The sequence below is a fragment of the Trachemys scripta genome, chromosome 7 (genome assembly GCF_013100865.1).
Source record: "Trachemys scripta elegans isolate TJP31775 chromosome 7, CAS_Tse_1.0, whole genome shotgun sequence".
Classification (NCBI taxonomy): domain Eukaryota; kingdom Metazoa; phylum Chordata; order Testudines; family Emydidae; genus Trachemys; species Trachemys scripta.
The window spans coordinates 43,950,921-44,077,229 of record NC_048304.1 but is presented as its reverse complement, the minus strand read 5'-3'; the positions used below and the strand labels follow the sequence as shown (position 1 = coordinate 44,077,229).

Below are 126,309 nucleotides of genomic sequence, written 5' to 3'. Positions count from 1 at the left end.
GCTGCTCTGCTCCTCCCCTGCCTCTTCGGCTCTGTTTAAGAGCCGAGCTGCCCGAGCACTACCGGCTTCGGGCAGCCCCCGTGCCTCCGGACCCTGCGCTGCCGGAGCCCGGGAGGGGAAGTGCCCGGCCGGGGGCGCAGGGTCCGGAGGCAGAGGAGCTGCCCGAAGCCCAAGCGCTACCGGCTTCACGGTTTGCTGGGCAGCCTCCAGACCCTGCGCCCCCAGCTGGGCGCTTCCCCTCCCGGGCTCCAGCTGCGCTGGGGAAGCGCCGGCTGGGGGCGCAGGGTCAGGGGGCTGCCCGACAAACCCTGAAGCCGGTAGCACTGGGGCAGTCCTTTCCCCGTGGCTGGGAGTGGGAGGGAGGAGGGGGCGGAGTTAGGGTGGGGAAGGGGCAGAGTTGGGGCGGGGCTAGGGGTGGGGAAATGGGTGGGGCCAGGGCCTGTGGAGGGTCCTCTTTTTTTATTTATGAGATATGGTAACCCTAGCCATGCCGATGCACAGCGGCAGCCCATTGACTGTTCTGCCCTGGGGCCCGGAATTGCTGTCGGTGGGGCCTGTATAGATGGATTCATTGTAATCCAGCATAATTCTACTATACATCAAAAGCGATGCAGATAAATAGCGTATCACAGATTCAAATTTAGTAATACTACAGCGTGGGCCAAATTCTGGCTAATGCAGGGTAGTGTGTGACCTTCTTACTTCTGATGGGCACAAATATACCTATCACAAGCAGTATGAAAATTTGCACCTATTCTGCTTGAGACCAACCCTTTGTGCATCTTGCTCCCTCATGTGCTCTGTTTGCATGGGGGCCGTTCAGAGGGAACAACTCTTGCTTCAGATGGCTGCATATGTATTTGAATATATTCATGTGGCCAATGTCCATTTCCTTGTGGCTGTGCCCTTTGACCTCCTGCTCTTCCCAGCTGATCTAGAGTGGTCTGTGCTCTGTGACTTCCTAAAGCTTGTAAAACTGAGCTGACAGCCTTCTTCCAACATGCACTGCCTGTCATTTTTCTGCTGTGCAGGAATGAGCATCCAGACTGAAAACTTGGCCCTGTATCCATGGCTAATCCACATTTTTGTTGTTCTGTTTCAATCCTATTTGGTTAGCACCCATTCTCGGTGTGGCCAGCCCTGCACAGTTCCCACTGACTTCAACGAGAACCACCTCTGACCATCAGGCCCTTAACGCTCATGCAGGAGTTCTCTATTCAGAGATGACCATCTGGTGTCGCCAGATGGTCATCTCTGAATAGAGAACTCCTCCATTGAGCCACAGAACACAAGCTTCCCTGCCAGTGCCCCTCGACCCTCAGCGTCCGTTGCTAGGGTCAGAGTCTATCTCCATGTCATTCAGTCCTTGGTTTTGCTGCCAACAGGGTAGTGAGTTACTGCCGGTTGTGATGGATGCTGGGTTTTGTGATGCAGATTCTGGTTCATTGGGAATTGGACTGAAAGCACTGAGGGCCCAAAGTAGCATTCAGAAAAGTTAATGCAAAGACTCACCTTGGCTTTGATGGCTGTTGGATGGGGTCCCAGTTTCTTTTACATAAGCTATTTTATTTTTATGACACAAACTTTGGCATAATTTTAGAGCTGATTAAAAGATAAGAGGTTTTCACTGAAGTGTTGAAGTCATTTCAATCCGGAACAATTTTGTTTATTGGAAATTTGGGGGGGGGTCTTTTTTTTTTTTTTTTTACTTAATTTTCTTTAACTTTGGACTCCCCTCCCTGACCCTTCGTCCCTTGTTTTCTTCCCCACTCTCTTTTTCCCCTTTATTTTGCCACTAAAAAGGGAGAAAGAAAGGAGAAAGTAGATCAACCAAACCCAATTTTTTTAAACTATTTTTCCATTTTCCATTTTTGCTGAATAAATTAAACAAATGAAACTTTCTGACTTTAAAAAAAGGCCAGTTTTCAACTAAAAATGTTTTGGTAGAAAAATGTAAATGATCTCACCCTATTTTATATTGCTGTAACTGGAAGTTGCTAATGACAGACTTATGCATCTGGCATCCGTCTTAATAGAAAAACTGGAGGTGACTGGCAAAGCTACTTCTTTCATGAAGGTGACCTTCAGAGGAAAACAATGAGTTTCTGTTTTTGTTTTGTTTTGTTTTGTGTGTGTATATGTGTTTTATGATATGCATAAAGAGTCCTGAAAGAGTTTGGGATTTTTTAAGCAGCTGTTGTGGAGGAAGAGGGTTGCTTGGTTTTTTAATCTTAGAAATATCAGGAATGTCAAATCTGATCTCTATTTTTGCTGGAGGTTTCTTTGGATGACTCAGATATGTGGGAGTTTTCTCACCATTTAAATGAAGTGGGACAGAGTACTGAATCTACAACAAAGAGAAATTACTCCCAGGAGTTGAATAGGTGTTAAACACCTTCAGTTTTATTGTTTGCAGTGGTGGTGTAAGCATGTTGGTCCCAGGCTATTAGAGAGACAAGGTGGGTGAGGAAATAACTTTTATTGGACCAACTTCTGTTGGTGAAAGAGACAAGCTTTCCTGTTACACAGAGCTCTTCTTCAGGTTTGGGAAGGGTACTCAGAGTGTCACAGCTGAATACAAGGTGGAACAGATAGTTTAGCATAAGCAGTTAACACATCAAAGGGACCATTCAAGGTGAAATGGCCAGTTAATAAAAAAGGGGTTACAGGTTGTTGTAAAAAAACATAAATCCAGTATCTGTATTAAGACTCTGATTTTTAGTGTCTAGCAAAGTTATATATTTAAGCTCCCAGGCTAGTCTTTTGAAAGTGTTGTGCAGGTTTCATTTGAGGACGAGGACTGAGAGGTCAGATCTAGAGTGGTCGTGTTGTGAAAAGTGTTCACCCATGGGTGATATGGTGTTTGTCTTTTTTATCATTTTTCTGTGTGAGTTCATTCTTGAACCAGCCACTTCACCTCGAATGGTCCCCTAGAATATGTGTTAAATAATTCTGCTAAACAATCTGTTCCACTTTGTATTTAGCTGTGACACTCTCAGTACTTTTCCCAGACCTGAAGAAAAGCTCTGTGTAGCTCGAAAGCTCGTGTCTCTTACCAACAGAATTTGGTCCAGTAAAAGATATTACCTCACCCACCTTGTCTTACCTTGAGTTTTAAACAGTCTGAATAAAAATCACTTCCCTCCCACACACCCCAATTAATCATTTTTTACTTGCTTGGCTTCTCTGATGTTACAAACCTAGACACAGATCCTGCGAAGGCCTACTCACATGCGTAACCAGTGCTTAATTTGTAATGAAAGAGGTGCCAGGGCTCAAGCAATTTTTTTACATTCATAACTGATGTAGCAAGCCCAGAGATGCTGGGGCTATGAATTGCCAAGCCTAGAGGTGCCAGGGCTCAACCCTGGAAAGCCCTGGCACAAATTTAAGCACTGAGCTTTACATACAGTGCTGTAAGTTAAGCAAAGCATATATATGGATCATTACAGGACAGGCGCTTTCCTGGATCTCCAGTCAGCCAACAGGGCCTTTCAAGTAAAACAGAGTAGACAAGGCTGAATTTCCAATGTAAAATACAAACAACCAGGAAAGAAATATTTGTGGCCTTCTTCATACCTCAAAAGAAGCAAAATAGGACATGAACCCAATTTTTATTTTCCTTTCCAGATCACCTTTCAGACTCTTTGCCCATTTTGTATTAAAGTGGCAATATACTCATCTAAAAGAAGAGAAATGCATAGGGTAGGATACAGGCCGCTCAGCTTTGCATACATTTTTAATTTCAGATAACTAATCATTTAAATACTTTTTTTGTTCTTAGCTAGAATAAAAACATCCTAGAGTAAACTTCATGGTGAAGCACCAGGAGCTCTTTCTCCCTATTATCAAAGTCACTAGGCAATTTCTGACAGGCCCAGCGGAGAATTCCTCCAGCAGTAGTATCTCGATCAATATTTAAGGCACTGAGCGATGCAGCTCTCTCAGCCTGTGGATGTTTTTGCTTTGCTTGGGTAAATATTTGATTTTAGCGACATGAAAGCAATGTGAAAGCTGAGCTGTGAATGTTAATTCAATGGAGATAAACAGCATGGCTGAGCGGTGCGTGGGAGGAACTGTTAATGCTATAGGAATGTGATAATCATCTTCTTGGGGGGGGGAGGGGGGATATTCCTTGGGACCACTATTAAAGAGAAATAAGGGTTGGAAAAGGAGAGGAGATACTCCTAAAGAAGTAGTCCCCTGACCCTTCCTCTCTTGCTGCTCTGACCACCCCCTCAAATCCCTGTCTCCTAGCTCTTTGTCTTCCTCATCAGGCCCCTACATAATCTTGCCCATGTCTAGATCTCTTCTCTCATTCTCTTCTGCTCTCCACTTGCCCCCGTGCACCACCAAGTCCTCTCCCCTTACTGCCTTTCTATGCACTTGGGCCCTGATTCAGGAAAGAACATAAGAGCCTGAACTTGTGGTTAAATCCCACTAAAGCCAACCGGAGTTAGGCTCGGTCTACAGGTAAAACAGCTGTTGACACTGCTATGGTTCCCAGGGGCATGAAAAATCCACACCCTGAGCACCGTAGCTGTGCTGACCAAGTAGATGCGGCTAAGTTGACAGAAGATTGCTTCAATCATCCTAGCTCCTGTCACTCAGGGAGGTGGAATTCCTACAGCAATGGAAAAACCCCTTTCATTGATGTTGTCTGCATCTACACTATGGGGTTGCAGCTGCATAATTACGGCACTTTAGCTCTGCTGCCCTAGCACTCATAATGTAGACATTCTTTAGGCTTAAGTGTTTGCTGAATCAGGGTCTCTCAGCTTTGCATTTTCTGTCATGCTCCCCCTTATGCTTGGAACAGTTTCCCACGTCCTGCCCAGCAAGGTCTCTCAAACTGCTCTTTCATATCCCTTCTTAAACCTGCTTCCTCCAGGGATCCTTTCTATCTTATTCTGCTCACCAATAATCTTGCCTCGTTCTCCCTTCTGTAAACTGTAGTGCCATATTCTGTCTCTGTTAGATCATAAGTATAGCTGAGTGTATATTTTTGTTTGGTGCCAAAACAAAGAATCAGAAAAAAATTGTTTTGGGTGGTTTTTACTCTTGGAGGAAAAAAATTAAGCACATCTAACTAAATTTCACCACAAAACATCATTTTGAAATGAAAAGTCAGTGTTTCATTTAGAAAATGTCTAAACAAGCCATTTTGACTTTTTGCTTTCATTTTTTATTCAACCAAAACTGTGTTGAATTCAACCTGAATTTGTGGATAGTTTTTGTTCATCACAAAACTGCATTTTCCAGCAAATGAACTATTTGACAAAAAATTTTTGCCCAGCTCTAATCAAAAGCTTCTCAGGGCTGTGGATGTGCCTTACTCAGTGTTTGTAGAGTACCATGACCACTTTTGGCATAATCTCAGTGATATCTGCACTCAGTAATGGAGATTATGAATAGGTTACTTTGAGGAAAGTGAAAAGCTTTCATCCTTAGATACCTGTCCCTGCCTCCCCCTCTCCCAACACTGTGTGGTTTTATTCAAACCTGACACTTCACTGAGCATCTTTCATCTGGGAGTTCCTTTTGCTGGTCTTACATCTGCAACTATAAATTGCTTCTGTGAAACAAACAGGAATGAAATAATTATTCTAGTTTATGAATTATTTTATTAGCAGTTCAAAAAGGAATCTTATTTCTGTACACATTGCCCGTTTACATTGCACTTTAAATCAATGGTTGGAGGTGGAGGAAGAGTAGAGATTGTCAGAATGTTCAGTGACAGTTTAAGTGTCTCAAATCATCATTCAATTGAAGGTTCAAATGCTAATTGTTTCACTATAATATTTTCTAAGTGATGTGATTCAACCCATCAAGCGCTGGGGGCCAAATCATGGTAGCATCAAATCCAATGGCAAACTCCTAACAACTTCACTAGGAACAGGAATTTGCTCTAAATGCCTGATTCAATGTGTAGCTGTAAGAAGTATGCAGGATTGAGCAACTCATAAAGGGGTTACATGTGAGTTCTGTGCCCTGCTGGCACAGTCTGCTGGCAGTCACTGGTTTTGCTTTTTACAGCTGATAGGTTCTTACTAGACTATAGGAAAAACATTCTTTACAGACTTAATGATATGTTCACTATGTTATCTGCTCCAGAGTGTGTCAAGGGACTCAAGACTTGGCTCTCTCACATTTGCTATTGTTCAAAGGAGCAACATCTTTGATAATTATTAGGTCTCTTTCTTAAATATCCATGGAATGACCATCTGAGGCACTTAATAACAAACAGAGTGTATTCTTCTGATGGCCACCCTGTTCAGCACTTAGTCTTCATGCTAGCAGCCAAGCAGACGCAACCACATAGACGAGATGAGGAATCAGAGGTTTTTAAAAGTCGAGGCTGCACGCTGTGTTTCAGATTTATTCAACTCCCTTCATGAACTCCAGGAATTCTGCCAAGCAAGGGAAATTAAAGACGTGCATTTTAGATGACAATCGGAGAGTCAGTGTGTAGCACTTGGCATTCTTTCTGGGTATCTCCAGAATCACCCTTCTTCTCTCACCTGTTTTCTCCCCTTCATAATTCCAAATGCCTAATAACATTTTGCGGATACAGACTAACACGGCTGCTACTCTGATACCTAATAACATAGCTAGCTTTGCTCCAGTCATAGAGGGGTTTGTTACTCCTCCTGGAAGTAGCACTAACGTGATTCAGCACAGTGAAAGACCTGCAGTACAGAAAGACTTAGAGTAGGCTTACTAGCTGAAGTCTGGGCTTAGTAGACAAGTGATCAAATTTCACCTTATAAATCAGCATAGCCTCGCTGAAATCAATAGATAGATGCCACTTTATATCAGATGAGGCTGTAGCTCAAGGTATCTAACATTCGGAGCAACAACTTTCTAAAAATGCCCTGTGCATACAAATTTGAAACTGCAGCTCCCATTTTTTTAAAAAAATCATATTAACTGGAGCTGGTCGAGAATTTTAGAAATTTTGACAAAAGTTAAAACCCAACCCTTTTTTAAATTTATTTTTTTTTAAACCAGCTTCATTGAATGGCTGAAATTTTAAAATTCTGACAAAATGTTTTTGACAAGCTCTCATGTGTAATAGTTTTATTTTCAGTTTCTGACAGTGATGATGACTCCAGAGCATGGATTGTGCTGGAGACTGATGCCTGTGTAGGTATGATGAAAGCTCTGATCCTGCAGCTTGGTGCATTCAGGTGAGTCCAGGTGCCTGCATAGAGCCCTTTGAAGTCACTGGGGTTCTGTGGGGGCACAGGAGACCACTTGCATGGAGTCAGTTTCAGGATCAGGGCCTACATAATTATATTTCTCTGAAGAAGGTACCCACTATGAAGTCAGTTGTGTTGTTTGTGTGTAACGGAGAAGAGAACTAACCCCCTGTTGTCAGGTCTCTAGCCCTTTAATGCACCCCCTATGGCCAAGAGTTTGATAACAGCAGCCTTGCCTCAGTTTCCCTTTTGGTATTCTGAAATGTGGCCTATAGCACTTGGCCTCTCTTTACAGCTCCAGACCCTTTGTCTGAGTCATTGGAATCTCTCCCCTTCTGGGGTGGTAAGGGGCCTCCCGCCACTAGGCCTGTGGGCCCAGTATCCCTCTCTCCCTTCTTCACCAGGGAAGGAACAAAGGAAGCAAAAACTGAAATAAAGTCCAACAGTCTTATGTTAGGGCTGCCAGTCCAAATCTGAGGCTTCAGCAGTCCCTGCCCCTTCCCTCCAAGCTCACCCTCTCCTCTGGGTCTCAGCCCAGGAAATCTGTATTAGGCAGTCAGGGGCATTTGTTTAGTTCCTGGGCTGCTTTCTACCTACAGTCTTTGTGGGCCTCTTGCGTATGGCACCCTTCTGCCTGGAAGTTGATCTCTCTGGGCAGCTTTGCCTCATCTGATGCTATGGAGCTTCCCTACGATGGCTCCCAGCCTCTCTAGCAGCCACCCTGCTCTGTCTGGGTTGCAGCTTTTTATCCCAGCTGTTTGCTTACAAGCCATAGAGCCCACAGCAAGGGCAGTGATTACTCTCTTCATTCTGTGACTTGCTGCTGTGTGGGGTCTATACACACATCACGCCTTCCCTAGGTAGTTCTGGCAATAATAATAATACAAAAGTGGCACAGGCAGTTATAAAGCAGAATCTTTATCAATATCATTCTTTGTATGGTCTAGGGAAAAACCCAGCCAACTCTTCAAATTTGTACCTGCAACTTTGTATACATAATAAACCATATCTATGTGAGCTAAGGGGGCACCTTCAATACCTCTCACCAACCAAAGTAGCACTCGTGCAAGCAAATTCAAATGTTTGTTCTCCCCAAATATTGCATGTGCATATTTAGAAGCTATTCTGAAAGCGTGGGACTACTAAATGTCATGTTTCAGAGCCTGAACCAAACCTTCTGGAATTTGGAGAGATTGGATCCAGATCTTGGTTTTGCACCGGTTCATTGCCTCTGTAGTGGGTGGAAACCAATACCTGTGTCTGAACATCCTTCAATATTCGAGGCAGAGGGTGAAAATCTGTACCTAGGTCTGCAGCCTGCCTAATTTTGAAGCTGGCTCATACCTCTATGAAAGACCAAATCCTAATCCCATACCTGAACACTCTCAAACTTTGTGGGAATTAAAACCTGGATCTGAATTGTGAGTCTTAGGCCCATCTCTAATATGTACTACTTACATCTTTTGTTAAGGTTCTGAGTTCCTGAGGACAATGGATATCCCATTTTTACTTTTAACCAAATTATGCACAAAAACACACCTACCATCATAGTCAATCTTGCCATCATTGTTTTTGTCTCCATCCTTCATCAGTTCCTCTATGTCATCTTCGGTGATGGTCTCTCCTGTAGCCTGTAGCATGATCTTTAGTTCGTCAAGGTCTATGTATCCATCAGCATTTCTGTGCAATGACAGAATGGCTCAAAGATAAAAACCAAAAATACTGTAAATGGATGGACAACCGCACCCCATGTTACATCACTTCCACTTGGTCTCCAATCTGTTTTTTATCAGCAAATTGCCCGTTAGTGACTCATTGTCTTGGGTTTCCTGTCATGAATTGGTAGGATAAATAAATGAGGGGACACCAACTCTCCCCTTTCTGCAGGTCTCTATTGGAGTAACCCTACAGGATTTGTGTGCCTCCTGCTGAGACAAAGAAAGCAGAGAATAGTAACTATTTGCTTCTGCTAGTGAATTAAGGGATGGTCTTCATGGACAAATAGTACATGGAGAAGTAAAAGTCTTTTGCAAGTGATGAAGCTTTGATTCAGCAAACTGTTGAAGCATGTGCTTTGGTCCATTTTGAAAGAGGGAAATTCTTTGATTTTCCCTGGAGGAGACATTTTTACGCACCAACTTCTGCTGAAGGGGAAATGTTAACTTATGAAAAGTAATATCAAAAGACAGCCCTTAATATTATATATTTCTTTTTCAAAACTACTTGTGGCACCAGATCTACTCAAGATTCACCTCTCTGGCAATTTTTGTGTAGATAGGCAATGTCTGAGCAAGCTCAGCCTATAATCTATCATCCTAACAATTAGATACAGGAATCATCAAATTAATTACAACCTAATTTCTTCAAATAGAGCCCATGCACAAGATTTCAATGAGTCTTAACTATGGGAAAGTTAAGAGTTAATATTACTTGGAACAAAAAGGGTCTGACACAGAGCTAACTTTCTAAAAGGGGCCGTTTTTAAATGAATTTTAATTTATAAACTGATGAATGGCTTTACTTGAAAATTCTCAGAAAATTAATTCTGTGCTCAAAGAATAAGTGTTGTCATTTTGTGTTCTTCAGATATCACAAAGTGGTTGGTTGCTGCTTTCAGCACAAAACTCAACTCCATTGTAACTATGGGGACATATTCAGCAGCACCATAATTATTGGGAGATGTTAGGGTTAAGTAAAAACCTGGGAAGCTGCTGGTATGCTGACATGGCATTAGGGAAGGAAGGCACAGACAAGCAGTATTTCTTCATTTTATAAATAAATTTCCATTCTTTTCCCTTCCCTGTTGCTTGTTGAGAATTGATAAGCCTTGCAGCTGCATAAAAAATATAGTTCTCTAAAAAAAATGTAGTTGTGTAAAAGAAGTGTTATCTCCCCCTCCCTTCTTTCCCAGTTACACAAGCGAGCCCTGAGTCATGGTCCCTTCCTCCCTCCCCTGAGAACCATTGATTAAGGAAATTTGCAGCAACAAATTGCTGCAAAGAAATGTATTTTCAAGGTTAAAATGCCTGTCTAACATGTAATGCTGTGAATAAAAGACAGGGGTGGGTATACTAATTGTATGGGTGTTTTTATTACTTAATAAAGATTTTTGGGGTGTTGTACTGGATGTAGGCATTAACATACTAACTTAAATAAAAAAAGTGTGCTGTAACTAATCCAGTGCTTACTCGACAATTTGGTCGAGGGGAACAAGTATTGCAATAAAGAAGCCAATACTCAAATCCATCTCTGGGTCAGCCTGTTCCTTTTCTTCTAACAATAATATCTAGCAGTGTCGTTTCTTGTTTTAGTGTATTACAGTCCAGTCTCTTACTTATCAAACATTCTGAAGAGATCTGAGAGTTCCTCTTCTGATTTTCCTTTGCTGTCATCTTTCATACATCGGACCATCATAACTAAGAACTCATCAAAGTCTACAGTGCCGCTGCCTGAAGGTGAAATAAACAAGGTTTAGATTACACTACAATCTAGAAGGCAATCTTCTGTGGGTTTTTTTCTCGTTTTTTTGTTGGGTTTTTTTTGGACAAACAGGCATATACATAAAACAGAGATTAATCTTTTATTTAGTAATCCAGCCACAGACTTCATGTTAGTAGCACTAAGGAGTGGGTAACAGATTATGGGATGGATTCACCATTGATTTGCACCTTATGTATTCATTTAAACAAGTGCAAATTGAATATAAAACACAACCACTGGTGTAAATGTGTGAAAAATTCGGATTTGGTAGCATTTGACACCCTCGTTGCACAGATGTAAATTACTATGGAAGGTGCAAGACAGTGGAGAATCAAACACTATATTTTTTATGCTATCATTTGTTGTTTAAATGACACTGGTGAGATATTTGCCTTAATTCTTAGCATAAATTTTCTTGCTTTTGTGTTTAATAAGCTTTTGGAAGCTTGGAACTGAAATCTTTATCAGTTTCTTTCCTAGATTGTTTCCCGCCAATCTGCACATGCTGGTTTGTTATTATGAAGTTGTTTGTGGGTATATTGTTGTGCGTGTACATGTCCGCACGCTGAAGAATTTGTTTTGGGATTAAAAATCTGCACATCTATAATTCCATGGAATTTGCAAGCACAGAAGAAAAAAAATGTTGGATCAAATTTTCAACCTATAATTTTTTACGTGTCCTCTTCTATATGCATGCTTATACTGCCCTCATCACTATAGTATCTGAGCACCTGTGTCTCTTAAAAAAGGTTTGAGAAATCTCTTTGCATCCGTTACAGTAGTAATATTTTCAGTGCCTTCCATCTGTTACACTGGAATATTCAAAGGCATCTAAGACACTTAAGCATTCATTGAAACTCAGTGGGTGTCTGGGGCCCTTGGAAAATCTCAGCTTTAGCATTTTATAACCTACGGTCCCAGTCTTGCAATTTATTCCAGACAGGCAGAGCTCTGCATCCACTGAGTTCTGTTAGAGTTCCACAAGGGTGGAGCGGTCCACCTGCTTAGTTCAACTTGCAGGATTGGGCCATATGTGCCCACAATAGCTCTGCAGTGCACCAATTTATGCAGTGGGTAGTGGCATCCAATTGGTGCACAGCATGCTGCAAAGCCATTGCAGAGATGGAATTGTGGCCAAGGGCCTTGTGGCCAATTGAAAATGGCATTGTATCTTTACTGTTCACGCCACACAGAATGTCCGTGTCTACAATATTACCAGAAGTGATCCACCTGCATTAACCAGTGTGGTTACTCAGTTTGTCTGACTCCAGAAGTACGAAGGAACAGGTAAAAACTACCAGAGTTTGGTTGTTTCCAAGGTGTCTCAACATTCCTGGTGCTTGCGATATTGATCTACTTTCTCTGGTGGAAGTAGAGTACACTCTGTTTTCTTTCATATGATTCTTGTGACTTCAAAGCCTGACTGCACAGTATTTAAAGTCCAGCTAATAACCACTGTGATTCTGGCCCCCTGTAAATGCTTTGCAGTGCACTGAGACACCTAGAGGATTTAAGATAATAGCTCACCATCTTCATCCACCTCATCTATCATCTCCTGCAGCTCCTCAGGGGTTGGATTCTGCCCCAGCATTCTCATCACCTTCCCCAGTTCCTTCGTGCTGATGCATCCGTCCTCAGCACCCAGGACAAAGATGTCAAAGGCGGCCTTGAATTCTAGAGAGGAAAAGGAGAAATGGACTTAGCACACAGAAAATCCGTGGGAGTTTCATTGCTATGGTGATCCAAAACTGGACAAACTTCAATGGTGTGTCTGCAGAAGACTTTTTAGCTGTGTCAATGGAAGTCAAACTTAATTTCCTCCACCTCCCCTGCACTGGTGTGAAATCAGTCATCCTGCTGGGGTAAGCTCTACTCAACACCCAATTTAACACAGTGTGATCAACCCCAGTGGAAGAACTGAGAGATTCTTTGTCAGCCATTGTAAAGTACAGGTGGAGATAGGGTGACCAGATGTCCCGATTTTATAGGGACAGTCACGATATTTGGGGCTTTTTCTTATATAGCCCTTATTACCTGTCACTCCTGTCCTGATTTTTCAAACTTGCTGTGTGTTCACCCTAGTTGGAGAGTCTACAGTAGACAGAGCTTAATGGCTCAAAGTTTAGATAAGTACCCAGAAGTTCCAACCAGAGGCTGCTCAAGACACTCTGCTGCCCTATGCAAAGCTTCAGTGTGCTGCCCCCACTTCCTGCCACAGACAGGTCTATGGGGGTGTGAATTATAGAGCGCTGTAATGTGTTGCACTGTAACTGCCCTGTATAGACCTTCTGGCATGAACTAACGGGCACCTAGTGTATGTTAACATAGTCCTGTTGACACAGGACTACATCAGCACAAACTCACTACCTCTTCATTCCAGCAGGGTCTAGATGGGGCCATTAGAGCTCTATATGTTAGCGAGCTCTGCCGTTCACACCCCTGTAAACCACCTGCGGCACAGTGTAGACAAGCATGAGCATTTAAATAAAAATCACTTCTCCCAGAAATCTCTGTGCTGCCCCCAGAAATCTGCCCCTCAAGGCAGCTGCCTAGTTTACCTACAGCTAGAACAGCCCCGATTCCAACTTCCCCACCACCGAACTTTCCAAACATCTTAGCTCTACAAAATTGGGCTGGAATTCTCACGAGAATAGGCTTTGTAACAGGATTTCTGGTACTTCCTTTCCTTATTATTATTCAAGACTTTTGGCATATAACTGCCCAGAGGCCCCTGTTCAGCACAGAACTCCATTGGTTTTCAAATTAGGGTAGGCGAGCTCTCATCAGGGGTACACAAGGAAAAGCCTGTAATAGCCGACAACGCAGTTTATTTAGCAAGACCTGGCAAACTAATCATAGGTATATTATGACTCTATGTCAGATGGGGGTATGTGGTAGACTACATTATTTGGAAAGGGGTACGCAGCCTAAAAAGTTTGAAAACAACTGTGCTAGATGTTGGTCGGACACACAAAAAGATCCTGTGCTTGCCCCAAAGAGCATTAAGACCAGAAATACCATGAAACATTATTGTAGCAATTCCACTGCCAGCCTCTTAGCCTTTTTCCTAAACTTGGGGATGAGAAGTCATTTGCTTTGCATTGTACTTTGTCTGCTGGAGGTGTGGTTTTTCTCTTATGGCAGCAATTGTTGACCCTGAGCTGGCCTGTTCAAGCCATAGGCTAACATCATGGGTTGATGGCGGATTGACTATCCATTACAGAGAGTATCTTTTGTTTACAATGGTGTCAGAGTAAAGACACACGTACCGTTTTTCTGTTCTTCTGTCAACTGCTCAACCTGTGATGAAAATAAAAAGAGAGAAATTCATTTTTATTAAACTTAATCATTATCATTAATTGATAATACCACTTATATTGCACACTATTTGTTCAAAATGCTTCACAACCTTCAACTAATCTTCACAACAGCCCTTCTTGTGGAGTAAGGGGGTCTTTTACCTAGATAGTTGTGACACAGGCCCTTCTTTTTTTTTTTTTTGGTATATTGCTTTAGTCTGTTCCTCTTTTTTAAATATTTTACACTCTTCAGGAGTTAACATTATTTTTAACCAGAGTCTGAGTCTCAGGCCTGTGGCATGATTGGCTTTTAGATAGTCAGGGCAGCAAAGTTGGGGGACTGAGTGAGAGGAGCATTTGTCACACTTGAGAGCTACTGTGTGGTGGTTCTTCGTATGGCTGATGTAGATGTAGAGCAACAATTATAATTTTACAGTTAGCTTAAGCCAGATAATTGCATCAGTAGTAGCGCAGAGCGTCACTGTGATGCCTCCTTCGTATTTGGGAATTGGACACTGAGTCATTATATGTTCCATGGTCTGTTCTGGGTGACCACAGTCACACACTGGAGAGTTTTTAATTTTCCATTTGTGCATCAGGTACCTGCAGCTGCAATGGTTTGTGCAGTCGCCACTTAAGGTTGCCCATAAGCTTTGCAGAAGACTGTAGCCTGGGATCTTCTGCATTTGGTCTTTCACAAGTTGTTTGTTTGTGACGTCTTGTGAACTCCATTCAGCTTTCCAAGCTTCATCAGGATTGAAGTCACATTGTCGGAGGGTAAGCACATGGATCCAAAAGGGCTTGTGTGACTTCAAGCAGTGCTGAGGGATGTCTTTGAGGTCCTGGTGGATGGGAAGACTTTACTTTTCCTCGATTCGCTAGTCTTCCTGGAGGGTTGCAGCATCGCGGCAAATGGATGGGCAAGCGATATGTGAGAGCACGGGTAGCCATAATGTTGGGACAACTTGAGGGTTCCAGTGATGCACCGCATTGCAGTGTTCAGTTGAACATCAACAAGTTAAATGTGGCCACTTCTGGTCCATACCAGTGCACAGTACTCAGTTAAGGAGTAGAGAAAGATTCTGATGCTCCCCCCCACCCCCCAGATTGTGCATGCCAGTTTCTGGACCAGGTTGACCAGGTCTTCGTCTTGGTGTCTACCTTCTTCAGGAGTGGAAAATGGCAGCCTTCATGTGGTCCACTCTGTTAAGTGAGAAATAACAACTAATGCCATCAACCCAGTGACCAAACATTGATCAACGATCTCCTAGTCTTCAGAGCAACAATGCAACGGTGTGGTTAATTCACTGAGAGTCTTTACATCAAGACTGGATGTCTGTCTAAAAGATGTTCAAGTGTGGCATCAGATTGTTGGGTTTCATGTAGAAATTGCTGGGTGAGGTCCTATGGCCTGTGCTATGCAGGAGGTCTGACTACATGATCATAATAGACCCCTTTCGCCAGGGCAGGCTCTAGGGTTTTTTTTGCCCCAAGCAAAAAAAAAACCTCCAAGAGCGCAACTGCTGAAGCAAAAAAAAAAAGCTGGTGCCTACAGCCGGTCCTGCTTTTCCCTGTTAGAATGTATGAATCTACTGAACTATCTATCCCACTAATTATGGGACAACCTTCATTAAGATTCACCTTTTATAAATTCTGATTTTGGATGAAGTATCAAGGGGCTGTTGTTTTTTGACATGTCTCCTGCTGTTCAGCTCCCTTGGAGAGCTACAAGATGAGAATTTTAGGGCCCGGTCCCAGATGATTTCAATGGGAACAGGATTGGTCCCTTCAAGTATAATGGGACTGTGTTAGGTTTTCTGGTTTTATTGCATTGCTTTGATTATCAGAAGAACAGAGAGACTTCTTTTCTTCCATTTTCTGTTCTAGTCTTAAGTAATTGGTGCTCTAAAAGTGTGCTGAAAAGTGGAGGTAATACAGAGTCTGAAGAAGAATTAAATAAGGGTAACAAAATGAAACTGCATTACTACAGTTTAATGTGAAAAATCTTAGTGTAAAATTTATCCTGCCAAGTCCTTGATTAAGTAGGCTTTGTGCTCTGGTGGGAGTGGACACCTGGATCTATGGACAGAGCGGAGGGCAACTCCACAACCCTTCCAAAGTCTATTGAAGTCCATCGGTAATCCCAGAACTAGTGGAGCTGGCCTGTCATGCCCTTGGTCCAGTCCCCAAACTCTACATACCCATGGCCTTTGCAGGTTGCAGGAGCACCCTACTCTGCCTTATATAGGGGTAGTGGCTGTTCCCTACATGCCTGCTATGCATCATATGTAAATGAGTTCCTCTAGTCAAGTACTGAACTAATACTGGACTGTAAGATAATTTCCATCTCCTTCCCTGGTTATCAAGAGCAAACAAATAGTGGGGGCTTAGTGTAAATTTGAATTAATAAGATACATCTACAGGAACAGAACATAAGAACGTCAGACCAAAGGGCCATCTAGCCCAGTATCCGGTCTTCTGACAGTGGCCAATGCCAGGTGCCCCAGAGGGAATGAACAGAACAGGTAATCATTGAGTGATCCATTCTCTGTCGCCCATTCCCAGCTTTTGGCAAACAGATGCTAGGGACACCATCCCTGTCCATGCTGGCTAGTAGCCATTGATGGACCTATCCTCCATGAACTTAACTAATCATGAACAGCAAATAGGATTGTGTAGTTGAGTCATATGCTAGGGGTCTGGACCAGTGGTTCTCAACCAGGGGTATGTGTACCCCTGGAGGTTCTCAGAGGTCTCCAGGGGGTATTCAAGTCATGTAGATTAGTGTCTCTCAGCTTGGGGTTGCAGCCTCCAGAGAGGTCATGGGATGGGTTTGGGGGATCGCAAGTGCAGGGCCGGCATTAGACAGTGGCTAGCAGGGCAATTGCCCAGGGCCCCATGAAGCTAAGTTACGTGCTTCAGCCCCTGGTGGCAGGGCTTCAGCTTCAGACAAGGCTCATAAGTGAAAAATAGGTTCAGATATTTGCACTGAAATGTAAATACACTATTTATATTCCAATCAATTATTTTATAATTATATGGTAAAAATGAGAAAGTCAGCAATTTTTCAATACCACTGTGTTGTTACACTTTGGTATTTTTATGTTTGATTTTGTAAGCAAGTAGTTTTTAAGTGAGTGAAATTTGGAGCACGCAAGACAAATCAAAGTCTTGAAAGGGGTGCAATAGTCTGGAAAGGTTGAGACCCACTGGTCTGGACAATGTTAGCACCTCTCCTCTTATCTGAACCTACTTCCCCCTCTCAGTTCATTCCTTCTTGATCTTAATGTTTCATTTAATACCACAGACCATAACATCCTATTCAACTGGCCTGCAGAATTTGGTGGCGCTTTCAGCACCTTCCTGGTTCCTTTCCTCCAGCAGCTATCCAACTGCTACTTCCTGTCGCCACCCACACTCCTCTGTCACTAGGCAGCTCTATTTTGATGCTTACAGGGTTCTGCCTTTGGTCCTGCTCTAACAACATTTCCCTACCCTCTTTCTGAAATCAGTCTATGTAAATGGGACCCAAATCTGCAACCACTTTACCAGCCCATAACATAAGGGCAATGAACCACAGTATTTACCAGCAGCTTCCCTAGGTTCTTAGTCCTATATCCCCAGTGTTGCCAATACATTCTGTTTCTGAGCTATATCACGATCTTAATTCCAGTCCTGAGCCCTGACAGAGCTTTATCAATGCCCCTTAATCTGAAGTTGCAGCAGCCTGTCTGCTATTTCAGCCTTGGGCCTTTGTTGATAATAGCCTTGTGAATTTCTGCTAGAAAACTGCCAAGCCTGTTGTGAGGGCAGAGGCAAAAATGACCAGCATTTCTTGCTGAGAAATGTTGACTTTTAACGAACCACACATGCAGAGGACACACCAGGGAAGCTGATCCATCCATATCAGATGCAGATAACAATAGCAGCAGGATTCTTCTTCAGCATTGCATCACGAAATCTGAACCCTTTTGTCCAGCCATCCATGATGGAAGGCAAGCAGCTGCAGGCTGCTCTTCCATTGTTTTGGCAGTAAAATAGGATAGTTGGGGACTCCGAAGGTATGAGCTGTTCCCAGTAAATACATGCCTATTGCCACTTTCGTGCCTTCCATGTAACTCAACTCTTTCGGCATGTTAGCTATTTATAAGCCCCAATGATTGAGGTGCTGGAGATAAAGATAAACCTTCTGATTGTTCCCAGGAACTGAATGGCATTGGTATTTATCCTTGGGCCCTTTTATCTGGACACTTGTCCTTGGCACTGTTCTTAGTACGGTTCAGTGGAGTTTGAAAGCGTTACCAAAATAGCTCTGCATTTGTATAACCTTATCTAGACATGAGTGAAAATGAAAATCCACTGGACTCTGTTGGTGCATTTAGGAAACTAATTCAATGCTTTATTAAAATGTGCCATCAACTTGCAACAAACCACAAATGGTCAATTCCTTTGAATCAAGCTAACCCTCTTTAACTAGTGCCTTTCTTTGTGTGCATAAATTTATAGATATAGGAATGTACTGTACATAAATTACATGATGGGTAACAATAATGCTAGGAAGATCAATAAAATAATAAACCATGAGGTGAAATTCAAGTGGTTTATGATCTCCCCAAGACCACATGATCTATTCATGGTCTTTTTCTTTTAGTCTCTCTATCTTCTTGTTTTGGGGGTTGACTTCTTTCATTACTGCCTCAGTGTGTAAATGCTGAGGATGCTGTCATGATACATAAGCAGTGAGCCAATCAACTTTGCCTTGCTTTAGTTACTCTCTAGATTTCTTCCAGTTTAATATTTTCTTAGAGTACATATATTTAGGATCTTTTTTTATGGAATGGTCCAAGGAAATATCCTTTACACTCAGTTGTACTGCATTTTAGAACCACATGTGTGCCCCAACCCAATATTACTTTGCCTTTGTAAATTAATTACAATACAAATGCAGCTATATTAACCTGCTCAAGACAGGAATCCCACTTCATCTATCTACTTTACAGTTTTTTACTGGTTCTCATCAACATAGTATCTGAATGTGCCCCAAGCTAAAAAAATTGGCACAGCAAAGTCTCTACTGGACTTCATGGAGTCTTCTGGTCCTCTCTCTTGCTTGGCTATAGAACGCTAGGCTTGGAGTAGGAAGTTTGTTGGTTATGGGGGATGGAATTTTTTGTATTTGTGGCCCTTTTTTGAGCTAAACTCAAACTCCATTGAAATCCATGGAGTTAGATTAGGGATTAATTTGGTTTTCTGGGTCTTTGACCTGTATGGGGTTTAGCAGGTTGAGAGGTATGAAAGAGGCTGAAAGTTGTGCATGGGAAACCTTCCTCTATCCGTCTCTTGACTCTAATTCTTCCTTTGTGCTAGAGAATGCATTCCATCCGCCTGACTGACAGATCCATTTGGCTAATTGTTAGCATTGCTGGCTTTCAAAATGTTTCAACATTTCTTCATAACAATGTGTGTGATGCCTCTATACATTATGGAACATGAGTCTAATAAAGAGCCAATTGCAGAGACGTGAATTTTGTTTACTTCTATAGGTCACTTTTTTATTTCATTCTTTTTGAAGACCTGGACTTTTGGCTCACTGAACCCAAGAGGACTGGAATCTGTAGAATGGAGTCCCAGCTCAGTGCAGGTCATAGATTAGTCTAATATGAAGAACAACTTGTTTTGTTGCTATATGTCAACAATGATCCCTGTTCCTTTAGGACATCTTGGAATTTTGAAAGAAATATCCACATTTGATTTATCTTTATGCTCTTGATAGAAATGTGAATACCAACCTAATCAATTGTTAACTATCTGCAATACCATATATAACCCTGTAACCAATCACAAGAGTCATTTACAGAACCTGGTAACACGGAATTCAAGGTAAAGGGATTCGTGCAATACAGATTCCAGAAAGATACCGCATTCGTGTTGTTCTGCCTCCATATCATCAGCTATTTAAGGTACAAAATAATGCTGCATCTTTACTGGGGGAAGACAAAATAGTTTGGGTTTATACAGTAAGGTTGATATGCAATGGTTGAAGGCAAAACTGCTTTCTCTTGTCTTCTTTAGAAAGCACAGCCAGTATATTTTACATTATATTTTTTTGCAGTGTAGATATCAAGAACAAGGAAAGAGAAATTGCAAATCAGATCACTTATTTCCTAAGCGTTTATCAAAAGGGGTTTTCAAAATATATTTTGCAGAAAAACATTCAGCTCGGGAAGAAGCTTGGAAATGGCAGAATTTTAATACACAAAAATAACAATGCTTCAGTTTCAGCTTATTCAAATTCTCTTCGGTTCCCCATTGAAACAGTTGATCTGTCAAGTCCTGGATAAAGCAGTAACCATACCTGATACTTCAGTAGATTTTTCAAAATATATTTAAAATTACACTTACATGCCATCTCTTTATTTCACAACACAGAACCAGAGAAAGACTTATTACAAATAATTTAGCAGCTTATTTTGAGAAGAATCTTCTTACAAAAAGAACATTACATATTTAGAATTGCCATTGCATGAAAAATTCTATGTTCTGAACTAGAAGGTACCTCACTACAACTAACATTCCTAAATGCATTTCGTTGTTACATTAAGTACTCATAGTGTAAAGACAATCATTGCTGTGCCTTATTGTGGCTTTAGGAGATCAGCAAAAACTCTTTGAAACATCTTTCTAATACAACAAAGGCACCCCCAGATCAAGGTAAGTTTAAACATATTACTCACTGCTGCCTTGTAAATATCATCCATGGTTAGTTACTGCTGGTCAGGAGCTCGACAGAGAGGACAAACAGTACAGAGACAAACTTCAAGTCTCAGTCAGCTGTCCCCTCCTTCTATCCTTGCTAATATAGCAAGGTGTCAGCCCTAAATGTGTCACTCAGGGGCTGCTGCTCACCACATCAGCAATCTAATATATATCTATCAATGATACCCACTCCAAGTGAGAATTCCTCACCCCTGTGAAGAGGGGAGGGAAGGGGCACTGTGCGAGGCCAACAGCTGGCATTCCAAGGGCCCGATCCAGCTCTCATTGAAGTCAGTAAGCTTAATACATTAAGTGAATACTGGCAAATATTTGTCTGATGGGTCTGATCCTGTGGAATTCCCTGGCAAACTTCCCTTTAAAGTCAGTGAAAACAGAAGGGTGTCCAGAACTAAATATTGGGCATCTGTTTGGAAGCTAGCCCCTTTCTTTATAACAGGTTGGACCCAAACCCTTGATCCAAACACTCCCAATACCTGGAATAGTTTGGATCAGAACCCAAGCTCTGTGGCTTGGGCCTATCTCTGCTTTATTTTTTTATAGAGGACAAACAAGTGGAATAGTTTCCAATGAGCAATTTATATACATTTCTCCTCTTCAGAAAGTGAGTAAGCAGAAAAGGCTGTCACTTCAGTTTGTACTATTTCTATCTCACTGCACAGCTATCAGGGACATAATACAATGGGCCATTGGGGTTCATCTACAACTCTGCCACTGACTCACTGAGTGACCTTAAGCAAGTCACCTAACCTCGTAGTGGCTCGGTTTCTCTGTCTGCAGAATGGAGATATTTAATACCTAGCCACCTTTGTAAAACACCTTGAGAGATGTTAAAGAAAAGGCTATAAAGTGCCACTATTGTTTTATTGTATTTTAAATTCTCAATTACCTTGGTGATGCTCACGAGTGACTTCACAAACAACAAGGAGTCTGGTGGCACCTTAAAGACTAACAGATTTATTTGGGCATAAGCTTTCGTGAGTAAAAACCTCACTTCTTCGGATGCACGACTCCCTATTCACTCACAAATGTGGGCCCAAATCCTGCCCTCAGTTATACTGGTGCAAATCCATTGAAGTTGAGAATTTATTCTGGATTTACTCTAGTGCAGCTGAGAGCAGAATCTGGCTCAGCAGGAATAAACTTATTATCATTAATTGTACTATATGCATAAATAAATACATGAAAAGTGTTTGGCACATTGTTAAAGATCTTAATCTACAAATATGGAATCCCTGGCGAGGTAGTTTTCCTTCAGTAATCCAGGGCTCCCTCTTGTGTCCAAATGCAGACAGCAAGAAAAAATAGCAAAAGAAGTCAGCCAAATGTGACACCAGTGTGTTTTGTGGACTGTTTTACAAATTAGCCAATACAAAAGCAACCACTATCTCTGCCTCATTAAGAAAAGAGATGTTCTGTGAAGGAGTGGATGGCTCTGAGGACTGGTAACATGATGTAAAGCTCAGGTCAGTAATGATCATTAATGGCCTAATTTCCAGAAGTGCTGAACACCCACTTAATTGCAAGTTTTGGGGGCTCTGCACCTCTGAAAATGAGGCTAAAGGGGGTCTATGTGAAATGAGTTTGGTGGCCTCTGTCCAGTTCCCTTTGGACATGTATTCACATTGACGCTGGTCAAAAAATAGGAAAATGATTTTGCAAACAGTTTTCAAAGTTTTATTTTTTTCTGTTTTGCAGGCATGGAAATGAACCTGTTTTCTGTTTTTCTCCAAAAAAATGATGCGATATTATTTACTGAAATTGACTATTTTTCATTTACTGACCATGTGGTTTTCAGAAAGAAAAGATGGCTTCCAGTAACTGATAAGTTTTCATACCAAAAAAATTACCAAAAATACCACCAAAAATGTAACCAAAAAGGAACCTTTGGTTAATGCTAACAATAATTTGCAAAAAGGTCACTTTTCCATGGGGGTGGGGGAGGGAGAAGAGGATATTTTGTGCAAATATTTTGACCATCTCTAATCCATTAGCATTAATTGGCAGCCTTGCTAGTGGTTGCAGGGAGGCCAAGAACCAAATGGCCACAGGAACACTCCCTTAAGAAGTAGTCCTTCCAGCTTAGGGTCCATGCACATTGCCAGAGTGGCAGAGGAGAAACTGTGTGTGCCTTATCTGTTCTGTGGGCTCCTGCTAGCCTTGTTATACCTGTTCACCACACACAACCGGCCTCTCCTCAGCATCAGCCCAACACAGGAATTAAAAGAAAAAGGTTATTTCATTTCTTTTTAGAGCATATTAGCCTTTGGAATTTGCTCTTAGTAGGGGTTCAGTACTTTGGACACACAAAGGTCAGCACACAGCAAAGTGCTTTGTGACTGTGAGTCATGGCCACTTTTCAAGAATACACTATGTTAAGGGAAACTGAAGCACAAAGAGCTCAATTTGTCCATTGGCACTGGGAACAAAACCCAGGAATCGTGACTTCCAGTCCCCCTGTTCTAACCTCTCGACTGCACTTCTCTCTAGCTAACAGTTTGATTGAACTAATGTCATTAGGGGCTTTATAATCAATACAGAGTAGTAGTTCGATCTGGGTGTTATGAATAGTATAGCATACTATATAATAACAATTCTTTGTCAGAAAAGTTCTATTCACATCTGATATGTTATTTTATCCATTTTTGTTTCCCAGGCAGATAATATAGGATTCTGTGCCGAAAAATGCCATACTCATTTCAGGGAGTTAATGTGTAAGTCTCTTTATGACCCCACCCACAACAGCCTTGAAGGTCCATTGTGAAGCAAACCCGTAGTGGGTGTTATTCTGAGCATGACACCCAGTTCATGCTCAATTTCTGCCGCTCTGGGAGGTGATTGCTATGAGTCATTCCCCCATGTAAAGCCTCTGGGATGCTTCATAGTATTTTTAGTGCCTGGTCCAAAGCCTTTGGAAGGCTTTGGCTTTTGATCAGGCCCTCCAAGAAGCGAAACAGTGATTTAGTTAGGGTGAGCGGAGGTTGAAAAGCTGTAACACATCTCAGTCGATGGTGTTTTGAGAAGGCAGAAGGGAAGGTGTCTTTCTCTGCTCACCAACCCTTTCTGTAAACAGCACAGTGCCTGTTCCCTGTGAATAAAATCCCTGCTCGCCCATTACTAGTATTTGTCTCCACTGAATGAAAACTGCAGTCACTTTTTGTTTATGTGGAATTATACAGAGAAAAAAATAGCATGCTCCTCTTAAAGTATAAGGGCCTAGATTGGCTTATGGAAAGGGCTTGTAAAATGTACTGAAATCCTTATACCCAGAGGCCAAAACCTATTAGCCAGAAGGGAAAGTTACTTCCCTATCCTTGCGCAAGGACCAGGAGCATGACCTGGTTAGAAGCCTGTCACAAAACTCCCCAGCTCTGGCTGACCAGAAAGTGTCACTGCGATTCCTATCTATTCCTAGGTCCTGCCCTGTGCCTCCCTTTTTCGTATAGTCCTTAGCAAATGGATGTCTGATACATATCAAGCTCTCTTCCCTCTCTGCCTCCTGATTGCTGTGATGGGGAAGCTGCCTTTTGGCTGCTTCAAGTAGAGAACTTCTCTTTTCTCCTCCCTCCTCTTGACAGCTGGAGGGAGAATCTTTCTCCCCTCACTGCCCCTGCCTCTTGCTTGCTGCCAAGAAAAGGTGATTCTTTCTCCTCCTCAACCCAGCCTTCTGATTTCTGTGAGTTGCTAGGACCGAAGTGCTGCTGTTCGCAGGGGTCTGCATTTCAAGGAGTCCCATCTATTGGGGAGGGGTTACACATACACCAATATTTGTTCATTGTAAATAAGTGTTGTGGTGCTACAATGATGGAAATAAAAAAATCTGTGAACCACAGAAGCTGCAGGGGACAGAGGCAGATGTAGTAGCTGAAACTCCTTGAAACACTTTTTAAAAATGAAATTATTTGTCAGTGTCCCTTTAAAAACTAACCTGCTGTTTTGGAAAATCAGTCTCAAAAGCTTTCCCTTATTTAAAAAGACAACACTGGCATAGTAATGTCTCTAATCATGGTGGTGTTGTAAATTGCAGTGCTTTGCACAATTACTGTAGAATGCTGTAGTTCACTTTTTGTGAGGATTGTGGAGGAAAGGATGAAACTGACTACAAACACGAAGTAAAATTAACCAGACTAGTTCCCTGTCCGGACAGAATGAACCACAAACCTGAACAAACAGGAGTGATGGGGAAATGTGAATCCTTTCATTTTTAATAATCTGAAGCATTGTTAGTAATACAAGTAAAGAAAAACTTTCAGTATATAGTCTGATCCTGCTGTCCTCGTGGAAGCAAAACTCCTGCTGACTTCCATTGCTGTTTGCTCTCCATTTTGATCATCACCCTCCTTTTGCGGGCAATCAAAATGCAGTGCTGGATACTGGGGATTGTTTCAAAATGCATGCTCTGGCAGTTGTGGGAGGGCCCCAAATGCCATCTGCGTCTGAAGCCCCCCTCACAACTTTTAGATGTGACCCCCAGGGAGCAGCATGGAGGATGCTGCATTCCTGCTTGTCCATAATGTAGCTGTTCTGGGTATAAACAGAACATCAATCTGCCTGATTATCAATACAGCAGAAATTCACTTAATCTGGAGATCATGGGAGGCAGTACCTTGTGGGCAGCAGGCTCTCTGTGGTACAATAACTGTCATTTCTATAACCTCATTTGTCTGTTAATAAAAAACATCTAAAGAGAGGGGAGTGGGAGTGTTGTGTACTGATTTCAACACATTTTTTGATGCAGCTATAGTCCACTTCACACACTGTGGCAGTGGCTCTAAGAGTGACTGTCTTTGGTTACACAAACAGAAATCAGAAAGGGGAAGGAGTGTAAATCTCTGAGCTTGTAAGAAAGATTTTTTTCCCCCACTAGTCACAAGGGAGGGCTTGATATGGCAAGGGGCTGAGCACCTTTTGTAAGATATTGAGTGTGCTCCTCTCCCTGCAAATCAACTGCCGATAAGGGTATCTAGCACTTAAGAAGATCAGACCTTTGTGAGCTCTTGAATTTATTCAAGCAGGTTAAACACTCAGGGTCAAATTTTCCTCTGTTACATCGGTTCAACCCTGTTAATTTCAATGGAAATTAAATGGTGTAAAGGAGAGGGAAATTTCACTCTTGGTACTGAAGTAGTAGTGTCATATGATTTTATCCTCAATAGACTAAATTCAGCACTGATTTACATCCTGTGCAACCCCAGGTTAAATCAACACAGACTCTGACCCTATGTATGCCTAGTAAAGTAACTGAACTGCATAAGAATGGCCACAGAGGATCAGATGGTATAATGGGATAGCCTAATTTTGGCAATTAATTGGTGTTTGATTATTAGCGGTAAATATGCCCAATGGCCTGTGATGGGATGTTAGATGGGGTGGGATCTGAGTTACTACAGAGAATTCTTTCCTGGGTGTCTGGCTGGTGAGTCTTGCCCACATGCTCAGGGTTTAGCTGATTGCCATATTTGGGGTCAGGAAGGAATTTTCCTCCAGGGCAGATTGGCAGAGGCCCTGGGGGTTTTTCGCCTTCCTCTGCAGCGTGGGGCACGGGTCACTTGCTGGAAGATTCTCTGCACCTTGAAGTCTTTAAACCATGATTTGAGGACTTCAATGGCTCAGACACAGGTTTGATACAGGAGTGGGTGGGTGAGATTCTGTGGCCTGTGTTGTGCAGGAGGTCAGACTAGATGATAATAATGGTCCCTTCTGACCTTAAAGTCTATGAGTCTATGAGATCAAAGGACCATTTAGCCTAGTATCTGGTCTTCCCAAAGTGGCCAGTGCCGCATGCTTCAGAGGGAATGAACAGAACAGGGGCAATCATCAGGTGATCCATCCCCTGTTGTCCAGGCTCAGCTTCTGGCAGTCAGAGGTTTAGGGACATGCAGACTATGGGGTTGCATCCCTGACCAGCTTGGCTAATAACCATTGATGGGCCTATCCTCTATGAACTTATCTAATTCTTGTTTGACCCAATTATACTTCTGACCTTCACAACATCCCTGGCAATGAGTTCCACAGGTGGACTGTGCATTGTCTGAAGAAGTACTTCCTTAAATTTGTTTTAAATCTGCTGCCTATTAATTTCATCAGGTGACACCTGGTTCTTGTATTATGTAAAAAGGTAAATAGTACTTCCTGATTCACTTTCTCAACACCAGTCATGATTTTATAGACATTTACCATGTCCCCCCCCTTAGTCATCTCTTTTCCAAGCATGACATTCTTGTGTAATGCTTCTTTAGACAGTGATAGGAGAAGTGGCTGATGGGACGCTGACTGCATATGCTAATCCTGCCACCCACGCACAGTTGAGAATTAATTAGGAACAGGAGAACAGGATCAGACAAGATGACAAACATGCCAGTACAGCAAATTGTTATTTACTTAAGAAGATGGAACATTCAGAGGGATCTTAATTAAAATTGTTCTCTAAAAATACCTATCTCATTATGACACAGTGCTTAGCAGCAGCTCCTTCCAACACTGTGGTGATGGCAGAAGACCTTCTTCCTGGAATGTATTCAGCATAGGTCTTTGTCTTCTCACAGGCATGATCCCTTTGAAGTCACAAGCTGTGGGAAAGAAGGGCAGCGCTCCCACGCTCAGGGAAAAATAAAAAAAGTATGCATTTATCAAGCTGGCATTTGCCCTCGGTAGAAGACTTGTCCTGCTTATCTACTGTGCTCCTTTCTGTTCTCAAGACAGTTGGTATGGCTACTTCCATCTTTTCATGTTCTCTGTATGTATAAATATCGTCTTGCTGTATGTTCCAGTCTATGCATCCGATGAAGTGGACTGTAGCCCATGAAAGCTTATGTTCAAATAAATTTGTTAGTCTCTAAGGTGCCACAAGTACTCCTGTTCTTTTTTCAAGACACTGAGACTCTCAACACTTATTCTGTGATTCAGTTTTCCCATCTATAAAATGGGACTAATGATACTTATCTCCATTGTAAACTAACTGCTTTGAGATCTACGGATGAAAAGTGTTACATAATGTAAAGGGGAATAATGATACCTCTTTGGTAAAGCACTTTGAATTCTACTTCTGAAAAGTGCTGTATAAGAGCTAGATACTATTAATCATAAAATAATATTGGGACAAATTCTACCCTCACTTATAAAGTGTAGTGTAAACAATGGCAGAAATTAGACTGTCCTCTACACTGATTTAGAAGATTCTATTTACATATGGGCCAAATTCTAGTTTCAATTACATCCCATGCAACCCCACCCATTTCACAGGGCATGTCTCAGATCAGAATTTGCTTCTTAGTTCTCCAAAGGTCTTTATCTTAATTGAATTAAATTAACACCCAATTCTAATCCTTATTTTTAATTAATTCTTCTATCATCTCTCTCTCCTATTTTCTGTATTTTCTAACTTCTTTACAGTACTTCAATCAAGTTGAGCCTAATTCAATCCTTAATTGCATGGATATAACTGAGGGGAGAATTTTCCCCTTTGCTTTCTTTGTTGGGCATCCTTAGATTCTCTGCTTTCTTCTCTAATGTCTGCACCTGGGGTATATTCTGTTCTCGGTGACACTGGTGTAATTTTGACTACAATGCAGTCAATGGGCCAGATCATTATTGGTATAAATGGAATTAAAAGTGGCTTCAGTGAAGTCAAAGGAGTTATGCCAATTTACACTAACTGAAGATCTGGCCCCATGGATTAACATTATTGTCACTGAGGTCAGAACTGTTCACTCTTTCTGTTCAGCCTAAATTGCCATTTCCAGCTACCCTGGAACCTTCTAATTCTGGCAGTCTTCTGATTAAAGCACCTGTCCATGTCAGGCAGGGGCAACTCTGGGGCAAGGTTTCCTCACAGAGCTGTTCTGTTGAGATGCTTGTGAAAGCTGCCATTACTACATTCTTATGCTGTCATCAGCCTGAAAGGCAGGGCAGCTACCATTAGATGAGTAAGACTTCAATCGGCTATTACAACAGTAAATATCACTATTCTCTACCATATTTCTTTTTATTTCCAGTCCTATGTACCAGGGAGGGTATGCACTGGAGGAAGCTTGTACAGGCTCTTGGGAAAATGATTTACTAAGTAGAGTGTAGTGCAGGGGTCTCAAACACGCGGCCCGGGGGCCACATGGGCCCCCGGGGTTGTTTTCTGCAGCCTGCAAGCGCCTCGCGCCCCCCCGCCCCAGCATTTACCTAGAGCGGCTCCAGCCCGACGCACACTGGGGGAAGGGCAGGCTTCCTGCCTGCCCTGCCCCCTGCCGCTCCGGGAAGCGGCCGGAACGTGGGGAAGGGGGGGCACAGGGCTCTGTGTGTTGCTCTTGCTTCAGGCAGCACCCCCAGCAGCTCCCGTTGGCCACAGTTCCCCATTCCTGGCCTATGGGAGCTGCTGGGGGTGGTGCTTGAAGCAACAGCAACACACAGACCCCTGTGCCCCTCCTCCCGCAGGTTCCAGCCACTTCCCGGAGCGGTGCTGGGACAGGCAGGCAGGCGGCTTGCCCTGCCCCTGGTGCGTGTCGGGCCGGAACCCACCCCCCACACCCTTCCTGCAGCCCAACCCCCTGCTGTATCCCACACCCCTTCTGCAGCCCAACCCCCTGCTGTACCTCACACCCTAACTCCCTGCCCTGAGCCCCCACCACACCCCACGCCCCTCCTGTCTTCCCTCAGGGCAGGAAGGGGGCAGAGTTGGGGTGGGGATTTCAGGGAAGGGGTTGGAATGGAGGCAGAGCCTCATGGAAGGGGTGACGTGGGGGCTGAGCCAAGGGGGACGACGGGAGGTGTCAGTGATGCGGCCCTCGGCCAATGTACTAGTCCTCATGTGGCCCTCCTGGTCATTTGAGTTTGAGACCCCCTCATATAGTGCATGAATAACCCTCCTGGCCTGTTCCATAGCCCCGCCCATAAACTGCAGGCCCCGCCCTTTGAGTCGTAGCACCACCCCTAAACTAAAGGTCCCGCCTCCTGAGCATCAGACCCCGCCCCTCCAGTGCTACGTTCCGGCTACCAGCGCTGTCTCAGACTCAGCCTGGTTCTAAGCCCCGCCCCTCCCGTGTGCCTGTCTGCGGTGGAGGCTCCCAATAAAGTTGCTGTGGTTGGGGCGGGCCGCTGCCTATGGGGCGGCCGGGGAAGGGGAAGAGACAGAGCGGGATGCAAACAAACATGGCGGCGGCGGCGGTTGGCGCTGTGGGAGGCGGCGCCGCCGCCGGGGCCAGGCGGAGGAGAGCGGCCGAGTGAGCGCCGCGCAGCCGGAGCCCGGACAGCCAGCCGCCCCGCGGGACAAGGGATGGAAGCGGTGGGGACCGGGGAGGAGGGTGAGGAGCCGCCCAAGGAGGCCCGGATACTCGGCTCCGAGCTGGTGGAGAGCTACACGGTGAGGGGCCAATGGGGCCGGGGGCCGACCCCGGGGACCGGTGTGGGGGTAACGCTGGCGGGCCGGGGGCCGTCCCCGGGGACCGGTGTGGGGGTAACGCTGGCGGGCCGGGGGCCGTCCCCGGGGACCGGTGTGGGGGTAACGCTGGCGGGCCGGGGGCCGTCCCCGGGGACCGGTGTGGGGGTAACGCCGGCGGGCCGGGGACCTATTGGCGGATGGGGCTGGAGGCGGGGAGTCGGACTAGCCGAGGGTGCTATCCCGTACATGGGGTGCAATGGGATCGTGGGAAGCAGGGAGGGGAGTAGGTTGCCCCCAGGACCAATGGGCGAGATGGGGCTGGTGAGAGGGGAGCAGGACAACCCCCAGTGCGCTAGTACTAGCTCATAGTCTCCTCGCGGAGTATGGAAGGGAGTTGTCTGAGTGCTGGCTTGGAATAGCGAAGCGGCCAGTTTGGGTATCCTCCTCATTTCACTCCTCCCTCTGCTACCCTAGGGAACAGAAGACCAGAATTTTCAAAAGTGCCCAATCCCCCCTATTGGGGCCAGATTTTCCAAAGTGCTCAGTACACTGGAGAATGAGCCTTTCTTCAAAATCTGGCCCCAATTGCTGGTGCTGAGCCCTTGAAAATCTGGCCCAGGAGTTCCTTTGAAAATTTAGCCCTTTGGAGCAAAGCAATGCCTTTTATTTAGCAGGATTTGTGAGTGGCTGTCATGTTCTTAGTATCTATTTGCTGTAAGAATTTGTCAGTAAGGGAAGATAGCTTTTAAACTTAGACTAAATACAATATTTTAATGGTTGACATAATGATAACATTTTAAGCCTATCTTCTAGTTGAAAAGTTTTGAGAGTTTTCCTGGGGAAAATCAGATGATTCAGGGAGGGTGATTGGGGTTAAAATTCTCAGCAAACATTTCTGAGTTTACTTAACAACTTGGGGAAGGAGTTTAAAATGCCATACATAGCACACAAATTCTTTTTTAAAACTGTATATAGGAATTACTCTATATAAAATAGTTCCTTGGTCTCTTTTTCAGGAAGTTGTTTAAAATAAAAAAAAGTAATTGCACATGTCCATTAAATTACTGTTTATATAACTAAAAATTTGTTCTCCTCCTAGTTTAGTTTATTATGATTAGAACAATCTCTTCTCACTGAATCCATCAGTATGATTTCTGCACACAGAATTAAGTGCTCAGAAAATGCTTAGAAAATTTAAAGGGACACAGTCAACTTAAAAATGGCCCTTTCTGATTTTTTTACCTGCTATTGTTACAAGTAACAGCTCTGCTTACTGTAGCTGAAAATTTTGAAAAAAATCCTGTCTTTTTCCATGTTACTTCTGTGAATAGGGGATCTGGAACAATTTGTATAGTGCGGGTGCTGAGAGTCATTGAACCAAACTATAAACCCTGTATGTGATGGAAACTGTTTCAAGCCAGTGGGTGTGGCAGCATCCCCAGAATCCCTAGTTCCAGCACCTATGTCTGTGAACCTTCATACAGTTTTTAAATAGGAAAGTGTGTAGAACCAGGTATTGGCAGGAGGACTCAGACAGATGTAGTGCACGAAATTCTGTAACTGTTTAGATTGACTAGATTTCAGGTTAGTGTTGTCCCTTTAAACATGTGTAATGTGACTATTCTCCTTATGTTTTCCACACTTTACAATGAGTCAGATGTGACAAGCAAATTTGTTTGCTGTTTAAGAGCAATCACTGTGTTGCCTGTACAGCAGGGGTTCTCAACCTTTTTCTTTCTGAGGCCCCCCCCCCCCAACATGCTATAAAAGCTCCATGGTCCAGCTGGGCCACAACAATGGTTTTTCTGCATATAAAAGCCAGGGCTGGTGTTAGGAGGTAGTAAGGGTAATTGCCTGGGGCCCCACACCATAGGGGGCACTGTGAAGCTAAGTTGATCAGGTTTTGGCATCAGTCCTGGGTGGTGGGACTTGAGGCCTGGGCTGCAGTCCCGCATGGATGGACTTCAGCTTTCTGCCCTGGGCCCTAGTGAGTCTAATGCCAGCCATTCTTGTCGTCGCCCCCTGGAGGTCCAGCAGTACAGGATACTCCTATATTGGGGATAGTAAATCAAAACATAGGTATCTGGTGAATATTTCAATTAACTTGGTTAAGAGGAGCATTCAGCATGTTAGTTTGTTAGAAAACCTATCAAGAATTTTTTATCAGTGTTCTGACTGGTCCTCTTACCCTAGTCATAACAAGCATTTTTTGTATATTTATATTGTTGCTGACGTGCTAAGTGTACTGTATAGCTGGAGAGACAGTTCCTGTCCCAAGGAACTTAGTTTAAAAGACTAAGATCAGACAGTGCATTGGGAGATCCTGACCAGAGCATAGTGATAATTTAGAACCTTTTTGCTTTGTTTATGAACTGAAGTGGTAATGATATTGTTGAGCAACTTCTAAGTTTATTTTTGTTTAATGATAATGGAGGTTCTGGAAATCTTAGTATGTTGGTGCCATGTTCTGTGGGTAAGGTAAGAGACTTGTTTAATATTTTTGTAGATTCTTCCTCCCTGATACTGTTTTGGCTGTAATGTGCAGAATCTGACAGGATTAACACTGCAAAATAGAGATTCATATTATATAGCAGACGCTGCAGATGGACATTATATAACACACTATACAAGGCTGCTAGAGATGTTAAGCATTATCTAAACATTGAAACAGGGGGGTCTCATAACCCTGAATCCACACCTCTCTCTACTTTATAGCCCACCTCCTATCTTGACAGAGCAACAGAGCCTAGATGGAAAGCGTTTGTACTAAATTTACTTGTTCTTCATCCCTGGATCACATCTTTGTATCCTATTTTACTACTGTAGTGTTAGCAGAAAATCAAAGTGTACTTACATGACTGTTAATTTTTTCTCCTCTTCCAGCTTTTATAAAACCTAAAGGCAATAGTAATGTGTTTATACAGTTTTTAAAAGTCTACAGATTTTTTTAAAAATAAACATTTGTCTTCAGTGTTTGGAACTCAAACATTGCAACACTGAGACTCTGAAAGTGAAAGAGGCTGCACGAAAGTGAAATGACTTAATTGTTTTTTCCAATCTGAGACAAATGTAAAAAAAAAAAAATAATTAGCAGCAAACTGAACTTTTGCAACTTCCACTTTTAGTAATCCAAGGTATTGGTAGCAACATTTATATTGTGATTTTTAAGTTCTCTCCTTTTTTAAAAAACAAAACAAATGGCCTGGTCCTGGGTTTTAATAAGGCGCACCTTTATTAAAATCGCTGAATTAAATTAAGGGGAAATAAGGTAAAAGTCCACCTCCACTTTGAATTTTCTGCATTAACTTTTATTTTATGTTGTTGGTTTTAAAAGAATCAGCATGCTTTTTTCTTATTTTCTTCCACCCCATGAGGGTACTGAATTCAAGAACGTCACAGACTGGAAAAATTTCAAGAGCCATTTTAATGCGCTTATCTTCATAACAGCTTTGTCCTGTAGAATATCATCAGGGGTAAGACAACAGTTCTAGGTGGCTTAAACACATGTTAGCAATACTCACTGAAATTGAGGAATGGAATACTCACTGTGTATTGAGGAATGGAAAGAAGGATTATGTATGAAACCAGTGGTTCTCAAACTTTTATACTGGTGACCCCTTTCACATAGCAAGCCTCTGAGTGCGACCCCTCTTATAAATTAAAAACACTTTTTAATATATTTAACACCATTATAAATGCTGGAGGCAAAGCAGGGTTTGGGGTGGAGGCTGACAGCTCGTGACCCCCTGAGAGGTTCTGACCCCCAGTTTGAGAACCCCTTGGTAAAGCTAACCTGAAAGAAACTAAACTTGCTATTTAGTCTCCCTTGGTCTTTGAAAACATTTATCAATGAAAATGTGAAGAGTCAGGGCTTTCTCTTGTTTTTACTACTTTTGTATTGTTCTGCTTGCAATTTAAGCTTTAGACATACCACGGCTTTGTCCTTCCTACTTATGTTAGTGCTATTAGATACTCACTGAAGGTTGTCTGGTTAAAGACATGACTCTCATACCGCTAGCACTGCATTTGTTTCCCCCACACACCTGGTTCATTGCCCCTGAGTTGTGCTCCTGCATTTCCTGGCAATTGCAAACATTTTTTAATCTAAATACTTAGCTTGATTTTTTTAAAGGAAATTATTGCAGCTTTGTGTATTGATATAGAGTTTTTACCTACTTGTAGCTTTATTAGGGAGGAAATATGATTTTGTGGTTATGTCATGGGTCTGGAATTTGGAAGTTGTTGGTGATCTGCACACCTCTGCCCCAGACTTTGGGCAAATCCCAGTTTCTCCATCTGTAAAATGAAAGTACTTGCCTTTTTCACCATTGTGTTAGGCATAATTCATTAACATCTACTATGCTTTGAGATCCTCAGGTAGAAGTTACTATGGAAGTACAAATCATTCAAGTCTCTAATGTGAGACTAGCATCTTCCTTGCACATAGAGCAAGTGAACTGGAATCAGGCTGTAGCACTGATGTTCACTTTAGCAAATGGGGTTAAAAATCATACTGCTATTTTTGAAATACTAAATTAATATAACATTTTCTTTATGTGCTTGATAGGAATTCTATCTAGGATATAAACTCCTAACTATAACATCAACCTTAAAAAAAATCAAAATTCTTATCAGCTATTTGTTATGCATGCTAAATATTGGTCTTTCTCCGATATAAACATTTCAAACAAATTAAAAACTTGGAGTGACTAGACTGAATAAACAGCTTCATGTCAAGAATGCATGTGCTCAGTACTATAAGAGTATTAGCATGAAAAAATGACTGATCTATAAATACACTGAAGACTTTACAAGAGAGGATCTAACCTGTCCAAGACAATTAGTATATACTAATATGCTGAAGGGTACAGAACCCCTCACTAAACAGAGTGATCTGGTAAAATGAGACTGCCTGCAAAGCGGGAGTTTTGCTCAGAGGAGCAAGCCAGTGAACTGTCGGGTTGTAAGCAGTTCTGAGATTTAATGAAAAACCGGTGTATGGCTAAAATGCATGCAGAGATCTCTTGCAGTAAGTTAATTTTTGTCTGCAAGACCATACAGGATGATGCAATTTTGTCATCCTTTTCACTTTGTTTATATTATTCCAACAGATGGCTTGATAGACACACGGCCCATGAAAACTCTTCATATAGTAAGCATAGTCAGCCCTGTTGTATTAGTGGGATCAAACAAAATTAGTTAGGAATATTTTTAAACATTAGTCTGACAAACTTTTTTTTAATCAGATTTTTGCTTTAACAATTGGTAGTTAATTCTGTATCAGTTTTTGAAACACTGCTTTGCAGGAAATCCAAGGCTCTCTTCATATTTACTGAGTAAGATATGACAGTGTGGATTATTGTGAAGTGATTCACCAATACTCTGGTTGCTAATGCTTTTAGGGGTGTGTATACATGTACTAATACATGGTGAATGAAGTCTATACACAGGAATCCTATTGCAGTAATTTTAAAATAGCGTTTTGTGACTCCTATCAATACCCCTAAAAATGTTCATTTGGTCAGATCCATTGCTGATCATATCCTTATCCATTTGCTTTTAACAAAGTGGCTAAGATTTATTGCTTCAGCAGGAGGTATTAGCCTTCCATAATGCAGCTATGCTAATTGTGCAGTACTTGATTACGTTAGGTGAGAGGAATAAATTCCTTCCTCCTTGCTGCAGGTTATCAGTTTATACTGAGAATTTTGAGATTTGATTAACTGTACCTTTACCATAGCTTGCCTACTTTGAGGTATTTTTGATCATACATTATCCAGTCTGTGTTTTACATGTCGCCACAATGTATAACCTCCCATAATCGTTAATTCATAAAGCTGATTTTGCTGCATGAAGTATTTCCTCTTATTCTAAATTTAATACCCTCCCCTTTCATTAAGTCTTCCACTTGCTTTCGTATGGGAGCAGGTTAAAGGGAAGGGACTGATAGTTTTAATCATAAGCTTAATAATTAATATTGAGTTTGTTTTTGTTGAATGTTTGTTTTTGTTGAATGATCCTAGGCCAGGTATACACTACAGTAGTGCTCTTCACTGTTTTTGAAGTGGGGTCCGCTTTGACAAAAAACCTTCAATGTGAGAGCCACCTTAACCTGACACAGATGATTGAACACTCAGAGTTCTTTGTTGGTTGAAGGGGGGGTATGGGATGCGGGCTCTGGGAGGGAGCTTGGGCTGCAGGAGGGGGTATTGGAGGCTGCAGGTTGGGTGGTGGAAGAGCTATTCAGAACCTGCCCATTGAAGGGAGCGGCAGTTACTTCGGATGGCCCCGGCCCCAAGCCACTCCCGGAAGGGGCCAACGCAGCCCCTGGGGGGACACATGGCTCTGCATGATGCCCCTTTCTGCAGGCATGGCCCCCAAACTCCCATTGGCCACAGTTCCCTGTTCCTGGCCAAGGGGAGCTGTGGGGGCAGTGCTTACAGGCAGGAGCAGCGCGTGGAGACCTCTGCTTCCCCTGTCATCCCCCGGGGCTGCGGGAGCATGCTGGCCGTTTCCGGGAGCAGCATGGGGCCGGAGTAGGCAGGGACTTGCCTTAGCTGCAGCTCCACTGCACTGCCAGAGAGCGCGATTGACAGGGAGCTGCACTTAGGGTCGAATGGAGCCGCCACTGGCTCGAGGGCCTTGCAGCGAAGAACACTGCACTATGGACTTATATCGGTATAACTATGTCTCTCAGGAGTGTGAAAAATCCACACCCCTAAGGAACAGTTATACTGACCTAACCCCCAGTGTAGACAGCGCTATGTTGGCGGAAGAGCTTCTCCTGTCGACATAGCTACCACCTCTCGCGGAGGTGGATTAACTACACTGCGTCACCATAGAAGCATCTTTACTTAAGCACTCCAGTGGTGCAGCTGCGCCTATGCAGTGTTTTCAGTGTAGACCTGTAGGCTTTACAGTTTCTCATGGAGTGCAAGTTCCACCATGCCCTTTGAGACTTTATAATTGGGCACAATACTCAGATGAGTTTCAAGTATCAGAGGGGTAGCCGTGTTAGTCTGGATCTGTAAAAAGCAACAAAGAGTCCTGTAAAAAGAACAGGAGTACTTGTGGCACCNAGTAATGAAAAGACAGAAGTTAGGTTATACAAAGAATTACAAACTCATCTGAGGGTCCTGTGGCACCTTATAGACTAACAGATGTATTGGAGCATAGGTTTATGCTCCAATACATCTGTTAGTCTATAAGGTGCCACAGGACTCTCAGATGAGTTTGTAATTCTTTGTATAACCTAACTTCTGTCTTTTCATTACTGTACTTCAAACACCCAAGCAAGTTCTCTGTAGCAGCTGCTGTGCACTAGGTAGACTTCTTGATTGCATTCTGTTGTAGAACTCATTTTTTTTGCAGCATACTAACATACTATAAATTCTGATGTTTCATGAACAATTAAGTGTCTTTGACCACTTTTAAAGTGTAAATTGTAGCCTATTTTAATATCCTGTATGCTAGTCTTCTGGGCTGATTACATTAAACAAAGGCATTCTTCATTTATTAAGAAGATTTGAAAACTGATCATGAGTAATTTTTTTTTTCAAATGTGATTAGTGATAGAACCGTTCCATTGAGTTCCAGCAGCTGTGAAATGGGACCATGTGACCTGCGGTCTCTTCCACATTCCTGATTATACAGTATCAAGTGATTTCAAGGCTCACTGATCAGCTGGTTATTCTCTTCATGCACCTCCCAGAAGAAAGTTGAACAGATGTGGTGCCTTAACTTTTGTGTTTTCCCATTGTTATACACATGGAGATTGGCTCTGTTGGTTCAGGGTTCACCTCTGCTGCCCCTTTTATCTTCCTCCAACACCTTCCAGGTTTCATCATGATGGCTTCCTTCCAATCCATCAGAAGGTGGATTGTAAGTTTCCTTTAGAACCAATCAACGTGGCTGTAAAAGGTCATCTGCAAATGAAAATCTTAAGGTTCACCTATTCAGCACATCCATAATAAAATACTTTTTGGATCCCCCCGATGTCAGTTGGTTCCAACTTAAATATAATGGCCCATCATGCACAGTCACACCTGCCATGAAGCTCTGTCATAGCCTGGAGCAAGCTCATTGGGCCTTGAGTAATTCTGTTTATTGTTTCTGGCTTCTCAGTTTCTGTGCCCTCAAAGGGAATACAGTTATTTAAAAAACTGAAAAATCATTAAATGGACTTGCCTAGGCTTCTCAGAGCTCTGCTGGAGTTTCATGGTAGCTGTGAAGTCTGTACATGGTCTATGCTAGGTTGTCACACTGGGCATGATTTTGGTAGACCTGGAGGAGAGATGTTAGCTTTTAGAGTTGTGCGAGGTGCTTCTGAAGAACCATTTATCCTGACTAGAGGAAATGTTCAGAGCATGGTGCAGAAAATGGTGGGATTTTGAAATATTTGTGGTTCACCTTTAAATCATACAGATAAATAAATGGTAGCTGAGTTTAAATGCTCCTCAAGTACCTAACTTTGCTGTTTGCTTTCTTTAGGTATACATTATTCAAGTCAGTGTTGGGAGTCATCAGTGGACAGTCAAACATCGTTACAGTGACTTCCATGACTTGCATGAAAAGGTAAAGATCAGAAGACTGGTCTTGAGCTCTTGCGAAATAAATAACTTGTCAAATCTTGCTCCATGGCACAAACTTACTGACATCCTTATAAAAAAAAATATAAAATAAGGGATATTTGGCCTTTGGGATGTAGTGTTAATGAAAGAGCAGATTAACTGAATTGCAAAATGAAGTCCTCACTGCACAAGCAATACAGTCTGCCTCTTCTATACTCCCTTGGATAGACATATCGGCCAATAAGAAGGTAGTTCAACTATTAGGAGGGGCCCTGGCCATTTGGCTTGCTAGGATGAAGAATGTTTTCATTGCCTCCCAGATCAAGCCAAAAAAAACCACCCCTAAACCCAACCACAGCTATCCAGTCAGCAGAGGGGGAAAAAATCCAAACAAACCTGTTTAATTAGTGCAAAGCAAAAACAAATAAAAGCATTATGGCGCCCCCTGGAAGTTAGCATCTGCTTGTCACCAAACCCTAGAATCAACCATGCAGACCCTAATCCTTACACTCTTTGCTGAGAGTGCCATATGTGATCTGTTCACCAGAAGCTGGTTTCAGACCAAAGACTTGCTTCATATGGGTTACAAATGAGCAACCATTGGATAGTAATTTTTAATACCTATCAACCTGTACAGATTTAAAACAGCAATATCAAAATATGGAATTCAAGGTCCAGACTCTAGAGAAACATTTTTCACACCGAAATAATAAGTAAATAAAAAGATTTTGCGGTCCATTCTAAAGCATCTGGAAATCTGGATTTGTCCCGTGGTCTGCCAGTGACTACCCCTGATCTTGTGGAACAATGCTGGTGGTTGTACTTGATGTTTTTGGGGAGGCTGGGGAAGATTAGGGTTCAAACGTTTGCAGACACTGCCAAAATAAAATATACTTATTATTGTTAAACTTACTGTTGTTGTTTTCTTGTTCTAATATTCTTATCTCCCTCCAAAAAAACTGTCTGAAATTTATAGAAATTGAGATAAGTAGCCAAGTAACTGCAGTTTCAGAGAAATGTTACAGGAAAAAAGAAAACATTCTCTTAAGATATTAAGTTGTACAATATTACATCCTTTTTGCAAGATCAAAAACTACTTGGGTAATAACTTATCATATTTCTGTTTCTACAGCTTGTTTCAGAAAAGAAGATAGATAAAAACCTGCTGCCTCCAAAGAAGATTATTGGGAAAAATTCCAAAAGTCTGGTGGAGAAAAGAGAGAAGGAATTAGAAGTTTACCTGCAAACGCTTCTGGTCAAGTTCCCCATTGCTGCACCCAAATTGTTGTCACACTTCTTACACTTTAATTTATATGTAAGTTGCATCCTAGCTATCTAGGGATTTATAAAGTGCCCTCTCACTGTGGTATCTTGCCAATTTGAGTCAATGAGCAGAGCAGGAGTCCAGTGAAAGTTTACACCCTAATTTTGAAGTAGTTTGGGTTTTTTTTACTTAATTAAACAAAACAGCTTTAAAATCACTCCCTTTTCAGGATTTGGGCAACATAAAAAGTTAGGCCATAGAATGAGCTTTTCCAATGAAATCTTTGACGCTGTCCCTACTGTCATTGAAACTGTGCTAGCAAATAATGTGGACAGGGCCTTTGACATGAAAAATATGTTGGAGTGATACTCTGGTGCTCTGAATGAATCTGCAGTTGCATTAATTGTTAGTCTGAAATCAATATTGTTAGGTCTCAAAAGGAACATTATGTAATTGAACCCAACCCTGCTTAATGGTTAGTGGTTAGCACTATGGTTCATATTAAGACAGCTTCCAGTAGGCCAAATGAAGAAAAATGGTCTCTCTCCAGGAAATCATACTGATGGAGTGGCCTCTAGAGAAATATCTCTACACAGCAGATCAAGCATTCTCTGCTATAATATTCTAAGTAAGAAGCAATAACTTCTTATTGTGGTTCACAGGTTGAAAATGGTTCATTCATCTCTTGTGATTGGGTTTCTCCTTTTTGTAGCATGCTGTTGTGTTGTAAGGCTAAGCAGACATTACGAAGAGGAACATGCATTGGGTTTGAGCAGGAAGGAAAAGTAGTAATTGCTTTAAATGGATGGATATGTGATGGGGTGGATTATTATCGTTAAGGCTACAATTATGTCACAGAGGTCACGGAATCTGTGACTTCCACTGACGTCTGAGACATTTTCTGCACCAGGGCTGGAACTCCTAGCCAGCCCCACCCCCACAGCTCTCAGCCTGGTGAGAGACCCCCCCACAGCTGCCCAGCCGTGGCGGTGGAGGACCAGGGAGCCCAGCAGCAGTAGATGCTGAATCCACCTATCCCTTTTGTCAGGGATATTTTTAGTGAAAGTCAGGGACAGGTCACGGGCTTTCGTGAATTTTTGTTTATTGCCTGTGACCTGTCCATGACTTTTTTACTAAAACTATCCATAACCAAAAACTAGAATTAATTATAGTTCAATGCAGAGGTTTTGGAATTGAGTCACAAATGATCAGTTAAGTACGTTGATTCAGCTTTAGTGACCAAAGCAAAACCATTTCAAAACACATAATGTGATCATAAATGAGTTTACAATGGTTGACTGGAGTAAATAGAGGTTTTGTTCCATATTATTGCTATTGATCTGCCATTTTGAGCGGAAGCACTGGTTTAAATTAAATGACAATTTTTAAAAATATTATAACTGTGCATAATGACATGGCATAGTGTTTAAAATACAAGATTAGGAGATAGATCTGGGTTCTAGTCTGACTCTGCACAGGCTTCTTGTGTGACCAAGAGCAAGTCACTTAATCTCCCTGTACTTTATTTCCCCTATCTGTATAATGGGGGTTAATACTTCGATCCATTAATGTTTTGGAAGGTGTTTGATTTCAAATGGACGTACTTATATAGTGGATGTACAAAGCATTATTGTGTAGGCAATTTAACCTATATTCTTTGAAAACAATACTTTTTTTTTTTTTTTAAACACACATTGTTTTTGTTTCTTAACTGTGGCTGCCCAATTTGAGATAGTAGGAGGTATGAATTTCAGAGGTGCTGTATACCTGTAACTGCTGCTGAAATTGTGCTTACCCCACACCTCTGAAAGTCAACCTTGTGTCTGACATTGAGCATCTAAACTGTAACAGCATGTGTAATACTCTATTTAAATTGATTTTTAATTTAGCATGAAAGCTAATAATTTAATTCAGAGTACCTCAGGGTTCAGAGTGCTTTACAAACCCTTACTATACCTAGGCTTGAGAGAATTTGCTTTTTATTTTTTTTATAACTTTGACATAAGAATGTTTGTTTATTTTTAAGGATTTTTTCTATTTACATTTTAACAGTTGTGAGAAATTATGGGGGGAATATGTATGAGGGGTCAGACAATTTAATGACAGTAGATGAGATTCAAAAAGTTTTAAAGCTTTATAGCAGTTAATACACAAATTGTAAATATCACATATCAAAATATACAAAGTAAATATCCTTCAATCAAACTCTAATAAGTTCTCAAGCAGCACTTTTCTTGCTTTTCCTGTCTGTACATTTAGATTATTATCCAGGGTAGTAGTTTTTCCTCAGTTTCTATTTGTATGCTGAAATCAGCATTTATTGACATTTACCAATAATAATCTAATCCTTCCAAGCCTAAGTATACCTAATGAGAGGCACTGTAATAGCATTTTACAGTTATTCAAACTCAGGGACAGAGGTTGAGACTTGCCGATGACCATCTGGCAAGTCAGTGCTAGAGATGAAAAGAGGACTTGGAGTCTCAATCCCCAGTCCTCTGCTCTTGTGCTAGACTACTTTCCCCTTTGTGTCTGGGAATATATCCAAACCCAGCTCATTGAAACTTACTTACTGCTATGTATTTATCCACTCATCTTTATTTTAAAAATATTAGAACTGGGGTTAGCTATCTAGACATCGACCCTCATTCTGTCTTTGGATAGTACTTGTGTGTTAGCAGCAAAGTGCAGTGCTGCTTAAATTATACCTCTTTTCCCAGTAGGCAAATCTGGGTTGATGTATAAACTCATAAAATCTTTTTGTTTGACTGTTCTAGAATACTTTAAAATATTTACATTAGTTACACATCAAAAAACCCTAAATATTAACTTAGCAATTTTGCTAAATAAATATACCCTCCAGCAGGCCTTTAAGAACATAATGACTGCCTAAGAAGGAGTACTGTGGGAAAGGATCTGGGCATCATAGTTGACCACAAGCTAAATATGAGTCAATAGTGTAACACTGTTGCAAAAAAAGCGAACATCATTCTGGGATGTATTAGCAGGAGTGTTGTACGCAAGACACGAGAAGTAATTCTTCCACTCTACTCCGCGCTGATTAGGCCTCAACTGAGGAATTGTGTCCAGTTCTGGGCGCCACATTTCAGGAAAGATGTAGACAAATTGGAGAAAGTCCAGAGAAGAGCAAGAAAAATGATTAAAGGTCTAGAAACATGGCCTTTGAGGGAAGATAGAAAAAATTGGGTTTGTTTTGTCTGGAAAAGATGACTGAGGGGGACATAACAGTTTTCAAGTACATAAAAGGTTGTTATAAGGAGGAGCAAGAAGAATTGTTGTTGTTAACCTCTAAGGATAGGACAAGAAGCAATGGGCTTTAATTGCAGCAAAGGAGGTTTAGGTTGGACATTAGGAAAAACTTCTTAACTGTCAGGGTGGTTAAGCACTGGAATAAATTGCCTAGGGAGTTTGTGTAATCTCCATCATTGGAGATTTTTAAGAGCAGGTTAGACAAACACCTGTCAGGAATGGTCTAGATAATACTTAGACCTGCCACGAGTGCAGGAGACTGGACTAGATGACCTCTCGAGGTCCCTTCCAGTCCTATGATTCTATAATGGGGTGGGCAAACTATGGCCCGGGGACCACATCTGGCCCTCCAGATGTTTTAATCTGGCCCTTGAGCTCCTGCCGGGAAGTGGGGTCTGGGGCTTGCCCTGCTCCTGCGCTTCAGCCGGGGAGCAGGGTAGAGGTCTTTCCCCACTCTGCATAGCTCCCGGAAGCAGCGGCATGTCTCCCCTCCGGCTCCTATGCATAAGGGCACCCAGGGGGCTCTGCACACTGCCCTCACCACAGGCACTGCCCCCACAGCTCCCATTGGCTGGGAACCGCAGCCATGGGAGCTGCAGGGGAGGCGCCTGCGGACAGGGCAGTGTGCAGCGCTGCCTGGCCTCACCGCTGCATAGGAGCCAGAGAGGGTACGTGCCGCTGTTTCTGGTAGCTGCTTGAGGTAAGCGCTACCTGGAGCCTGCCCCCCTGATCTCCCATGCCCCAACCCCCTGCTCCAGCCCTGATCCCCCTCCTGCTCTCCAAACTCCTCGGTCCCAGCCTGGAGTACCCTCCTGTACGCCCAACTCCTCATCCCCAGCCCTACCCCAGAGCCCGCACCCCCAGCCGGAGCCCTCTCGCACCCCATCTCCCAATTTCATGAGCATTCATGGCTCGTCATACAATTTCCATACCCAGGTGTGGTCCTTGGGCCAAATCTTTGCCCACCCCTGTTCTATAACATAAGACTGGCCATGCTGAGTCAGACCAATGGTCAGTCTAGCCTAGCATCCTGTCTTCTGACAGTGGTTGGTGCCAGATGCTGCAGAGGGAATGAACAGAGAACAGGGCAATTATTGAGTGATCCATCCCCCGTCTTCCAGTCCCAGCTTCTGGCAGTTAAAGGTTTGGAGACACTCAGAGCATGGATTTGTGTCCGTGAGCAGCATGGCTCATAGGCATTGATGGACCTATCCTTCTTGAATTTATCTAATTTTTGTTTGAACCCAGTTATATTTCTGGCCTTCACAACATTCCCTGGCAATGAGTTCCAAAGGTTGACGGAGCATTGTACGAAAAAGTGCTTCCTTATGTTTGTTTTAATCCTGGTGCCTATTAATTTCATTGGGTGATTCCTGGCTTGTGTGTTATGTGAAGGGGTAAATAACACTTCCTTATTCCCTGTACTTTTTCCAATTCTAATGTATCTTTTTCTGAGATAGGGCAACCTGCACAGCACACAGTATTCAAGGTGTGGGTGTACCATGGTTTTATTTAGTGGTGTGATATTTTTGTCTTATTTTCTATTCCTTTTCTAATGGTCCCTAACATTGTTAGCTTTATGTGACTGCCGCTGCACACTGAGCAGATGTTTTCAGAGAACTGTCCAGGATGACTCCAAGATCTCTTTCTTGAGTGGTAACGTTTAATTTAGACCCCCATCATTTTGTATGGATAATTGAGATTGTTTTCCAGTGTGCATTGCTTTGCATTTATCAAAATTGAATTTCATCTGCCATTTTGTTGCCCATATATCCAGTTTTGTAAGATCCCTTTGGAACTCTAGGCAGTCAGATTTGAACTTAAGTATCTTGAGTAATTTTTTATAAAATCTGCAAACTTTGCCACCTCACTGTTTACCCCTTTTTCTAGATCATTTATAAATATGTTGAACAGCAGTGGTCCCTGTACAGATCGTTGGTGGACCCCTCTATTTACCACTCTCCATTGTGAAAACTGATCATTTATTCCTACCCTTTGTTTCTTATCTTTTAACCAGTTACTGATCTATTAGAGGACCTTCCCTCTTATCCCATGCCTGCTTACTTGGTTAAGAGCCTTTGGTGAGGAATGTTGTCAAAGGCTTTCTGCAAGTCTGTGTATACTATATCCACTGGATCCATGTACACATGCTTGTTGATACCCTCAAAGAATTCTAATAGATTGGTGAGGCATGATTTCCCTTTACAACAGCTGTGTTGACTCTTCCCCAACATATTGTGTTCATCTATGTATCTGATAATTCTGTTTTTCACTGTAGTTTCAACCAATTTGCCTGGTACTGAAGTTAGGCTTACTGGCCTATAATTGCCATACCACAATTAGTAGTTCTGCAATTTGGTGTTTAGTATCAGAGGGATAGTTGTGTTAGTCTGTATCCACAAAAACAAGGAGTCCGGTGGCACCTTAAAGACTAACAGATTTATTTGGGCATAAGCTTTCGTGGGTAAAAAACTACTTCTTCAAGATGCATGGAGTGAAAATTACAGATACAAGCATAAATATGTGCCAGTATATTTATGCTTGTATCTGTAATTTTCACTCCATGCATCTAAAGAAGTGTTTTCTTTACCCACGAAAGCTTATGCCCAAATAAATCTGTTAGCCTTTAGTCACGGGGTTCCTTGTAGTTTTTGAATGGGTTACACTGGTCTACAATTTTTGGGAAGTCGTCTGCTTCAGAGATAAAATGTGCTATTTATTATGTATTTTGATGTGCTGAATTCAAATATGACAATTNATGTGCACATGCTTGTTGATACCCTCAAAGAATTCTAATAGATTGGTGAGGCATGATTTCCCTTTACAACAGCTGTGTTGACTCTTCCCCAACATATTGTGTTCATCTATGTATCTGATAATTCTGTTTTTCACTGTAGTTTCAACCAATTTGCCTGGTACTGAAGTTAGGCTTACTGGCCTATAATTGCCATACCACAATTAGTAGTTCTGCAATTTGGTGTTTAGTATCAGAGGGATAGCCGTGTTAGTCTGTATCCACAAAAACAAGGAGGAGTCCAGTGGCACCTTAAAGACTAACAGATTTATTTGGGCATAAGCTTTCGTGGGTAAAAAAAACACTTCTTTAGATGCATGGAGTGAAAATTACAGATACAAGCATAAATATACTGGCACATATTTATGCTTGTATCTGTAATTTTCACTCCATGCATCTTGAAGAAGTAGTTTTTTACCCACGAAAGCTTATGCCCAAATAAATCTGTTAGTTTTTAAGGTGCCACCGGACTCCTCGTTGTTTTAAATTTGGTGTTCCTTCAGAACTCTTGGGTGAATCCCATCTGGTCCTGGTGACTTATTGCTGTTTAATTTATCAATTAAAAGGATGTGGGAATCTCCCTCACATCCTCTCCAGTGAAGATGGATTCAAAGGATTCATTTAGCTTCTCTGCAAGGACCTGGTCTTTCTGGAGTGCTCCTTTAGCACCTTGATTGTCCTGTGGCCGCACTGGCTTCCTGTTTCTGATGTACTTAAAAAAATGGGGTTTTTTTGCTGTTAGTTTTTGCATCTTTTGCTAGTTTCTCTTCTAATTCTTTTTTTGGCCTACCTAATTATACTTTTACACTTGACTTGTCAGAGTTTATGCTCCTTTCTATTTTCCTCAGTAGGATTTGACTTCCAAATTTTAAAGGATGTCTTTTTGTCTCTGCCTGCCTCTTTTACTCTTTTTAGCCATGGTGGCGTTTTATAATTGGGGTATACATTTAGTTTAAGCCTCTATTACAATGTTTTTAAAAAGTTTCCATACAGCTTCCAGGCATTTCACTTTTGTGACTGTTTCTTTTAATTTCCATTTAACTAGCTTCCTCATTTTTGTGTAGTTCCTCTTTGTGAAGCTAAATGCTACTGTGGTGGGTTTCTTTGGTATTTTCCTCCCTACAAGGATGTTCAATTTAATGACATTATGGTCACTGTTAGGGAGTGGTTCAGCTGTTTTCACCTCTTGGACCAGAACCTGTGTACTTCTTAAGAATAAATTAAGAATTGCCTCTACCCTTGCAGGTTCCAGGACTAGCTGTTCCAAGGAGCTGTCATTAATGGTGTCTCGAAATTTTATCTCTGCATCTCTTCCTAAGGTGTCATATACCCTGTCAATATGGGGATAGTTGAAATCACCCGTTATTGGGTTTTCTGTTTTTGTAGCCCCTCTAATATCCCTGAGCACTTTACAGTCACCATCACCATTCTTGTGAGGCAGTTGGTAATATATTCCTACTGCTATACTCTTATCACTCAAGCATAGGATTTGTATCCATAGAGAAACTTGTTGCACAGTCCTACACTTTACTTTTGACACCTGAATTGTCTCCTCTGCTAAACTTAGAAAATCTTGTAGCAAAGAAAAGAGGATGGGTGCTCCTGGAAGTGCAGCTGAAAACCGATCCTGTGAACAGAAGACTCTGGTGAACTAGACAAGTAGAAATATGATTAGAGCAGTGCTAGAGACAGATTTGTTTCCCCACCTCCCAGGTCTGCCATAGGAAGGAGGACTCTTTAGCCCCAAGCTGATTGCTATGTGGCCTTGGGCAAAGTTATTTAACTTGTTTATATCTTACAGATGGAAAAACTTACTTTTTTACATTACCAGTGAGGTGGTGGTGAGGATTAACTGGTGTTTATACAGCTTTGTCGTCAAGTGCATATGTGCTAAGAATTACTGTTCTAATTTGTTCATTTAAAACAGGAGCAAGAACAATTCTGTGCCACTGAATAAATGAGCAAAGTAGTGTGTAGCTGATGGACTCTTTGTGTCTTTATCCCCTTGTTATGAAGCATTAAAGCTATCTGTGGACAAAGTAAACTTCTGGATGAGTACTGAATTAAGAATCATTTGACTTCTGTTGCTTCCTGTGTTATAAATGATATGAATATTTCAAGGTTAAGATTAACTATTGCATGAAGGTTTACTTCTGATACTGTTTTTGCAGGGCTTTCTTTGTGTTTAACAGAATCAATACAAGAATTATCTTATTACTGTTCCTTTGTGTCCAAAACAGCCTCTGAATTTCCATAGGATTGTTGCTCATCGTGGGTGGGAAATATTTCATTCCCCATCTTGGTGCCTTTCATTCCCCTCCTTTATGGACTTGGGGAGGCAGAAATGTTGACATCCCTCTATTGAAATTTTTTTGCCCTCATTCTCCCTTCCAAAGTTGTCTACACACCTACCTGTTGACTCCTGGGGCTGCATTAATGGTGATGCCAGAGCAGGAGGGGGTGGCACAGCATTTATGCTGTCAAGAAGCAAATATGTTGAAGAAAAGTCTAGAGGAATGAATTTAATTGCCTTTTCTATAGCTATCCCCTTCTTCACACCTGTGCAAGCCAAAGAAAGCATCTTTTCCATGTTAGTGGCAAGCAGTCTCAGTCTGATATAGGAGAGGAACTCTTGAATGTTTAATAAATGAATAGCTTATTCCAAGATCTCTTTTCAAAATAGTCGTCTTGACATTTCTCAGCAACGAGTGGTTATTAGAACTTGTATAAGGAATTAGCACTACTTGAAAGTAAGCTAATATTTATTCTAGAATCTGTTACATTTAAAAAAGTAAAGACATCTAGTTAAGAATGTACCTATTTTACTATAGTCTAATGCTGTCTTTCTTTATCTAATTTAAGACTATTTTAATTTTCAAAATTATTGCAGGTTATTTCCTTAGTGACTTTAGCATTATAAAAACATCCATAAGATATAATTATGGTCTCAATACTTCATTTTTTAAGATATTTCTGAAGATCTTCTAATATGGTAGGAAAGGGAGATTTTTGATAAATGTCAGAAGTGTTAACATTTGAAGAATGGAAAACATTTAAATTAGTCAGTTACAGTGCTTTGTTCTTTGCAGGAAATCAATGGGATCACAGCTGCATTGGCTGAAGAGCTCTTTCACAGAGGTACTGTACCGAATTGCCTAGAATTTAACAGAGAACAATAGTGTGTATTTGGTATGCAAATTTTCTTAAAATTATATTGTAACTGAATATACATGGAGTGACGTGTCTCCAGGCAGCCAGATATAGATTTCCCTTTTGAATGTTGTGGATCATGTTTTCTTTGGATCTTTTTTGCTCTCCTCCCCTCTGTCTCTTGCTATCAACTCTGTGTACTCCATATGGACAGATGTATTTTAGTTTGAACAATGCTGGGCCATTGTCAATGCTGGCTTGTAAAGATGCTCTCAACAGCAACGTGGAAATGCAGTAAATAGACACTGCCATGAGTCTGCTCTCCCCGGCTCTTGGAATGGACTTACTGAAACTTCTCCCAAACTCAGAACTCTTATATGATGAGCCCAGGGTGCCCTCGCCAGGAAACTTTCATAAAACCTCTTGACATGGCATATTATTCCAACACTTTCTCTTGCAACTTACACATGTTTTTTCCACATTAATTAATAAAATTTTAGCATAAGCTGAATTAAAATTTAATGTGTTCACTGTACATAAATTTGTGGCTATTTTGTACTTCTAATTTAATAGTTTAGTTAACCTCATAATTATAGTATCGTGAATGCATCCTAGTCAGCTTGTTAAAAGGCATTCTTTCCTGAGACTTGGAGACCGAATGCCTTTTCCATTAGTGTAGTGAGTTATCTTATGCTCTTGCTGCTGATAGAGCTGGTCAGGATTGCAGCAGTAGGGAATTTATGAAATTGTAAAACCGTTTCAAAGGGAGTATTCAGAAAATTGCGTAGCTCTTTAAAATAATAGTTACAGGACAAAATTCTATCCTGACTTGCAGTACATGCAACCTCATTAGCATCAATGGAATTGCTCTAGGTTTACACTGATGTGCCAGTAGCAAAGCAGAACCTGGCATTAGTTTGTAACTTTAGCACTTAGGATGAGATTTCCAAAGACCTCTGCAGCTGGCCTTCCTCTGCTCCCATTGAGGCAGGGTGGGGGTGAGAATCATTGACTGAGTGCTTTTGGAAACCCCATCCATAATTTATAAAGTTTATTATGAAAACTGATGCCTGTCCTGTCCTTAATGTCTAATTGCTGCCTCTGAGTGAGAGGAGAAATGCTAACAGTTCCAGAGCAGTGTATTTGTAGTTTATTGGCTATAGTCAGGATAGAATTTTCAGGTGTCCATGAGGGCTGACAATCTGATGCTATTTCTTACTATTTGAAAACCAGTCCAAAATAAGAGTACTAGAGTGAGAAGAAATGTTGATGGAAAATCAGGATAAGTGGGGATGCACGTTGTATTTCAGATAGTGGGAGTTCATTTTGACATTGTGAGTACAGTGGTAGCCTTAGACCTACCAGTATAGCCATTATAAATGTTTTCTATAATTCCCCATTGTATACAGCAAATGCTGTGAAGTCGGTAAATATGTTTTATTAAAAGGAACTGTTCTGCAGATGGAATGGTTAGTGTTAATTGTTCGGGAGTTTATCTAAGGATAGCTTGGAGAAAGAGTGATCTTTTACATTAGATAAATGGGCTTCAGTATGTCTGATCCTGGTCTATTAAAGGTAATGGGAGTATGGCTTTAACTCCATTAGGAGGTTTTGGCCTATTGTGGCTGAAGAGCCTATTTTAAACATTTAGATTTTCTGATGCAAGAAGTCCATAGTTTTCTGTTCTTCGAATATTTGTTTTAAATGGCAAAACGTGGATGTTGCTTCAGTACTTCAGTCAGAGCTAGGGTGTAAAGGGCAACTAGTTAAATCTCCAGTATGAGGTGCCCACCACCACCGTAATTCTCCTCTCTTGCCCCTTCCCCACAGCAGTGGTGGGCATCAGCTGTTCATCCCTTTGGATGAAATCTTAAAATATTATGAATCCATGTTTAATATCACTGTACTCTTGTTTTTCAGGAGAACAATTACTAATGGCTGGAGAGGTCTTCAGCCTCAGACCATTGCAGTTATATGCTATCACTCAACAATTGCGCCAGGGGAAACCTACGTGCGCTAATGGAGATGCCAAAACTGATCTAGGTCATATTCTGGATTTCACATGTAGACTCAAATATTTAAAGGTAGAATGTATTGATGTAAATAATGTAGACATTGTTTCCTTCAGTATACACTAGAACAGGGATGGGCAAACTTTTTGGCCTGAGGGCCACATTGGGTTTCCGAAATTGTATGGAGGGATGGTTAGGGGAGGCTGTGCCTCCCCAAACAGCCAGGCGTGGCCCGGCCCCTGCCTGCTATCCGACCCCCCCCCCCGCTTCTCGCCCCCGACGGTCCCCCCGGGACTTCTGCCCCATCCACCCCTCCCTGTCCTCTGACCACCCCCGAACCCCCCGCCTCTGAATGCCCCCTGCTGCCCCATCCAACCCCTCCTCTCATTCCTGACTGCCCCCCCGGAACCCCTGCTCCATCCAACCACCCCTTCTCCCTTTCCGCCCCCGGAACCCCTGCCCCTGACTGCCCCCCGCTGCCTCATCCAACCCCTCCTCTCATTCCTGACTACCCCCCCAGGACCCCTGACCCCATTCAACCCCCTTGTTCCACGCCCTCTGACCGTCCCAACCCCTATCCAAACCCCCGCCCACTGACCACCACCCTGAGCTCCCCTGCCCTCTATCCAACCCTCCCTGCTCCCTTACCACGCTGCCTGGAGCACAGGTGGCTGGCGTGCTACAGCCGCGCCGCCCAGAGCACCAGGACAGGCTGCCACACCGCCCAGCTGGAGCCAGCCACGCCACTGCACAGCACAGAGCACCGGGTCAGGCCACGGCTCTGCAGCTGCTCTGCCCAGCAAGAGCTCGGAGCCCCACCACCCAGAGCATTGCACTGGTGGCACAGTGAGCTGAGGCTGCGGGGGAGGGAGAACAGCAGGGGAGGGGCTGGGGGCTAGCCTTCCAGGCCAGGATCTCAGGGGCTGGGCAGGAGGGTCCCACGGGCCATAGTTTGCCCACCTCTGCACTAGAAATTAATGGTGTGCTGTCAGTGTCCCTTAATCCTTTGAAAGCATGGAAATGCCAATATTAATGCTGATTAGGTGGCCCAGAATCTTCACTTTATTGTGCCTAGAAGCAACAACACATAGCAGCTGATATTTTCCTGCATGACATGGCCTCCCCAGAGCCCCACTGTAGGCGCTTTGTACATAGGCATACAACCATGTAATCTTTCTGAGCCTTGGTTGGCCTTTGGGAATGCACGTAACTCAGTGATACTGTCCATCTAATGTAGAATTTATAAAAACTCTGCCCCCATAACATTCTCACTTCATGGTTTTATATCTGTAATTGTAAATAGTAACTGTTCTGTAGTTGAGAGTTGCAACTGAGTTTCCATTAAAAATCAATTTTAGCCCCTTGTAATCTTAACAATAAAAGCTCATATGGCAACCTCCGTTAGTAGGTTCAGTCTGGAGACATGGCAGATTTTTCTTCTGCCAAATATGAAGTGAATTGGAAAGGTTTTCCTCAGTTCTGATGTACAAAAATTGAGCTCATCAGATTTTTTTTACTCTTCATAGCAAAAAGAGAACAACTTCCCTGTCTTATCTGATTTCTGATTTAAATCTATCCAACTGAACTTACAGCTTCTGAAGTCCAGCTGTAAAGATGACCTTTCAAGAATACTTAAAAGTTAAAAAAGCACTCATGTTATAGTCTTGCACCCTTAATTAAATCTGAATCAATTTTTTATCTGGGATTAGAATAGTTAGTGTCAGGGAGCAGTGGGGGAGTCCAGTTCCTTAATAGGCAAAAATGAACAGCTGGGGAGAATATGGAAACTTCATCAGAAGGTTTTGTGCTCTGTGAAAGCAAAGATGCATCTGCAGTTCCATTTCTATGGAGCTTTCCATTCCCCAGCCTTGCAGCTCCAATGCTACAAAATTTACACAGTATTACAGAGAGAAACCTGTGATCTTTGGCCCCAGTGGTATTTTCTGACCCTGTAAATTCTGCAGAGCCAGATTAACCTTTTGTGGGCCCGGCGCCCAACATATTTGTGGGCCCCCCGGGGGCACTGGAGCATGGTGCAGGGGGGTCAGTCCCTGGAGTGAGCAGCTGGCCAGGGGCATAGCATAGTGCCCAGTGTGAGGGCACTATTTACAAACCGCAGTAGCCAGACACACAATGGCCTGCCCAGCCCTGTGCTGCCAGCATGCCCCTTCCCCTCGGGGGTGGGCCCATGCCATGCCACAGAACCCCCCACCCAACACTGGAACAGCCCTCCGATTCCCTATGACCAGAGCTCCCTCGGACCCACTATACCCAGCGACCCTTCCCCCCGACCCTGCCACAAATACACAGCGCCTTGCACAACAACATCCTGGCCCCCCGCCCACAGCCCCACCACAACTGCACAGCACCCCACACAGAACCCCCACTCCTTAGTACCCCAGCACACACAGATCCTCCCTCACAGCCCAGCAGTCCCACCCCAGGCCCTCCAGACACACCCTCCCCCATGCCCTGCCTCCTTGCAGCATTCACTGGCCCTGCTGGGAGGCGACTGTCTGCCGGGATGAGCCACCAGTGCAGGTCCTGAGGCAGGGAATCGTTCTGGCCCCTCGGGAGTAGTGCGATCAGCCAGGCCAGGGCCTGCCCCAGCCAGCCTCCCTCAGGACCCACTTGCCTGGAGGGGCCCAGCCAAGCCTCCCATACTGTTCCCCCCCAAATGGCTGAGACTGGCCAGGATTCTGCACCAGTCCCAGACGGCTCAGCTCCAGGGAGACAGGTGGGGCCCCACAGGTGGTGGGAAGCAAAGACTGCCCGGAGTCAGAGGTTCACTGGGGTCTGGCCAGGGGGCAGAGAGAAGCCAGTGGGTGGGGACAGGGGGTGAAGAGGAGCCCTCAGCGGGCAGGGCAAGAGGAGCAAGTGGTGGGCAGGGTTGGGGGAGCCAGCAGGCTGGTGGGGTCTCAGGGCGCAGTGCAAGCAGAGCAGGCTGGGGCCCCTTCTGAGCATGGGCCCAGCTCCATAGCGCCACTGGCGCCATTGTAAACCTGGCATTGAAGCTCTGATCACTTGTGCCTAGAGCATGTCAGCTCCTTAAGAGCTTGCAAACCCCAGATGAGTCCAAGCAAGATATCCTGCAGACTTCTCAAATTCAGATGTTCATGCCAAGTATTTCCGAACCTTCTGTATTGGTACTAATATTAATTGAAAACAAGCAAATAAAACCAATTTGGAGTTTCTAGATTTGCGCTTCAGTTTGCAGAAAACTAACAATACTCAACTTTTTCCAAGCTCTCAACTTGGAAATGCCTTGTCCTGCTTGAAACTCTGGGATGGAAATATGCGTAATTTTCTGATTTCATTTCAAGAAGAGAGATTTTTTTAGTGAATGGGGGATTAGGGTGTCAGTTGGTTTAGAATGGAAAACTAGTGACCATCTTAACTATGAAGTCTTTGCCACAACTCCATGTGCTACAATGTATACAAGGTGGCAGCCTTAGGCCAGGTCTGCACTATAAACTTATATAAACCCACGAGCGACGAAGTTCTCCCAACCTATACCCAGTGTAGACAACGCTATGTTGACGGGAGGGCTTCTCCCTTCACCATAGCTACCGCCTCTCGCAGAGGGAATAACTATGCTGACGAGAGAATCTCTCCTGTCGGCATAGTAGCATCTTCACGAAGCGCTGCAGCTGCAGTGTTTTAAGTGTAGACCTGCCTTTTAAGTTCAGCTCCTTGCTTTCTGTATGTTTGGCTTTGCCTTTAATTTTTTTTCCTTCTTTTTTTTAAATGCTAAATTGTGTTCAAGTGGAATTAATAGTGGAATCCTTCAACTTCTTTGGCTGTCATTTTAGAAGGTTCTCAGTAATTGTATTTATATGGTTCAATCCTTGTAATTTACAACAGACACTGCACCATATGTGTGTTGATTGGGTTTGTGTATTAATTCTGTCTTTAATCTTGATCACTAGGTAACTGGCACAGAGGGACCTTTTGGAACCAGCAACATTCAGGAGCATCTCTTACCTTTTGATTTGTCAATATTTAAATCTCTTCATCAGATAGAGGTATGGTTGAGATACTGTTTGCTCAGTAACTTTCTAATGGCTATTCAAAAGCAGAGTCTAGCAATACCAATATTGACGTGTATCACTTAGTATTGGTGAGCTATCTTTTACTTTGGCTTGGCACTAGAAGTAATTTAAATGTTTTATATTTATTGTAATAAGTGAGACAAATACCGCTTCCTCTAGTCTGGAAAAAATGGATGCCAGACTAGATATTTAGAACAACTGATTATGTACATTGCCCCAAAAGAGCAAGATTCCTAATATAATTACAGTAGAACTTTGTTTTAGATATAAAAATCAAAACCAAAGTAGTGGTGATCTCTCTGCTTCTTAGAAAAGATCTAATAACAAAAAGTTTTAGCAAGGTCTCGTTACTAAAACATCTTTACTTGTTGAAATACCAAATATTTACAAATACATCATGAAATAAAATGTTTTCCCACAGTGCACTTTGTGGTGCAGTATTTTGTTTGTTAGCTTACTTGTTAATTGGCAAAATTTATTTATTTACAATTGGTCTGACATTCATTAGTGGAACTTAGCAAGTTTCTGATAGAACTACAGTCATTCATTTAATGTATTACGTCATAGCTTGCTTACCATACTGAATATTTACATATTATGGAGACCTGCCAATGTCTGTACCTTGTTATGAAATGTAAAGCAATAGTGCACTTCCATTTTGGGAGTACAGTAAGTGTTAAAAATGAGAGGACTCTGGTGTTCTAATGGCAAATGCATCAAAGAAGGCATTAAATCAGCTAGAAGAACTCCAATCAATCAATCTAGATTCATAGATTCCAAGGCCAGAAGGGATCACTGATCATATAGTTTGACTTCCTGTATGACACAGCCCATAGAACTCGCCCAAAATAATTCCTAGAACCTATCTTTTAGAACAACAGCCAATCTTGATTTAAAAATTGTCAGTGATGGAGAATCCACCACAACTCTGTGTAAATTGTTCCAGTGGTTGATTAATCTCACCATTAAAAATGTATGCCTTATTTGCACTCTGACTTTGTCTAGCTTCAGCATTAAAGAGCCCATTATCAAATGTTTGTTTCCCATATAGGTACTTATAAACTGTAATCAAGTCACCCCTTAACCTTCTCTTTGTTAAACTTAATAGATTGAGCTCCTTGAGTTTGTCACTGTAAAGCAGGTTTTGTAATCCTTGAATCATTCTTGTGGCTCTTTTCTGAACCCTCTCCAATTTAACAACATACTTCCTGAATTGTGGGTGCCAGAACTGGACACACTATTCCAACAGCAGTCACATGAGTCCCAAATACAGAGGTAAAATAATCTCTCTACTCCTATTCGATATTCCCCTGTTTATGCATCCCAGGGTCACATTAGCTCTTTTGGCCACACCATTACACTAGGAGGTCTTGTTCAGCTGATTATCCACAACACCCCCCAAATCTTTTTCAGAGTCCTTGTTTCCCGGGTAGAATCCCCCATCATGTAAGTATGGCCTATGTTCTTTGTTTCCAAATGTATCCATTTACATTTAGCTGTATTAAAACACACATTGTTTGCCGGTACCCAGTTTCAGAGCAGTTTGGAGCACCTGGTAATCAGTGACCGGTCCTCTTCATTATTTGCTGCTCCATCACTTCATTAGTGATTACTTTTTCTTCCAGGTCATTAATAAAAACATTAAACAGCATAGGGCCAAGAATCGATCCTTGCAGGACCCTACTGGAAACACATCCCTCGATGAGTCTCCATTTACAGTTACATTTTGATACCTATCAGTTAGCCAGCTGGTAATCCATTTACTGTGTGCCATGTTCATTTTATAGAGACAAGGTGGGGAGTAAGGGAAGAGCTCTGTGTAAGCTTGAAAACTCGTTGCTTTCACCAACAGAAATTGGTCCAATAAAAGATGTTATATCACCCAACTTGTGTCTCTTTGTATCCTGGGACCAACATGGCTACAATACTTTAGACAACAGTGCTAATTTTCTGTCATTCTTATTTCTTAATCAAAATGTCATGTAGTATCAAGTCAAATGCCTTACAGAAGTCTGAGTATATTACATCAACACTATTACCTTTATCAACCAAACTTATAATCTCATTAAAAAAAATCAAGTTACCATATATACTCATTCATAAGCTGTATATTTTTGATAAAAAAGTGACTCATCAAAGAGCGGGGAGTTGGCTTATAAACGGGTCTACACCAAAATTTGATGATTTTAAACTCTATGGAATCATTGAATTGAATATCTAATGCATTGTCGTTTTGTTTACCTGGAGCATCTTCAGGCATGGAGCCCCTCAGCTCCGTGGCCACGGTTCGCCGTTCCCAACCAATGGGAGCTGCGGGAAGCGGAGGTTGACGGCTCGCAACCCTCCATGTAATAACCTCACGACCCCCAGTTTGAGAACCACTGTTATATATTATCTTTTTATTTTTTACGATTGCCTTCGCTTCCACTCTAAATCAGATTGTTTTTTTAACCAGTACAGTCTTCTTCCTCAATTGTGGCTTTTTGGACGTCTAGTAAGGTGTTATTAAATGATTCCCAATTATCATACACATTTTTCTGATTAAATTCTTCCTACTAGCTGTTTGGGTCATAATTGTTTTCAGGTTCGTGAAACTGGCCCTATTAAAGCACCAAGTATGTATATTACTGGTCTGGACTTTATTCTTCTTGCACATTATAAATGCAATCAAGTCTTGATCACTTGTACCTAAGCTAGCATTAATTTTTAGGTCTGTGATCAGTTCCTTTATTAGACAGGGTCTAATAAAGAATTCCCCAGTGTTCACTGCAATGCTTTTTGAGTTAGGAAATTATCTGCAATGTTTACAAAATTTCAAGGATGTTTTAGTCCTCTAGCATATGTCACTGAAATTTAAATCCCCCGTGATCATGCACCTTTTCTTTCTACACTGTGTAGATAGATGCATAATGAGATGATCATCTTGTTCCCTAAGCTTTCAATATAATTTTTTTCCAAGTTATCAGTGACTCAGAAGCAGATAATGTCACTCCCCCATCCCTTTTGCCTTCTCGATTCTTCCTAAATAGGTTATAACCATTGATTTTAACATTGCAATTATCTCGCCAGGTTTCAATACTACCAACTAGGTTGAATTTATGCTCATATGAGCAATTCCTGTTCCTCTTATTTTTTACCTAGGCTCCTAGCATTGGTGTATAGGTAATACAAGAATTTCTTCTCTTCATGTCCTTTGGTTCCTTGATTAATTTTGTTCTCATCATCTTGATTTTGAGCTCATTGCTCATATCTTCCCTCTTTTTACCCTCTTCTTTTGCTGTTCTAGCCAGTCTGTCTCCAAGGAGATTGGTTCCCCTTCAACTGAGGTGGTAAACCATCCAAACTATACAGCCCCCCCCCACCTTATAGAAGGTGGACCAATGTTCTACAAAACCGAAGTCCTTTACCCTACACCACTTACCTAGCCAGTGATTCACGTCCAGAATCCTCTGCCTTCTGTCTTCCCTTGCTTGTGGGACAAGAAGGAGCTCAGAGAAGATTGCTTGGACATTCTTCAGCATATTTCCGAGTTCCCTGAAGTCCTCTTCTATCTGTGAGTTATCCCACAACAGTATCACTAGTGCTGATATGAAACATAACCAATGGATCCTAGCCCACTGACTTCAGAAGCCTATCCAGTCTTAGAGTGACATCTCTTGACTTGGCTCTGGGAAGGCAGCGTATTCTCCTGTTGTCCACCTATGCCTTGCAGAATGTTCTTTAATTCTTCTGAATATTGAATCTACAACAAGGATTGTCTGTGTTCCTTGGACAGTTGGAGAACTTTTCATGGGCAAACTTGATTTTCTTAAAGTTTGGGCCCAACTGCCATCCACATGTGTATCCCTTACATCTTTCCGTTCTCTTGGACCTCCAGGATCTTGAGAGGTATCTTCCGTAGTTTTCATGTTAAGAACCTGGTATCAATTTGAAACGTCTAGCCATGTGGAATTCTTCCCATCGTCTTCTCTCTAGTGGCCACAGCTTGCCCATCCTTATCTGTCTCCAGCTATGTAGAATGCTGCTTTCACCTCTTGCCTCTGGTGGTTATGAGCCACCAGACCTCCTATGACCTTCTCTCTCTCTCTGATTCCTGGGAAGTCAGCTAGATGATCATGATGATCCCTTCTGGCCTTAAAGTCTGAGTCTGAGGCCAGTGCCATTTTTCCTTGGTGTTTCCCAAACCTGGCTGTCTCCTCAGCTTCGCTGATTCTCAGTAGCATCTCAACTTGTCCCTCCAATCCTAGAATCCTTTCCTCCAGCACAGTCACCAACTTGCACTTCATGCACAGGAAATCCCTTCTGTCTTCAAGCAGGAAAGAGAGTACATCCATTGCAGGTCACCACCACTGTTTCATCACTGGCCATCTTAATATCTCACATACTGCTGAACCTGGAAAGAAAACTTCTCTCACTTGCTCTGAAACCACCCCTGTTAGTTGCCGCTATTGGTTGGAGCCTTACTATCTTTGGCAAGGCACTGATCAAAGTTCCAAAACCAAGAGCCTTTCAGCCTTTAGCAAGGCATCCTGCTTACTCAGGGCCCCATGGCTCTGCTAAGCAGCCCATACACAGAGAACAGTCAGCCAGCCAAACAACCCACGGATGGACCAAATGCTCCACTCACAGGGTCCCGCTACTTTCAAGCACAGAGTCTGCAGCTACTTCCTCCAAAACTCCCTTGTTAGTGGCCTCTGTTTGTGGCATTTATTTAATAAAGATTTTTTAATTAAAATTATCATGTGGGAAGGAAATATATCAATAACTCTTTGAGGGGATCTAGAAGGCTTCACTAACTAAAATGTGTTTTGTTTTTTTGGATAGGGGCAGATCACTTTCTAAAAAAAGAACATGGAAAAGGAAAAATAATTTAACATGAGGGGTTTTATAACTTGAATGTTTGTGCAAAGTACTGGATTGACTAGCTCTGGATTGACATCCTCTTTACAATAATAATGCAAACTTCCCCATCAGAGTATCAGCTCTGTCCTGGAAGGACTCCACTTCTAAGGATGAGAGGAACTCAGTTTCTATACCCATTCAAGCTTGTCTCTTTGATACTGCCTACAAGAGTGCCATTTGTGGTGGTAGTCGTGCGATGTAGGCTTTTGTCTACCAGGAACTAACTGGACTGACGCTGCTAAGCACTTCAGGTGGCAATGTCCTTCAGCCACTCCTAAAGAGCAGCCGGCTGGAACCTAATGACCTCCCAAGTAAAACCCTCAATATCCTTTAAATTTGTCATACGTAATAAAGTCACTGGGAAATTTTGCATTCAGCCTAGACTCCCACTTCTTATGACACTTTTCTTTTAAATGTAAAGAATGCACACGGATTGTTAGTATGATCAAATATCTGCTGCTGTAATTATAGTTAAACTTACTTGCAAGAGTCCTTTCCATTTGGTAAGAGTGAAGTATTCTGTCCAGTTAAACTGCCTGGGTGGCTTCATCATGATGAGAATTTTTACTTGTGCTGGGCAACTTTATTGAAAGAGCTTTTTGAATTTTGCTTCTTTCGGGTTGCCCCACTGATTTCATTGTCTGCTTTGCTTTGTCTTGACCAACTTCCAGTGCAATAGACTGGATCAGCTCTTGCTTGGTCCTGTTGCTTATTTATATTCTTATAGAAAAGAGATTTTAGAGGAACACTGTAAATGCTCTCTGTTGATCCAATTGAACACCTGGTATATCAGCTATCACCAGCATCTTCCTTTATTATGTTTGTTCCAATACTCATGTACTTGTAACTTTTTTTGTAAGGCTGTATTTTCCCTTTAAACAGATAAATCACTGTGGTGCAAATCTTATTAAAGGGCTGACATCATCAAAGCACACTTTAACCACGATGAGTATTCGGTTTTCAGCAACCTCAATGAAAGTAAGTGCAATTTCCCAAGGCTGGCAATTGTTTAAAGCATGTCCAAAAGTATTGCAGTTGCAGGAGTGTTTATCTGAAGTCATGTCTTGCTGTGTCAAGTGTTACTATTAAAACATATGACTGGAGGGTCCTATATTATCTTGAGAGGTAATGTCATTTTTATAAATTGGAAGGAAGTGTTTATTATCTGTGTACCAACTCTTTAACAGCTGAATTTACAGTTGGTATTCATGGCAACTGTAGTTATTTCTCAATAATCCTGGTGTTCATGCAGATTCTCTGCTTGGATTGGCTACTGCTGTCAGAACTCCCCATTCATATGCCCAAAATAAGCATAGTTCTTGCAGTTTCAACCCTGTCAATCCAGATATGAAATTCTATTACATTTAATCTGAATGTGTTATTTTATCCTTACTGAACTGTTGCAAGACTTGTTTTGAGAACTATTAGTTTTCCCTAAAGGCATAGTTGTAGTGCTTTAATAATGTTCTTTAATGTCTGTCTTAAACAGGAAATTCTAGTGCCTGAGGCCTCTGAATTTGACCAATGGGAGCCAGAGGGTGCCCTTTCAAGTTTTCCTGTGACAGCGGTTATCCCAACTTGGAAGACTTTAACAACTTTAGATATGAGTCACAATCGCATATTTCAGATTGATGATTCAGTGGTAAGACCTCATGGAGCTTAGTCTTCAAGACATTTTCTTGTTTGGAAAAAATGCACAGCAAGCATGCTGTGGAACAATCTAGATAGCCAGCAGGGCTTTACATTTACATCAGAAACTTCCATTTGTCTAGAGGATTTCCATTTGCACTCATATTTTGCTTTTAACTTAAATTGTACATTGACAATCTAAATCACAGAAAAAGCAATATTTTTGGGAGCAACTTAAGCAGGTTTGTTTAATTTCAGTAGTTTCTGCCCTCAGGCAAAGCAAGGGCAGGGGTAAATGCAGTGTCTGTATGCAGCATTTTGTGTATATGTGTATATGATTAGTTGAATTACAGGAATGCTGTAGATCTTCTGAAACTTTTATGCTTCAAACTAGTTTTATTCTTAACCCAGTTATATAAAACAAAATCCCATTCTGGGATAGAACTTACTGTATGTTACAGACCTTATTGGTGTTTAAAGGCAATCTTGAACCCCACCAGTTAGAGTAGCACAGTTGACAATGACTCACTATGAAAAGTCTTCCAAACATGAAAACCACATCCTAAGTATTCAGTCAAGACATTGCTTCCTTTGTTTTCCTTTCCATGCTGCTTCTGCAGTTCCCAAATTAAAGATAATTAAGTAAACTATGGGTTTTTTTATAGCTGTCACCGCTACGTCGTCTGTGTGCCTCACAAACACTAACACATTTTTCCTCGCAACCCATGTGTGAGATAGGGTAGTAGTTATCCTCATAACTCAGAGGGATAACTGGAACACAGATTAAGTGACTTGTCCAAGGTCATGAAGTCTGTGACATAGGCAGAAAAGAATCTGGATCTCCTGGATCCAAATCCAGGGCCTTAACAGCAAGGCATTTCTTCCTCCCTTCAGTGTTTGCAAAGACTGATCTTTAGGGAGATCAAAACCAAAACAAGTATATAATGCAGGCAGTATAACACCAAGTGTCTGAATGAGAATCCATAATAGACTTTAATTCTGCAATATGAATGAGTTCGAAGGCAAGGGTCTATATGGGAGTTTATTGTGGCCCTATAAATGTTTCCTTGAGGTATTAAGTTGGTGCATGAATTGTAGATATAATCATAGATTCATATAATATTAGAGCTGGAAGAGACCTCAGGAGGTCATCTAGTCCAATCCCCTGCTCAAAGCAGGATCAACCCCAACTAAATCATCCCAGCCAAGGCTTTGTCAGGCGGGGCCTTAAAACCTCTAAGGATAGAGAGTCCACCACCGCCCTAGGTAACCCATTCCAGTGCTTCACCACTCTCCTAGTGAAATAGTGTTTCCTAATATCCAACTGAGACCTCCCCCACTGCAACTTGAGATCATTGCTTTTTGTTCTGACATCTGCTACCACTGAGAAAAGCCTAGCTCCGTCCTCTTTGGAACCCCCCTTCAGGTAGTTGCAGGCTGCTATCAAATCCCCCCTCACTCTTCTATTCTGCAGACTAAATAACCCCAGTTCCCTCAGCCTCTCCTCGTAAGTCATGTGCCCCAGCCCCCTAATCATTTTCATTGCCCTCCGCTGGACTCTCTCCAATTTGTCCACATCCTTTCTGTAGTGGGGGGGACGGACCAAAACTGTACGCAATACTCCAGATGTGGCCTCACCAGTGCTGAATAGAGGGAAATAATCACTTCCCTTGATCTGCTGGCAATGCTCCTACTAATACAGCCCAATATGCCGTTGGCCTTGGCACACTGCTGACTCATATCCAGCATCTTGTCCACTGTAATCCCCAGGTCCTTTTCTGCAGAACTGCTGCTTAGCCAGTCGGTCCCCAGCATGTAGCAGTGCATGGGATTTTTCCTTCCGAAGTGCAGGACTCTGCACTTGTCCTTGTTGAACCTCATCGGATTTCTTTTGGCCCAATCCTCCAATTTGTCTTGGTCACTCTGGACCCTATCCCTACCCTCCAGCGTATCTACCTCTCTCCTCAGCTTAGTGTCATCTGCGAACTTGCAATTAATCCCATCGTCCAGATCATTGATAAAGATGATGTTGAACAAAACCGGCCCCACTTGATACTGGCTGCCAACTAGACATCAAGCCGTTGATCATTACCCGTTGAGCTCAACAATCTAGCCAGCTTTCTATCCATCTTATAGTCCATTCATCCAATCCATACTTTAACTTGCTGGCAAGAATACTGTGGGAGACCATATCAAAAGCTTTGCTAAGATCAAGATATATCACATCCACCCCTTTCCCCATATCCACAGAGCCAGTTATCTCATCGTAGAAGGCAATCAGGTTGGTCATGCGTGACTTGCCCTTGGTGAATCCATGTTGATTGTTCCTGATCACCTTCCTCTCCTCCAAGTGTTTCAAAATGGTTCCTTGAGGACCTGCTCCATGATTTTGCCGGGGACTGAAGTGAAGCTGACCAGTCTGTAGTTCCCCAGGTTCGCTTTCTTCCCTTTTTAAAATATGGGCACTATAGCTTCAAACTGGAGCTCTGAGCAATCATACTGCTCTCTTACATACAAGGCAACTCCTCCACCTTTCCTCCTGTACCTGTCCTTCCTGAACAGTTTATACCCATCTATGACAGTGCTCCAGTCATGTGAACTGCTCCACCAAGTTTCTGTGATTCCAATCACGTCATAGTTCCTTGATTGTGCCAGGACTTCCAATTCTTCCTGCTTGTTTCCAAGGCTTCTTGCATTTGTGTACATGCACCTAAGATAACTAGTATGAATCAGGATGCTTCCGTCTTGTACCGTCCTCCTTGTGTTTCCTCCCAATATCCCACTCCCCCACTTACCTCTGGGTTTAGGTCACCATCCCCCCGGCGAACCTAGTTTAAAGCCCTCCTCACTAGGTTAGCAAGCGTGCCTGTGAAGATGCTCTTCCCTCTCTTCGTTAGGTGGATCTCATCTCTTCCTAGCAATCCTTCTTCCCATGATTGAAGACTCCAAAGCCCTCTCTCGAGCTGACTCTTGCAATTTTTAGCTTTATCCGGATTGCTGCATAACCGAAATACCCATCGCTACTAAGGTGAAACATCTCAAATGAACTTGGGCTTTAATGAATGGCTTAATTGGGAGACAGCCCATTAGTCTGAGTATGAAGCCAGAATTTCAAAGTAGAACTTGACCTCACTTCTCAAAGTAGAGCTAATGTTTTTTTCAAGAAGTGCATGGTGCCACTTAGGTTGCTGAAGTACCATATTGTGTGAGTGAGTGATTTGTTTTTTGTCTTTGTTCTTTTTACTTTAGAGACTCAGGACATAGAAATATGCCTTTTTTAATCATTAATCAGCTGACAGTCTCGCAAATGTGGGGCGATTGACAGACGCAAAAGGGCATTTTACCACATAAAACCACTTTTTTTTTCCAGAAACTAATTCCGAAGATTGAATTCCTAGAATTGAGTCACAATGATGTGTCGCTAGTAGAGAATTTACAGGTCAGTGACATTATTGAGGATTCACTTTTGTCTCCAAAGTCTTGGGATGTGAGAGCACAGAGCTGCTTCGTTTGGACTCTGGTATTGGCTGCCTTTCTCATGAATAGTGTATTAAATGTAAAGATTACATTCTGACATAATTAAAAACAATTCGAGCTGACTCCCTCCATGTCCATGCTCCACCATATACTACTTTCAGTCCTCCATTTTCCCTCTCCTGTATTTTTTTTTCTTGTTTACTAGCTCCCCTGCAGTTCTTATCACTTTGCATAGCAGCCAGCTGGCAATGTGGGTCTGTAGAACTGAGCTAGGGGGATCTCTCCCTCCCTACATGGGCCCACGTGGATGAATGATACCATACACAATTTTTTTAGCAATGCTGACTAGTGTGCAATCTAATCTTGCACACAGCTGGGGTGAGCCTTAGCACAAGGTCTCCAATAGATGTTGTTTAATTTGACTGAATTGGTATGTGATGTTGCTGTTGTGTTCTGATGTTGCAGCATCTTTACAACCTCATTCATCTGGACCTATCCTACAACAAACTTGCATCGTTGGAAGGTGTTCATACAAAACTTGGGAACATCAAAACTCTGAATTTAGCAGGAAACCTTCTGGAAAGGCTATGTGGCCTTAACAAACTGTACTCGCTAGTCAACCTGGATCTTAGCAGCAACAAAATAGATCAGGTAACTGATTAGCTTCATTGCAACAATAAAATTAATTTTAACAAATTGTCCTTCAGATTATGGGCAATTGGTTTCAAAGTTAAAATACAGATATATAGATTTTTGTGCTTGCGGTATTATTATAGTTTTCCTGTTGTATACACTATATACTTTAATCTACATACTTACACATGTGTTCACTTTCAAAGAATGCAAATTTGAGTGACACCTATATTTATATGCAAATACTTTCAGATTGACGAAATAAGAAATATAGGAAGCCTTCCATGTTTAGAAAAGGTGGTCTTATCCAACAATCCTTTGAGCATCATTCCTGATTACAGGACCAAAGTGCTAGCCCAGTTTGGGGACAGAGCCTCAGAGGTAAGCCACATGGAATTTTTATTTGAATTCAGTACCTACAAATCTTTTTATTTTCTAAAATCTGTAGAGAAGACAAGTGGCTAGTTCAGCTTTTTTTGCACAGCTGTTAAATTTGCAAAAATTCCCTTAAATGTTTACTATGTGTTGTAGAGGTTTTCTGTTTTAGAGAATGAAACCAACTTACTCTTGACAATGTCAGTTATGGGAAGAAAACTTAAAGCCTCGTGTGGGTAGAGAAGCAGCACATTTAAATTTGAACACAGTTTTTGCTACAAAGGTGTGAAAATAGCTTTTCTGGCATTTTTGAACTTGCATTAAAACTTGTCTCAGTCCTTTGGGAGTAAGGGTGGGGAGGTCTGGTTTTCCATGAAAAGTAATCCTACAGACGTACTTAGTTTGCCATTATGGTACCAGATTACTTTAAATATTTGTATTAGTATAAACAGTCAGTGGTCATCTCAAAATAGTGGGGGTGTCTTGCTTCAATTAGTGCATCATTCTTTCAGTATTGCTACTGAGGCTTAACCAAGCAATTTGTCTTTATGGATTTTCTTCAGGTCTGTTTGGATAATATCAGTACCACAGAAAAGGAACTTGACACTGTAGAAGTGTTGAAAGCTATTCAAAAAGCAAAGGAGGTTAAATACAAACTGAATAACTCTGATAAGAAGGTGAGTTTTTAAGAGGGGGAGGATCAGGGGCTAGAAACCTTGTAAAGTAAAACATGGACAATATGGTGCTTGAAAAAAAAAAAAAAGACTTGTAGATGTTAAATAATATCTCAAATTACTCTTGCATCTATTTGGCTTACTAATGAAGCATCTATATTGTAACAACTTCTGCAAAACATGCTTTGCTTGCTTGTTTAATGTCTGATGCACTTTAAATGCAGCAATTTTGCACATTTTTCTTGTTCTGTTCCTTTAACTTCAGTAATGTCTTCTATGTCTTCCTTTCTGTGGTGGTCTGACAGATGGGGAGAAGGAGGGATAGATGGGGAGAAGGAGGGATAGATAGAATGATTTCACAATATACAGAGTGGCTAACTTGATGAGAAGCACAGCTATGCTGGTCCATGTTACAAGTTGCAAAGTCCATTCAAAGATGATCACTAAAAACAATTTCCACTGGTTATGCAGTAAAGTATTAAAATAATTTTCTAAAAGTCCCTCCCTGTTGGCACTGGTGGGGATTTCTTTGATTTTTTTTTTTTTTCTTGGAGAAACAAAATCAGGCGAGACCAACCCACCTCTGAGACAGTGCCTGCACTATGAGCTAGGAGTGCGATTCCCTTGCTCGGGTACACGTATTCACACTTGTTCTCATTGAGCTAGTGCAAGTATAAATAGAAGTGTAGCTGTGGTAGCATTGGTCGCAGCAGAGTGCATACCCACCAGTATCTGGCTCTTTTGTTCTTGGCACATCTCAGCTGTGCTTCTGCTACCTATGCTACTGCCATTTGTACTCCGTAAGAGCTAGTGCAAATGTGTACATGAACAGATGAAGCACACCCATCTCTTGTAGCGTAGACATATCCTGAGTACCTCTCACCTGCAGTTAAAGTATGTTTCAGGTTTGCACTTTTGACTGTGGCTGTGAGGCCAGTTATAACCAGACTGTCCAGAGTTGGCATTAGAAGAACTAGCAGAAGTTGCTCTGTCCTTGTAGTCACTCATCTGACTTGTGAAATGCACTGTTCCATCAGTCTAGATATAACAACTAGTTAATATTATCAGTATAATCAAAATGGTATTTTCCAAAATGGATACTTATAACAGGATTTCACTGTAACAGAAAATAAAATATAGACTTGAATGGATGTGAACTGAAAATTGTTAATGACAGCTGAGCTTTCACAGAAAATAAGCCACGTGATTATGTGGATTTGTTTGAGTTCTTGGATCTAATATTTGCTCTGTATGTTTGTCAGTGGTGCTAGATTCTTGTTTCTTTAACCACTACATACTTTCTTTATTAGATCAGTGAGGATTCCAGGCTCACTGCTGCCAGCTCCAAATCAAACTGTTCTTCTCTTACTGTTCATCCTTCCTCCTCTTCTCTGCCTCGTCCTGTCAGCTCCAGCCAAGGTAATCATGTATGTATCGTGCTGCTGGGTTGGGCCTCTTGGTCCTGTTTTTCTAGGCTGCATTGATATACATGAAGTTTATATACTGAATATGGGGCTTTGTCAGCATCAGTTGAAGCGTAAAGGCAAATGGGTATTGTCCCAGACATCTAAGCTATATTTATATTGGCAAAATTCTGACCTGTAGTTTTCCTCTGGTGGTGGTAACTGTGGTAGCTGTAGCATAAACCTGGTGCAAACCTTTTTACCACTATATCTAATCCTGCTGAAGCCACTGGTGGAGGACTACACATCCAGCTTTTCCTAATGTAGATAAAGCTCTAGTGCCCTAATGGCAAACCTTTATGTACAGCAGTGCTTTAAAATGACTTTTCTTCCCTGTTTGGTGTTGGGATATTAAGAGGGAATTGATGTGGTGGTAGTTCCCATATTGCTTTTTGACAAGAGACACAGTTAAGTCAGGAAACCTGATAGAAGGTAGAAAAAGAAGGGGAGCAGAGAAAAACATCAGTAGTAACAATATTAACTTGAGTGTTATCACACTGATTCTAACCCTGTGATCTCAGTATACCCATTGAGCCAAAATCCTTTTGACAGATGTTCATAAAAACAAACCCACTGCATAAATGTGACATACACAAAAGGGCTTTTGCAGCAGCCATTAACACTATTTATAGAGCTATGCTCATTCCTGCTGATTTACAGTAATGCTGATGCATGACTGAAGTTAAGAGAACATCACTGAGCTTTTTTGGCTTCAGTTGAGTTAGAAACACAGAAAATGATTAAATGGAAACAAATGGTAGGGGTTAAGACTATTTCTAATTCCTTAAGATGGTATTGCAAACAGGGGAATACGTCAATTGTGTGGGTTGGGATGGGAAGCAGTTGACCCTTTTCCTGTAAACATTTTATTCCGGGTGAGGGAGGTGGAAGTGTCCAAAGTTCATGCTCCCATTCTGGGAAAGAACAAGATGTTACCAACATTTCTGCAAAATCTCATGAGGTTTCCCAACATCATCTTCTATGAGAAGGCAAAGATTGTTATGATAGCACTCGCATGATTATTTGTATGTGACCAATATAGGAATAGACATATCAAAGCAGACTCGGTTACCTTTTATGTACTTCACCTAACCTTTCAATCTATTTTAGTTTTCTTTTGTAATCTACAGATTAAATGCAGTCAATTTTTCTAAAATCTGGACAGCTGCTACTTAATTTGTGTTAGGTATTTTGATTCTGTAATTGCTTTTCCAAGTACTAAAGTATTCCATATTCTAGGTCATTTCTTGAGAGTGGAGTTTTTGTTATAATATATCAACATGTAGCTTTAGATGGGCATCCATGAAGAAGTAAAAGGAAGGTGGGAAATAGCTGCAAAAATTGGAATTAAAAAATTGCTGGAAAATATTTAGGTTTATTCTTTTTCCTGTTATTGTAAATCATTAGGAGTATGTTAAATTGTGGACTTTATTGACTGAAGTGCTCAGTCATCTTGTAGAAATTTGCTGCAAGAAAGGTAGTGAAAGGATTGAAATTTATTTACCTTAAATCTTTAGTAAGTTGCTTTAGTAACAAGATGGGAAAGGCTAAAATTAAAAAAAAAAAAAAAAAAAAAAGTTGGAAAAGAAGTCCAACAACACAGCTGGCTATTATTGAGGTCAGTTTATAAGACTTAATAATTGTAAGTATTTGGGCATCCTGAAAGGGGATTTTTAAAATCTCACTTGATTTTAAGAATTCTAGTTAGAAATTTTGAATTATGCAATCTAATTATCAGTTTCACTGTTAAGCTTGTTACTACCAAGAACTGAACTGCAGTCCCTGACACATTGCTTTTATGAGCTGTATTCTTTGCTCTTTCAAGACATCTGTTTCCATGATATATTAATCACATTAAATGTTACAGTAAATTGCTTACGGGAGAGATGTAAGTAGCTAGACAGGAAACAATATACCAGAAATAATGCTTTAGCGGCCTCTTAGCTACTTTTGTTCCCTACATAGTTAAAGCAGTGTTTCCCCTGAAGAAATAACTTTTTTCATCTGAGTTGGGAAAGAATATTTGATTTGACTTTATGATCTTTTAAAGCCGATCTAGAAAGTTGCATCCATAACTTTTGTGCAAGTCCTATACTTCACATCAAGAATTACAATATCAATAAATGGTCCACTCGTTTCTAATCATTAATTAAAAGTATTTATATGAAGTGCTTATATAAAACAATCCTTATCATTGGTAGCATTGAAAAATTGATCCACTATATCATGTGAATAAACACTATTAATATTACATAGAGCTTCCCATACAACCCTTGCTTATACACACTCAGGCAATACACACTTGGACAGCTAATCCTTCTGTAACTCAAATCAGCTATTCTGAATCAGGTAAAATAACAGTTTAGGATTAGTATTTTGGATACCAGCCACATTTGAGCTATCTGAGTATGTGTGTATGTGAAGGGTTTGGATTTGGTGGGATTTTGTAGCTGTAAACTAGTAGAACATAAAGTTGTGAGAGAAAATCGCAAAGGAAGCACTGCATTTTTCAGTATTGCTCTACCAGCCAATAAACATTTAAAATACATTATTCAGATTACTACTGAGTTTATTGTACCAAATGTGGAGGCTAAATTCAATCATTTGTTTGAAAGTCCTTCTCTAAGGGTATGTCTACACTACGAAACTAGGTGAATTTATAGAAGTCGATTTTTTAGGAAGCGAGTTTATACAGTCAATTGTGTGTGTCCCCACTAAGCGCATTAAGTCGGCAGAGTGCTTCTATAGTACCGAGGCTAGCATTGACTTTCAGAGCGTTGCACTGTGGGTAGCTATCCCACAGTTCCCGCAGTCTCCGCCGCCCATTGGAATTCTGGGTTGAGCGCCTAATGCCTGATGGGGCAAAAACATTGTCACAGGTAGTTTTGGGTACATGTCATTAGTTGCCCCTCCCGCCGTGAAAGCAACGGCAGACAATCATTTCACGCCTTTTTTCTGTGCAGACGCCATACTGCTTTCAGCAGACAGTGCAGTAGGACTGCTAACCGTCGTCATCCAACCACCGCTTCCGCTGCAACTCTGCTCTCCTGGTGCCATGAATCCACCTCGCAGGTCCTCTCGTCGTTCTTTATAAATATCTATTCTCGTGGCATCCCATCATCATCCACCGCTTCCGCTGCAACTCTGCTCTCCTGCTCTTTCCTTGATAACGAACTTCTCCATGTTGTCTGTCATGGGCTCCCAGTAACGTGTGTTCCTCATCAGGAAATGTGCGCGGTGCTAACCGTCATCATCCACCGCTTCCGCTGCAACTCTGCTCTCCTGCAGACGCCATACCACGGCAAGCATGGAGCCTGCTCAGCTCACCGCTGCTGTTGTGAGCGTTGTAAACACCTTGCGCATTATCCTGCAGTATGTGCAGAGCCCGCAAAAGCAGGCGAGGAGGTGACGACAGCACGATCACAATAGTAATGAGGACATGGACACAGACTTCTATCAAAGCACGGGTCCTGGCAATTTGGACATCATGGCGGTAATGGGGCAGGTTCATGCCATGCAACGCCGATTCTGGGCCCGGGAAACAAGCACAGACTGGTTGGACCTCATAGTGTTGCAGGTCTGGGATGATTCCCAGTGGCTGCGAAACTTTCGTGTGCATAAGGGCACTTTCATGGAACTTTGTGACTTGCTTTCCCCTGCCCTGAAGCACAAGAATACCAAGATGAGAACAGCCCTCACAGTTGAATTACTGTTGGGGATGTTGAAATGCCTATAGTTATCCTTGGGGACCCAGCCTACCCCTTAATGCCATGGCTCATGAAGCCGTACAGAGGCACCCTGGACAGTAATAAGGAGCAGTTCAACTATAGGCTGAGCAAGTGCAGAATGGTGTAAGAATGTGCATTTGGACATTTAAAAGCTTGCTGGCGCAGTTTACTGACTAGGTTAGACCACAGCGAAACCAATATTCCCGTTGTTATTGCTGCTTGCTGTGTGCTCCACAATATCTGAGAGAGTAAGGGGGAGACGTTTATAGCGGGGTGGGAGTTTGAGGCAAATCGCCTGGTGGCCGATTACAGTGTGACAGTTCTGTTTGTTTCTCCTTGATGAAAACCTGCCCCCTTGGTTGACTCTACTTTCCTGTAAGCTAACCGATCTCCCCCCTTCGATCACCGCTTTCAGAGGCAATAAAGTCATTATTGTTTCAAAATCATGCATTCTTTATTAATTCATCACACAAATAGGGGGAAAACTCGCAGGGTAGCCCAAGAGCGGTGGGTGAGGAGGGAAGCACCGGGTGGGGTGGTGGATGAGGGGAGGCAGGAAGGACAGTGCCACACTACAGTTCAAAACTTATTGAATGCCAGCCTTCTGTTGTTTGGGCAATCCTCTGGGGTGGAGTGGCTGGGTGCCCGTAGGTCCCCCTCCCCACATTCTTGGGCATCTGGGTGAGGATATGGAACTTGGGCAAGCGGTGCAGCGGTGGCCTGTGCTCCTGCTGCCTTTCCTGCAGCTCTACCAGACGCCTGAGCATGTCTGTTTGCTCCCACATTAGGCTTATTAGCCTCTGGGATGGAGATGATAGGAGGAGCGTAGAAACATTTGCAGCTGCGGGAGGAAAAAAAGGGAGAGTAGTATTTAAAAAGATACATTTTGGAGAACAAAGGGGAAGACTATTTCACACTGAATCAAGCGATTCACATTACATAGCACATATGCCTCACCCCCACCCCTTTCACCCCCACCGCGTGGCTAGTATCAGGGAAGATCCCTCTCAGCCAAACACGAACAGCTCAGCATGAATGGGCCTCCACCCACCGCTTTGGCAAAGGCTTTTAGAGTACCTCCAAGAGACCTTCATGGAGATGTTCCTGGAGGATTTGCGCTCCATCCCCAGACACGTTAACAGACTTTTCCAGTAGCTATACTGGCCGCGAATGCATCCCAAATCTTCAGGGCAAATTAAACATTAAACACGCTTTTAAACCCTGTATTATATTTACAAAGGTACACTCACTAGAGGTGCCTTCTCCGGCTTCCTGGATCGGGAGCCCACTTTGGGAGGGTATTGGCTCCAGGGTGATGAACAGTTCCTGGCTGCTGGGGAGAAGGGATTCTCCGCTTGCCTGCTGCACAGATTCTTCTCCCCATACAGCGATCCGATCCAGTACCTCCTGTTCGGTCCATGCTGGAGCTCCTTTGCAATTCTGGGACTCCATGGTCACCTGTGCTGATCAGCTCGCCATGCTGGCCAAACAGAAAATGAAATTCAAAAGTTCCTGGGCCTTTTCCTGTCTACCTGGCCAGTGCATCTGAGTTGAGAGTGCTGTCCAGAGCGATCGCAATGGAGCACTCTGGGATAGCTCCCAGAGGCTAATACTGTCGAATTGCATCCACGCTACCCCAAATTCGACCCAGCGATGTCGATTTCAGCGCTAATCCCCTCGTCGGGGAGGAGTACAGAACTCAATTTTAAGAGCCCTTTAAGTCAACAAAAATGGCTTCGTCGTGTGGACGGGTGCAGGGTTAAATCAATCTGACGCTGCTAAATTCGACCTAAACTCGTAGTGTAGACCAGGGCTAAGTGCAGATCTCAATGCAGCTACTGATACCGTCATAGTAAGACTTAAATTCACCATATAAACGGATTTCCTTTGATTGATACATCTATTGTATGAAACTATCCTCTACTGTATTAATGACCGCTTGTCAAGTTTTGCTTAGATATTTTAAGAATACTTGTCATACAGTTGCAGTTAAATAATGTGTTTTGGTTTTGTTTTAACATTCTTTAAGAGCTATTTGTATTTGTTCTAGAAATAGTTTGCAGAAAAACAGCCCTAGCCAGCAGTTTATCGCCATCCAGTAGTTCGACTCCTACAGACCATACAGTTACCCAGAGATGCTCTGAAATACTAGACTCTAGATACAGAAATCAGGTAACTGCAATTCTCTTCCCATGTCTCTTCTGTTTAAAAATTGTTTTTAATTTGTTTTTCCTGGAGCAAAAACTCTTGTTAAAATAATCCACAGCAGAATTTTCCTGTTAATCTGATTATTTCTATACTATGTGATCTGTTGTAATGGGGCAAAGAAGAGTTAGTCCCAAATTACTTATCGATTAAGAGGTTTCAGTTTGTAAAATACTGAAACTAAATATTTTACTCTGAACTTTTATAATAAATTGGGTATAAAATCAGTTTTCAACTTTTAAGCAAGATATCTGAGGGCTAAAGGCAAAGCCACTACCTGTCCCGCTCTAATGGACTAAGAACTAAAGACCTAATTTACATAACTGACAACTTTCAGTCCCGTGGACACTTAATACTGACTTTCAGGAGTTTTCTCCCACCTGAACTGAACGTAACTCTTCTGTAGTGCTAGAGAGCTTGGTCCACCTTCTAATATTTTAGAACCACTCAAGTAGTGTATGGAGTTGCAGAGAACAGGAGTGTAGTGTCCTGAGCTTGCTTCACATACTTGCATTGTGATGTTGCAGTTCAGTGCCATGACATATTGACATAATGTCAGTATTACATCACCATCACTAACATCCACCTAGCTGCTAAGATTGGAGGGTGGGGCTTTCTCTCTCTCTCTTTCTCTCTCTGCCGCTTCTGTCTGGTTGCTTGAAGGTAGGATGGATGGTGGGGGGATAGCTATCCTCTTGCTGCTGGGTGGGAAAAGTTTCTCTTTTGTGCTGATAGGGAAAATCAGGGTGGCTTCAGTTTTCCCCATCCAGTCTCCAGGATCTTGATGGCTCCTGTACCGCTACTTGCTACTTGCATTTGTTAAGCAATGTTGGGTGCATTCCTGAGTAGGGGGCTGAGTCAGCTGGCGCCTTTGATTTGCCACTGGCTTAGAGTAATCTTCAACAAGTCACTTTATCTCTCTCTGCCTCCCTTTACCCATCTGCAGTAAAGTTTTGCACGGCATAGCATCCTTCATCCAAAGATCTCAAACTGCTTTTCATACGCAGTCTCAAAACAACCCAGTGAGGTAGGTAAATAACCATTTTACAGGTGAGGAAATTGAACCAGGAATAGAACCTATTTCTGCCTACCTCATGAGGTGTTCAGGCTGCTGAAGTAATGTTGGCAAAATATTTTAAGGTCCTCTGAGGTCCTTTAAGTGAAAATTAATTACCAAGTAGTGCAAGAGGCATACCAGCCAGACCTTTGGATTCAACCACTTGTTGATCTGACAGACTGTAAACCGTTTAAGAATCCTATGTTGATTAATATTATTCTATGACTAAACCCATGTTTACTGAAGTTCGTATGACACTTCTGTTCGTTAAATGCAACATGGCAGCTCCCTGACCTTCCTTTCTTCTCCTTAGGTGCCTACTTCTCTGTTGGACTTATCAAAAGAATATGGAAGAGGTCATCACATTTGGTGAGATAAAATGACTAACTTCTAATATAAATCTGCTTATAATAGTTGGCTAATGTCTCTGGACACTGTGTGTGTCTCTGGACACAGTCCTGGCCTTTAAAGCAGAACATGTTCCCGTTTCTGGAACTCTGGCCCTATTTTTCTCAGCTTGAAAATTTCTTCATGAAATTTCATCAAAGTTCTCTTTTGAACTGTGGGATGTATTTGAAAGTCCACAACTGCCTCAGTGGCTGTATAGTGGAGTGGTCAAATGACAAGGTGCCATCCTGCTTTAATACTGATTAAACTATCATTACATGTGTGATGATTAAATTTATTAGGGATGAGGAGGAGAAGATAAGTGAACACTTGAGTTCCTCTGTGTACTTGTCAGTGCTCTAAGGGTTAAGTTACACCAGTCTTGTGTTTAAAATTGGTGGCTGAAGAACACAGATTCTGTACAAACTACACTGTGATACACTTTCTCTTGAAGTGATTGTATAGGCTTGAAAATCAATGTCTTGATACACAGTAGAAAAGGTCTTGGATAGATATGACTCCTCTTAAACTCAACCTTACACTTACTGTTGTTTTTTCTGTTTCTGAAGTTTGGACCATTCAGATGAAGAACATGGTGCATTGCCTGACCCTTGTAACACCATCATCTTGCCTTTTACCTGTATGTCATACACTGCCACCAACCAGGATTTTATCCAGCACCTCTCCACCTTGATAGCACAGGCTTTGCAGAGATCACCCCCTTCCTCTACTGAAATAGAAAACAAAGGGAGCCCTGTGAATGATTCCAGTGTCACGGATAATGAAGATGGCTATTTTGAAATGGGACTTGGAGACCGGACTTTCGAGTTCAGTGCTACTTCAGATATTGCCCCACCAGCTCCAGACAGCACAAGAGCAGAGGGCATAGACATAGTCAAAGTTCTCTGGAGTTTTTCTATTCAGGTTCATAAAGGAGGAGGAGCCAGGCAGTTTGCCTCTTGTTTGGTTTTGACTGATAGTGTAGTAGCTGTGTTTGAGATTCCTCATCAAGATTCAAAAGGCAACTGCCAACATATCCCAGCTGCCTTGAAACTAGCACTGTGCTTTCCATATACAGATCTTACAGAGTTTGGCTTTCTCATGCCAGAAATATGTTTAACCCTCAAGGTGAGAAATAATGACAACTGCCTGTTTGTCGTTTCGGACTCCCAAAATCTTCAGGACTTCTATTCCTGTTTACAAACATGCTGCTCTCAAAGCTGCACATCCCTGTTTTCAAGTTCCACGTTGTACTGTGGCAAAGCAAGCTTGCAAGAATTTGTCTACCAACTGATGGGATTTTATCACATTTCACCCGATGGCATGGAGATAAAAGGTTGCTTCCCAACTTACCTTGTTTACAGTAATAAAACTGATGTTCAGAAAGCCTTGCGTCTACCAGAATCAGTGGATGATAACAGAGCATGGTCTGACCATGCCTTGTGTTCTGCACTTTATTCCACATTGTATAAATCTGCTGAACAGAGTCACTATGCATTCCATCCTTGTTGGATATTTCTGACACCCCAGCATTTGCACATAGTAAAGGTTGATTTTAATGTAATGCCAGCTAAATGTATAGACTCAGAAGATGCAAGAAATGTATTCAAGCTGAGCAGGATTCCACTGGCTTCTGTTGTGTTGCATCCGACCAATCATCCCATCCAGCAGAAAGGGTCATTTTCAGATGGACATGTGCTAGAGTTACTCATTGGACACAAATTTGTTACAGCAGTATTTGTTCTACCTCATGAAAAATTCCATTTTCTAAGAATCTACAGTCTTTTGAGGACACTTCTGCAGGACGTTAAAACTATAGTTATTTTGAAAGCTTCCAACAGTTTGGAACCAGTAAAAAATCACCTCTTGGATTCAAAAAACAGACACGGCCAGACAGCAGGGTAATTGACTCCCTTAAAATACATAAGGTGCAGCATTGAAATTAACGTTGCCTAACCAGCACAATGTTACTGGAAACTTGCGTTTAACAGTGCAGCAGGACCTGGGTGTATGAGAATCAGGTCCCTAGTACTTGTAGCGACTTTCCTTTCACTCTGGATACAGGGTTATACAATATCAGTTGACCGTTTATACCTGCTGCTCAGCTTTGTTTACAACCTATTGTATGCTATTGTGAAAGGAAGCTTTGCATTTTGCCTGCAACCTAGTAGAAGGAAAGCAAACGACAGAGGTGTTAAAGTAAAATAATTTACGTAGTGAACAGGAACTTCATTGAGACAAGATATAGTATGCTGCTACTAAGCCCACAAATCTCTGTTATGAACTACTGAGTGGACTTTAAAGTATGAATGTTGCTTATGTGGGGAAAAAACTCTGCATCTCTACTTGTTAGTTACAGTTTTTGAGTGTGCATTCTGACGTGATGTTTCTTGGTCTCTTCTACCTCCTAGCTTTTGCAAGCCTTGTTTGACGCTATCATCTTTATATCCATCTGAATTTCTGATGCAGAAAATTACGGAAGATAACCAAATTCCAGCTTATCTTCCAATCTCTTCATCTCTTCAGTATGTGGCTGGGCTAAAAGGAAATGCGATTGTGGAGTTTTTCCATAACAGCGTTGCTGAGGTATTGCGCGCAAATTAGGGACACTTTATGCAGCCTGCCATCAACCTTTTAAAACTAGAAATGTATTTAAAAACCTTTCTTGTTCAAACTTAAACCCAGAATGTAATAGATACTCCTAAATCTGGATGTTACTAATCAAGACCCCAACCCTGTAACTGCTTTCCAATTGAGTGAGCCCCTATCCTGAGTCTCACAGAAGTTGTTGGGACCCTACAAAGCTCCAGGTCTGGCCGTAAGGTGCTCATTGCAGGATCAGTACCTAAATTAATGTCATATTTGTCTTGGAAACAGTGTTTCTCCAAGGATGCAGCTCTTTTTTTCAGTAAGAGTTAAAGTTACAAACAATTGGTAGGATGGGCTTTGAGGGAATTTAGTTGCGTGCCATTCAGATTTCACTGGAAGAGTCTCTTAGGGCTTCTTAGGTGATACTTGTGTATAAATACAGAATTACATAGGTATAGCTATTGCAATTCCAAAAAGACTGGCTCTCTCTGAGTTAATAAATCCAATATTTGATACCCAAGTGAATATTAGTTGGGATGTTAATAGGTTGGATGTCCAGCTTGAAAATACAACTCTTAAGTCATTTTGCTGTAGTTTGAAAGAAAATTCCCTATAATCAGAATGAAAATGTCAGTTGAAAAGCTATTCAAACTTGCAGTGAACACCAAAGAATTTTTTTCATAATTATTTAAACTGCAGTTAACCAGACTTTCAGTAGAACTTACTCAGTCTACATGATACTCAATTCTGCAGTTCATAAGTCTTCGACACTGGATTTAGTTTAGAACCTGTAGACTTTTTATGGAATCAGATCAAATTAGGAGCTGTTAAAATAATGGTTTAGAACAGTGTTTCTCAGACTGTGGGTCCCGACCCAAAAGGGGGTCACAAGGCTATTGTAGGGAGGTTGCAAGATCACAAAAATATTGAAGAGGGAGCTGAAGGGGGAAGGGAGATACAGCAGCAGCACAGAAGTAAGGGTGTCAATACCATAAGTGTGCTCCTATGAGTATGTACAATAATTTGCTATCACTTTGGGGCAGGGGAATCATCACAACCTGAAATATTTTCAAAGGGGGGGCCAGAAACCCTGATTTAGGAAATTGAAACAGCAACATTGTGGCAAATGTTGGATAAAGGATTTGTGAACTCAATTTGGTTTTACTGAATTTGGAAAAATCATTAGCGTAGTTTCAACAGATATCAAGTGTTCTGGGCATAACATCTAAGAAACTATGCCAGTAAGTTAATATAGTAAAATGCATTCTAATTCTACTTCCCAGTATAACGTCTGTCTGAGGTAATTGCTAGTCATGCTTCCTCCTTTTTTCATAAAGCTGTTTGAAACTTATCTCCTCAGCAGTATTTGAAGGTTTGTGTTGCTCTTTGAGATATGACAGGCATTGTGAACTTTACGTTTACTTACAGAAGCTCCTTAACTAGATTTTGTGGGCATAACTCTGCCAGGTTTGCTGGGTTTAGATTTTTTTAATAGTTCCTCGTCAACTCTGTGAAACTTGGAGTCGAACAGCGTGGTAGGCTAGACCATAACAAAAACTTCCTCTCACCCATTCTGAATCTCATGCACACTAGAACAGTTTCACGGACAATTCTTCCGATACAGCTGCACTCAGCAACTTTGGGTAAAACATTATCACACTTTTGTGTTCATATGTTAGTTTTGCATTGGTTTGCCGGGAAAAGCAGTTCCCAAAAGCTGCTTCTAGCAAGTCAGAGGTGAAGATGTGCAAAATTAAGCAACATAATTTGTCTTGCAGGTGGAAAACGAAGAGCTGAGACATTTTATGTGGTCTTCTGTTTTATTTTATAAAACTCCTGACACGGAAGTGACAGCTTGTGTGATGCTCTCAACAAAAGCTATTTACTTTCTGTTGGATGATTCTGTAACTCATACTAATGAGCATCAGTTGGGTAAGACAAAAAGGGTTAATTTTGAATCTCTAATAAAGTCGCAGGGTTAATTGGTAAGTGAGCCTCTATCGTCACACTCTTCTTCCTTTATATTCAAGGTGATTTTGATTAGCACTCTTATTTTTGCAGCCAAGGGACTCTAAACATCCCATCATGGGTTTTTCCACGCTTGCCCTTTGCATCATGCATGCGTGCCTGGGGCTTTACCTTGCAATAAGGGTTTTGGGTCTTCATCCAGCACTGCATCTCAAATAGCCCCTTCTCCATGACGTCTGTGCATGCGTCTTTCTGATGTTACTTAGCAGTCCCCACCATCTTCTGCGCAATTGAAATGCCATTCCATTGCCAGCAGTAATGTGCGACAAGCCTAAGGGTTGTATTATGCCCCTCTGTCATGTGAGTAACTTATTGCCTACTTGTCAGTGGGAGTTGCATGTGGTTCATGGGCAAAGTGTGGCCCTGAGAATGTGACATGCTCTCAGCGATATTTGCCCGTTCGAGGAGCAAAACACCTCAATTGCTTTTGATAATGGGTCTCCCAGTCCGCACTAGCTGTTTACCACATGATGGTCTTCTCAGGAGTGAGGCTTCATATTTTTAGATTGAGGTTGTCTAATTTTATTTTGATATGTATAATTCATTCCTTGAATGTGCTCATCTTCAGAAGGCAAAGTACATGTTCCGCCAAAGAATTTGCAGAACTGGAGAAAGTAACGAACTCTAAACACTGAATATGAGTAGGTTATGTTTTAATGGCTTATCTGGCATGGTTGCTGAGTAGAGATCATCCAGCTCTTTAATCTAGTTGCGCACAAGTAGAGATTTCCCAGCATGAAGGTAATGTGGCTCAGTGTAGATCAGTGGCACGTGTGGTGGATGGGTTTCTTCTGGTTTGGGTAAGAATAAGACTTCTTCATAAACCTCTTTCCTCTTAACATTCCTCTGTTCACCTGGCATGTGCATTTTAGGCCAGATTCTTATTTCAGGTTTATTACCAGAGATGAGGTTCAGAGCTGTAGTTTGCCCCAAAAAAGCTATTAGCTACCATTCATAAAGTGTGGTATCTTAGGACTAGTCTCTGCCTTTGAGTGCAGCCTGTGTCCATGTGTTTAGTGGTCCTGTGCCTTTGTGATATACTTTGAACTCTAAGAAAGTTTGAAGGCAAGTTCTATCATCTTCATAGATGGTGATGGGGGAAATTTTTCACTGAATGCAGTATCATCTCTCCTTTCTGAGTTTCTGGAATATATCTGCATAAAGAAAGCTTCCAATATTAAATGAGTAATCATTAAAGAAAAATGCTTTTCAAGGGTTTGTTTCAAGCACAAAAGTGGAGAAATTTATAATTAATTTTTTAATAAAGATCACTCTAAGATCTGAATGTAATTATCATGTTTGTAGTCTAAACTTATCATGCTTCCTTTTTGTGACTTGCTCTTTATCATACTATATTCTTCATTCATTAGACTTTTGGAACCAAGAAAACTCAGATTGTGAAAATAGCTCTTTCCACCTCTCCTGCTGCTTTGTGCTAAAACTTAACGATCTGCAATCAGTGAATGTTGGACTTTTTGATCAATATTTTCGAATTACTGGTGAGTAACATTTTATGCTGTAGATTTTTCTAGTTACAGATACTACTGTCATCTTGATTTCATCCCTGTCTTCACTTCACTCTTGATACGGAGCACCATGTTATCCTACTGTTTTTTTATAATTAACACATTTCCAATATGTTAACATTTATGATGTCACACTGGTGCCACTATATAAATAAGTGTGGCTGAAAAGACTGTCCACTTCCAGTGGCTTATGTTGCCCAAATACTAATTTTGGGGTGTGAAATTTTACACTTTCCTCACCTAAAGTGAAATAAAATATGGGGAAAATATTCACTTCAGCCATGTGTAAAACATTCAAGGAAAGCAGGAGTGAACATTTTCCAATTGAATGTTTCATATATTTTTGCACTTTGATAAAGATTTGAATTTAAAGTATACATGTGTACAGCATAGTGCACTCAAAGGATTAAGTGATCAGTGAATGAAAATGGTGTGCTCTGCATGTTGAGTATGTTTTTCTTGATTTGTGTGCATAGTGGGTTGAAACTTGGAAACTTGTAGTCTTGTTGTGATGCATTAGTGGAAGTGTTTCACCACTAGTGCCTCTGCACTTAAGATGTGTAGGCAGATAACCATGAACCACTACAAAATGATGGTGCTTATTGAATCTGTGGCTGTAGCTTCATTCAAGCAAAAAGCAGAAAATGATTTTATGATGGTTTAATGATGATATTTGGCTATTGCCTCAAGACTTGAATGGGCAGAAATGGAGATAGTAATGAACTCTAAACACTGAATATAAGTTATGTTTTAATGGTTTATTTGGCAGGTTTGCTGAGTAGAGCTCATCCGGTTCTTTAATCTAGTTGCACACAAATTGAGATTTCCCAGCATATTTTGAAATAGATGCAAACATCCCCTGACTCTTACTCAGTTATCAGAGTTAGTGTCTCTTGCCAAGAGACCATTCTGCCAGTTTCCTTGAACATGCTTCCCAGATACATAGGGCTCGTAAATAAGGGAAATATAAACTATTCTTCCCTAGTCTTTCATTCTTAAGAATTTGTAGCACCTTCCATTTTTAATGTGAATTTATCCTAGTCTCTCATTAAATGTCATTTCCCATTATAATTTTTCTTTTGGCTTCCAGAAATTATTGTAAATGTTTATGCCTTGAAGCCTCTATTCCATCCTTCTAACCAATTTTTAAAATTGCATGGTATGTCCTATTTTCATGTCTCAGTGATGTGATGCCAACAGAGACTTCCAGCAAAAGTAGACACTAAACTTCTAGCTGGCCTAAGGTAACATTTGCAAAAGCACCTGTCCCATTTTGAAAAGTGACATAGGTACTTAGATGGCCAAATCTCAATGAAAGTCAAAGGGATTCAAGTGACTTAGTAGCCTAGGAGCTTTTGAAAATTTTACCCCTGCTCTTTTTGGGAACATAATATAATAACTAGCTTAGCTCTCTTAAAAACAAACCCCATCAGAGAATAATAATATCTGTCTTATATAGCACTTTTCATCAGTAAGGTCAGATATTTAATTAAAATATAAAAAATAAATTTCATATTGTGGACCTGAGACCCAACAAAAGAAAGAAATCCAAAGTTAGGGATACAGCTGTCAACTCTTTTCTTAGCTTTCCCTGTCATGTGAAGATTGCGATTGAAGGTATAATTTGTACTGCAAAATTTATGGGAGACTTTAAGACTGAAACCTAGTCCTTATACTTTTTTTAAAGGGATTCTGTCACCTTGAAATCTAGTGAGTTTAATATACAAGTTCAAGTATTACAACTTGCCTCTAACTACCAGATGCTGGACTAAATGATGGCATTGATCACTCAGTAATTGCCCTGTTTGTTCATTTCCTCTGAAGCACCTGGCATTGGCTGCTATCGGTAGACAGGATACTGGGCTAGATGGACCATTGGTCTGACCCAGTATGTCCATTCTTATGTCCTCTCTGCTGTGGCAAAGATCCTAATGAGGAAACTGACCATAAAAAGGTGATGCTGTAGGTGACCTTAATCAAAGTGTAAGTGCACAAATTAAACTGGAAAAGCAGGGAGTTTTTCTTTTAACTTAGTTCACTTTTAACATCAGTAATTAAAATATTTTCAGAAATTTAAGTTTTCTTTTGAAGGTAAATTTTCAAAGTAATGAACAGTCATGGAGTTAAATGTCTACATTCAGAAATGTTCACATCCAGTGTTCCAAAATAAAGTACCTTATGAAAGTGCATGCTCTAATCTTTCAATAGGTCTGGGAGGATCCCTTATCTTTTGATCAGAGGATCAGTTCTAACTAGTTAACCAAATAAAGACATCTTAAATCCGTCACTACAGGAAATATTCTATGGTGGTGAATGAACGTCTGCTGAAGTTGTAGTAAAGCTACAAATAGATATGTAACTGGCTTATATTCTGTCTTCTCCAGGACATTCTGCAGATCATATAGTAACCTGCCTAACCAGAGACAGTTACAGTACTCATGCCTTTATACAGCACCTCATGGCAGTGCTGTCATTGCTGGCACGCACACCTTCACCAGAACCAGTAGATAAGGATTTCTACTCTGAATTTGGGAATAAAAATACAGGTAAATGGTCCATTCTACGCTCTTAAGTTAGTATATCATATACTAGAGGGGTAGCTGTGTTAATCTGGATCTGTAAAAAGCGACAGTCCTGTGGCACCTTATAGACTAACAGAAGTATTGGAGCATAAGCTTTCGTGGGTGAATACCCACTTCGTCAGACACATGTGGTGGAAATTTCCAGAGGCAGGTATAAATATGCAGGCAAGAATCAGTCTAGAGATAACGAGGTTAGTTCAATCAGGGAGGATGAAGCCCTCTTCTAGTATATATCAAATACTGTGTAATGTGTATTTTTTAAAAATCCAAAAGTGAAAGATTTTATGTATTGATTGTTTGCTTCCTATTAACTCAGTTCCACTTCCACTTGAAGTCCTGTGTGAGTTTATCCTAGACTTTCCTGTCTGAACAGAAATGTTTAATTTCTAATACATTTGCACAGGGGGACACAATATGATAATATAATTCTCCTTTTATAGAATCCAGTAAATTACATCCCTTACATAATCTTTTGGGCAATGTACAGCTGTAGCTCGTATTTATAGGTTAGACTTGTAACTTATAGCTCTTTAAGGAACAGTCTCTTAACTTGTGCAGAAGAGGGACTTTTTTGGTCTCTAAAGGTTGTGCATTCATGGACCAGTAACAATGACAGATTAGATAAGATTTACGGGATTTTTAAAAATGGGTTAAATTCGTACCTTCAGCCATTAAAATGCGCAGTGATAACTCTGCTTTTGGCTAGATTTCTAAACTTAGCAGACGGTTCTCTGAATAAAGCTAAATTTTTTGTTGGTGCTTGTGATTATTTTAAGAAAGCTTTTAAGGAAATCATTGCTTAAGTCTGGCCTAAAACATTTTATTTACAGCTATTTATGGTAGACCAGAAGCAGTGAATCCTCCTCTTACTGCAGGAGCTTGCTCCTTAGGGAGCAGTGTGCACATCATGATGTGACATTAGACGTAACACACAACTTGTGAGAAAGTTCTTTTCAGAGGGACCATTTAAAGATGTCTTTTCATCTGCTATAGCGATAAGGCATTTCATATTTGTGTTCTCAATGATTCCGTACTGGATTCAATCCGTTTAGAACTCAAAAGTTGATTTGTCTCGCCAACTACTAGCAAGACAAATACTATCTGTGATCTGAGAATCCAGCTATTTTTTTCTGCCTCTTACGTCATCACCACTAATAAAGATTCTTTAATTGGAGCTGAAAATGGTTGTTGATGAAAGAGGCAGATGAGAAATCCAGTAAGGACATGCAATCCAAATAAATTATTCACATATTTTATACAAATAAAAACTGTGCATAAATAATGGCTAAACTTGAGTTGTTCCAGCTGCAACAAACTGTGTCAAAGGATCTAATGTTTAGCCACATGCATCAGGAAAGCATTGTGTAATACTGAGTGTAAAGTAAAATTCATGCATATTTGTGTTTGCAGGAAAAATGGAGAATTATGAACTGATTCACTCTAGTAGAGTAAAGTTTATATATCCCAATGAAGAGGAAATTGGGGACCTTGCTTTTCTAGTGGCAGAAAAGATGTACAGTTTGGCTAACCTCCAGTCTCTAAATATCCTTCTGTATGTGTTGGCATTTCAAGTGAATCATACAGAAGAAACTGCTCAAGCCAATAGTTCACTTCAGCCTAAAACACTCATTTTAACCAGTTCTGATTTGTTCCTTTTCAATGAGGATTATATCAGTTACCCGCTACCTGAATTTGCAAAGGAACCACCAAAGAAAGACAAGTATCAACTCATAGATGGAAGACGAATCCGTGATTTAGACAGAGTGCTTATGGGCTACCAGACATATCCACAGGCCCTCACGTTTGTGTTTGATGATGTTCAGAACCAAGATCTCATGCAGAACCTAACACTGGATCATTTTGGAGATACTTTCAGTGCCCCAAAGTTAAATGCTAAACATAAGGGCAGTGGGAATGGAGAGATCCAGTGGTACATCTTTATCCCAAGTGCAGAAAGCCGTGAGAAACTAATATCACTGCTTGCAAGACAGTGGGAGATCTTGTGTGGTCGGGAGCTGCCTTTGGAACTCACTGGGTAATTGTCGCACAGCTAAGTGATTGGAATGTGAAATAAAGCACAGTATTTGAATAAGCAGGACTTCTGGTGTTATCTGAAAACTTAATCAGAGGCTGATGCTCGACTCTATTGTCATTATGGTTCTCTTGTGCAGTGAACAATTACAGTATAAGCTTCTGAAGTGTTAACTGGGAATTAAGCTTTTTGTAAATTCTATTTTTATGCAATGGTATACGTACACGATTTTCATGAAGCATCCTGGGAAACTGTATGGAACAAAAGGAGTCAACACTAGACGTTGTCTAGGGCTATTAACATTTCCACTGTTTTTCAATATATATCAGTCTAGCTGTTCTATACAAACTATACTGTGTAAATAATGGTAAGAAAAATGCTTGTGACATGTTAAAAGTGCAATGGTATTTGTACAAGATGTATTTTATTGGGTATGCTGCTAACACTTATTATTTAATGACGACAAACACTTTTTTACATTTTGTCTTTTTGAGGTCAAATTTAATTGTTTGCTGCTAATCATGAAGCTAGTGGCAAAAATCACCTGGAGAAACCACAACTAAATGTTATATTTTCATCTGAAATTATAGTTCCATGGCAGTCTTTTGTTATAGATTTGTAAAATTATTAAATCAGTTTGCTACCGTCATAGAAATGAGTGCCCAGCATTGATATACTAACATTTTGCCAGCAAATAATGGTGAATTTGCACCTCTGAGTACCAAGTGTTGTTTGTTGCCTTCTTTCTCAATACAAATAAAGTGAAATTTGACAGTTTGTTTACCTGACTTGTTTTCTATATATCTTTATTCACACTGATTCTTTCAAGCATTTGCAAGATTGTGTAAAGCAGCGTAGCTGCAGTGACTGCTATAGAGCTTATGCCTGTTTAGATCAACTGAGTCTCTGATTCTAACGCTAAAAGTATAAATACTTGTTCTGGTGATGATTGTAAGTAAGTGCTTCTGATTTATAGAAGGTTGTTTTGTATACATTCTTATACCCCGTTCATCACTGTAGTATCTGAGCACCTTCCTGTAGGGCCTTAACTTTACTAGCATCTATCTAAAGGCAGGGGGAGAACTTTGTTTTGGAATATTTTGTATTATATACGCACATGTTGCTATATGTTGATGTTGAGCCACATGTACACAACATTCTAAGGAGAAAACTCCATCTTGCTATTCATGAGATCTGTCTTGGGCATCGCATATGCCAAATCAGTTCAAAACCAGAACTGCTTACCTTCCTGTCATGGAACCTATCTGTCTAGAAGAAGTCAATACCTTAATTGCTTGAATGTTGAAACAATCAAATATGGTCTGTTCATACATAGAGACCAAGGGCTACAAAAGCTTTAAAATCCACGCTCCGTAGCTTGGTTAAATTGGCCAATCGTGGAACCAGTAAAAAAGAGTAGGATTCCTTCTCAGGATCTTTGTACCTGCTTTAGATTGACTTTCCCTCCACCTTGTGGTAGAGCTAGTTAAATAATTTATTGGACAAATATTGCAGTATTTTTCAAATTATGTAAATATTTTTCATTATTAACCCAATTTAGGGAGCTGAGTGAATGATCTGTGAATTGCATGATATTTTTCTAATAAAGTATTTTCAATCACTTATTCAGCCAGATGAAGGACATGCCATGTGTAGTGTGTATAAAGCAGCTTCTCAACCAGCTCTTCGTTCACTTCAGGTTTCAGTTCTTGATTGCTCTTCTTGGGTTTGTTTAAAATCTCACTTTATTGCATTTTCTCTAGCTCCCCTCTCTTTGGTCTTAATCCTGTAGTTCGATCTGCTTTACATGGACTCCCATGCCCATGAAGAGCCCCCTTAAGATCACTGGGGCTTTGTGTGGGTGCCAGGATCTGTCCATGTGGATTCAACTACAGGATCAGAGCGTTTGTTTCTATTCCACTCCCTTCACTCAGCACCAACTTCCTGTGCATCCTATCACACATCATCCTCAGTGTTCAGATGAGTCTTCAGCTGCACATAATGTGCAGGACACCTTTGATCTCTGCACCTAATCAACTCCGTTTCTGTTCTCATTCAAAGCCTCTTATCTCTCACCTATACATCTTTAATATCTATACCTCTGTTCTTAGTTATATATCTCTGAAAGCATCTTGCATATAGTTGGTATAAAAGATGCCCTGCAAAATATAACTGCATTGTAAGCATTGGTGGAAATGCAAAACAAACATTCTTTATCCCTTGGGGCTAAATTTTAGTGTGGAGTTTTGTAGGTCCCTTTGGTAATTTTTTTCTACCCTAATACTACTGTAGTATGTACCACTTGCTATGCTTCTGAGACAGTCTTCAGATTGGTGGTACAAGTTATGGGGGGTGGGGGGGGAGAGATAGCTCAGTGGTTTGAGCATTGGCCTGCTAAACCCAGGGTTGTGAGTTCAATCCTTGAGGGGGCCACTTAGGGATCTTGGGCAATATCAGTACTTGGTTCTGCTAGTGAAGGCAGGGGGCTGGACTCGATGACCTTTCAGGATCCCTTCCAGTTCTAGGAGATGGGATATCTCCATTAATTTATTTAAATGTATAAGTAAAAGAAAATTACCCAGTTATGAAGAAAAATGGCTTCCCAAGACCATCTTACCTAAATTATACAGGCTGGATCCACAGCTGGTGTAAATTGCTGTACTCTCAGTGAACTCAACCAAGCCATATTAGTTTACACCAAGTGAGGATCTGGCCCTACATTTTTAACTTCCCCTATTTATTATAATTGTGAAAGGATGCATCTAAATGCATCTTCTTTTGAAAACATGTGACTGAAGGAAAATAATCCACATTGTCCTGATCTGAACTTTCTCCCCTGTTTCAGGATGAAATTTTACAGCGCTGGTTATGTCCCCATAACTTCCCATGTGTGCCATATCCACTTTCATAGCATGTCTGCACCATTGTAGCTGACCATGCTGCCTGGATATGTGTGTGTTTATATAATAATCAGACCTTCTCTTACTTATTTTCCTGTTCTTGTCAACTTAGATGCAGATTTCTGTATAACAAACTGTTGGGAGAATTAAAATAAAATTCCAGCCCTTTGCCCTTTTTGTTTAAATTTTTATCTGATTAATACCAAAGATTCAGTTAATTCATCTTCAGTTGTTTACCTTAGAAAGAAGATAAATTAAGATGGGATATGATAGAATAACGAATGATCTTGAGCAGTGGTTTCCAAATGTTTTTTCTGGCGACTCCGTTGAAGAAAATTGTTGATGCCCATGACCCAACGGAGCTGGGGATGAGGGTTTGGGATGTGGGAGAGTCTCAGGATTGGGGCAGAGAGTTGGGGTGCAGGGGTGAGGGATTGTGTGGGGTGCGGCTGGAAATGAGGGGTTCAGGGTGTGGGAGGGGGCTCTGGGCTAGGTCAGGGGGTTAGGGTGTGGGAGGGGGTCAGGGCTTTGGGCTGGGGGTGCAGGCTCTGGGGTGGGTCCAGGGATGAGGGGTTTGGGGTGCAGGAAGGGGCTCTGGGTTTGGGAGGCTCAGGGCTGGGGCAGGGGATTGGGGTGTGGGGTTACCTCGGGTGGCTCCTGGTCAGTGGCGCAGCGGGGGTGCTAAGGCAGGCTTCCTGCCTGTCCTGGCACCGTGGACGTGCTGCACCCCAGAAGCGGCCAGCAGCACCAACTCTGCGTGGCTCTCACCTGCAGGCACTGCCCCCCCCAGCTCCCATTGGCCAGTGTGCAGAGCCCCATGGCCCCCCCGCCTAGGAGCCGGACCTGCTGCTGGCCACTTCCGGGGCGCAGCGCAGTGTCAGAACAGGTAGAAACTAGCTGGGCAGCACCGCCAACAGGACTTTTAACTGCCTGGTTGGCGGTGCTAACCAGAGCTGCCGTGACCAGTGCCTTACATTCCACGACCTAGTACTGGGTCACGACCCACAGTTTGAAAACCACTGGGTCTAGAGAAGGCGCGTTAGTAGCGTCGGTTCTGTCTCATAATACAACAAGGGAACAGTCAATTAAATTAAAAGTTGGCAAATTAAACTGATAAATACTTTCACACAACATATTGTTAGAATGTGGAGCTCATCATAGGAAGTTATTGAGACTGCAAATTTAGCAAGATTCATAAAGGGATGAACATTTATGTGAGTAATAAGAGTATCCAGAGCTGTCATAATGATAAAAAATTAGGAAGGGATATAAAACCTCGTGCTTCAGAGCTTAAAGCAGTTTCTATTAGAGATCAAGATGATCTCATCATATGTCAGAGGCAGAATATCTCCTACATCTGTCTCCTGTGAGGTTCTTCCACTGGCCACTGTCAGAGTCAGGATGCTGAGCTACATGGACTTCTGGTCTGATCCCTTAAGGTAATTCTTTAGTTCCTACAATAATGTTTTAAAAATGTCTCTTGGACATATGCTATGCATGGTCTGCTTGATCACTTCTAATAGCAGCAGATCTAATGTAACTACCAGGCTGGTATTTGCATGTACGTTGAGCTATTTACCGTGCCCCCTTGAAAGTTTAAACTCTTCAGGGTTGCGGTTTCTACTCCGATATCCCTAATACTAGCTAGGATGCTTCAAAGCAGGCTGAGACTGATGGAGCACTGTGTATTGCCTGCCAGCAATTCAGGCCTCAAGTAGATGCATGTGGGACAGTGATGTAAAGCTGTCTACTCAGGAGAGGGTTACTGTAATGGACAAGCAAAAAGGGGGGAAAACTTAAAAATGTGGGGCAGGAATCAAAGGAAATTTGCAGACTCCCCCAAGGGGGGAGAGAGAGCCCATAGCTGCTTAAATGCTCTGTGGGTTCTTCTGAGACAAGAGCTTTTGGAAACTTGAATGTTAAATGTGATATTCCTCTACCCTTCTCGCATTGACCTGCTCAATCTGAGATTGCAACGTAGAGATGTTCTCCTGGAAGTTAGTGTTTCAATTCAGCAGTGCTATTCTCAACTGCACTTCTAGCATGAGTCAAGCAGCTGAACCATAGTCTCTTAGCTTTGTTTCAGCTGAATCCATGGCAAACCACTTGCTGCCACTTTAGCCAGATTATATTATCAGGTGTCTCCATGCCAAGTCATTATCGTATAGCACAGTCATGGGGAGCTGCACTACAGTAAGGGAATAGGGTAAACTACTATCTCATGCTGGCTTGAGCTGGTGGTTGCTTGAGCTGGGGTTTTCAAAGCAGCCTAAAGGAGTCCCACTGAATTTCCATGGGAGTTGTGTCTAACTTTCTTGGACTCCTTTGAAAATTCCAGCCTCATGACATTACCTAGTAGGTTAGAAAGGCACCAAAGTGAAGCTGTTAGAAGGGAACATGTGGCTGGCACTCATTAGAGCAGAGAGAGAGAGAGAGAGTGTGTGTGTGTGTGTGTGTGTGTAAAAGACCGGGATGTAGGCCATGGGGAGAAGTAGCCTAGAATAGACAGCAGTCACTTGCCAATATTTCTATTGCAAACGCCATGCTGCTCCTGAACTACTTGAATTAACAGGATGTGAACCTAGATAATATCTTCCTGAGTCACTCAGCAACTTTTTGCTCCCAAGAGGGAGGTCAACACAGGCACTAGTCAGCTGCTTGGAATATGGCAGTTGGGGGGGGGTGTGTGTGTCTGTGAGATAAACCCTCTCTCCAAGTCACTCTGTGACTTCTGTTTTTTGCTGTCCTAAGCAGACTGTTAAATGCTTGCCCCTTCCAACCTGCCAAAGAAGAAAATGACAGGTTTCAGAGTAGCAGCCGTGTTAGTCTGTATCCGCAAAAAGAACAGGAGTACTTGTGGCACCTTAGAGACTAACAAATTTATTAGAGCATAAGCTTTCGTGGACTACAGCCCACTTCTTCGGATGCATATAGAGTGAAACATTTATTGAGGAGATATATATACACCCATACAGAGAGCATGAACAGGTGGGAGTTGTCTTACCAACTCTGAGGCCAATTAAGTAAGAGAAAAAAAACTTTTGAAGTGATAATCAAGCTAGCCCAGTACAGACAGTTTGATAAGAAGTGCTGAGCCATTACAAACATTGAATCTATCTCCCCTTGTAAGTATTCTCACACTTCTTATCAAACTGTCTGTACTGGGCTAGTTTGATTATCACTTCAAAAGGTTTTTTTCTCTTACTTAATTGGCCTCAGAGTTGGTAAGACAACTCCCACCTGTTCATGCTCTCTGTATGTGTATATATATCTCCTCAATATATGTTTCACTCTATATGCATCCGAAGAAGTGGGCTGTAGTCCACGAAAGCTTATGCTCTAATAAATTTGTTAGTCTCTAAGGTGCCACAAGTACTCCTGTTCTTTTTAAAGAAGAAAATGCGTCCCTTGCAGAATCACTCTGCTCTGGCAACCAACACAAGAGAATTTTGCTGCCTCTAGGAACTTTGTTCTGCTTCTGTGGTAGAGTAGGCCCTGTTCTCCTATATAGTACTTGTGACTTGGCTGGTTGTATCCCTTAACTGTACTTTTTCAGTTCCACAGTCATCTAGGCATTTATATAATTCTGAGCAAATAGAATTTGTTCTTCCAAAGAGCATAACAAGGGTGTTTATTTCTTTCCACGGATTTAAAAGAATTTGCAACTCCCCCAAAAGCCACATGGTATGATAGAGTGGATGGTAAATCGTTTGTGTCTCTCATTTCAATCAAGACTGTGTAAACAAAAGATTTCAATAGCAGGAAATTGCCCAAGCTAGCTGTGACTGCAAACACTACAGAAAGAAGGCTGGTGATCGTTTCCAAATACAGATGGATGAGGGTGTGTGGAGGGTTAGTAGACATTGCTACATATCTTGCCTTTGTTAGAGAAATTTACTTTCCAATTGGGGTACATTTAATTACTTGACTAAAACCCATGAACTCTACATTTACTGTATTTACAAAACAAATGTCAACAGCAGTTGCCTTCTTAGCAGTTATAGAACTCGGCTTGTTTGATTCACGCAGTTATGGATAAGACAAATTAGATGGGTGGCTGAGAGAGAACCTGTAGGATAAATATCAAAGGCCTCCTGAATGTAGTTGCTCACAACCTGAGGGGTGTTGAGCATTCTCATCTCCCGCTGAAGTCAATGAGAGTTGAGAACCCTCATCTATCTATTGATATATTTGTGGCTCTCATCACTCTTGTTTTTAAGCACCTGACTTATTAAGGCCAAGATCCTCAAAGGAATTTAGGTGCTTAACTCCCATGTTATCCTCGCAATACCCTTGGAAGGTAGGGAAGTGTTACCCCATTGTGTGAGCTGAGTCACCAAGTAGATTAAGTGACTTGTACAGGAAGTCTGTGGCAGATACAGAACTTGAACCCAGCTCTCCCAAGTCCCCGTCTGGTGACTTAATCACTAGACATGCCACTCTTGGGGAATCAGGCCCTGGACAAGCACTTCTATTTATTCAACCTCCAGGAGAGCAATGCTTCTCAAAACAAATTCTGAAACTAGCATGTGTGGGAGAGGATTTGGAAATGTTTGAATGAGGACAGTGCACATTTCCTGAGTACGTTTTTTTTAATCTGAATCCTCCTAGTGCTATCAAATGTGTCTTAGGGCACAAACAAGGCTCTGCCACCATTGTCCCTCATGGGCTACCCTTTCTAGGTCTTTGATGTCAAGTCCCATACATTTTTTTCTTTCTAAGCATTGTTTGATGGAGGGATTCTCTCAGTTGGCCCCTTTTATATGTTCCTTCACTTGCACAAAGGCAGGTCTGTCATGGCAGATGGTCTGGCTTCTTTCTTAGCACACATCACAGACATTTCCATCATCTTTTTTTGCTGAACTCTCTGATGAATCTCAGAATTTGTAATAAATTTGTTTTATTTAATACTGTGCATTTTCCTGAGGCATTTGCTTGCAAAGACATTTAGATGTCTTCTATATCTTTGGTGGATTTTTTAATAGATCCAGCAATGGAAGTAGCAGTGATTGAGTCAGCTATTGTTAAGAGTTAGCTGACAGTAGAAATTATTGTTGTCTTCACACCGCCAGAGTCCATCTGCAATCTCTCAGGCTGGATGGGGCAAAGGATGTCTCCCGTCACTAGTGCTGGTTGGTTGGTTCGATTGAAATGCTTTTTGCAGGTGTGGTCAGTTCAGCCCTGTGGAAGGTGCCACATAGAAATTACTACAGGCAGAGACTTTGTTACCCATATCACAGGAGCAATACATGCAGCAGTAATGCAAATTAGCCCTGCCAATATTCTGTTTCTATTCAGTTGTTGGCCTCTTTGGTCAGACTGCCCATAAGAGTGACAGGTAAGAGAGCACTTGGAATGATGTTGGCTTCTATCCACTATGAACTGGGGCAGAGACTGCTATCTGAGGCCTGGTCTACACTAGGAGGTTATGTCGAATTTAGCAGCGTTAAATCGAATTAACTCTGCACCCGTCCACGCAACAAAGCTATTTAGTTCGACATAGAAGTCTCTTAAATTCTATTTCTGTACTCCTCCCCAACGAGGGGAGTAGCGCTAAATTCGACATGGCCATGTCGAATTAGGGTAGGTGTGGATGGAAATCAACGCTAATAGCTCCGGGAGCTAACCCACAGTGCACCACTCTGTCGATGCTCTGGACAGCAGTCCGAGCTCGGATGCTCTGACCAGCCACACAGGAAAAGCCCCGGGAAAATTTGAATTCCTTTTCCTGTCTGGGCAGTTTGAATCTCATTTCCTGTTTGGACATCGTGGTGAGCTCAGCAGCACTGGCAACAATGCAGAGCTCTCCAGCAGAGATGGCCATGTAATCCCAGAATAGAAAGAGGGCCCCAGCATGGACTGATCAGGAAGTCTTGGATCTGATCGCTATGTGGGGTGATGAGTCCCTGCTTTCGGAGCTGCGATCGAAAAGACGGAATGCAAAGATCTACGAGAAGATCTCAAAAGCCATGACAGAGAGAGGATACAGCCGGGATGCAACGCAGTGCCGCGTGAAAATCAAGGAGCTGAGACAAGGGTACCAGAAGACCAAAGAGGCAAACGGACGCTCCAGATCCCAGCCCCAGACATGCCGTTTCTACAAGGCACTGCATTCCATTCTAGGTGCGGCCGCCACCACTACCCCACCACTGACCGTGGACTCTGAGGATGGGATATTGTCGACGGCCACTTCCTTGGAGATGTTAGCGGACGGGGAAGATGAGGAAGGAGATGAGGAAGACGAGGCAGTTGACAGCGCTTACAATGCTGATTTCCCAGACAGCCAGGATCTCTTCATCACCCTCACAGAGATCCCCTACCAACAGTCCCCAGGCGTTAACCCGGACCCAGAATCAGGGGAAGGATCAGTCGGTAAGTGTTTTAAACATGTAAACATTTATTTTGAACAGAACATTAATATTAACATTTGTTTTTTCATGATTACTTTGCCCTAGGCGCTTAACGTTTTAGTCCTTGGCAGTGCAACTACTGCAAAACAATCTAACAATGTCCGGTTTATCATGATTGGTTTGCCCTAGGCGCTCAACTGTTTAGTCCTTGCCAGATCAGCTACAGTAAAATTTGGTCTATATGTTCGGGGATAGAGCTGAAATCCTCATGGGACATCTCCATGAAGCTCTCCTGGAGGTAATTGGAAAGCCTTTGCATGAGGTTCCTTGGGAGAGCGGCCTTGTTGTGTCCTCCGTAGTAGGAAACGTTTCCGCGCCAGGCTAGCAGCAAGTACTCCGGGATCATTGCCTTGCAGAGCATGGCGGCATATGGCCCTGGTCTTTGCAGGCTTTCACGAAGCATGCGTTCTCTGTCGGTATCTGAAATCCTCATCAGAGTGATGTCACTCATGGTGACCTGCTTTGAATTAGGGAATGTTAGTATTGGGACTGCTTGCCTGTTCCTTTACAGAACTGTAAACGGCGGTTTACAGCCATGCGGTGGAGGCGGGAGAAGGGCAGCATACAGGGATCTTTCCCGGGTACAGCCGCGAGGGGGTGGGACAGGGGCAGAGTTCATGCTTGCCGGATTGCTGGCAGTAGGAACTGGCCACCTCTAGGAGCATTGCTTTGAACGTGAAAGGAGGGCAGTGCTATTATTAAAGTTTTAAGCAGCCACAAGTCTACGGCTTACCATGTCAGCCTGCTACCCAAATTCCGCTGTCCTGCCCTGCTTGTCTGATCTGCACTGCAAGACCCCAGGCACTGAATGTGAAGGCCAAAAATTTGACCTTGTCCTGAGTGCGCATGTGATAGGTGCTGTGCCTGGTCTTGTTCACAGAGAAAGACTATGTTCTTTGTTCACAAAAAAATTTCTTTCTGAGGAATTCACTCCCTTTTTCCCATCCCACAGCTGTGACTGTCTCCGGACCTACCCTGGCATCACACTCCCGGAGGCTGTCGCAGATTAGGCGTAGAAAGAAAAGGACACGGGACGACATGTTCTCAGAATTTATGGGCTGCTCCCGAGCCGAGACAACCCAGCAGACCCAGTGGAGGGAGAACATGTCGCAATACCAGTGAGCACACAGCGAACGGGAGGAGAGGTGGCGGCAGGAAGACCAGCAGGCGACTCAAACGCTGCTTGGACTAATGAGGGAGCAAACGGACACGCTCCGGCGCCTTGTGGATGTTCTGCAGGACCGGAGGCAGGAGGACAGAGCCCCGCTGCAGTCTATCTGTAACCACCCTCCCCAGCCACAAAGTCCCATCCCCCCCTCACCCAAAGTACCAAGAAGGAGGGGCGGCAGAGTCCGTGAAAACTGTCACTCCACCCCTGCAGACTGCTCAAGTAGCAGAAGGCTGTCATTCCCCAAAATTTGATAAGTCCTTTCCTTCCCGCCTCACCCAAGCCCCCATCCCAGTTTCATCCCCTAACTGTGTAGTTGCTAATAAAAAATACGTTTCTGTTAATTACTGTTTCCATCATGTTTTCTTAGAGGAGAGTCTGTTTGAAGGGGGGGAAGGGGGTTGGTAATTGGACACGACAGTCACCTTTACCAGGGTACAGACATGGGGGCAGGTTCAGCAGCAGGTCACACACACATTGCAGTCACTAGGCACCCTGGTGAGTCTGGGAGGTGGTTTTCATTTTCTGTGTGGGGTGGGGCGGTTAGAGATCTTATGCAGCGGTCCTTATCCTGGATCACAGAGCCACGCAGCAGGGGATCTGTAACCATCCTCCCCTTGCCACAAAGTCACATAGCCCCCACACACAGAGTCCCGAACAGGAGGGGTAGCAGTCTCCGTTGAAACAACCAGTCCACCAGTGCGGACCACTCTAGAAGCAGGAGCCTGTCATTCCTCGAGTTTAGAAGCGTCCTTTGCATCACTACACTGCACCCGCTCCCCACCACAGTCTGCGTCCCAGTTTCAACACTTTACCGCGAAAACAGTAATAAAGAAAACGGTGTTCATTAACAAAGTTTCATTTATTTTATTTTTAAAGGTGTGTTGGAAGGGGGGGGATGGGATATGAAACTGGAGAGGATAGTGAACATTCACTGGGTAAAGAAACGGGGGCAGGTTCAGCTTCTCTGTAAACAAACTTAATAGTCACAGGTTACCCTGCTCACTTAGGAACCTAGCTTTCAAAGCCTCCCGGATGCACAGCTCGTCACACTGGGCTTTTCTAATCGCACGGCTGTCTGGCTGGGCGTAATCAGCAGCCAGGCGATTTGCCTCAACCTCCCACCCCGCCATAAAGGTCTCCCCCTTGCTCTCACAGAGATTGTGGAGCACACAGCAAGCTGCAATAACAATGGGGATATTGGTTTTGCTGAGATCAGAGCGTGTCAGTAAGCTTCGCCATCTCCCCTTGAGACGTCCAAAAGCACACTCCACCACCATTCTGCACTTGCTCAGACGGTAGTTGAAGAGTTCTTTTTCACTGTCCAGGGCGCCTGTATAGGGCTTCATGAGCCAGGGCATTAGTGGGTAGGCTGGGTCCCCGAGGATCACTATAGGCATCTCCACATCCCCAACAGTTATTTTGTGGTCCGGGAAGAAAATACCTTCCAGCAGCCGTCTAAACAGACCAGAGTTCCTGAAAACACGAGCGTCATGAACCTTGCCCGGCCATCCGACGTTGATGTTTGTAAAACATCCCCTATGGTTCACCAGTGCTTGCAGCACCATTGAAAAGTAGCCCTTTCGGTTAATGTACTGGCTGGCCTGGTGGTCCAGTCCCAGGATAGGGATGTGAGTTCCATCTATAGCCCCACCGCAGTTTGGGAATCCCATTGCGGCGAAGCCATCTATGATGACCTCCACGTTTCCCAGGGTCACTACATTTGACAGCAGTATCTCAACGATTGCGTTGGCTACTTGCATCACAACAACCCCCACGGTAGATTTGCCCACACCAAAGTGGTTCGCAACTGACCGGTAGCTGTCTGGCGTTGCAAGCTTCCAGAGAGCTATGGCCACTCGCTTCTGGACAGTCAGGGCTGCTCGCATCTGTGTGTCCTTGCGCTTCAGGGCAGGGGACAGCAACTCACAAAGTTCCAGGAAAGTTCCCTTCCGCATGCGAAAGTTTCGCAGCCACTGTGATTCATCCCAGACCTGCAGCACTATGCAGTCCCACCAGTCCGTGCTTGTTTCCCGTGCCCAGAATCGCCGTTCCACAGCATCAACATGACCCATTGCCACCATGATGTCCATGGCGCGGGGTCCCGTGCTTTGTAACGGGTCTGTGCCACTTTCAGACTTCATGTCCTCACCGCGCTGCCATTGCCTCCTCGCCCGATTTCTCAGCATCTGCCTCTGGAAAAGGTGGATGATAAGGTGCGAGGTGTTGACAACGGCCATAACTGCAGCGATGGTCATGGCGGGCTCCATGCTCGCAGTGCTGTGGCATCCTCGCTGTCACTCACCAGAAAAGTGCGCAAACTGATTGCCCGCCGGCGCTTTCAGGGAGGGAGGGCGGGAGTGATGGTTGGATGACGACAGTTACCCAAAACCACCCTCGACACATTTTTTTCCCCAGCAGGCATTGGGGGCTCGACCCAGAATTCCAATGGGCAGTGGGGCCTGCGGGAACTGTGGGATAGCTGCCCACAGTGCACTGCTTCCAATGTCGATGCTTGCCCCGTTAATGTGGACTCCCACAGGTGAATTACTGTCCTTAGTGTGGATACACACGTTCGACTTTGTAATATCAATTCCACATATTCGATTTAAGTAAAATCGAACTACTCTCGTAATGTAGACATACCCTGATGGTAATTACTACTGGTCATCCAGAAACCCAGGGCAAAAGGTATCTGACCCTGTTAACATTTTTGGGTTTTGGTCAGTCCCGCAAGTTACTGTAGCTGTTTATATTGTTCCAACTCCTGCAGTAACAAGTAGCTAAAGTTTTCTCTTCATTAGGGCTGCAAGTTTTCACACCGATTGCTGGAATAATAACTGAAGTAAACTGCCTGTTCCACATTGTCTGGTTTAAAGAAAACCTTTTAATCCCTTATTTTATGCCCTGTTACTGTAAAATGGAACTGCTCAGTGTTCATTTTAGACTGTGTATCCTCCTCTAACTTAAAAAGAACAGGAGTGCTTGTGGCATCTTAGAGACTAACAAATTTATTTGAGCATAAGCTTTCGTGGGCTACAGCCCACTTCATCGGATGCATGCAGTGGAAAATACAATAGGGGTGTGTGTGTACACACACACGAGCGCGCACACACACACAGACAGACAGACAGTATGAAACAATGGGTGTTACCATACACACTATAAGGAGAAATGGGTATTCACCCATGAAAGCTCATGCTCCTATACGTCTGTTAGTCTATAAGGTGCCACGCGACTCTTTGCTGCTTTTACAGATCCAGACTAACACGGCTACTCCTTTGATACTATAAGGAGAGTGATCAGTTAAGGTGAGCTATTATCAGCAGGAGAGAAAAAGAACTGTTTGTAGTGGTAATGAAAATGGCCCATTTCCAGCAATTGATAAGATGATGTGAGGAACTGTGGGGTGGGGGGGAAATAAGCATGGGGAAATAGTTTTACTTTGTGTAATGTGAATCCACTCCCAGTCTTTATTCAAGCCTAATTTAATGGTGTCCAATTTGTAAATTAATTCTAATTCAGCAGTTTCCCGTTGGAGTCTGTTTTTGAAGTTTTTTTGTTGTAATATTGCCACTTTTAGGTCTGTAATCGAGTGGCCAGGGAGATTGAAGTGTTCTCCAATTGGTTTTTGAATGTTCTAATTCTTGACGTCTGATGTGTCCATTTATTTTTATGTAGAGACTGTCTGGTTTGGCCAATGTACATGGCAGAGGGGCATTGCTGGCACATGATGGCATGTATCACATTGGTAGATGTGCAGGTGAACGAGCCTCTGATAGTGTGGCTGATGTGATTAGGTCCTATGATGGTATCCCCTGAATAGATATGTGGACGGAGTTGGCAATGGGCTTTGTTGCAAGGATAGGTTCCTGGGTTAGTGTTTTTGGTGTGTGGTTGCTGGTGAGTATTTGCTTCAGGTTTGGGGGCTGTCAATAAGCAAGGACTGGCCTGTCTCCCAAGATCTGTGAGAGTGATGGATCGCCCTTCAGGATAGGTTGTAGATCCTTGATGATGCGCTGGAGAGGTTTCAGTTGGGGGCTGAAGATGATGGCTAGTGGCATTCCGTTACTTTCTTTGTTGGGCCTGTCCTGTAGTAGGTGACTTCTGGGTACTCTTCTGACTCTGTCAATCTGTTTCTTCACTTCAGCAGGTGGGTATTGTAGTTGTAAGAACGCTTGATAGAGATCTTGTAGGTGTTTGTCTCTGTCTGAGGGGTTGGAGCAAATGCAAATTGTATCGTAGAGCTGGCTGTAGACAATGGATCGAGTGGTGTGGTCTGCATGAAAATTGGAGGCATTTAGGTAAGTATAGCGATCAGTAGGTTTCTGGTATAGGGTGGTGCCAGCAATGCCCCTGAAATGCTCTGAAACCTCCTCTAACTTGTTTGTCTTAACTGAAGTATGCTCTGATAAGAAGGCATAACCGTTGGCACAATGATATATATATATAGATAGATAGATAGATAGATATCTCAGAAGGGAATTTCCCTATATAATTCAGAAGGGAATTTCCCTACAGTAGGTCAGATACTACGGTGATAGACAGCAATTTAAAACCCTAAGATTGGTCCTTGTTTCACCTTTTGTGTCTGTGACACTTTGGGTGCTGAGCACTTCTGAAAATCTGGCCACCATTGTCACATTAGGAACTACTGTGTGCTGACGTTGTTTGGAAATATGGCCCTTCTTTAGGTCCCTCAGTAAGAGGTTGGCTCTCTTGAAAATCTATCCCCCAGCTGTGGATGCTGAGCACTTAAAAATCTGGTCCCCATGTGACCAGTACTCTGCTCACCACGAGTGGTCTATGGGCCACAGTTTGGGAGTACACCTCTACCCCAATATAACGCTGTCCTCGGGAGCCAAAAAATCTTACTGTGTTATAGGTGAAACCGCGTTATATCAAACTTGCTTTGATCCACCAGAGTGCGCAGCCCTGCCCCCCCTGAAGCGCTGCTTTACCGCGTTATATCCAAATTCGTGTTATATCGGGGTAGAGGTGTATCTCTTGCTGCCAAGACAGCTCTTAAGGACTTCTCTGAGAATTTATATAGGAAGTACCAATGTTATAAATTGTCAAAGTCCCCTCTTAAGGTGTAGGATCCAGCAAGATTACCGAATCTATTCTTATGCTGTTCTTACCCTCCAACTCCCAAAACTTATGAACATGAGCACATTCCCACAACACTGGTAGCAGGTTAGCCTTAATCATACCACAGTTCCAACAATTGCATTGTACTAAATTCCTGCTTTTGGCAATGTGTAATGTAGCCATTTGCTGAGTAAGCCTAAATCTCAAATCAGAGGCAGACAGAAGAACGTTGCTGTCCAACTATTGTGCAGTGTGTAACAGCAATTTGAATATGTACATTTTCATTCCACACTGCCTTGATTTGTTTATAATGAGTGACTTCCTCATGCTTTATAACTCTGACCAGCTTTAATGATTTGTGCTGGATTTTTGAATGATCACTTGTGCGGTCAAACTTTTTCGTAATTTTTTTTTATATGCTGTGTGAATAAATTCAGCTATATGTAATCGGGATTATAAATAGAGAGCATTGGACTTCTTCCTGCAACCTTACTCTCACGGAGAATTACTAATGATGAGGAGAAGTTTATGCACATGACTAAAGGCTAGTAACATGACTTGGGGTACATAGATTTAGACCTTTAATTTCTTGACTGGCATATTGCAGTAGTGTGGTGGTAAACAGAGCTCATGTATTTTAACAGATAACATATGTTATATATTGCAACTACCCTACCTATTCTATTGCTCTGATCTACAGCCTGACCAAAGGAGCCATCTGTGGTGAGTTTAAGATATTGTTGCTATGGGTAGCTGGGCTGTTTCCACAGCAAAGTGAGGCACTTGTCTCTCTATTATCAAGGGCAGGGTTTTCACAAAGGGGAGGGTAGGCAAATCAGGATGTCTTTCAATTGGGGGAAGCAGGAGAGTCAATAGATTGGGGCCTGGGACAATGCTTATGATGGGAGCGTTGGTTTTCATGAGGAAAGAGAGGTGAGGGAAGCTTTCCCAGCTGGGAAGCTCTTTAGGTTGCTGGTGCTTTTCACTATGGAAGCCAAGGGAAAATTTGCCATTGGGAAGGTGACTGGATTGGGGTGGGTATGGTGCTGGAGAGATGATGGCTGAAGTGGAGCTGGGCTGGGAGTACTTGATGCTTGGAAAAGGGAAGGACAGATGCATGACCTTCCCTTTCCCCTCTCCTGAATATCAGTTTGTCTTTTGTCCTCTTCCTCCCACCACTCTATCCCAACACAACACTTTTGAACGCCAGGCCCTATGGTGACTGTGCTGGCACCTGACGCCACTCCGCTGATCTGTACTTCACTCTGGTATGGACCAGAGGCTGGGTCTATCCAGGTGTGTTCCATAGTGATATGCTGCCTGCATGGCCCTTTGCCCGGGATTGCAGTTGCATCAGAATGATTCATAGGGGCAAATGGGCTGAATCGTCTGATCAAGCTGGATGTGAGTTGCGGGGCTGGGACTTTTTATACAGGCCTTGTTTGCTTCCTGTTGCTGTGAGATATATAGCACCGCTGTTTGTCAGCCTCTATCTCTCTGTTAGATGGGAGAAGAGGTAGACTACAATTAACAGCATTAGTAAGTATAGTACCTATTTTCCTGTTATGTTTTTATGTACTCTGTTGGTGGGAATGTGTATGCCAAGTACTGTATATTAATACATGCTCTGTGTGTGTGTGTGTATATATATATATGCAAAGTGCTATATAAGTATTAAGAATTAATACACTCTTTGTTCATCTATATATACACACAAATTCTAAAAATGACCAATTTGCTTATACACACATCTGAAATGGCTAAATAAACCTATTAATATACTTAGTCACTGTCATCATGGTCTAATAGTATTTACAGCTAAGTGCTGTTTGGACAATTCCTGACACCACTAAATAAAGTGAATGCTATTGGCAACATTTGTAGATAAAGCGCCCATCAAACGTGTTGTAAATCTTAATTTTCTCTACTGTCACCAGCAAGAGATATTCAGTTGCAAGTTCAATGCAAGGACAAGCATGTCTCTTAAATTTAAGCGTTTGATTACTCCGAGTGTTGAAAAACATCCTCCCTGAATTACTTTAGCTACCAGTAACGTGTTTAGAAAATAATTTTTATATTTTGCTGTCACCCACAGAGAAGCTTGTATGCTAAATGTAACACTCTTCTTGTTGAGCAACTCATGCAGTTTAAATAAACATCAAACCCCAACAAAAGGGCCAATTTTGATTTATAGGCAATATTTGTTCTCTTTATTAAGTACTGTATAGACCATCTGCAAAGATTTGCCTTATAGAACAAATAAATATCTGCTGCAACAGGCAATGGATGGGTGGTGTTTTTTAGTTGACTTGGTTGTATTATCAGCAATGAAATGAAATTGATTTGCCATCCAGATTATCCGTGATATATGTTTATCTCTTGGGTTTGCTTCCAGTTAAGGATATAGTTAACATATTTCATTCCAATCAGTTCAAAACTAAGGATTTCCTTCCATCTGTTTTGAACTGATATGTGGGAGGAAATCCGTAGATGTTCCTGTTTTCAGTAAACCACCTACTCACAGGGTTGTGTGTGTGTGTGTGTTTAAAAAAAGGAGAGAGAGAAAAAAAGCTGTTGTTGACTCACGTTTGACGTTAAAAGTAGCAGAATCACTTCTGTATACTTTAGAATAGGAGATCCAGAGTGCGAAAATGTTTTCTCCCTGTTTATGTTTAACCTCTGGTTTTTCTTGGATCTGATTCTTAGTAGGCGGTCTTATCTTACTGAAATTGCATCCTCTACATCAACCCCCCCCCTTCAAGAAAAGGGTCCGATCTGTAAAAGCATGAAAATGCATCCTCCTGGGTTACTGTTTTCCTTCTTAGCAGCCTGGTTCATTTCCACAGTTGAAGGGCAGAGTCAGAAGGTAAGTTCGCAAGTCTTTATTTCACAGTTAAATGGTCGTAGGAAATTACTCATCTTTAGATGGCGGCTGTGTTACTGAAGCATACACCCCCCCCAAAAAAATTCAGTGTGAATTTAGTTATATGTTGAATCACCTCCCTAATTAAGCCTTAAGACAATCTGCTACCTTTCCTCTGTGTGTATGTAATATCTATAGTCTGTATTGTATATGTAAAATTAAGGATATGGAGTTTTGCTTGGATCTTAAGTAAACTTTGATTTACGCATTATCAGCACTAAATGCAAAGAGGAAACAATAGCAGCATGAGGACTGTGGGCCCAATCCTCTAAGAGGCTGAGCATCCTCGACTCCCACTTACTTCACTGGTGTCAGGGGGACTTTTTCCCTGGTAGGACTGAGCTCTAACGTGCCTTGTACAATTTCCTCAGTGTTTTCTAAAAGTATTTCTAAACTGCAGCTGTAGAAAAGTTGGCTTGAAAACGGTTAAGGTTGACATTGTGCCCAAAGTGAGATTTAAGTGATGAGCCTTCATGCTTCTCAGAGAGACTGAGAAGATACCCTGTTTAAAACCCAACAGAAGCAAAACCCAGTCCAGAATCCAATCCCAAACCTGCCCAGGAGAGCATGAGGAGGTAGCAGTAAACTACTGCATGCTGATCTGTACAGCAGTGTTTATTCATATCAGACAGTGCAGCTGTCTCAGTGAATGAACAAACAATGGCTTCTTCACTGTCAAAGGATTGTCTGTCATAGCTCACAGGTTTTAAAAAATGGTAAGATTTTACAATAAACCCTTAAAAACTTGCAATTGAAATCTCTCTCCTTACCAAATAAATAAAATCCCTTCATTGCCTGAAGACTGGTTTGTTGTAGAGCTGCGAGTAAGTGCTAGATAGTGGACTTAGTGATTAGTTATTGTAGGCTTGTATGTGAGTGCTATGTAGGTGTGTAATTAGATGTATCTAGGTGAATACCCTACACTGTTCACCGTTGTATCTGAGCACCTTGATGCAACAGGAAAAAAATGGTTTGAAACCTGTTTCTTGGCAGTATCCGTATGAGTAATACGAAATGTTTTCCCTTAAATTTTTGTTTTGGTTCATACACCCAGTTCAGTTTTCATGTTTAGCAGCATTGTGAGGAATGTGCATGTGGCTTTATTTAGACTGGTTTTCTCAGCTCTGTGGTGATTAGCCGTTTCAGTAGGATGGAAGGCATGTTAATTCATATTACAAAGTGTCTGCTGCCACTGTGTTTCTTGTCTCCTGCTGACAGAGGAATAAACTAGCCTATAAAGTTAGAAGTTGCATAAGACATGTAGGAATCTTGTTCTCTAGTGGCTGAGTTGTGGAAGGACTGCCTTCTACCAAACAGTAGAGAGGGATTGGCAATGGAAGGAGAGACTTTAAGACTATTAGCAAAGGGAGCTAGGGATGGCCATCCATCTAAAAAGGCATGATTTAGGAGGAGGCAGAGCACTGAAAGGGCATTCAAATGCCCGAGCTTCAGGTGGCTCTTTTATTAAACAGATCAAAGGCAGGTGCAATGCAAAATTGGAGGGACTCTGTCTGGAAAGTGCAGTGAACAAGGAATCTAATGTATATTGTATTTCTGTCATGCCTTCCAACCACGCTTTTCAAGGTGCCCTAGAAACATTAATGAATGAAGCATTGCCACCTCACTTGTGAAGGAGGGGAAGTAGATGGGGAAACTGAGGAATAGAGAGCATAAGTGACTTGCTCAAGGCCACCCAGTGAAACTGTGTCAGAACTGGAATGCAGGTCTTCTGTCGTACAGTCCCAGGCTCGAGCCGCTGCTGCTTTATCATACCTTGTTTTCCATATACAGTCTATAAAGAACACTGTTACCCTGTTCACCATTCCACTATGCACCACTCTGCCCTTTCTGTACAGACTGGGACCTTCCATAGTCACCCCCTGATAAGAGTCAGAGCTCCTACCCTGCAGATGCAGGCCATGAATTCCACTTTACCCATCCACTCTACCCATGCAGGTCTCAGATCTATTCTCCAAACCGGTCTAGGCCATCACTTGTACAGCGGGGCAGAGTCTCAGCAGGGTGGGTAGGATGGATTATAGTGTCATTTCTTTTTGGGTGGGCTGTCAATAATTCGAACATGCCACAAAGGCCATGGATGAATCAGTCCTGTTGGTGACAGTACTTTGTGGAGACTTTTCTCAGGCCTGAATCAGGTTGAGCAAAACAGGAGTGCATTGTGTTCTAGTGGGCAGAGCACTGGACTGGGATTCTGAAAAACTGGGTTCAGTTCCTGGCTCTCCCATTGTCCTGCAGCATGGCCTTGGGCAAATTACTTCACACCTTTTTCCCCTTCCACCCTTTGTCTTGTCTATTTAGTTTGTAAGCTCTTTGCAGCAGCGCATTGTGTTTGTGCACACCTAGCACAATGGGGCTCTGATTGTGGTGGGAGCCTCTATGTGCTGGTAAAAAGAGATCAATTATTTACAAAGAGAAGCAAAGTCAGCATCTGACCTCATCTTTGTTGCACAATAAGGAACGTTACCCACTAACATTTGTTACTCTAGTAAAAGAAAATAAGGTTAGAGTCAGGTCTTGGAGTCAGCCACCAGAATAGCTGTATTTGCCCTGGTGCACCTTAACCCAGATCCAAGCAGGAGTAAGCTGCTACCAGTGTAAAGTCATGGTTTAGCCTGTCTGCATTTGTGGTTTGCACTAAAGTAGCTACACTGCCTGCTGGCCCCCCTTGATGAAATTCCCAGTGTAAACCAGGATCCTCAGGGTGGGGAGGTAATGGGGGAAGATGAGATCAGTGACTAAAGGTAACAATTTAATGCTTTGCTATTTTTTTTTTTAAGTTAAAATCCATGCATTGCAATATCAAGACGATGTTCACCTTGACTACACCTTGCACCTCCTGTGCTGTGGCCACCAAAGTGGTGTGTCCAAAAGGGTGGATAAAGATGACCCAGGCGCTAGGAGAGAGAGGCTGCAGGTAAGGCCCATCTCCCTGTTCAGCCTGCCATATCAGGTTTACAAGCCATTCTATAACTCTTTTGTATTTATTGTATATACTCACATATAAGTCAGCATTTCAAGGCATGTTTTTTGCGGGCCAGGGAGCAGTTGCCTTGTATAAGAATAAAGGAAGAGAGATGTGCCTGGTTTCTACCATTGGGTGGGGAGCAATATAATGCTGGTTTAGCGTTAAAGAAGAGGCAGCTTGAAGTGCATAGTTCATGTATGTGTACTCATGGGTATAGATGTATAGATAATGAGTATTTAATAGTGATATTTCTTTAGTGCAGTCATCTGAAGATCTCAGAGAACTGAACAGACATTAATTCCTTACACTTCATAACCCTGTGGAGGAAACTGTGACCAAAATTTTCAGATTTGAGCGCCCAGAGTTAAGCACCAAAACCCATATTTAGGCACCTTTAATAAAAGTAGCCTGATTTTCAGAGGTAATGAGAATTCACAGCTCCACCTGAGTTCAGACAGGAGTTGCAGGTACTAGTACCCCTAAAAATCAAGACACTTTTATTTAGGGGCCTAAATACAGTCTATGGCCCCAATCCTGCAGCTTGTTTCTTGTGAATGGACCCTTGTGAATCCCCATTGACTTCTGTGTGGTCACAGGGACCTGTATACCTAGAACAAGTTGCGGGATTGGGATGTGAGGTACTTAACTCTAGGCACCCAAGATTAAAAATGTTAGTCTGTGTTATTTGTCCAAGGTCACATATTGAGGCAAGGACAGAACCAGTTATAGACCCAGGAGCCATTACTTCCCTTCTGCTGTTCTAGCAACCAAACCAAATTCAATGTCACTTTTGAATTTTTTAACCCTCTTATTTCCCTTTTGATGTACTGCTTGTTCCTGTATTTTCTATGCTCATTCTGTTAAGCTGAACACATTTCTGTAGCTGAACTGTAATTGGAAAAGGGTGAAGGGAAAATGAATTTACCAAAAGGTTGTACAAAAACAGAACACTATAGATTATTATCTGCAAATCTAGTCAATAGTGAACTTTAGCAGTTAACATGGAGCTCTATTGTCCACTGTTTTCTGTGCCTTACTACTAGTTTGAAACATTTTAAAAATAGCCCCAGCCATTTTGCAGTTATTGCAGATGTATTTGGTGATCAGACTGGCACAATGAAAGCAGTAAAAGTGTGGAACAAGGAGCTTGAGTTGAGTCAATGAAGGAAGGTTAAGTTCTTGCCAAAGATAAATTTAAGGGAGTAATAATAATACAACTGGGCACTAATATTTTTTAATGCTTCCTTTATAAATGATGATTATGATTAAGATTCCTGAAGCACCTAGAGGCCCCAAGTGAGATCAATGCCCCACTGTGCTAGGAGCTGTGTACACAAACAGTAAGAGACAGTGAAGAGTTTATGCTCTAGATATGGCAGCCAGAGGGACAAGTGAGAGGAAGGATATCAGACTGATTTTACAAGTGAGGAAACATAGTGGTTTGTCTGAGGTTGCACAGGAAGTCTGTGACAGAATTGGGAACTGACCCCGAAATTCCCGAATCGCCATCAAGTGCGTTAATCACATGGCCATTCCTTCCTTTGTGAATTAGACAAAGGATTAAAAATGCATTAGTGACTTTAAACTCACCACTCTGCACTACCATGCTGGAGATCAGCAGAGTGCATTGCTCTCTGGCTCTGACTCTGGAGCATCTTCCCCTGCCCCCACCTGCCCACAACATGACCCTCTGGCAGAAGTGAGGCAAGGGAGCTGGTGTAAAACCAGCCAGGCCTGCTGTATATCAGCTTAGGTTTCTGACATGCTTCCCCGCCACTCCAGAGGCGGAATCCTCAGTTTCCTCTTTAAGGCCACTTTAAGGTCACTTTGAGCCCCTTCTGCAGCACACTGTGACCTTAGTGGGGCTGGTGATCTGTCTCCATCTCCCACAAACCTTGACCTTGCCAGTGAATATTTCACTATTCCCATGGATCACAAATATGAGGGAGGCAGGGAGGGTCAGTCTTGGAGACAGCACAGCTCTTTCAGAGCTTTGAAGATGAAGACTAGGACTCAAAATCTGATCCAGTATTTGATTGGAAGCTAATGAATTAATTGGAGCCCTGCATAATATGACCTCCTAAGCCTGGGTTGTGCTTGTGGTTCCATGCCCCAGGACAGTGTATTGCACTCTTCATTCGTATGGAGTGGTTTTCAAACAGTTTACTCAGTATGAATCAAAAAGCAGCTCAGAAATCTCCCATCATTGTCCTGATCAGTCTGTTATCCAGTCCAACCTATACAGAATAGGTTGGGTCCCAAACTGTTTGTTACAATCACTGATCTTGGATTTTTCTGTTTAAGATACACTGTAAATCTTGAAGAAAACACCCTTTCCCTACCAGGGTGCAGTCACATGTGTAAGAAGGAAGTTGAGGAGAAAAAATGCTGCCCGGGATTCTGGGGTACTGAGTGCTATGGTAGGTTCTTCATGGGTCCTTACAGCCATTGACAGGTCAAGGCACTTCAAAGTGCTGCCCTAGAATTAACAGTCCTGCAGGTCAACTCCATGGGGAGTGATTTGTTTTCAGGATTCTCTTTCATGTTTCCAAGACACTTAGACTGGATCCCAAGATTTTCCGTATCCATATAGGGAAGTTTGAAGGTCTTGGGAAGGGAACTTCTCCCCTGCACATGATTTGAGCCCTGTTGTGTTTTGACACATGGCAAAACTCCCTTTTGCAGAAGGTACTCTTATTTTAAAAAAAAAGTTTTAAAAGAGAATTTTTCTTTAAGAAAGTTTCCAAGGAAAAAGAGAGAGATTTCCTTCTGCGAACTTCAGTACCCCTATATACTCTGCAGCTCGTCACCTCTACAGCCACCATAACCACATAAAGTTTCCAGCCAGGAGTGAAAATAACCAATCTGAATCCTCAGTTATATTTCAGACCAAGCTATTTGAATCCGAAAATGTTTGGATCATTTCCTGTTTCAATATTTGCTGGTTGTAGTGAAGCCAAGAAGCTAAATTACTAAGGCTATGTCTACAATACAGCCTGTATCGGCATAAGTTATGTCACATGGGGTCTGAATAAACCACCCCTGTGAGCGACATAAGTTACACCGACATAAACGCTCATGTGCACAGCCCTATGTCGGTGGGAGAAGCTCCTTCCATTCGCATGCATGGGTTTTTTAATGCTATCTCCCATCGTCCTAGAGCATCTTCACCAGACACACTGCAGTATTGGTATAGCTGCGCTACTGCTGCATTGTATATATAAACACAGCCTAAGTTACATGAGGCAAATGCCACACTCTTGCCAGCCCAGTTGAAAATAGAAGACTCCCCATTTCCAGAGATGAGATTTCTAACCTGTTTTCAGCCTTGGGTGGCTTGAATAAGCTTCTAGCCTCTGTCAGAGCACAGCTGACCCAAAAGGCCAAGCATAACATTTTCAAAAGCAGCCCCCTCCCATTTTGGAGGACGCATTTGGAGACACCAGGCACCTGGTTTTCAGAGGTGCTGCCCACCCCAACTCCAGTTGGAGTCAGTGGGAGCTGCAGGCACTCCACACCTCTGAAAAGTAGGCCTGGGGCTGTCTCAAATTGAGCTTCCAACATGACTGGCCTTTCCTGAATATTTGGCTGAAAATCTGTTCAGGTTTTCCCTGTTTCTAATGGAGCTAACAATAAAAGGCCTGATCCTGCAAAGATCTGAATGTCCTCAGCTCCCCTTGGCCTAAGTAAATTACAGCTCCTTAGAATCTTTTATAGCTCTTTGTCCCTAACAGAATAGATAATGTTTGTCATATATGACAACAGAAAAATAAAACCATTTGTGATCCAGTGGAGATAGGAACCTAGGGTTACCATACATCCGGTTTTCCCCGGACATGTCCGGCTTTTTGGTAATCAAACCCCCGTCCGGGGGGAATTGCCAAAAAGCTGAACGTGTCCGGGAAAATGCCGGCCGGGCACTTCCCCTCCCGCGGCTGCTCTGCTCCTCCCCTGACTCTTCGGCTCTGTTTAAGAGCCGAGCGCTACGGGCTTCGGGCAGCCCCCATGCCTCCGGATCCTGCGCCGCCGGAGCCCGGGAGGGGAAGTGCCCGGCCGGGGACGCAGGGTCCGGATGTATGGGGGCTTCCCAAAGCCCGAGCACTACCGGCTTCACGGTTTGCCGGGCAGCCTCCAGACCCTGCATCCCCGGCTGGGCGCTTCCCCTCCCGGGCTCCAGCTGCGCTGGGGAAGCGCCAGCCGGGGTCGCAGGGTCTGGGGGCTGCCCAGCAAACCATGAAACCAGTAGCGCTTGGGCAGCCCTTTTCGCGTGGCTGGGAGTGGGAGGGAGGAGGGGGCGGGGTTGGGGTGGGCAAGGGGCGGAGTTGGGGCAGGGCTGGGGGTGGGAAATGGGTGGGGGCAGGGCCCTGTGGAGGGTCCTCTTTTTTTATTTGTTAAATATGTTAACCCTATAGGAACCCCCCTTTGTTAACACAACTGAAGCCACCCACAGGCAGACATTTCATTCCTTCTGAGTCCATTTGTTTGCAATAACAGTAATGGTTGTAGTAAACATGCATATGGGAACAGAGAAATGTTGATTTTGCTAATCTGTGGCCTGCCTCCTGTTTGCCAGAATGCCCTGGTGGACCTGAAAAGCCCTGCAGTAGCCATGGGACCTGTTTGGATGGTATAACGCGGAATGGAACCTGCACCTGTGAGGTCAGTACGGGATGTACTGTGAGAGGGCAGCAGGGTAGGCATTAATCCTCTGGCTGGCCAAAAGTGTATAGTTGCTTTCTGTGAGTGTACGGATTTGTAGAGGAGCAGGGCTGGGCCAGCTGTGGAGGACTAATGAATTCCCCTTCATGTGCTGTTACAAGGCACGTGCTATGAGGAAGCAAGGGCTGTGAGAGTTTGGAAGAATCTCTAGGAAGAGATGGAGCTGACAAGTGTGGGGGGCTTTTCCCCATTCCTTGAGTGAAATAAGCTGTGTCCTATAGTTTCCCTTGGGCTGAAAGAAGGTCTGGTGTGTTTGGACCTTAATGGGCAGGACTTCCTTCATATTTACTTTTTCTCTTTGACAATAATGTGCACACCAAAGGGGTTTAGGGTCCAGATCCTCAACAGTGTTTAGCTGCCTAACTCCCACCGAAACGCCTAAATAGCTTGGAGGATCTGGGCCTTATACTCCACCTAGATGGGCAGAATCTTTACCAGTTCTATCTGGGCTGTCCACATCAAACCACCCCCAGGGCCCAGTCCACCCTGCAATGTGGGGGTCTGGGTACCTATTCCTTTGACAAACACCCTCCAGAAGGTCGATGGTAAAAGGGGCCTCTGTTCTGCTGTTACGGCCGCTCCTATGGATTCAGGTCAGTACTGCTCCTCATACAAGTCTTGTGGGAACAAGCTGAAAGACACCCCTCCTACATCATCTTAAATGTGCATGTGGTAATTCACCTTAGAGGAGGCAATGAGGCAAAATTAAGCACACAGCTCCCTGGCTTGTCAGGTCCTTCCTTGCTTCAGGTCTCACAGCACCCATACACGCCTCATGTACCCAGCTGGTGCCTGAGAGCATAGGAAGGGTCTAACCCAGTCATAAAAGAATTCACCCAGACACTGTGAGGATTGTAGAATCACAACCCCATTGACTGGCTGACGAGACCCATGAGCGAGACCAAAAAAGGCCACAATTTGCAACATGTTCTCCAGATCAGCAGAAAAAGAGGCCAGATAAAAATTAAAACTAGGTTTAACGTATGTGGTTCAGCACAGCTAGTCTGAAAGGAAACTGGATATAGTAATAATTTAGGGCCTGATAGTCAGCCTTATGAAGTAAACAGAAAATGTCCCATTGACATGAATGAACTTCAGATCAAGCCCTCTGAGAGAGAGCATGAGAGAGCTGGTACTTTTGTTTCTAGTCATGATAAGAACATTGTTTCTTCAATGACTGCCATGATTGTTCTGCTGTTTGCTCATTGGTAAAATTGCATCAACTCTCCTTTCTACTGCAAGGGCTATTGGTAAGGCACTTGTAAGAGCAGGTTTCTATGTTGTATCACCTGAGCATGAACAGAAAATAAAAAGGGGAAGAGGAGAGACGTAACAAGAGTTATTTATCACTTTGCAGTTTGAACTAAGTGACATCATAAGAAAATATGACTGACCAAATTTTTTTGCCCTTTTAGGGGAGGTATGGCGGCTCTGCCTGCCAAGATTGTCTGGATGAGAATCTGTTTGGCCCTGACTGTCAATCAGGTAAACTACAGCAATGAACAATCTAAATCAACTGCAAAGAGACATCCCCACGTACCACTAAATGAATGCAGTGGAAGAGGATGGCATAGGAGGGCTGATCAGTGGAGAGGCGGGTGCTGCTGTCTGAAAATTATAACTGCAGCCTTTTTTCATCATTCTCCTCCTCCGGGACGAGGCTGTTTTGCATTTGCCTGACGGGGAGGATGCTGAAACTGTGGGATCAAGTGTGTAATGTGGGTCCAGCATTAGAATGTCTAAATCCCACTTCTGGGCACTGGAATCAGCACTGAGACTTGTTCAACGCTGGTGTTCCTCACCTACTCCTGAGCTCCCAGAATGTGGATTTGGGCATCCTGTTAGGGTGCCCACATTGGAAAGTTAAGCCCACAGTTGGTGGCCTTAATCATTGGGAATAGGGTGAGCAGTTTGCCACACACTTGTAAGCTTGTTATTCCTATAGTCAATAAACAGAAAAATCATCACAGCCATCACTCCCTTTTAGTATGGGTGTTCTCAGTCTCTTTCACCTGGGATCTCAGATCAGTCCCTTTTTTCTCCTATCCCCTCTTTCCCACTGTCCTTTGCATCCATAACCCAAAACTCTCTGTAGTTTTCGGTTTAAAAAAACAACAACAAAAAACAAAACCACACATCTTCTACTGCTACCCCCGTTCCCGCCCGCTGGCTGCTTGCTGCTTCCCTCCCACTCCCAAGCATGTCTTAGCTTCCCCCATGTTGCCCTTCCCATGAAGCTAATAAATTTGATGTTGGCAGAGATCCCTGCACTTCTTCTCACACGTTGCATTTCATAGAGCCAGGTTATGCCTGCCCCCTCTTCCCGCACCCTTGTATTGGCATAGGGGATAGCCAAGATCCTCATGCTTGCATTCAAAGAGTGGTAGCATCTTTAGTGACACTAACTGTCCCCTGGCCTCTCTCCTACCATGCTAGCAGGTGGATGGCAGCAATCACTAGAGGAGGAGGGGACGGAGGACTCTGAAAAGGTGGTGTGGATGCTGCATTTGAGCGGCATGCTCCACCCATGGCTGTGTTCTGCCTGCCCCTGCAATTCTCAGACAGGGATTCAGTGCTCTTAGTCCCTGCACCCTCCACCTTTTGAGACTGGCTTGCAAAACCTCATTATGGCCCTGGCCTCTAAGAGTGAGAGGCTAAAGTACAGTTGCCTGTAGACTAAGGTGTCCAGATGGCCTGATATTGGGGGTTTTGTCCTATATCCTATTATCCCCCCATGCTGATTTTTCACAGTTGCTATCTGGTCACCCTACTGTAGACTTAAAAGCCTGGATTGGATTTATAAGCTTTCAGTGTGTTTAGCGGATATATCCCAAGCGCCCATGCTGTTCCCGGCAGCTTCCAGTACGTGCTTGTGTGGGTTTCTCTTGCAGTGTGTGACTGTCAGCATGGAGTGTGCAACCACGGGATCTCTGGTGATGGAAGCTGTACCTGCCATGGAGGTTACACTGGCCCGAAGTGTGATCAAGGTAAATGTTGGCATTTCCCTCACAAAGAATTTAGAAATCATGAAGTGGGCTCAATATATGTGCCCCCAGAGGAGAAACTGTTTAGACCTAGGAAAGGCTGGTAAGGAGGAGAAATAGTCTGAAAATGCAGAGGAAGGGTGGGCTTGTGGTTAAGGAACTGGGTGAGGACTCAGGAGAGCAAGAATCAATCCCGGGTCTGTGACAGACTCCGGCTTTGATCATGGGCAAGTCGCACAGCCTTCTCTGGGCCTCAGTTCCCCGTCTGTGCAATGGGGCTAATGCTTCCTTTCTTCTACCCTTTGTCTGCCTTATCTGTCTAGAGTGTAAACTCCTTGGCGTGGGCAGTTTCCTTTCTATTCACATGTGCTGTTCACTGTGCCTAGCACAACAGGGCCCCAATCTTGGTCTGGGGCCTCTGCATACTACTGAAACCCAAATAATAATAATAGGAATCATTTAAATTATTTCTTGGACTCCTCAGATGATAAGCTGTATTATCCAGAGGCATCCACTGCACCTGAGGGAACCATCCCTTTGTTTTATGATTTCAGAACTTCCCCATTGCAGAGGTCGAGACTGCGGGAACAATGGCCAGTGTGTGTTGGTGAATGGGAAGGCAATATGTGACTGCATGCCAGGCTATAGAAAGAGTGGGAGCATATGCCAAGGTGAGACACCTCCCTGTGACCAAATCCTCCTAATCCTATATTCAGGACAATCTCCTGTGACTGGATCCATGTGGCGTGGGGCTGCCAATGATGCACCAAACACTGCTGCACCTCTAGCAGAATGGGGTTGTGCTGCCATGTTTTCCCACATGCGTGGGGCCCAAGCCTGAGCCCTTGACTTGGGCACAACTGAGTGTCACGTGCTGTTCTGAAGTCAACAGATTTCTGTGTAAGGGAGCTTTGGAAAACCAAACTAAAGACCTCGAGGCTGCTCCTTGTGTAGGTAGGCGAGCTGGAGGGAATGTGTCGTGTTGGGACAGGATTCTGGAGAGTTAATCAGTTCTGTGTGAATAATCATACGGTGTAGCCAGGCTAAATAAAGCATGTAATCATGTACCTCACTGTGGAGTCTCTGGGCTTGTCTACATGGACATATAGTTTGTGGCAAGCTGGGGTGTCAATCTACCCCATACTGGTCAGATGTGTACTGCCCCACTTTGAAATGGGAATAGATCAAGTGCAGTAGGAAACTTTTTGTGTGCCGCAGCAGGTCCCCATGGACAGTTAGTGCATGACAGGCTAGTGCAGGCTTTATACCCCAGCTTGCCGCGAACTAAGTGTTCATATGGAGAAGTTCTCAATGACCTAATGTTTAGGAACTCCTGGTAACCTGGGCCATAACAGCACTTTTTTCTCTGTGTCTGTGCTAGGCTAATGTGCCAAAATGGAGCTGGGTTAGTGCGCTTCTGGGAGTGCCAGTTTTAGATGACATGTAAAACTGTGCAACTTTAACGGCTGCTGTTTTCCACCCAGAGGTGGCTGCATTTCATGAATTGATAGTGATCTCTCTCTCTCTCTCTCTCTCTCTCTCATTTAAAATGTGTTTTATGTTCATGAATTGCTTTTCCTAGGACTAAAAGACACTACTATTTAAACATAAATTACTATCTAGAGGTGGATGGATCCAAACACCCTACACATTTGGTGACCTTAATGGACTAAAACTCTGGTTTCAAATACCCTCAGAGTTTGTAGAAGTTCAGATAGAGACCCAAACTTCTCATCTCTGGCCCTTATTAACTTTTACGCTATTAATATGAAATGAGAACTGCTCAGCTCGCTCATCCAAATCCCTCAGCCAAAAAATCTCCATTGTCTGACATTGGGTTATATGAGTCGAAAAGTTTCCCAGTTTAAACTGAATAAATTCCACATCCCCCATTATGTTTGAATCAGAGGGTTTCTGCATGTACTACTTCAAGTGCTGGTTTTTAATGAGAAACTTGGTTATGTTCCCCTCTCATCTCTTTGTGTTTACGTATAGCTCAAGATCCTTGTACTTCATCACCATGCTCCTCGTTAGCTGTCTGTAAGGCTCTAAGACCAGGAAAATATGAATGCACTTGCAAAGATGGTTATCATGGAGATGGGAAGATATGCCAACCCATCAATCCATGCATTATCAATAACGGAGGCTGCCCTGAAAATTCCACCGTCTGTATCTATAAAAGCCCAGGAAAGGTAAGGTGAAGAACTGCATCTAATGAGTTTGTATGTAGCAGTAGAAAACCAGGTAACTAATTCTTCCAGTGAGTCTTGCTGGATTAAATTGCACTGGTCAAAGCTGTTATCCTAACTTTGTTTTTGCAAGGATAGATCGTCTAAACTCTTTGTGGGATGCTCTTGAATACAAGTCGATCTGTGATTGCAAGATTTTAATCATCTGATTTTGCTTTCCTTAGTCATCTTGTGTGTGTAAGCCTGGAATGAGTGGGCTGAACCCTTCATCAGGCTGCTCGTTTGTCAGTGTCTGTCAGCGGTACTTCTGTGACGTGAGTTCAAAATGTAAAATCAGTCCAGATGGGACTGCCAGGTAGGTTGCTCCAAAAAGTGCCATTAAAGATGCATGCTTTTGAAACTAAAACAAGGCTTTTATTTGGATGAGCTGAATAATATTGGAAAACCAGAGACATAGGTGGGGAATACTGGCTGTGGTCAGGGTTTTGAAAAGAACAAAAGAGTCCATTGAAACAAATAAAAATCTTACATAAGTAGCTGTGACAGCCCCTCAGCTGGGCCATAAGAGGGGTTGAACGTGGGACATTCAGTGTTTCATCAGCCACTTGAGCTAAAGGAGTAACCTCATTAGCTGGCGTGGGTGGCAGGTTTGTAGAAATTTTGGTGGTGCCCAGAACCCGCTCCCCCAAACTCCACCCCCCACCTGCCTAAGGCTCTGGGAGGGAGTTTAGGTGTGGGGAGGAGGTCTGGGGTGTAGGCTCTGGGATGGAGTTTGGGTGCTGGGTGCAGGCTCCAAGCTGGGGCAGGGGGTAGGGGTGCAGGAGGGGGTGAGGGGTGAAGGCTCTGGGAGGGAGTTTGGGTGCAGGCTCCAGGCTGGGGCAGGGGGTGGGTGTGCAGGAGGGGGTAAGGAGTGAAGGCTCTGGGACAGAGTTTGGGTGCAGGCTCTGGGCTGGGGCGGGGGTGGGGGTGCAGGAGGGGGTGAGGAGTGAAGGCTCTGGGGCAGAGTTTGGGTGCAGGCTCTGGCCTGGGGGTGGGGGTATAGGAGGGGGTGAGGGATGCAGGCTCTGGGAGGGAGTTGGGGGTGGGAGGGGGTGCAGGGGTGAGGGCTGTGGGGCTGAGGATGACGGGTTTGGGGTGTGGGAGGGGGCTCAGGGCTAGGGCAGAGGATTAGGGTGCGGGGGGATGAGGGCTGGGGATGAGGGATTCATGATGCAGGAGGGGGCTCGGGGGGGGGGCAGAGGAGGGGGGGGGGGGGGGGGGGGGGCTCTGGTGGGGGGGGGGGTTGAGGGGTTTGGGATGTTGGAGAGACTCATGGCTAGGGTGGAAGGGCAGAGTAAGGGCAGCCTGCCCTGCCATTAGTGGATAGGGGGCACTTAGGACCCTGCGGCAGAGCAGAGTCAGCGTGAGCTGCAGGGCCCCGGGCCGGGGGAGGTGAGCGGGAGCAACAAGTGGGGGCCGGGGGACACTCGGGGGAGGTGTGTGGGGGTGGCAGGTGGGGCTGGGCCCTGAATATTGGTGGAGCCCAGACACCACGAGTGTATATAACTCGCCGCCCCTGTTAGCTGGTAGCAGTAGTAAGCTATCTAGTGGCACAGACACGTCAAGAGGGACACAGCACACCCTTTGCCAGCATGTTACTCCTGGACAGGGCCCTGTGATGTGTGTTTGACGAAAGAATCTTCAACACTCTTCCAGGGTAGGCCCATGAGTAGGAGAATGAATGAGGATTTTAGGCCAGTTTAGTGCTGGGTATGACTGCTCAGCACAGCAGAGAGACATACTAAAACTAGCCTTAAAACAATTCCTGGAGAAGAAAAAAGTGCTTATCTGAGCAAACACTTTGGGCTCAGTCATGCTTCATGTGAGGCTGAGCTACCCTAGGAAAGGGGAGCACTGCCTGAGCCACCGTGTCTGGGAACATCCCTGGCGTAATGCTTTTTGGGCCCTGGAGGGAGCATGGTGAGGGGTGTCTCTTGCTACTCTGTACAAAAGGAATAGCCATGGCCTTTTGCGGGGACAGCAGAGGGAAGCCATGGCCCCATCTCTGCTGCTGTCCCTCAGGCACCATTAACGCTGCTGGCTGCACTAAAAGGTCTCCCCCTCTTGTGCTTCCCAGCCCGAATCAGACAAATTATGGCTTCACTTCTGGGGATATGCAAGGTGGGGGAAGGGCTCCCTGCTCACCCTTCTTCTTCTAGTGCCTCTGCTCTGGAGCAGCCATTATTTGGCCCTTTGCGTGGCTGGAGCCATGTAAACCTCCGCCCCTGGCCTTGTGTGTGGCAGTCTGCAATTCTGAAATAACAATAGCTGAGCTGATACTTGGATTGAACCCAGACAGGAAAAAGTGCAGTTTTCAGACTGTGATTCCAAGTAGCTGCTGTCTGATTGCTGCAAAGCTGTGTGAACTGGGGCAGAGATTTTCACATGCAGATAAGCTTTGTTGCAAAACTCATTAGCCTGCCTGGGGCCTCAATATGCCTAGAGTTGTCTCTTGGAAAACACTGGGCAGTCTGAATGGACCAGTGGAGCTGGAAATCCACTGAGGCGAGTAGAAGTTGAGGGCTCTGGGACATAGTATTAGAAAAATAACATTCCCTAGATTGGCACTAATACCTTGGGTGTAAAGCATGGTCTCAAGTGCTCAGATACTAAAAGCTCGATAGCTAGGCCTTGGGTAGGACTGGAAAACTCCAAAGGGAATCTCAGGGCCATTAGGAAGTGCTGTGGGTGGTTCCTTAGATGGTGCTCTTTCTTCTGAGCTGGTTCTGAACCCCAGGCATGGTGCAAGGGGCAGCTCGGCTGCTGCTTTTGGAAGAGATGTAAAACCAAGGTCCTGACCGACTGTGGCCGTTCAGATTAGCTGGTGACAGGTGTGGCCAAGAGTGTTTTATCCCACGTGTATCTGGTGAGATGAGTGTGACTTCATCTCATGGCTACTGACATTGCAGCTGTGGCCCCCTGCTGCATCTGTCACCTCGAGGTGAGATTATTGTCATATGCTCTATGTGAACAACACCTGGAGACTATCTGAAAGCTGAAACTGGTGCAGAATGAGGCCACTTGCTCATTAACCTGGGTGTTTCAGTGCATCAACTTGCTGTTCACGACTGTAGCGGGGCGGCGCCTCACCACTGCGGCGCCTCCTGCTGGTCATCCAGGGAATTAGCTTGCCAGCCCCCAGAGCGCTCTCTGCAGACCGATGTCTCACCTTGCCGCTGGCCCCCGTGTCCCTCCCAGACCCTGGTGCCCCTTCTCTCAGGGTTCTGCCCCCGGCAGTACCCTGCAATCTCGCTGGGTCTCCCCACCCCGGGGACCCTCAACCCCCTATCCCCACTTCGCCTCAGTCTTGGACTACTGCCAGTCACCATCTAGCCCCCGCTCCCTGGGGTGGACTGCAGTATAATTGCCACTCATCGGCAAGGAGGGTTTGGACCTGCTGCCTCTGCCTACCCTTGGGTTGCCCCTCTGCAACCCTACTACCTTTTCAGCCTTTAGCAAGGCCTGCAGCCTGGGGGGTTTCCAGGCCGGAGCTCCCCAGCTCCTCTGGCCTTTCACCAGCCCTGCTCCACTCTATGTACCCTGTTCAGCTCCCCAGCAGCCAGGCTTGTCTCTCTCAATAACTAGAGAGAGACTCTTAGCTCTGGCCTAGCAGCCCTTATATACGGCCAGCTGCGGCCTGATTGGGGCGTGGCCCCAGCTGAGGCTGCTTCCCCAATCAGCCTTGCCACAGCCCTCTCCAGGGCTTTTTTTAACCCCTCCGGGCAGGAGTGGGGTGACCACCCTGCTTAGGGTTACCATATTGGAGCCCCTGAAAAAGAGGACACTCCAAGGGGCCCCTTCCCCGCCCCAACTCCGCCCTTTCCCCGCCCCTGGCCCTGCCCCAACTCCGCCCCTTCCACAAAGTCCCCACCCCAACTCCGCCCCCTCCCCTGAACACTCCTCCCCTCCCCTGCTTCCCGCAAATCAAATGTTCACGGGAAGCCTGAAAAAGGCAGGCAGCAGGTAAGCTGGAGCTTGGGGGGGCCCGAGGAGACGCGGCCCAGTCTGGCCCCCCCGACTGAGCGGCTCCTTCTGGCGGCTGGCCAAGAGGCTCTGGCTCGGGCCCTGGGGCGCCGGCCGAGCACCCCCAGCCCCAGTCGCTCCGGCTCAGCTCGGGCCCGGGTTCCAGCCACCGGACAGCGGCCGAGTACCCCCTGCCCTGGCTGAGCGGCGCTGGCCGAGCGGTGCTGGCCAGCGGCCAAGCACGCCCAGTCCCGGTTGCTCCGGCCCAGCTTGGCTCGGGCCCCGGTTCCGGCCAGCGGCCGAGCACCCCTGGCCCCACCGGCCCCGGCCGAGCAGCTCCGGCCTGGCCCCGGCCCTGGCCGAGCGGTGCTGGCCAAGCGGCGCCGGCCGAGCACCCCCAGCCCTGGTCGCTCCGGCCCAGCTTGGCTCAGGCCCCTGTTCCGGCCAACGGCCGAGCACCCCTGGCCCCACCGGCCTGGCCGAGCCGCTCCAGCTGAGCACCCCCAGCCCCTGGCCCAGCGGCTCCGGCTTGGCTCGGGCCCCGGGTTCTGGCTGAGCACCCCCGGCCCAGTCGCGGCTGAGCGGCTCCGGCCCGGCCCCAGCCCCGGCCAAGCGGCGCCAGCCGGCGGCATCCCAGCTCGCAGCCGCCTCCTCCCGGGCTCCGGCTGCTGCTGCACTGGGGAGAGCGGCGGGAGCTCGGAAAGTTGAACCCCAGGGAGGAGGCGGTCCCCTTACCATGCCTCCCTATTTTCCCGGACATATTTGGCTTTTTGGAAATTCCTCCCGGATGGGGATTTGAGGACTAAAAAGCTGGACATGTCCGGGAAAATCCGGATATATGGTAACCCTAACCCTGCTACAATGACACAGTGGTTAAAAGGCTCGAGTCCTGTGTACACTAATACACTATTGCTACTGCCAGTGCAGCTGCTCTGCTGTTGGAAATCAAATGCCCTAATATAGTCAAGGCCTCACAAAAAACACCTTCCATCAGTGCTCTATAACTTGCACTGGCTGCCTATAAGCTTCTGGGTGGAGTTTAAGTTGTTGGTTTTCACTTGTAAATTCCTAATGGTTTGGGTTCTGCGCAGGGTAAGAAACCACCTCTCCACTATGTATTACTGCCCTAGTTGTGATCAGTGGCAGCACTCCCCTGGATTTAAACAAGGAGCTGCAGGCAGGGTGCTGTCCATGAAGGATGTTCAGCTTTGGAATTCACTCCCTGCTTCCCCAAAGCTTAGATTTATTAACCTTCTGCACATCCTGCAGAGCCCATCCTTTCTGTCTGGCATTTGGAAGTAGTAGGTTAATGGGTGTCAAATACTTTGAGTATTTCAAATTCTCAGTATAATGGGTATCTTATTTAATGTGCAGTTCCCAGGTAGCATCTTCAGATACAAAATATTGCAACACTGTGTTTTTGGATTGCTAATTCTATTTAGTATGGAGGGGGGTGGATTTGATCTGATGGGTCTCATCAGTCTCTCCACCTTCTATGTTGTTCCACCCTGCTATTTATTTAGGTTTTAACAGATTAGTGTGTAGTCAAAGTATCTAGTCTATATAAATGAATCACATCCAGACTTTATCAAGCATACCATGAACTGTTTTTGTAATGACTATTATTTCTCACTCATATCTTACTCTTTAGCTGTGTCTGCAAAGATGGGGAGATTGGAGATGGGAGAAGTTGCTACAAAAATCTCATGAGTGAGATCTCTCAGATTAATACTCGAGGAAGATGGTACAAGAAATTAAACAGTGCAAACAAAATGTTTGGTAATGCTCTTCTGAATTATTTTGGGGAATGGAGCTAAGATGGGGCTGGGGGCTTCCAGTGAATGGTTAAGACTTGAAAGAAAACTGAGCTGTCTAATATTATATGAAAAGATAAGGCAGGGTCGAGGAAGCTACTACATCTGAACTCTTCCTGCATGATGGGGCTCTTGCCAGCTCTGCGCATGTTAACAAACCACAGATATGATTCCTGTGTGAGAGGTATTAGTGCTGATTGACCGTCCTAGTGACTGAGGTCCTCTATCCACAAAGCAGGTGAAGCGTAGATCTGGGTGGCATAAGCTTCACCACATCAGTCCATCAACGCACCTCAACCAGCAGGAACGACATAGATGGTTATTCGTATTTCATTACTCATTCATTCCTTGGGCTCTTTGTTAAGACGTCCAAAAATGGTACAAATAATGATAGAGGTTTTGTGCTGTGGATACTTGTTCACTAAGACTTGATGGAGATCCACCTCCTTGATTTCGTGTAGGCCACCAAACAACCCTCAGACAGCAGGCTTGATTTGAGCTGGTGCTGTAGAGATGAAAGGATTCCACTTCTTAACTAAGGCAGAGCTCTGCACTCCTGGGGGGTGTAGTAGTAGTAGGATTTTGTTTGTATTTTGTATAATTTAAAATAAAAAATAAAGAATAATAATGTAGCATGTATTAAATGTGTTGGTGTATGATTTGATCATATCCTGCCAGACACCCTTTCTGAAAGCAAAAAGGAATGGCCTAATGGGCCATTGGTAAAGGTGCAACAGCCAGAATCTGTGTCTGAGCTGATTTCACGGCAGTAACAGACCTTTTCAGGTCACCACTTTGTTGTAGGTTTAGTATTTTGAAATAAGTAAAAGAATGCAATCATTGTTTTCTCTTCCATTGCAATTTGATGTTCCTGTTCAAATGCTCTGTGTAAATCAGTTCTGTTTTGTGTGTGAATGTGTGTATATATATATCCTCAATATTTATTCCACTCTATATGCATCTGAAGAAGTGGGCTGTAGTCCACGAAAGCTTATGCTCTAATAAATTTGTTAATCTCTAAGGTGCCACAAGTACTCCTGTTCTTTTTGCGGATACAGACTAACACAGCTGCTACTCTGAAACCTGACAAATGTATGTGTGTTTAAAAAAAAAAAAGTGTAAAGGCCATCACCAGACCAAATGTTCTTAAAAAAAACAACCAACAACCCAAGGACAAATGTAAGGGCGCCAAAAGATTGCAACACGCCCCTATTAAAATGTCAAAGGAGGGCAAATTAACGACTCTAAAAAATAAAACAAGCACCTATCAATAATAAAAAAAATAGCTGTAATCAAAACCAGCATGGAATAACTCCCTAAAAAATTTAATAAAAAACAAAAAAATAAAAAATAAAAAATAAAAAACAAGCACTCGTCAAACAACAATTAATTACAGCATGACGGTGCAAAACTCATTGGTCCCAATAAAAAAAACACTATATAAACAGGGTGCCTTGCCATAAAACTTTGGGTTTGTCCTGCCAAGACTTCCCCAAAGCATTGTATCGCAACCAACAAAACCCAGTTCCTACCTATGCATAATCAACCTACCTGGCCACTAAATTAATCCGAACTGTAAATTGATAACTATAACATCGACTGGCGGAATAGTGTGTGTGTGTGTGTGTGTGCGCGTGTGTAAGTAAATGCATATGCTAATCGTTGTATTTCCAGTAAATGTGGTGTATTGTCTTTTCCCCTGAAAAAAATCCCGGATGCTTCTTATAAGCATAATGTGGGGCTGGGGGGTGGAATGGGTTAATGCAATGTGAAGGCCCCAACCCGGCAAAAGCTCATTTTTATACAAACTTTCCTAAATAGTTTGTGCAGTTGGGCGCTTGGCTGCTGATCCAAAGCCCACTGAAGTCAGCGAAAAACTCTTATCAACACCACTGGGGTTTGGGTCAGGCCCTTAAAGAATTAATGCGATGAAGTCTAATTATACCCAGAAGTGCCTCATCTTTGTGCAGAGACCAAGAGAGTTCAACCCTACACATCAGAAAGTTATAAGCATGTGAAAACTCAGACTTAGTGTTGAAACTGTAATGCAAGGTTAGGCCTTGATCTAAAACCCATTGAAGGTAACAAAGATTTAACCAGTTTCAGAGTAGCAGCCGTGTTAGTCTGTATCCGCAAAAAGAACAGGAGTACTTGTGGCACCTTAGAGACTGGCCCACGAAAGCTTATGCTCTAATAAATTTGTTAGTCTCTAAGGTGCCACAAGTACTCCTGTTCTTTTTAAAGATTTAACCCTTAACTAATAGCATTCACTGCCAAGCTAGCATTGTGATATCCCACTATCAATCCCCTGATCCATCCAGTTCCCCATAAATTCACTCTGGTCACTCACTTTAGGCTGAAGACACAGGGATATGTTAACCCCCCCTTCCCCAACAAGAGGAATAATAAAACTGGTAATTTATGTTGTTCTGTATGCTTAGTAACTGTTTTGGGGTTTTGTTTTTTAACAGCTTCAGGGTGTTCTTTGGCACTGACAAAATATGGGCCTTTCACTGTCTTTGTGCCAAGCCTTCAACCGTATAGTGAAAGAACTGACTTCAACGTAAGTGTCACCCCCTTTTAGTAACCTCACTTCTTCATG

The 126,309-nt window shown here is 43.1% G+C and overlaps 3 protein-coding genes and 1 long non-coding RNA gene across 8 annotated transcripts in view; 3 read left to right on the top strand and 1 right to left on the bottom strand.

The window, feature by feature from the left end:
- Positions 1-5,604: 5,604 nt before the first annotated feature.
- On the bottom strand, positions 5,605-20,866 carry TNNC1 (troponin C1, slow skeletal and cardiac type). Its single transcript, XM_034776970.1, has 6 exons — positions 20,716-20,866; positions 13,952-13,982; positions 12,210-12,356; positions 10,537-10,651; positions 8,746-8,882; positions 5,605-6,410 (listed from the first exon to the last, which is right to left on the bottom strand). The coding sequence occupies exons 1-6, from the start codon at positions 20,737-20,739 to the stop codon at positions 6,379-6,381; spliced, it is 486 nt and encodes a 161-aa protein (XP_034632861.1). The 5' UTR covers positions 20,740-20,866; the 3' UTR covers positions 5,605-6,378.
- A 1,184-nt stretch (positions 20,867-22,050) lies between these two features.
- Positions 22,051-27,495, top strand: LOC117881052. The gene is made up of 3 exons (XR_004646677.1): positions 22,051-22,221; positions 23,412-23,469; positions 27,301-27,495. It is a non-coding gene; the product is annotated as an uncharacterized LOC117881052 (long non-coding RNA).
- A 2,369-nt stretch (positions 27,496-29,864) lies between these two features.
- Positions 29,865-87,304, top strand: NISCH (nischarin). 3 transcript variants are annotated; one of them, XM_034775018.1, is made up of 21 exons: positions 29,865-30,104; positions 38,613-38,696; positions 39,825-40,007; positions 49,110-49,158; positions 51,091-51,254; positions 55,112-55,207; positions 61,019-61,114; positions 61,626-61,778; positions 65,136-65,204; positions 65,708-65,893; positions 66,128-66,256; positions 66,814-66,927; positions 68,235-68,343; positions 74,166-74,287; positions 75,691-75,746; positions 76,334-77,665; positions 78,176-78,350; positions 80,132-80,285; positions 81,752-81,880; positions 84,292-84,453; positions 85,900-87,304. In XM_034775018.1, exons 1-21 carry the CDS (start codon positions 30,018-30,020, stop codon positions 86,526-86,528), a joined length of 4,278 nt encoding a protein of 1,425 aa, XP_034630909.1. In that variant the 5' UTR covers positions 29,865-30,017; the 3' UTR covers positions 86,529-87,304. The 3 variants fall into 3 exon arrangements, with proteins under 3 accessions (XP_034630909.1, XP_034630910.1, XP_034630911.1); XM_034775019.1 differs by lacking the exons at positions 74,166-74,287; positions 75,691-75,746; positions 76,334-77,665; ... (3 more) ...; positions 84,292-84,453; positions 85,900-87,304 and adding an exon at positions 71,351-71,408 and having other exon boundaries at positions 29,871-30,104; positions 68,235-68,351; XM_034775020.1 differs by lacking the exons at positions 75,691-75,746; positions 76,334-77,665; positions 78,176-78,350; ... (2 more) ...; positions 84,292-84,453; positions 85,900-87,304 and having other exon boundaries at positions 29,872-30,104; positions 68,235-68,351.
- A 16,183-nt stretch (positions 87,305-103,487) lies between these two features.
- STAB1 (stabilin 1) overlaps positions 103,488-126,309 on the top strand; it is a 120,231-nt gene continuing 97,409 nt past the window's right edge. The window contains exons 1-12 of one of the 3 annotated variants that reach the window (XM_034775031.1): positions 103,488-103,629; positions 104,797-104,956; positions 107,812-107,948; positions 110,304-110,419; positions 112,573-112,658; positions 114,134-114,203; positions 115,610-115,705; positions 116,257-116,373; positions 117,698-117,894; positions 118,116-118,246; positions 123,545-123,672; positions 126,179-126,270. In XM_034775031.1, the coding sequence (XP_034630922.1) occupies positions 104,876-104,956; positions 107,812-107,948; positions 110,304-110,419; positions 112,573-112,658; positions 114,134-114,203; positions 115,610-115,705; positions 116,257-116,373; positions 117,698-117,894; positions 118,116-118,246; positions 123,545-123,672; positions 126,179-126,270 (1,251 nt within the window). In that variant the 5' untranslated portion in view covers positions 103,488-103,629; positions 104,797-104,875. Of the gene's footprint in view, positions 103,630-104,647; positions 104,957-107,811; positions 107,949-110,303; positions 110,420-112,572; positions 112,659-114,133; positions 114,204-115,609; positions 115,706-116,256; positions 116,374-117,697; positions 117,895-118,115; positions 118,247-123,544; positions 123,673-126,178; positions 126,271-126,309 lie in introns of those variants that run through there. The other 2 variants (XM_034775029.1, XM_034775030.1) reach the window with 2 other exon arrangements.

Excerpts from the sequence above, each read along its gene's own strand:
- TNNC1 (XM_034776970.1), bottom strand. The coding sequence starts at position 20,739 with ATGGATGATATTTACAAGGCAGCA. Across the intron at positions 12,357-13,951 it reads GACAGAAGAACAGAAAAACG|AATTCAAGGCCGCCTTTGAC; the intron begins GTACGTGTGTCT and ends TTTCCTCTCTAG. Across the intron at positions 6,411-8,745 it reads TGGCAAGATTGACTATGATG|AATTCCTGGAGTTCATGAAG; the intron begins GTAGGTGTGTTT and ends CTTGCTTGGCAG.
- NISCH (XM_034775018.1), top strand. The coding sequence starts at position 30,018 with ATGGAAGCGGTGGGGACCGGGGAGGAGGGTGAGGAGCCGCCCAAGGAG. Across the intron at positions 68,344-74,165 it reads TCCTGTCAGCTCCAGCCAAG|AAATAGTTTGCAGAAAAACA; the intron begins GTAATCATGTAT and ends TATTTGTTCTAG. Across the intron at positions 84,454-85,899 it reads ATTTGGGAATAAAAATACAG|GAAAAATGGAGAATTATGAA; the intron begins GTAAATGGTCCA and ends TTGTGTTTGCAG.